At 38.3% G+C, this 119389-nt stretch overlaps 8 protein-coding genes, 1 long non-coding RNA gene and 3 pseudogenes across 48 annotated transcripts; 6 read left to right on the top strand and 6 right to left on the bottom strand.

The window, feature by feature from the left end:
• Positions 1 to 22706: 22706 nt before the first annotated feature.
• On the bottom strand, positions 22707 to 27971 carry LOC147501350 (uncharacterized). 2 transcript variants are annotated; one of them, XM_086603788.1, is made up of 8 exons: positions 27609 to 27971; positions 27186 to 27290; positions 26539 to 26564; positions 26339 to 26383; positions 25849 to 26042; positions 24317 to 24411; positions 24044 to 24195; positions 22707 to 23252 (listed from the first exon to the last, which is right to left on the bottom strand). In XM_086603788.1, the coding sequence occupies exons 1-6, from the start codon at positions 27724 to 27726 to the stop codon at positions 24342 to 24344; spliced, it is 558 nt and encodes a 185-aa protein (XP_086459914.1). In that variant the 5' UTR covers positions 27727 to 27971; the 3' UTR covers positions 22707 to 23252; positions 24044 to 24195; positions 24317 to 24341. The 2 variants fall into 2 exon arrangements, with proteins under 2 accessions (XP_086459914.1, XP_086459913.1); XM_086603787.1 differs by having other exon boundaries at positions 24044 to 24411.
• Positions 24473 to 25513, top strand: LOC147501351 (uncharacterized). Its single transcript, XM_086603677.1, has 3 exons — positions 24473 to 24478; positions 24598 to 24852; positions 24983 to 25513. Exons 1-3 carry the CDS (start codon positions 24473 to 24475, stop codon positions 25046 to 25048), a joined length of 327 nt encoding a protein of 108 aa, XP_086459803.1. The 3' UTR covers positions 25049 to 25513.
• A 7634-nt stretch (positions 27972 to 35605) lies between the features above and the next one.
• LOC147501348 (uncharacterized) lies at positions 35606 to 43753 on the top strand (annotated as a pseudogene).
• LOC147501349 (uncharacterized) lies at positions 36215 to 40476 on the top strand. Its single transcript, XR_015219808.1, has 5 exons — positions 36215 to 36530; positions 38333 to 38403; positions 38562 to 38669; positions 39210 to 39283; positions 39932 to 40476. It is a non-coding gene; the product is annotated as an uncharacterized LOC147501349 (long non-coding RNA).
• Positions 43754 to 45682: 1929 nt separating the features above from the next.
• Positions 45683 to 47859, bottom strand: LOC147501347 (uncharacterized). 8 transcript variants are annotated; one of them, XR_015221356.1, is made up of 8 exons: positions 47687 to 47859; positions 47319 to 47431; positions 47041 to 47121; positions 46866 to 46959; positions 46686 to 46767; positions 46536 to 46598; positions 46364 to 46426; positions 45683 to 46242 (listed from the first exon to the last, which is right to left on the bottom strand). XR_015221356.1 is itself a non-coding variant. In XM_086606376.1 (8 exons), the coding sequence occupies exons 6-8, from the start codon at positions 46514 to 46516 to the stop codon at positions 45961 to 45963; spliced, it is 348 nt and encodes a 115-aa protein (XP_086462502.1). In that variant the 5' UTR covers positions 46517 to 46598; positions 46686 to 46767; positions 46866 to 46929; positions 47041 to 47107; positions 47319 to 47431; positions 47687 to 47859; the 3' UTR covers positions 45683 to 45960. The 8 variants fall into 8 exon arrangements, 1 of the variants encoding a protein (XP_086462502.1); XR_015221354.1 differs by having other exon boundaries at positions 46866 to 46929; XR_015221355.1 differs by having other exon boundaries at positions 47041 to 47107.
• Positions 47860 to 48306: 447 nt separating this feature from the next.
• Positions 48307 to 104849, bottom strand: LOC147501344 (protein FAR1-RELATED SEQUENCE 5-like). Of its 28 annotated transcripts, XR_015221341.1 has the most exons (13): positions 69902 to 73085; positions 68869 to 69130; positions 68458 to 68696; positions 68228 to 68357; positions 67876 to 68080; positions 67426 to 67788; positions 67058 to 67170; positions 66793 to 66954; positions 66618 to 66711; positions 66438 to 66533; positions 66289 to 66351; positions 66117 to 66179; positions 65961 to 65974 (listed from the first exon to the last, which is right to left on the bottom strand). XR_015221341.1 is itself a non-coding variant. In XM_086606367.1 (6 exons), the coding sequence occupies exons 1-6, from the start codon at positions 104716 to 104718 to the stop codon at positions 65510 to 65512; spliced, it is 3573 nt and encodes a 1190-aa protein (XP_086462493.1). In that variant the 5' UTR covers positions 104719 to 104848; the 3' UTR covers positions 65362 to 65509. The 28 variants fall into 28 exon arrangements, 2 of the variants coding, with proteins under 2 accessions (XP_086462493.1, XP_086462492.1); XR_015221343.1 differs by having other exon boundaries at positions 67058 to 67295; positions 67426 to 67512; positions 67593 to 68357; XR_015221346.1 differs by having other exon boundaries at positions 67426 to 67512; positions 67593 to 68357.
• On the bottom strand, positions 49137 to 51604 carry LOC147501346 (uncharacterized). The gene is made up of 2 exons (XM_086606370.1): positions 50172 to 51604; positions 49137 to 49400 (listed from the first exon to the last, which is right to left on the bottom strand). The coding sequence occupies exon 1, from the start codon at positions 51506 to 51508 to the stop codon at positions 50216 to 50218; it is 1293 nt and encodes a 430-aa protein (XP_086462496.1). The 5' UTR covers positions 51509 to 51604; the 3' UTR covers positions 49137 to 49400; positions 50172 to 50215.
• Positions 51604 to 53713, bottom strand: LOC147501345 (putative disease resistance protein RGA3 pseudogene; annotated as a pseudogene). Its single transcript, XR_015220866.1, has one exon. The product of XR_015220866.1 is annotated as a putative disease resistance protein RGA3 pseudogene (transcript).
• Positions 104850 to 105439: 590 nt separating the features above from the next.
• Positions 105440 to 108473, top strand: LOC147501343 (Membrane fusion protein Use1). Of its 3 annotated transcripts, none has more exons than XM_086606361.1 (8): positions 105440 to 105565; positions 105646 to 105738; positions 105836 to 105903; positions 106266 to 106335; positions 107143 to 107249; positions 107427 to 107531; positions 107694 to 107793; positions 108089 to 108473. In XM_086606361.1, the coding sequence occupies exons 2-8, from the start codon at positions 105658 to 105660 to the stop codon at positions 108263 to 108265; spliced, it is 708 nt and encodes a 235-aa protein (XP_086462487.1). In that variant the 5' UTR covers positions 105440 to 105565; positions 105646 to 105657; the 3' UTR covers positions 108266 to 108473. The 3 variants fall into 3 exon arrangements, with proteins under 3 accessions (XP_086462487.1, XP_086462489.1, XP_086462488.1); XM_086606363.1 differs by having other exon boundaries at positions 105499 to 105565; positions 105649 to 105738; XM_086606362.1 differs by having other exon boundaries at positions 105527 to 105550.
• A 117-nt stretch (positions 108474 to 108590) lies between these two features.
• Positions 108591 to 110502, top strand: LOC147501342 (uncharacterized). The gene is made up of 3 exons (XM_086606364.1): positions 108591 to 108787; positions 108876 to 108941; positions 110178 to 110502. The coding sequence occupies exons 1-3, from the start codon at positions 108743 to 108745 to the stop codon at positions 110223 to 110225; spliced, it is 159 nt and encodes a 52-aa protein (XP_086462490.1). The 5' UTR covers positions 108591 to 108742; the 3' UTR covers positions 110226 to 110502.
• Positions 110503 to 111396: 894 nt separating this feature from the next.
• MSRA5 (Peptide methionine sulfoxide reductase family protein) lies at positions 111397 to 113091 on the bottom strand. The gene is made up of 4 exons (XM_086606360.1): positions 112711 to 113091; positions 112458 to 112573; positions 112217 to 112361; positions 111397 to 112041 (listed from the first exon to the last, which is right to left on the bottom strand). Exons 1-4 carry the CDS (start codon positions 113014 to 113016, stop codon positions 111844 to 111846), a joined length of 765 nt encoding a protein of 254 aa, XP_086462486.1. The 5' UTR covers positions 113017 to 113091; the 3' UTR covers positions 111397 to 111843.
• A 2147-nt stretch (positions 113092 to 115238) lies between these two features.
• Positions 115239 to 116872, top strand: LOC147501340 (putative methyltransferase At1g29790; annotated as a pseudogene). The gene has a single exon (XR_015221319.1). The product of XR_015221319.1 is annotated as a putative methyltransferase At1g29790 (transcript).
• Positions 116873 to 119389: the final 2517 nt, after the last annotated feature.

The raw sequence follows: 119389 nt of genomic DNA, 5'->3' as shown, positions 1-119389 counted from the left end.
CGATGCGAATTGCACTAAGTGGAGTACGAAGTTCGTTCCACTCCTAGTTCCCTAGCATGGATGTTTTCTAATCTAACTAGTCGTTTTTAAGTCAATGAGAGTTTTACTGGCGGGGAATTATACTACGATGCAACTACCCACAAGAAGCAACTAGTCGCTTTATCACCAACTAAGGGAATGCTACGTTGATTCTATGATAAGGAGTTGTAGGGGATTGATTCCACCTTAACTCAACTTAATCCACTAACGACGAATCGTCAGAATCCGAACTCGAATCGCTTCGCAACAATTGGTTATTCCTAATCCCTAATTATACATGGCATTTCTACCAATTCATAACTAGCATGTGAACAATTAAACCCATTCTCATGGTGAACTAATCATTTCTAGAGTGGAATAGAAATTACGACGACTCTACGATAATCGGAATCAAGCTTTCATCAAGGCTTCACAACCCCCTCTAATGGAGGTTTAGCCTTGAATCATTCCGCAATCATTTCCATTTAAATTAAAACTAACCATAATATAAAGCATGGAAATTTACTAATTAAAACAATAATGCAAACTAATTTAATGGCTGGAATGAAATAAGGACATGAATTGAAATTAGATCTAGAATTGGAATTGACAAAATCGAAATTGATAAAGAATACTACTTTATTAATCTAATCAATTTGAAGAACAAGATCCAAAGGTTTAATCTAATAAAGGATTTGAAACTAATTAAATAAAACAATTAAATCTAGATCTAGAAGTTATTTTAATGGCTACTTTCTATTCTAAGCTATCTACCCTAATTCTCTACTTATCAATCTACCATTAACAAAGACTTAAGCTTTTGTTCTTATACATTCAGATCCAAAATTCGTGCATGGGCTTGGAGCCATGTTTTGGGCCAGAGAATCAGGCCCAAAACCCAATTCTTTCAAATTCAAAAGGCCTCTTCAGCTGCAGTTGACTTCCACAGACTTTTCGTCCACTTCTGCTCCTCTGATTGGGTCAATGCTTGGACCATTGCAAAGCTCTTTCCGAGCCGGTCGTTTTGACATAAGGTATGCCCAATTCGGTGGTCCGAGTCCAAAGATACGGCTTTCGAAGTTCTCACGACTTTGCTCCTTTATCTCGCTAAAGTGGTACATTTCTCATAAATGGACTTTGAAGCCCTAAATGCATAAAAACGCCAGAATCGTGTTAACTCTTACTTATTATTCACATAATTGGTCTAACAGTATGATTATTAAGGGGTTAAAACTACAGTTTTGGGCTCTTATCAATATCATACTAATAATTGTTATACGTCTTCAGATTTTTGTAAAAAAATTTGGTATAAGGGAATCTCCAATGGGGAGTGTAAACCGTATAGAGTGGAAATTTTACACTCTAAATATAAAAAAACTCTCTCTAATGGGGGTGCTATACCGTAGGTAATAGTGTATTAGCTAATAGAGAGGGTGGGGAATTCCCCTCGCTATTAGTTAATAAAAAACGGCGACACTCAAACCGACGCCGAGTGAATAATTTTTCGGACGCCACTTGAGAGTAACGCCCTTTCTAATTCTAAAGTAATTTTTTCCCGGACGCCACCCAAGTGACGCCCCAGTTTAAATTAAAGGGAGACGCCACTTGGAGTGACGTCCGAAGTTTAAAATCTATTTTTTTACACTCTTCCATTGGAGAGTATAGAGTGTGGATATTTATAAGTTATACAATACTATACAATTAGAGGTGTAAAATCCTAATGGCACTTACGTGGAGCCTAGGTGGAGGTGTAACTTTACACCCCCCATTGGAGATGCCCTAACAGACGAATTTTAGTACATGACGCTGCATGAGCACCGCCAAAAACTAGTAACCGGTTAAAGGGAACATGCATGCAGTGCCGGGCCCATAAATTTCATCCAAGTAGCTAGGGCACCACAGAATGTGACTTCTACCGATAAATTCCTCATAAGGAATTTCTCCATACAGTTTAGTTTTAGTGTATATTGCACTTGATTAGGGGGTATCTTCTACTACCATATCCACAGGTGATTGATCAGGAATAGATTTATTTGTGAGGAAGTTCATAGGTGATTGATCAGGAATAGATTTACTTGTGAGGAAGTTATCCATATTTACGCAAAAATCAATTGCATATCACTATAAAAAAAATTATTTATTCCTTAAAGGCTAATCGATTCGCAACTTTACAAAATATGCCAATTTAAATCTTTTAAGTCTCCATTAGAAAATCTATTCTTGCTCCCAATCTCCCATAAACTAACAACGTAACGTAGGCACTTCACATATAGTTCATAAACAACTTAACATAAAATTATAAAAGTGTAAGCACTCAACTAAAATTAAGGCAATAGCAAAATTGACTTTAGGAAAGTTAGTAATTAATTCTAGAAATTGGTTACATAAATAGTAGAAAATGAAGTTTGCAAGAATAAAAAAATGACAAACATGGAGAGAAGGGGTCTATGGGTGTGCACAAAATAACAACACATAGGTCATATGTGGTCTGGGTAAGTTTGCACACTTGCACTTAGGCTTTTTTCTTTCTTTTTTTTGGGTTTGGGATGTAGATTGTAGGCCTAAGGCAGGATGGTAAGACTAATATTTTCCCTACATGCATGTGTTGATGTAATAGGAGTTTCTCCAATAATAGTGGGTAAGCCGCCAATAGGGTTTTTTGACATCATCTGAGTCAGTGGAACTCTTTAGGAGATTACAAATAAAAGGTGACGGATAGCAATGTAATGACTGCTAGTTCAAATGAATATATATATATATATATATATATAAGGCAAATTGCCTTTGCTATTAAAAAAGGGGCTTGTGGTGCAATTTGTAGCGAGCTTGTCCGCTATTACTTTTGTATATTATTTATTTTGGATAAGGAATAAAGTATATCGTTAAAAAAATAGACACCTGTGGGCTGTGGCTATAAATGATGATTGTATGTAGAAGAATCTCTACCGCTACTTAACTTTTGGGTCATACAAAGGGAGCCATGCAAGGGAACTTTTCCCCACGGAGTCGTTCCTCCATAATCGGGTACGTAGATTGATCTCTGTACCACAAACACACACATCTCGTATCTCTACATTACACACACACACATCTCGAGCACACACACAGGTATCGAGGCACACACACACATCTCGATTCGATCAACGGCGAAGTTAACACGGTTCTGAGAGATGATCTATGTACCGGTTGTAGAGATCTCGAGTCCTTCCCCACCTACCTTCAAAATGCAAGTGGAAGGAAATTTCTCCGAGTTGTTGAAGTGGTACTAAATTAAACCAAAAGAAAACATCTTATGTATACTACTATACTGTGTATAGTGGTCTCATTGACGTGTTTGCTTTCATTAGTTAAAACTCATGAATTTTTTTTTTGTCAAATTTTTGCATATTATTTATACTAATCTGGATTTGAAAACCCATACAAATAAATAGATCGAGTTCTTTAAGATAATATCATCAGGTGGTCGTCTACCATGCCAACTCATGTATCTAGCTAAAATATTGTCATGTTGTGCAAGATTGTCTGCTGTGGAGTTGCCTTCTCTGTAGATGTGATTGAGGGATATATTTTCGAAGAAGGATAAGAGTTGTCGAATATCCTCTATGATTCCAATTGCCTCCCATGGATTGTCCTTGTCATCTCCCTTAATGCAGCTTATTAAGGCCTTCGAGTCACTTTGGATGTGTATATGTGTGATGCTATAGGAAATAGCTAGATAGAGACCTAGTCTTATTGCCAAAGCTTTGACAAGGAAGAATGTACATGATAAGGTTATATACTAAAAGCATTACTTTTGTATTAACTCAAATTCTTTATATTTTGAATGAGAATCATATGGGCAAATGTTATGTTTATTATATATGTTATTAGTTATATGCATGTGTCTAATACTTTATGTTGTAGACGATATGGTGTGACCACACAGAAGATCATATCATCAGTACATTATGAAGTATAAGTAATCGTTCACAACCTAGATGGATTTGGACAAACCATTAGTACGGTTGTAGTATAATCTGGTATTAGTCTATCTTGACTATAGGATTACACTAGTACACTTTGTGTGTATTGAACAGGACCAAGTGAGATTGTTTCTCCTTATACTAACTATATAAGATAACAAATGCCTCTGTTATTATGGATGCTTGTCCTCCTAATCCGGATATAATAACGGGCACTTACATGCATTGTACATTGCTTTAAATCATCAATGAGTGAGATTCATTTGTAAATCAACAAACTCGATGGATTGGGTAATGACATTGTATGTAAGGTGTGTTGTTGATTATAGAAAGAATCTGTGTCCCGCAAGAAGTCAGGTTGATGATGTCCCCTTGAGGAGCTCAAAAAGATTGTCATGTAAACCCTGCAGGTGGATTTATTTCGACATGACAATGAGGTTGAGTGGTATTACTCAAGGACATAAGAAGTTGATTAATGTAGTTGTCAGTAACTTGACTTAATCAACGGACATTTGATATCTTAAACACGGGGAGATCAACGAGCATATAATATGGAGCCCATAAATGCTGACACGTAATTTGGGATTAGGGCGGTAGTGCAACAATGACCTTTAGTGGAATAAGTCATTTGTTGACAGACTTGGGTCGTGTGTTCGGGGCGAACATGGGAAGCCCAAGCCCGTCAGGAGGCCCAACCCTAATTTCTCCTCATGGTCCCTGTTGTAGCCTATAAATATAATACTTTTTCTCTCTGGCCGAAATTGACTATTCACTGGATTAGAAAAAGAGGCAAGAAAAGTAGATCTGAATTCGTTTCTGATCTTGAGAGAAAGAAGGGTGTTGGTAGATCGTTGTCCACACAACGTCCAATCTGTTCTAAAGGAATACAACAGAAGATCAAGGGGTTGATTGTTGATTCGGATTTGATAAAGCTTGGATTCTCAGAGTTATCTAAATCGGATTCAAATGTATGTTTTCCAATCACAAATCGTGCATGGACACCAATTAATTCTGCTGCGCGTGGTGTTCGCGGTTTATAGAAATATTCGTTCTGAATAACGGTTCCTACAGTACAGACAGGTACCAAATATACTGAAGCAGCAACAAAACTACCATCATAATTCCTTAGCACACATCCCAACCCCCGAAGGACCTAGGTTTTCGTGGATGCTGTGGGCTTAATTCGGGGTAGCCGAGAGAGGCGGCAAAAGGGCCCCAAAGTTTTTGCTCATAACTAGGGCTCCAAATTTAGTGACAATTATTACTACACGTTTTATATTTTCTCACTGCCAACTAAGAAAACCACTTGTTTGCTCACAAGATTTAACGTGTAATCGCATTAAAGGCACTTTCTTCTTCTCCAACCTATCAATTCAAATCATTTTAATCAACTCTCTCTATAGGTTTTTTGTTAGATCTCAAAGGTGGGGAGCCTCACATTAAGTGCTTGGCTAGGGCCCTTAAGAACTCAAGGCCGCCCCTGGTGACAATCGCCATCTGTGTTTAAGGTAATATATGGGGCTGTATAAGGCTTCCAGCAGAGATGAATGAGTTGTTTCTATCTCTTGGTTTTAAGGAGTAATGTATGGACATTCTTTGTATACTTCTCCAAAAAGCAAGACTAGCTCTGAGTGTGCCTTGAGGTGTCACCCTTTTGTGTTCAAATAGCATTGCATTTCTACTATTCCAGATGTTCCAACAGATGATTATTGCAAAGAGTTCCATAACAAAGGGTATATTACTATGTTGATTTCTCATCAAGTTATATATGGATCTTATTCATCCATATATGTGGTGTTTCATTGAAGGGTACAGAGGCAATGTGGGGGATTGGACTGGTTCTCCATATGGTTTGGGTGAATGGGTATTCATGGAATAGGTGTTGTGCGGTATCTGGGTGGCTTTTGCAGAAGATGTATGCAGTTTAGGTTAATAAAGTTCAACCCTATGTTGAATAGATAAGAGGAAGAGTTCAAAGCATCTCGTAAAAGTTTCCACATGAATACTTTCACTCACGAGGGATATCAGAGTTTCCATATGATTCTCCAATCAAAGAAAGGGGTGGTGTACGTGGTCTGAGTTTATTGCCTTCACTACACCAGAATGGTCAATTTGTAACAGAGCAAAATTTTCATCTCTAACGGATATATTTGTTACCAATATTCTAACGGATATAAACGTTAGTGATCAAGTTATCCGTTACTTTATCTCAATTTATTCTTTAAATTATTTTGTAAACATTTTCTAATATAACCTAACGTTAATATCCATTAGAAAAGAACGAGAATACCAACGAAAGCTAGCTGTTTCGACCCCCACCTACGTGGCAAACGTCCATTAGTAGGGGTCTCTATTTTATTCATTTAATCAACAGGGCTAAAGCCCAATTCGCAATATCATGGATCAATGTACGGGTGCCCATTAACTCATGTGTCTAAGGTCAACCTTAACCACATGGCTTGCCACTAATATACATTGATTTATGTCCAGATTCATTTCTTATCAAAAAGATAATCATCAGTTGACAGTTATATTCTATCACAATTACTCAAGCAACAAGATTACTTGAGCTACAAGGACTCTCTACTCTACCTATATAAATACCACATTATTTTTCATAAGGAACTACGTTGAAACTTGATCCCTAGAGAATAGATCTTGGGTACGTAGGCAGCCATTATTTGGTTCAGTTTCATCTCCCCCAATATCAAATTCCTCTGTTTCTTAGTGCGTTCTTTACCATTGCTCTCGTTGTGTTGAAGCAGTTTACTGCCGAAACATAATTGGCGCCGTCTGTGGGGATTTTGAATCCATTATCACGTGAAACAATCAAGATGGTAAGCACAAGAAGCAGACCGAACAGTCAACATATTCCTCCTGCCAATAGGAATCGCAACCTTCGAAATTCAAATCGGCCAATGCAAGAACTGTTGAACAATCAAGTTGCTCCTAGTGGTAAGATCAATTCTCAATATCCAACCGTAGCAGCGCCACCGCCACCACCACCGCCTCCGCTACCGCCACTCCTAATACGGTTGAGCGTGAGTTACGACGAGTCAAAAATTTAAAATAGGAGATTGAGAAGGAAGTTGGCAAAGAGGCAAAGGCCGGTGGATGAGGCTGCAAATTCAACAACATCAGGCGACCACGAAGGGATGCAGGCCATTCCAGTATATGGGACCGTCTTGAAGATCCACTTCATCGTCCTCAACAACGTGTTATTTCTCAAACACAATCAACCAGTGCACACTCTAAGAGTAATGACCCTATTACCCGTACTTATGGGGAGAATCGGATTGGCAGGGATAACTACTACCCTAGACATGTCCGATCTCAAATGGAAGATTTACCTCTGAGAAGCAATTTCAGGGAAGACCGCCATCCGAGATATGTCCGACATGACTGGGAAGGCGGGCATCCCAGATAAGAGCAACAAAACATGGAGAAGTGGTATAATTATACCGACCACCCGGCCAAGGGTGACTACCGGCCTAGATAGGCTGGTTACAGGGATAGACAAAGACAATCACCGGTCGGAGCTTATCGTGCGTACCGCCAAAGATCTCTAACTCCAATAAGAGATAATGGAAGGTATCCTTCTCCACATGGGCACGACCGGGGGCGTCCAGTTGTTCGAGCCAATACTTTAACTCTAACAGAACAACAGTTGAAAGAGTTGATTGCAAAAGAACTTAACGATAGAGAGTCAAGGGATGTAAGAATGAAAAACTTGGATAAAGATGATGGCGTGCTTGATAAGTTTCCGCCGACATTCAAGAAGCTTACCACCATCCCGACTTCAAACAACCACGATTTTGAACTTTATGATGAGTCGGAAGGACATCCCGCTTGCATGTTCTATCGCTCAAAAATAAGTTGGTGTTATGGGGTGGAGATGATCCGCTCATATGTAAGCTCTTTCCATCAACTCTAAAGGGAGAAAGATTACCGGTTAAGTGAAGTTGCCTTCAAGATCAATTCACCTGTTCAATGAACTAGAAAATCAGTTTGTTAATCGTTTTCGCCACAATTGCAAGACGCCAAAGGATGTCGACTCACCTTTGAACATCAAGCAACAACGCGACAAAAGTTAGGCGACATTTACTATGTTCCGAAGGTCGCAGAGAATCCGCGCCACCGCCGCTACCGTAAACGGTGGTACAAATGCCTCCGGAAAGAAGGCGTCACGGAAGAAAGTATAAGGAAAACCTTCATCCCAGACTGGACCGACCTAACAGGGAAGGCCGACCTCACAAATTTGAGGAAAATTGCCATCCTAGATAGGTCCGACCAGGTAGGGAAAGAAGGCGTCGCGGAAGAAAGTATAAGGAAAACCTTCATCCCAGACTGGACCGACCTGACAGGGAAGGCCGACCTCGCAAATTTGAGGAAAATCGCCATCCTAGATAGGTCCGACCAGACAGGGAAGGAAGGTGTTACAGAAGCAACTAGAGGGAAGACCACAATCCCAGACAAACTACCGACCTAGATAGGTTGGTTACACGCAAAGAAAAAGACAATCTCCAGTCGGACCCGAACATGTGTACCGCTTAAAATCTCTAACTCTTGTAAGAGGTAATGGCAGGTGTCATTTTCCACATAAGCTCGACCGGGGGAGTCTGTCTGTTTAAATCTTCTAGATAAAATGGATTTCACCCCACTTAGCACGAAGTCCCTTTGATGTAACTTCCCACTCATCATAAAGGTCATCTAAACCTTAACGGAGCTTGTCCGATTCATCCGTATCCGTTGCCACGAATTTCTGAACTGGTGAACGCCACTTCGGGCTTCCAACGCCTATCTTTCATGGATGCTTCTTCAGGGTACTACCAGATATCTTTGAATGTGGATGACCAAGAGTTCACCGCCTTCATCACCGACCAAGGCATTTTTTGCTACACTATTATGCCTTTTGGTCTGAAAAATGCCGGTGCAACCTACCAAAAGCTTGTCAATACAATTTTTTCCGATCGGCTGGGAAAAATAATAAAGGCTTATATTGATGATATAGTCGTTAAATCGAAACATACTGGTGATCATCTTTCTGTTCTTAAACTTGTTTTTGATAGGCTTAACAAGTATAACATGAAACTCAATCCGCCAAATATTCTTTTGGCCTCTCTTCTTCGAAAATTTCGATTCCTCATGACTCGTAGAGGTATTGAGGCTAATCCCCGATCGATACGCCGCCGTTATTGATATGCCATCACCAAAAAAAGAAGAAGAAGGAAATTCAACGACTTACTGGTCGGCTTGCTGCTCTTCATAGATTTATTTCTAAATATTCCGATCGTTGTCATCCCTTCTTCCAGACTTTAAAGGGGGCGACAACTTGGAATGTTGATTGTGAGATGGCATTGCAACAACTAGATCGAGAAATACTTGGTCAGTCCTCCTATATTGACAAGTCCTTCAATGGGTTAACCTTGTGGTATATACCTGGCAGCTACAACTCAAGCTGTTAGTGTTGTTCTTTTCATTGATGATGGTAGACCCGTCTTTTTTATCAGTAAGACTTTAACCGGAGCTGAGTCTCGTTATTCAAAGATGGAATAAATTGCACTTGCATTTGTTCGTGTCGCTCGCCGATTGAAACCATACTTCCAGGGGAGGTTGGTTATAATTATACTGAAAATCCTTTACGCAAGATCTTTCGTGATGCACAGGAATCAAGTTGATTAGCCGAATGGGAAAGTTATCTTAGTGCATATAGCATTGTCTTTGGATACCATACTCATCAAAAATGACATGCTCTGGCTTCTTTGATAGTTGATTTTCCGATTAATGATTCTCCTATTGATGATTTCTTGCGCCAAGAAGAATCTATGGAAGACATTCTCGCGCCAATAACTGGGGCGAAGACCAACATGAAAACGCAATTCCTAATCCCATTGACTTATGGATTGTTTATCGAGATGGCTCCCATAGTAATCTGGGTTTGGAATTGATGCATTTTTTGTTAAACCCGGCGGAGAAAAGATTGGGAAAATGCAATGCGACTTAGTTTCGCCGCTTCAAATAACGGCCGCCGTAGTATGAGGCTGCCATTTGTGCCTTTGAGAAGAACGGCTTTGACATCGGGGCGCTCCAGTTATACACGGATTCTCCTTAAATGCAATCAGTTTGGTGGGTCTTTTGAAGCAAGAGATGAGCGTATGGCGGCTTATCTTAGTTTGATACATAGTCTTGCTCGACAATTTGATAGCATCTCTATCACTCAAAGACCCCGAAATGACTTACGTTATGCAGATTCATTGGCTTATCTCTCCTCCGCCGTTAGAAGCGAAGGGTCAAGACACATCACTTTTGCAGTCATCTTTTCGTCGCTTTAAGTTTAAACGCTTTTACGCCGCTTAGTTCATTACTATCATTATTTAAAAAATCTCACGAAGTTACCACATTTAGCCGTCGGTTTTTATTTTTGAACGTTTTTTACGCTTGCTTAGTTCATTACTATCATTACGAAAAAATCTGGCCGACGGTTACCACATTTAGCTTCGCCGCTTTTTTACGTTTGAACGTTTTTTACGCTCGCTTAATCATTACTATCGCTACAACAAAATCTGACGAAGTTACTACTTTTAACTTCGCCAATCAAAGTTTGAACGCTTTTAATCATTACTATCGCTACGACAAAATCTGACGAAGTTACTACTTTTAACTTCGCCAGTCTAAGTTCGTTACTATTGTTCAGACAAAATTTGGCGAGGTTACCATGTTTAGCTTTGTCAGCATAAGTTTGAACGCTTTTATGATCGCTTAGCCTAATTTTGCAAAGTTAAGTATGCATTGGGGGCGTTTTTCTCTACGTGGCGGCATCTCGTTCTATTTCATTTCAACTATATAAATCAACAACATTGTCAGTTTTCCACAGGTATGTTATCTATCACAACAACAACATTCAATAGCAAACACATACTTTATTTTTATTTATTTTTCATCAAAAGAAGTTTTAGCTCTATGGTATTACATTCACACAATTACCTAATCAATTGTCTCTGTCAATTATCTTACGGTCGCTCAATTAAATCTTCATTTTCTTCTTCGAAATCTGCATTCGCTTCGCACTTTCGGTTAATTATCTTCCGCATTCATTATTTTTTCTAAGGCATTGCGCCGCTCTTTCTCAACGAAACTTTCCGTCGGCTTCTAAGGCATTGGGCCGATATTTCTGAGAGACATTTTTCATCAATTTTTCTGAGCGAAAATTTTCTCCGACTTCTTTATTTCTTCTACGGCATTGCGGCGTGAACACCCTGAGCAAAACCTTTTCCTTATTTTTTCTAAGGCCTTGTGCCGATCTTTCTGAGTACAACTTTCCGAGTTAAACTTTCCGACAGCTTCATTATTTAATTTCTTTTACGACATTACTTGACATCTTTCTGCGCGAAACTTTTCTCCGTCGACTCTTTGTAACTATATTTTGCTCGTAATTCCGCCATTTCAACCTGCGACAAAAATACAAATTTTTTTCGTCAGTCTTTCAGACTTAACCAAAATTTTACGACAACTTATAAAAAAATACTAACATACCTGTTTCATGCATCTGTCAATAATCATTGGCACCGCTTAAAGTATTTTTCGAGTTCATCCACGGTGAACGACACTTTTTCTTTAGCCATTGGTTTTCGAATAGTCACCCCGACGTTCTCTATCATTCTTTCCTTTACAATCCAGTTCTTTTATTTTCCGCTTTCGGTTAACTATTTTCCGCTATCGAAATATGCATTCGCTTCGCTTAGCGCTTTCGGTTAACTATTTTCCGCAGTAATTCTTTTTCTAAGGCATTGTGTCGCTCTTTCTCAACGAAACTTCTGTCAGCTTCTTTAATTCTTCTACGACATTAATTGATGTCTTTATGCGCTAAACTTTTCTCCGTCGACTCTTTATGAATATAATTTGCTCGTAATACCGCCGTTTCTCCGTGCGGCGAGAATTCGCATTACGTCACCTTTCTTCGCGAAAACTTTTTCCAGCTTTATTATTTTTTATAAGGCATTAAGTCGAACTTTCTAAATGAAAAACTTTCAGAGTTAAACTTTCCGTCAGCTTCATTATTTTTCTAAGGCATTGTGCCGATCTTTCTACGAAAAATTTTCTGAGCGAAAATTTTCGTCAGTTTCATTATTTTTTCTATGACATTGTGCTGATCTTTCTCCTAAAAAATTTCCGAACGAAAATTTTCGTCATTATCATTATTTTTTCTAAGGCATTCTGCCGATCTTTCTACTGAAAATTTACCGACCGAAATTTTTTTGCGAATTTCATTATTTTTTTTTCTAAGGCATTAAGCCAAACTTTCTGAAATAAACTTTCCGAGACTCGCATTAAACTGTTGTTTCTCTCAGGCGGCAAAAATTAAGCATTACGTTAACTTTCTAAGCGAAAACTTTATTTAGCTTTTTATTATTATTTTTATACAAAGATTGTGATCTTTCCGCTCAAAACTTTTCGTCAATATTTTTTGCCCGTAATTCCGCCGTTTCAACTCAAGGACGAAAATACAAATTTTTTGTAAGTCTTTCAGACTTAACCAAAATTTGAAGCTAACCGGGAAAAATAAAATAAAATAAAATACTGACATACCCGTTTCATATCTGCCGTCGAATTTTTGCCACCGCTTTGTCATATTCTCCGAACTTTTCTCCGTCTTCTTGGCACTCAAAATAACTCAATAATTGCTCAATTTCTTTGATTAAATTGCACTCCAAGAACTTAATTGTGAGTAAGCCGTTACTACTTAATCTTCTTCGACTTTCGTTTCAAATTCATGACACTTCCTCTATTTCAAATTTCTCGAACCTATTTTTTTTTTATATTTCCTTAAAGCGACCATCGACGCGGTTCCGTGTAGTCGCTGTATATGTCACCTTCTTTCCACCTCATCAAGTCTGCGATCGTCATTGAGTTTTCTTCTCGAGTATTTTTCGCCTCAGATAGTACGGTAGTTACTACCTGAAAAACAAGAAAAACGGGTCGGATGGGTCAAAACCGAAGTCGACTAGCTCAAAATCGGGTTCACAAGATCCGTAAATTATGCATACCAAAATCTCATAATCTTATATGATAATAATTCACACGCGATCGCCTCTTCCCAATGGGACTAGCTTATTCTTGGTCGACACTCATCTTCCGGGCATTCAAAGAATTCAAGGACGACCAAACATCCATCCATTAAAATTTTATCTTCATCAATTAAGAAAGTAATCGACCTTATGGATAAAGTTAGAGTACAGACAAAGTGATACATCACGTCCCGAATATGGTAATGCCGGGTTTGAGCTTGACATTGATGTCAATATATTCTAACATTTTGATTTTTTAGTTATCCTAACTAAACAAACACCATACTAACCTTTTCTTCAAAACCCGCAGCTTTTCTTCGTCGAAACTAATGGTTTGGATCGAGTCTCTCTGTTATCTGTTATTTATTCTTTCCTTGCGCTGGTCCGGTATTTCAGTCGGTGTATAATTCTACCATCCAAACCGACTTAAGATGGGAGACTCGCTGATAAGCATTATCCAATCCGGATTTCCTTGTGGAGTCCTAGTTGTCTATGGTGTTTTCACGTGCACCTCTTCTAGTTTTTTCGAAACATAATTTTTGACTTTTGTACGTTTTTCGAATTCCAATTATTCCGTTCACAATAATTCGCGAAATTTTCTCAACAGTTTTCAACGGTCTAATCCACGTATCGCTATTCCGTTGGCACGCATCATCGAATTCAAATTTCATATTATTACGCGGACGCTGTTCGCATTTTTCGCCAATCGAATTTTTTTGCAATTTTATTTCTGTGCATCTTTTATTTTTTCTGTGCATTTTCGGCCATCTTTTATTTAACTACGTCATTGCGCCCCGTACACGTTCATTTGACATTATTTCGTTTCCGATAATTCACGGATTTTTTTTCGATTATCCATTTTCATATCGTTTACGCTCACACGACACTTTGTTATTCCTCCGCTTTTATTCTTTTTATTATTTCACGCTTTCCGTGATTTATCTTCTCTTCTTTGCCATGTGAACTTTGTTCGCCTGACAAAGAGGGGGCGGTGTTTCGACCCCCACCTACGTGGCAAACGTCCATTAGTAGGGGTCTCTATTTTATTCATTTAATCAACAGGGCTAAAGCCCAATTCGCAATATCATAGATCAATGTATGGGCCCATTAACTCACGTAATTCAAGGTGAACCTTAGCCACATGGCTTACCACTAATATACATTGATTTACTAGCCATTTGGCACCGGCCTATGGCCGACTTACATACATAAATAGCTAATGACTCAAAACCTAAAGTCCACTTGAATAAATAATATATGTATATTGATAGCTAATGATTCACTGCTTATAATATATATATATATATATATATATATATATATATATATACTTTGTTTGATGGGTTTATGTTTTTCTAATTTTTTTAAAGTATTATTGTCCTAAATACATCTCTATAAATACTCCAAGATGATTTGGCATGATCTGTCATGAAGATAGTTTGACTAATATATTTATTTGTTTGCTAATGTAGAAAAAGTAACAACAAAAATTGTTTATTCAAGTATTAATGGTTGTAGGAATACCTCCACGCCATGATACTCGTATCTTTTGCCATTTATGATTTTTGGCACATAAACAGCTCATTGTCCTAATGATCCAGGGAAATGATGACATCGATAAGAACATTAGTCATTTGATACATGTTTATGATATTACCATACCCTAGGCATGCACCACCAATTCTGATAAGGTATAGGCTTTCTGTAGTCTAAACTCGAAACTGTAATTATTTATCTTTTGCAGAGCAGGTGTTAAACATGGTTACCCAAGCAAAAAAAAGACTTTCTTCTCGAGACCATAAGTTCCCCATAACCTTACGTACCTTTCAAGCTGTTTGAGTTCTTTGCACTGTATTGATTGACAGAGATTGAAGTCTTCGTAGTCTATATGTGTACATATATGTGATGTTGATATACAATTTGCAATGATGTACATATATGTGGCCAGTAATAAGATACGACTTTCTAATTGATGTTTGTCGAAAAAATAAAAAAGAAGATAATAGAGAGATGGGTAAGAAAGCGATGAAGAAATTACCAAGGCTGAAGATATTGATAGGTACCCAGAGGACGAACTGTCGTAAATCCAGCAGATTGTAGCCAACTTGAGAACAATATGAGACGTCCTCCGTGCTTGTAGTAGAGTTTTTGCACTATAGGGCCTCCTATGAAGCCAACTGCAAGAAACGTGGTGTATGTCAGAAGGGTAATCCACCATTTCAAGTTTTTTGTTGCAAACACATTGGCAATCGCCTCAATTAACAGCCTCAATTTTCTCATGACTATAGTCGTTAATATGGAGTGAATGAAACAGGGCTAATGGTTTTATACATAATCACATAACTGAGATAACAAAAAAGGTTTTGATTAAAGTGTGAAGTCCATGACTTACCTTTGCTAGCTACTGCTGTAGCTGTATTGCATGTTCCATCCATATCTCCACAAGAAAAAAATTCAACCAGGGATTGGATATCAAAGTGAAAAAGGGTTCATAATTAGGCCCTTAACAAATTAATTTGGATCTCTGATTTATTGCTGGCATTAGACAATGCATTTTTGTCTCACAATCGCCATAGTCAATAAAGATATATATATTGGCGGCAAAGAATTACAATGAACAAAGTATATTTCAAAATACGTACGGTTTTATACAGAAAACTAAACAACAGTTTGACTGCAACAATTTTCACTTTGGGTGGTGAATCTTGGAGAGAGTTGGAGCATGTTCCATATCCTCCTCGCCTTGGGCCTGTTTACTGTAATGGAGTTTTATATTGGTCAGCGGGACTCAAAGCTGGAGCGTATTTTGTTCTTTCCTTCGACCTTGAGACTGAAGAATTCCAAAAAAGGAGGGTTTTTCCTACTGGTACCACCTATGATAGAATTGTGGGGTTAAGTATCTCGTTGTACTCGGAGAGAATGTATCTTTTGGTGCGAGATCTCCCACCAGATTATCTGGAAGTATGGACACTGATGGATGAAAAGAATAACATTTGGGTCAAGAAATATCATCTTCGTAGAACTCCTAAGTTGAGCCGTACTGGTTTCAAGTTATCTGGGCTTTGGATGAACGGGGATCTATATGGGATGAGAACAATCAAGAAGAAAGATGGCACCATCGTGAAGAGACTTTATTCGTACAACGCAGAGTCTGAGAAATACACTGCCATTAAGCTTCCCTTCATGAAGAACAGGAATGCAGAAAACATCGTGAAGAGACTTTATTCGTACAACGCAGAGTCTGAGAAATACACTGCCATTAAGCTTCCCTTCATGAAGAACAGGAATGCAGAAAACATTTTACCTTCCCTAGTCCTGAATCATGTTGGAAGTCTAATAGACCCTGTTCCTCTTGTATGGTTTTTGTCATGGTTGCTTTCATTCTTAAGGTCGGACTCACAGCAACGTGCACTTTGGGTGGTGAATCTTGGAGAGAGTTGGAGCATGTTCCATATCCTCCTCGCCTTGGGCCTGTTTACTGTAATGGAGTTTTATATTGGTCAGCGGGACTCAAAGCTGGAGCGTATTTTGTTCTTTCCTTCGACCTTGAGACTGAAGAATTCCAAAAAAGGAGGGTTTTTCCTACTGGTACCACCTATGATAGAATTGTGGGGGTTAAGTATCTCGTTGTACTCGGAGAGAATGTATCTTTGGTGCGAGATCTCCCACCAGATTATCTGGAAGTGTGGACACTGATGGATGAAAAGAATAACATTTGGGTCAAGAAATATATATCATCTTCGTAGAACTCCTAAGTTGAGCCGTACTGGTTTCAAGTTATCTGGGCTTTGGATGAACGGGGATCTATATGGGATGAGAACAATCAAGAAGAAAGATGGCACCATCGTGAAGAGACTTTATTCGTACAACGCAGAGTCTGAGAAATACACTGCCATTAAGCTTCCCTTCATGAAGAACAGGAATGCAGAAAACATCGTGAAGAGACTTTATTCGTACAACGCAGAGTCTGAGAAATACACTGCCATTAAGCTTCCCTTCATGAAGAACAGGAATGCAGAAAACATTTTACCTTCCCTAGTCCTGAATCATGTTGGAAGTCTAATAGACCCTGTTCCTCTTGTATAGTTTTTGAGCCCGTTCAAAGAACGGGGACCGTTTTCATATAATTATTTTTTTTTAATATTTTATAAATTTAATTTTTGAATTATTATGTAACAAAAAGTTTTAACTATAGAATATTATAATAATTCAAATTTTGATAAAAACACAAATTTCTATAAATATTCAATCTACTACCTTGATAGTTAACCATTTGATAGTCTAAACTCCACTTGACTAATAGACTACTGACAGTCAATTTTAATTTAATTTAAGTAAATAAATTTTGAAAAGATAAAAAAAGAAAAAGAAAGCGAATTTGAACAGGTTTTGTTTTTTGAATTAAAATGCAAATTTGGGAAAAATAGAGAGTGGCATATAATCTTTTCGCAAAGTGATTGATTTCCACGTGTTGAAAAATTCACAACATTGTGTTGGATAAATTCATCGAGAACGTTTCTCAGACTCTGTAGTTATCTCTTTGAAGCTGATAAATTCAAAACAGTCTAATGAGTTCTCCATGGTATAACTGTTTACTCTACATGCCAACTGAGAACCAAAAAAATTGAATTTTCAGAAAGTCAAATAACAAAATTTCAAATAAATTTTACATCTTTGTCTAAATAGGGCTTTACATCCGCATATTATTGGAAAAGTAAACATGAGGTTATGGTGAGAAATGGCGGTAGAGATGTTGACATAAATATAGGTGATGGTGGATGAACAAACACCACTCTGATGTTCTCCTTAAATTCTAGGCCACTACCATCCGTATTGACTAAATGTTAAGCCATGATCAACATCACTAATTCGAATGATGCATTGATGCACCCCTGCCACCACCATCCCCTCCTAACTCATTTTTCTCAATTCTCACTTATTTTTTTGCCTTGTACAACCAAATTTCCGCCATTTAGAGGAGAATCAAGTCTCAAAGATCTGAATAATTTTACTGGATTTTTTAATGAAGTTTGACAACAAAACTGAGTTTAGGCAGCAGGAAACCATCACTTGTTTCCCTTTAAATATTAGTAAACCATTCACCTGATTACAAAAGAGAAGATACTTACAGGAAAGTGCATAGCAAATATTGGTAGAAAGCAACTTAAACATACATTATATAATAAGACTATCAAGTATTTACCAAAAGAGAAATGAGATGGAAATTATGCTAGTTCTAAGCACTGATCACACTGTTCATACATTTTAAGATGCCAATGTAGATCTTTAGTACAAAATACACTCATTAAAATGTTATTGATTGTCCCCAAATTAATAAGACACTGGCATTGAAGCTAATGTAGACAAAAATAAACCCAAAACTCGGATAACTAACGAAGAATTTTGGTTATGTAAAGGATAAATCAATTTTACCCTTTTACATTTTGTAAAAACAAACTGACGTCAACTTTAGAGTGCCTATGGAACTCCCACATGTAGCAATTTTATTGGTGGTGCGCACAAAACATGACAATAAAATATAAAGTGAATCCGCCAAGATAAACATCGAAAAAGAAAAGTGTATATCATATGCAGTTCATATGCATGTTGCATTGATAGGTTAAATCACAACATTAGGAACTACATGAAGCTCTGCAGGCTCACTAACAATTACATCTAATAAACCTATGACATTAATAACTTCTCTATGAACTCTATTGTAAGTCGTCATAGTTATTCAATTCCATGAAATCCATCATCTTTTCATTAAAGAACTTAAAGATATCTTTAGAATCAACAGTAAATACACCATCATATAAGTTAGTGTGGCTAAGTTAGTGCATGAAACTTCTCTAAATATTCCATCCAAACACTCGTATGTTCCTTTAAGAAAAACAAACAAACAAATACAAACGATTAGAAAAACAATAGAACGGTTTACTTGAAATAGAACTCGTAAAAGGAGTGTTTATGAACCAAGATTTGTAACACTACGGTTGCTAGGTGTCCTTTCGGATCTTTTAGACATTCTTCTATCTTTTAGCCTTTATCCAACATATTACCAAAATGCTTTTCATGAATGCTAAAGACCTGGTGAACAATCGAGTAGTTTTACTCTTCGATGTCACGTCAAATTCGATAAAAGCAGCATCAAAACTCATTGGTCTAACAAAAGTATCAAAACCCTATGATCTACATGTAATTCAGACTCGTTTTATCATTTTCTACTATCCATGTTGGTAAGAGTTTACAACGCATATACCTAGACAATCCTTACCCGAAAAGGACAGCCAAATCTATTAGTGTTTCAACTTATAATGGTGATCGAGCTTTGTATGCTTCATTTTTTACCCTTAAATTGGACCATACTGGTGAAGCTAATCAAATCCTAATTATCAAAATCTTCATATTTCTTTGTGTAAAATAACATAAGCCTCTTAATTTTAACCCTTGCCAACTTATCAATGTTAAAAAGGCTATGTAAGATGTTGCATTCAATACGACAATGTAACTCTAGGCTACCAATTGAGAGTGATGATGTTCTACTGAGATAAAATGCAAAAATAGCAACTTAGTTACGTAAAGTAGGGAATACCAAAGTATGTATTCTCAATCGTCAGTGCTCAAGACACCGTACCATCAATTAATTGGCCATTACACCAATACTTGGAGAAAAAGCAAATGAACAGACTCATCTCATGCATACAAAGAAAAGTATGCCACCAAAACGAAAAGTTAAAGCAACAAAACTTTAAAATTATTAGTCGTATGAATAACGAAATAACTTACTTCCAACACGAATGCCACTGTCTTCTAATTGGAAACTCTTTGGTTCTACCCACACATGCTAGTATTATGGTGGTTTTGACGTGTGGAAGTCCATGCCAAGGGCTGTACCGAATAATACATATTTTATAATTAGGCAAACATAACCATCACAATAACAACCACATAAACTTTATGTTTCAGTCAAAATAAAACTTGGACTTGATTTGACAAATGCTATAGAATAATGTAGTGAGTTAAATTTGGTGTGTAAGGGTAAAAAGTATGATCAATGAATTTTTATTTATAGTTAAAATATTACAAACAGGTCTGCAACTTTGCCTAATGTTATTTGAATATGGTTTAACATTGTTTGAACAAAGTGTTAGTGTATTTTGTATGTATGAATAGTGTATCCAGCCAATAAAAAACCCAAAGTCTTCTAATTAGGTATGTATTTTACAAAAGGCCAGACTTTGGCCCATAGTCGTGTTTGGTCAGAGTATTATTTATTAATAACTTTTTGTTCATGTATAAATTTGCACTGGAGTTTTTAGTGATAACAAACAGCATATCCAATCAAAAAAATGTGCAAAGAACGTCAAAAGCCCAAAGTCTTTTAATTATGTATGTATTTTATTAAAGCCCAAACTTTGGCCCATAGTTGTGTCCTTGGTCAGAGTATTATATATTAAGAATTTTGTGTTCATGTACAAATTTGTACAGTAATTTTAAAAAATCCAAGTAAAGCCCATTAGATAACCCATTAGTCGTCTGATGCAAATTTTGTTAGGAGTCTCTCTTCCGGTTTCGTCTATCTTATATCCTTCTCTTGACCAAAGAAGGTTTTGTTAGTCACTATCTCGATCTCTTTCAGGTACTGTTCTTGAATGGAACTGGGGTTTTCTTTAATTTTTTTTTGGTAAAGGTCGTTTTTTTATTGTATTGTTTTATTTCTCAAACAACTATGTGTAAGTTGTTACTACATGCCAATACTTGTATATTTGAAGGTATGCTCTGTGTGTGTGTTAGAATATTTATGTATGAACATCATAAATCATTTTCACGAATCCTAAACTAAATGTATGTGTTTATGTTGATACATGATATATTGAATGTACTATTTTTTTTTCCAGGTTTTCTTGCAATTTTATTAAAATGGAAGTGTAAGTTGAGTTATTTTTATTTTATGTTTAAATGTTTATTTTTGTTATGATTACTATTTTTATATATATATATATATATTTTTAAATGTTTTGTAGAGATTGTTCTAGTAAATTTCTTAATTTTTTTTGTTCTCCAAAAGACAAATGGAACGCAAAATCGTAGGCTCGCTATAATTATGAGTGCATTACTGTTTTTGGTTTTTTTGAATATCTTATTAAAAAAATCAAGCAGAAGAGGTGTTGTATACACCGTGGTGAATCTAATGTTTACGCGAATAGTGAAACTCATCAGTCTGTTCTAAGGATGAGGAACATATTAGATGAGTAAGTTTTATTTATTTATTTTATTTGTAATTTATTTACTTATAATATTATTAATTTGATGTTTTTTATTCTTATTATTATTATTTTTTTTCGCTTTGTGAAGTGTTGGTGTTCGCTCAGATGCTATAAAGATGTTTTGGGTAAATAATGAAGCCGGATAATTTATGCGCCAGACATTATAGGAAAACTTTGAAGGATTAAGTTTCTTGAACTACATGGAATATTTGGTTAAAGTTCTTACGAAGTATATTGATTTGGGTGAATCTGATTAAGAGGTTATTCCCTTTATATCACCTACTTGCTGTTTTTTTGTTTTTCTCCTAATTTGTGTTTTGGCTGAATTGAATATTTTATGTTTGATTTGACAGGTTTAGTAGTTAACCTGTGTTAGGAGTAAAATGTCAGAGTAAGGATTGGGAAGACAAATTTGTCGCTGTTGCGAACACATAAATGGATATGAAAGTCGAAGGTTGAAGGGCTAGCTGTGGATATTTTTAAGAAAGACCAACTGATGTTTTGTTAGTTTTAGAAAGTTGGCGTTAGTTTTTAGGTGTTAGGATGGGTGTTTTTTTTCGTTTTGAATTGTAATATGTCTTGATACTTTTCAAGTTTGTGTGTTTCAGTCAGATAAATTATTTTCTAGTATATGTATGATAAAGACTATGTCATTTGGCAGTAGATTTCTGAGTAAATTATGCATTTCATGAAGTATGTGTTGGCTATACAGGATTGAAATGGTGGGCTGAATATAAAGATGTTAATTCCCATATAAGTAGAATTCGTACGTGTTAGATTGGGAATATTGAAGGTATTGAAGGCTCTGAATAAATTCTGATGGTGATGATATGGGCCATTCATTAGGCAATTGAGGAATTAGAATTAAGATGGAGGGCCAAGAGCAAGAATAATATCTGACATCTTCTGCCATAATTCTGAGTCCTTGAGCTTTCTGACATTTTTAATGGCTTAGGAGGCTTGGGTAGATGCTTACCAAAAACACCCAAGGCTTTGAGGTGACCCTGTATTCCAAATCATACCACTTGCCAAAAGAGTCATAAAAAGTGTAAACATCAAGAGGCAAATACCTTTTTGCTCCTTTTCCCAAGGATTGTGATTTGCATTATAACATAGCAACTCAATTTGTATATAATGATATTGCTGTTAAGCTTCTAATCTATGCACATTACATTTTTCTTTTTGCCATAATTTTCATCCTCTTAATCCTTCAGAAGTCCAATGATCAATGATCGTAAGTATATTTCACACCTTGAGATTGATGCCGCAAGGCTTTTGCCAGTGAAACGCCTCACCTCACACCTTAGCATTTAGAGAGTTGAAGGAAAGCCACTGGTAAAGATTATCAGAGGTTGCAAAAGATCTATGTATTGTTAGCTAGCCAGATGAATACCACTACATATGAGACGTGTAAAAGAGTTAGTGTATATTGCAGTTCATGCCATCATTTTTGGTTCATAGAATTTTGATAATCCTTTGTAGTATCCGTTTCCAGTTTATACATTTGGAATGTATTAACTATCTTGGAGCTTCAACAGATATGTGGTGAAGGATATAATAAAACGACTAAAGATCCTTACCTACCAGAAATACAGATTTTGTAGTTTCCCTTGCTTAAGCCTTAAGCCTAGATTTGGCTAACAAAGTTTAGTTACAACAGCTTACACATCTAACAGAGCTAAATGGGAAGCTTAACTGCAATCTTTTCATCATTGACTATTTTTGAACTAAGTAGCACTTTAGTGATTTCAGGGAACAGACTTGTGTGTACTGATTCTAATATGGTGTATGCTATATTGCAGTGGACTTTCAATCCTTTTATCCTCCAAACCAAAAAGTTCTATACAGTTCTACTTTTTCGTATTCTTGAAATTGTTCTTGTCTTGGGTGTAAAGGACGGGTGGTGCTGATTCCTTGCAGCTAGCATGTCCGAAGGCCTGTAGGATTTCACCCATTGTTAACCAATGCTGCAATAAGACCGTAAAAGATGAACTAAAGTAAAGGAGGAGAGATCAAAGGTGGAGAATACTCAATTCACAAAAATACTATTACGGTAGTTATAATGGATGTGCTTATTTACAATATTAAAAGGTTAAAAGCTTCTTAAAAAGTCTCCTGTTCAACCTTTCGGTTATTTATTTAAGTCATAATTATCAAAAAAAATTGAACATGCAATTAAATCTTGAATTGTGCAATTCACATCATATATAGAAGAAACGGAAATGGAATTGTGCATTCATTGCCATCAACACAGAACTAAATTCATTAAACTGAAATTTCAGTTGCCATTAAATCCAACTCAATAAGTTCAATATAGAATAATTTAAAATAATTAATTAATTAATTAAAAAGGAAGACCCACTCTTTCACATGAAATAAAACAAAACCTGATCGATCTATACCACACATATAAATACCTAACACCATGGTTTCCAGAGCATGCAATAACAACAACATACGGTTAGTTAACTAAATCAATAAGTTAAAAAAAAAATTGGCCAAGAGTTTGTTGGGTGGGAAATGCATGTGGATTATATTTATGACCCGATGTCCGGAACCATCTCTTGATGCGTAAAAGCAAAATTCTCTTTTGGAAATTATACATGAACATACATGGAGAAAATAGAAATTCAAGAGAACCTATGCATTGGAAATATCATTTGTATATTTGCTCGCCCTTGACCTTTGTTTTTTTAAAGTGGAAATGGAAAATAAACATTCTATATACCTTAAGTTGGCTGGATTCTTTGCATGAGGGAGACTAAAAGCCCCTGCTGCGTATACATATTCAATTCATCAAAATGACATTTAGGAGGTACTAAGGATGGATAACTCCGGCAAGCATACAACTTTGCAGTAAGCGGGTGTATAAACGTGGCCCTGCTTCGAATAACAAACTCTTAATTAGAATTCAACTGAAATGAAAAAAGACATACATACCTTTATTTTAAGTATGATTGATAGCATCTCATCATTCGCTAATCAAATAGTAGAATCATACCACCCTGACTTTTCTTAGTTTCACTTCACCGTCTCCTTTTGAGTTGTGCTCGATCTCTTTCTTCTTTCAATCTCTTCACTTTCAATTGCAAAGATCTGTAAATATAAACATAATAAAAATTCAAAATCTAGATATCTGGATTGAATTTTACTTCTAATGATAGTTATGTTGATACTAAAGGCCCACATAAGAAAAATATAGATTTTGGTGCTGTTCGTAAATCTAGTAAAGGTAATCTAATATACATTAGAGAATCTTCTAGTAATAATTTAATAAAGCAGGCACCCAGATCACACGACTGTTCCGATGCGAAGTCTGAAGAGCCCAATTCTCCTGAACCTCCTAAAGCTGCACCTGGGAGTAGCATTCCTCGTGAAGCTAGTGTAGGCCCTCAGCTTGTTGCTTCTGAGGTTACGTCTGGACTCACCCCTGCGACTGGAGATCAAAGCTTAACTGAACCAGGAAATGCAGCTAGAGGAGGTTCAGAGTTTGAACAAAAGACGATGTCTGTCATGCGTGGTGGTGAAATGGTGCAGGTGAGTTCTTTATCTAATTTATTTCTTGTTTAATTGCTAGTATCTAGATCCATAAGCTTTAAAATATGGATGCCACATATAATATTATACCAAGCTTGAGCACTCATATCCGTTTTCATTTATGTGGCAGGTGAGTTACAAAGTTTACATCCCCAAAAAAACCCCAGCTTTGGCAAAGAGGCAACTCAAGCGGTGAACTGTTTCACGTGACTTGGACCACTGGGGATGTTTTGAATTTCGTTCGTGGAATTACATGCAAAAGTTATTCACACTTCGCTGCAGCGGATAAGGACTGGGAAATATAAATGTCAAGGCGTCTTACATACCTGAAAGTGTGGTATGGAATGGGTTATCATCTCCCCCAAAACCACCTTTTTAGGTTGATGCTTTGCGCATTGCCTTGCCGTCATCAGGTGGAGATCATATTATGTCATAGCTGGCCTGGGAAGTATGCTCCCGTTTCAGTTTTTCTTCTTCTTATAGTTTGTTAGTAGTTTTCTTTGTCATTTTGTATTTCCTTTTGGTATAAAAAATATGAATAATAGTGGCCATTTTTTTTTAATAACGTTCACTGAGATTGTAATATGATAAGAGCAGTTCTTGATATATTGGTGATTTGGTGAAGCTTATTTTTCTATGAAACAAAAGCTTGTATTCTTCATTTCAATTTTTGTACTTTGTTTCAGTTTTGTTTGCAACTACAGTATACTTATAATAGATCAAGATAGTTGAATTATCAGAGGCTGGCTATGTGCTTGTCTAAGCGTAGGAGTTAGACAGGGGTCTAGGCGCCCTTATGTGATGGTTGGCTCTCTAGGGCCTTTTATAGGATTTGACGATTGTCAGGGAAGATTGTTAATACAACAGTACACAATCAGTGGTAGTGTTAGTAGTTTAGCTAGTGCATACGTGGTAAGTTAAACCACCCCAAAACATAAAGGGGGACTACTAAATTCACAGACAATAATAGGCAGGGGAAAAAAAGGGTATACTTACTCTTGAATTGGGGTTGGTCCTTGCAAATAAATTTTTTTAGCTTTTAACTCATCAGGCCCTTCAGAATCAGAAATAAAACCCAATGGTACAAACTCTTCCCTCCATTTCTTCCATGAAACCAACATCTTAACTGCTTTCATTGGGTTCATCAACCTTACTACTAAAAATCTCGTCAACATGGCATCACCATAGTTCTGTGAAAGCACCAACAACAAATTAAACCAATACATTCATTTATAGATGTTATTGAATATCAAAACTATATAAACATTCAAATCAAAGGTTATTAGCTCAAACGAATTTTTCATCAAATTAATTCATAGCAGCAACTATGAATTATCAAACTAAATATATCAAGGAAAGTATTCAACAATCTACAAAAGTGTATAGCTGTTGGTGAAGGCACATAACTCGGAATTACTGTAGTGAAATGAAATGCAGGGAAGAAACAAAGAAGAAGATATTGGAAAAATAAAGAAAAAATTGATACCTCTGTTAGGTTGCACGGTAGGGTTTGATGCAAGAGTGATAAAATCTGCAAGAAATTCGAACACAAATAATTTATAGCGTGAATATCTATTAAAGTGATTTTAATTTTTTTTAGGAATAAAGTAAATTGCTAATCTATTAAGCTAAAAGTGAGTAGAAAACTGGATATGTTTACAATTATTAAAGAGGCTTGAAAAATACCTTTCTTCTTCTGTTCAAACAACAATCTATAATTAAAAACAAAACAAAAAAAATTATGAGAGAGAAATAGAGAGATTCAGTCCATGAGATTCATGCAAATGGCAGGAAACTAAAACCTTCACATTGTGGAATGCAAGAGGATATTCTGGGTGGGTCTCAATGGATACAACTTCTGCTCTCCACCTCCTTTCGAAGCAAACAGTATGTGTGAAAGTAAGAAAACATTACTGTGCAATATCAAAAATCAAGGGATGAACCAATGGTGAATGAATGGAATTGATTGGCTGCAACCATGTATTCATATGTTTATTGTATTGTACTCTAGAAGCTAATTCACTCAAAGTCAATGCAATGGAAGTTATATATCTACATAGACAAAATTTTGCAAAATATTCCAATGTTTGTTAATTATAATCCTAATGCCCAAGTAGAACTTCTACTACATGAGATGTTCCAAAACAGTCGTATCTATTCTATTTCTTCTAACATGTCTCTCAGCAAACACAGGGAAAAGAAGTGATACATTAGCACTTTGCAAAAAATTAACGATATAATGATGTGATAGCCAATGCCATTACAATTAGCTCATGTAGGTAATGATTTTGTCACAGAAATCAACATTTAGCACTTTTAAAAAATTATATTACCTTGACAAATTCCTATACAGTTTGATGAGATAACCCCTTTGGACATGTACATCATCGCCTTTCCATTATCGTAGTTTTTATTTGATTTGCTATGATCAAAAGAACCTGCAATAACACCAAAAACATTATTTTCATCTATAGCCAATGTAGAAAATTTGTTCGATTAGTTTTTCTTTTCATGTACATTTGACTGTTTATCCATTTGTAAAGAATCTATTGCAAAACTTCCTGATTGCAGTGAATAGGACCACTTGATGGGAATGATGGAGATATTGAAATGGTTTTAAGTGAAGTAATACACGCTTGTAAATTCGCAGATGGTTTTGTACAGTAGTTTCAATCCTGGAATACAAATTCATCAATCACAATGTATGCAATAAACAACAAAAAATTTCATGCAATTCGTAATTTGAAAAACTATACCTGGCAAACTTTGATCTACTGGAATGCATGCAGTTGATCCCACCAAAAGAATTTTAGGATTTCCACCTTTCATAATAATTGAAGTATGGAAGCATGGGACGGCAGGCTGAGAATGCATTCGATCGGACAAAGATGCGAAGGAGGTGGGAACTGAAGGCAGTCTCTTTACTGTGGTTTACCGACCTTCCTTCCTACCCAAAGCGCTGGTGAATACGCCATACTATAGATCTCCCACTGCTGATGGTTCAATTAAATATAACATGAAATCCAGGTTCCAAGGCTAGGGAGAGAGATGGAGCCAACGTGTTTAAGGTTTCTTTTTGTTTAAGAATGGAGAAGGAAGAGATAAGTTTTACTTCTCACTTTTTCAGGATTCCTTTTTTTAAGAAAAGAGATAAGATTTAAGAAAGAAGTTTTTATCTATTTTAGGTTATCCCCGAACAATTGAAATCACCAAAAAAGAGCGTAGAATTGATTTTTTAAGGTAAAATCTGATGTGTGTCAGTGAGAGAAAAAAGGGACCGACGTGGAGTCACTGGAGCATTCTCAACTACCGAATTATTAATGGTCTTTGATGTCCGTGATTCATTTCTTATCAAAAGATAATCATCGGTTGACAGTTATATTCTATCATAATTACTTTCAAGAACAAGATTACCTGGAGCTACAAAGGACTCTCTACTCTACCTATATAAATACCACATTATTTTTCATAAAGAACTACGTTGAAACTTGATCCCTAGATAATAGATCTTGCAATGCGTAAGCGTGACCATTATTTGGTTCGGCTCTTTCATCTCCCCAACATCAAATTCCTCCTGTTTTAAATCATTTCTTTACTATTGCTTCTCGTTGTGTTGAAGCGGTTTATTTATCAAAACACTAGCCGCTGGTCACTTTGTTACTTTACGTAGCTTAATGTCCCATGTTCGACACCGGCAGCCTACAATTTTGTTATTTTTTGTAATCGAAAAAAAACCAAACACGCAAGAGAATTAGAGAAATTTTAAGTGGCTGCTCCGATCAAAACTCCACACTCTCGCTAGGCTCATCTTTGACCAAAAGTATTTTCTTTTCCAGATCAAAACCGGCTAATCTTTACTATTTTCATCGCCATTCTAAATCGCCCTTTCTATACACACCCAGTGTTTTGCTTTACTTCAACCTAAAAAACTCAAATTTTCCCTTTCTGATGAAGCCGCCCAATTAACCCTAAATTTCGGTGAATAACTATCCTACACTCATGGGAATAAATTTCTGTGATATCATTTTATTTTTATTTTTTGAGTGGTGGCGCATTCGGAGGTAGAAGAAGACGGGTTTTTGTGACTGCAATCAAAGGTAACTTGAATATCTCATAGTTTGTCACTTTTGATTGATTCATCCCATTTATTTGTTTCTTCGTTTTTTGTGTTTACAGTTGGTTTTTCTTCTTCTTCAAAAGAATGTGTCCTGAAGCCATCGCTACTTACCATACAGATTTTGAAATTGCTTCAAAATATGAAATTGCTTCAAAATGTGTCTGAAGCTGGTGAGATCTATGAAGAGATTGGAAAATTGGAATCAGTGGCATCATGCTTCATGAAGTTGGGAAATTATGAAAAAGCATGTAAGTAATTTGTTAGTCTGACTGACAAAGAATCCCCATTTTAATTCTTATCTTCAGGGTCCTGTTTTAGAAATTCTTTGTGGTTTTAAAGATAACCAGTTAGGATATATATGTTGCGATTAACAACCAGACATCCTGACTGGTTGGAGTAAATGAGGAGGTTCTTCACTGTACAGACGACAAATTAAAGTTTACATGAGTGGTGGGTGCTGAAATGCCTTGGTTAGCAGTTTCTGAGAGAAGAAATCTCTTATACTATTTGCCGTAAACTGCTACAATTATTGAAGTAGCTTCAAGATGAATATTTGGAGAAAAGACTCCTTTTGTTCGTAGCGCTGCTTGCTCTTCGATTTCGGGGTACTAAAGTTTCATGCCAAGTATGACAGCTAGCAGATTAGGAGCTTTGGTTTACTTGAGGGCTTCTTAAACTTGGTTTTTTACCCTCTGTGTTATATGGAGTCTGATATTTTGCAAGAATGGTGTGCTAGTCTTATGGACGAAAATACCGCAATTCAAGCAGTAGGTTTAGTTCATTATGAAAATCTCACGTCCTTTTAAAGGGGGTTGACATGGCTTGGAATATTTAGAGTAAATGGCATGTCTTGTAGTTAGAAAATAATTCTTTAGTTTACAATTTTGATTCGTTATATGTTGTTTACCTTGTTGTAAATAATCAAGGCCTTTCTGTATGTAGGATTGTGGTGCAAATGGCAACGACCAAATTGGAGATGAAGAGATATTTGGAGCAATTATTAGTCACTCCCTGGTCAATATTTTTCCATGTAGCTATTTAATTTCAACTTTGCTACTTTTATGTTACCATGAATGCCGTGTTCATTTGATGCATGCTAGTTTCATAAAATGGGAATTGATTGCTCCTATCATATTCAAAAGGGATTGACAACATGGAGTTTTGTAGTCTTTGAGTCTAGGTGTCATTTGTGAGGTCCATTGGTGTTGAACCAGAGGCAGCCCTTGTACCAATCTGAATTGGGAATTTTGTCTTGGGATATCGTGTTAGACCATACGAATATATCAATCTTCTTTGTGTTAGATATTTTGAATCTGTTGCAATTTATACATGAACAGACTTCTTGTTTTGTTCTTTTGTCTAAGCTTTTGTTTGCATAAAAATTTTGTACTCTTGTTACCGTATTGAAGTATGTTTGTACCTCAACAATGAATCTGAAATGCCATTTATCTTTTCTTGTCATGTTTAGTCTCACGGGAGCCGCTTTTCCAATACTTATCACTACACCAGAATGGCCATTGTGCAACAGGGCAAATTTTCCATGTGTACTACTTATATCCGTCACTAGCTTTCTTACGGATAGAAGCGTTAGGCATTCCGTTATCCATAATTATAAGAAGGATTAATTTCACAGAAAGACAGGTAAGACATGTCAAGGTAAGCTTACTTTTTGGGTTTTTAACTAGTAGCTCCTAGTGTTTTCTTTGTGTCCGTTGGTTAATATATCGTTTCTTGATTCAGATTAGCACGCTCTTCTTTGAAGCTTGTTAGTACCATTATGAAATTGGAACTTTGCCTGACAATTTTGTGTGAGTATTCCTTTGTTCTTCTCAGTTACTCATCTAAATTGTTTTAGTTTAATTATATCGTTGATCTTTCCTCAAAATAATTATCTATTGCTGCATTTACTTCAATTGAAACTTTGAAAACACTGTCTATACTATTGTTAACATAGGCCCGCAGTTGAAACATTCCAAGATAACAAAATTTGGGCACATGAATTCGAGTGGACGGAACAGTTGGAGAGTATGTTTACATTCCAATTTTTTTGCATTTTTTGTTTCTAAGTTCATAATTGAAATTTCATTATCCTGATTTTTATTTATACTTTGCACTTAAAGGTACAAATGGATGATGTATGGAGACAAAGACAATGCTCTCCTTAACATTGTTCTACACTTGTAAAAACAAGGTATTTTATTCAAACTGCCGATACTTTTTTCTCCATTATTAAATTATTGTTCATCTGCTAAAGAACTGAGTTGTTTGCTTCCATAGTATTAAAACCGATACATGATTGAAATGTAGGTTTCATCTCGAAATTAGTTCGAAAATGTTCAGGAGAATAATGAGAGCACATAGATGGATTCTTTTGCAAGTAGTTTACTTTGTGGATGAATAAAATACACTAGAAGTATTATTTGAAGTTCATCGTTGAGGTTGTAGTATATATATTTGTTAAATTATTTGAATGGTAGAGTTGGTGTAATTTGTGGATGAATATAAATGGTTTTATATTGTTATTACTAGGTTAATTTTTATTTATTTTTTATAAAAGTTGTCTGTTTCGTAAGATTTGGTAGAGTGTACAGTGGATGCCAACCCAAAGTCACATGAAGTACTAACTGTTTCTTGTAGGGAGTGCAAATATCCCCAAAATTAAAACTGATTTATTTTTTAAAAATCTCGACCACTAGTAACGGATATTTCCGTTACAAACAATAGTTAGTAAATACACGTCCATTACTAACAGTTGGCTCCGGATATATCCGTTATAAATGACAAATTTAATCGGCCACAAACAGTTGGCTATCTGTTACAAAGAATTTTAGTAACGGATATAACCGTTACTAAAATTATTATTAGTAACGGTTATATCCGTTACTAAATTTGGCCTAAGTGAGAGTGACGCCCCAGAGCTAATGGATATAACTGTTAGTAAAAATATAAGTAACGGATATAACCGTTAGTAAACGTCTTTTCTGGTGTAGTGCTTATTGCCCGATTTCACCGTATATTTCCCATTTACTGATAGAGTCAAAATTCTTCTGTCGGGTTTTTCACTATCGGAAAGTGGAATGGAGATTATTTTCTTCGCAATTTCTGCTGGCCAGCAGTGGTAGATGATGTTTGAGCGCCATTTTCTTATGGTACTATCAATGAGGTCCAAGACGAAGGTGGGTTTGATGGTGGGATTTGAGTATATTGGAGCGGTAATACCTTCATTACTTGGAATCCAGCTCTCGGTGAAAAAGTGGATTGATGATCCATTGCCTATCTCCCATCCCAATCCTTTATCAAGGATTGTACGGGTCTTGAGGATATCTCTCCAGACTCTAGAGTCAAGTGGTTTGGGGCACATTGTTAAGAAGTCTTGACTTCGAAGGTATTTTGCGGCCTTGACAATATCGACCCATAGAGACCTGCCGCTTGCAATGACTTCCCAGCCTTTTTTAGCTAGGAGGGCTAGATTTGTATGTTGTAGATTTCGGACTCCCAGACCTCCCTTTAGCTTTGGTTTCTCGATCGTTTCTGATAAACGTAAAAACAACCGTTTTACTTACTCTTAACTAATTATGCTAGGAATAAGTAAACACATGAATTTCTACTTAATGATCAGAGTTTCTACTTTCGATTCTATTGCAATATGTGGAGTAGAGAATTCATTCAACTCCTAATTGTTTTAGACGTAAAGTTTCACTAATTTAACAATCCTACTTAATCCGTGAGAGTAATGTTTTAATTATACTAATATGGTGATTGAACTAATTAAGATGTTCTAACTTATACTATGACAATTAAATACTAAGATGTGAATATCGAGATATTATGGGGATTTGATTCCACCTTGATTAATTTTTAATATGCTAGTATAGATTTGTTATAATCCTAGTCTTTATGTTTTCACATAATTTCACATAAAGATTAAGTCTTTTTAATCCCTAATTATTCATGACAATCTCTACCAACTAATAATTAGCATGGGAGGCAATTTAAATCCATTATTTGTTCGATCACATGCCTTGGCAAAATCTTTGGTCTTCTGGGGGTGGCTCTCTTATATGCTTAAAAGAAAATAAAATTAATAAGAATAAAAATAAAAATAATAGCATTGTCGAATTTAGAATTTTGTTTGCTACTTGCCGTTCAGTACTTCAGTAGGTCTCTATCCAAAAGATGGTTTTCTTGAAGATACTCCAGTTTATATCATTGTCAAATGAAAAATGAAAACTTCTGTGGTCCACTCTATACAAGTACCGACCCTTGTTAGCAATACGGTACGGGAATAATTCAGGAATTATTCGGTGACTCAAAAACGGTATGGTTAAATATTCGGTCAAAAATTCACAATACAATAATTATACAGTGTTTAATTAGTACGCGTTTTAAACATTTGGTTGCAAAAATTCGAAAGTAAAAGATTCGTGATATTATATTTGTAAATATTAATAATAGTTGTCATTTTCTACAACATAACAAACATATTCAAGTAGTTTAGTTACGAAAACATTGAAACTAATTGAACGGTCCACATAGGTACCTTCATTTATTTGTTCTTGGATTAAAATTACAGTTCAAACTTCAAAATACACACCATGACATGATAATTTAAATATTGTCCAAAAAATATAAAAACAAAATTTTAGATTAATTTATTATTAAGGATAAGAGTGGAGGACTTAAAGTAAAAGTGAAGACATAAAAAATAACAAAAACACAACCGAATTTTCATTCATTTTTTTTTTAATACTAACAACCAATGAATTTTTTAACCAATGCCTTGATCAGCTAATATTTTCTCAGCTGAATGAAGCCCCATACAGGGGCGGATCCAGGGGGGGGGTGGGCTACATCACACCCAAGCTTTGGTAAAAAAAAAACAGTAATAGTGTTCAAATTTAAAAATAGAAACTTAAAGCCAACAAATTTAGCCCAGCCCATTAACTCATTGAACCCAGTCACTTAGAAACTAAGAAATTAGAAACCCAAGAATTGCCAACGAACAGGAACAGAGAGAAACTCTCCTCTCTCAAACTTTTGGCAGTCTCGGGTAACTCTCGGGTGACGGGTATTATCTCACACAATCACACTCTCGGTTCTTCTTCCTTGCTATTGGCCTCTTGCATGTATTTTCTTATTATTTTCTTCGGTTATTCACTTATTCGACTCTTGCAAACTCTTATTATTTTCATAAGGTAAAAAATTTAGTTCAATTATTCTCAATTAATTTATTAACTTATTATGATACTTGTTTAGTTGTTTAAATGTCTGTGCATTAGACATTAGTTTAGTTAAGACACCAATTTATTTAAATTATTTATATGAATTCGTTTATTTGTCTAGGATTTAGTGACACTAATAGAACTATTTTGTTTGAATTGGATTTTGTTTTTAGGTATTATAAATTTTAGATTATGTGGATGATGTGATAACGCCCAATAATAATTATTTTCTCTATATATTGTATATTGATAATTATTTAATATCTTAGGTTACAGTGTCGCATCATCAAGCGCCCAAAAAACCAGTAACTCTTCTATCGTTCTATAAGCGAAAAGATGATAAATCGGAAAGTGGCGAAACTTCAACATCTATTCTTAATACTTCAAAACTTGATGGGGATGAGCAACGTCCTACCAAAGTTCAAGTTGTCGAAATTGAAAGAGTTGAACATTCCTCTCGAGTCCAAAGAGTCGGAGTTGAATATTCTTCCAAAGCTCAAGAAGTTACACTTATAGAAGTTGATGTCACTTCTCCATTTGAACGTGATCCGGGTAAACGTATTGCTATATACGAATACCCGCTTAACAAACATGATGAAGTCCGAGTAGCTTATCTTAGAATGAGACTTTGTCGACCGGCTCATGAGAACAAAAAAGATTATCCATTGACTATGTTTGGAAAACAAGGACGTCGGGTTCAATGCTAATTGGTACAAACTATTTCCTTGGCTAGAGTACTCACTCCACAAGGATAGAGCATATTGTTTCTATTGTTTTCTCTTTGAAACCAATCCTCTGAAGCATCCGGTGTTTACCATTGATGGGTTTCAAAATTGGAGAAACAGTGGGAAGCAATGTCCTTTTTTGAAACATGAAGGTGGTCTTTGTTCTCCACATAGGTCGACAACATTGTATTGTGAGAATCTAATGAATCATTCTCGACATATAGATAGTGTTATCAATAGACTTTCGAATGAAGCGATTGCAAATAATCGGATTCTACTCTGAAATATTGTTCAATGTATTCGGATGCTTGCACTACAAGGGTTTCCTTTTAGAGGCCATGATGAGTCAAAGAAATCAAAGAATTGTGGAAGCTTCCTTGTAATGTTCGAGTTTTCAAAATTGTTGAACAAGAAAGTTGCTGAAATAGTAGGTAATTATTCGGGAAATATCTTGTATACTTCACATGGTATTCAAAAGACACTTTTGCATATATTTGCCGAAAATGTGAGAAAGAAAATACGTGGATGTTGGTGATGCAAAGTTTTGTATCATTGTGGATGAAGCACAAGATAATTCATGGAGAGAGCAAATGACAATTATTATAAGATTTGTTAATCGTGATGGTTTTGTTAGAAAGAGGTTTTTTGCTATTGTTGGTGTTGAAGACACTTGTGCATTAACTTTGAAAAAAGAGATTTCCAAAGTTCTTGCTAGTAATAATTTGCTTATTGGAAATATGAGAGGCCAAGGTTATGATGGTGCTAGTAATATGCGTGGTCAATGGAATGGATTACAAGCACTATTTCTTAAGGAGTGTCCTTATGCATATTATGTGCATTGTTTTGCACATCGACTACAACTTGCATTAGTTGCAGCTTCTAAAGATGTTTCCGATGTTTGGTTATTCTTTTCAAAGTTGGCATCCATTGTTAATATCCATGTTTCGCTTAAAAGGAAGAAAGAGTTAGAGAAAGCTTGAAAATAGGAAATTGAAAACTTGTTAGCAATTGGTGAGCTTAATAGTGGACGAGGTGCTAATCAAGTGTGTACATTGCAACAAGCTGGAGAAACTCGATGGAGTTCTCACTATGAATCTATTTGTAGCTTGATGGAGATGTATGATGCAATTTGTACCGTTCTTGAACTCATCATGAAGAATAGGTCTAGTAACACCATGCGTGCACTACGTCAAAATTGGAATACAATAGGACGGCTAGTAACCGTAGTATAGTAGTCGACGGTCCAAAAACCATTTTTGATGGTTTAAAGCAGTTTCAATCCTTTTAAATGGCTCAAAGCAGTCGATCCTTTTTTTACTAAAACTTTCCCTCAAATCCTTTTTTCCCTCTCTCCTCAGTCCCACCACCTTCTTCTACTACTTTAGAGGGAAACAAAAATTTTGATGAAATTGAAATGTTCGCGCGTGCTCTCTCCCTTTCTTCAGTAAAATGTTTAGTCTCTCTTTTAGAAATTATCTTCGAAGCCTCCTTTCTCTCTTCTCTTTTTTAGTGTCACGCAAAGATCAAGCTTAAACCTTGACTCTTCGATCTTGTTCCTCGTTTCAATCTCTCTCTCTCCCTTTGGGTTGGTAAACCTTGATTTTCTTGTGCTCGGTAATGTTTCAAGCTTAAATCTTTGTGTTTTTTATTTGATTTTTATGCTGATTTGCAAAGAATCAATATAGATTCTGAAAAATGGAGATGATCTGGTAAGAACAGATCCACTTTTCTAGCTATTTATGGGGATATTTTTTACATTTTATTTGTTACATGGGATTCTTATCGTGTGTATCCCCTTGAGGTGAATTGGTTTGAGGTATAGTATCTGAAATATATGTAAATATATATATTTTTGACCGATAGTCATGCCTGAATATTTGTTGGGATTTCTCTTCCAATTAATATCAAATAATCTACTACATTTTCTTTTTGCACTTAAATTGTTTGATGAAATTCTTCCATGACCATATGAACTGCAATTAGATTAAATGATCTTAGTACGCGCACCGGATTCATGTGCCCAAGAATCATAGCTAGGCAATGTTTAGATGTATGTTACCAAAGATTGGGGTTGTAGAGAAGCATTATATAGACTGATTTTGAATAGTTTCTCTACTATAAAGTTAGAAAAAAAATCTAATATCATGTAGTTCTAAGACACCATTTGCAATTTGGTCAAAAGTTTGTTTGTTTTTTCGCTGAGAGTCTAATGTTAGAAACTTAGGTAGATGGTTAAATTTGAGTTTTAAGAATGATTGCTATAACTTATAAGATGATATAAATGGTTGGTTATAAAGGGTGTCGCATACTGAGCATATGATACAAACTAGAATGAGAAATAGAGTCTAATACTATACATGCAAAATAGTAGCAATAGGATCTTAGAATGTTGGATCTGCATAATGCCATATGTGGTGCTCTCATCGTCAGTAGGTAGAGGCTAGTCAAAATATTATGGGCGTTATGTATCATGGGATACCAAACGGGTCTCGTGCAAGTAGAAAGGTTAACATGCAGGTTAGCAACACATTTCATTACTAAATGGGATTTTCTTTACCGTTGAATTTGTTTAAATATTAAGCATGTATGAAAGGGACAAGTAGGGGATGTTCTTGGTACAGGTAATGGACTGCATTCTCATTCATCTTGGGGTCTAGAATACAGTCCTTTAGTAGACTTTGATTTAGTCATCTTTCCGACTGAGATTAAGTTGTCTAGTGGACTGCTTTCTGTGCAGTTTTCTTGCTGCATTTCAGGCTGTCCATTAGCTGCATCGACACCATCTATTTGACTGAATTGTAGTGGTTTTTTGGATCGAGAATTTGGTCGTATGGTGTGCTAAATTTTTTGGTAGAAAGTAGATCAGAACGACATTTTTCTTTGACATTCTTATCTTTTATTTTTGTTCTTAGAACTTTTTGATTGGACTCTTACACTTTGCAGATTACTTAATGCTACATAAAATGGTAATCTTGTTGGTAATTTTGGAAATATAGATTTTGAGCATTAATGCATAAACAAGCATTTTATGGTCTTTTGTTCTCCCTTTAATTATTAAGTCTCCCCTTTTTTTTTGCGTTGGTAAAGGCTTTACACTCATTATAGCAGCAGTAATATTCACACCAAGAGAACATCTATTTAATTGAATGAGCACGCCATTGGTTTTTAGAGTTTCCTCGAGCAAGGGGTGTCTTGTTGGATGCCGATGATAAATTATTGTAAGATGTTGTGTAGTATGATGTTCATTTTCATTGGTCTTTTGGAACTTGTTGAATATTGACATTCTAAATTAAAGTAGTGGGTATTGTGCACTCTTTTGCAACTTGTTGAAATCTGTTTGTTGCATGTCTTGTTGACACATACTAGGTTATTTTTCTTCTCCTGTGTCTAATATAGCACTTGGTTCCTCATCTTAGGTGAAGCACTTCTTGTTATTGCTGGTATTATTCTCTATCTAGGTGACATGCTAGCTTATACACTTTTTAAGGTCAGTGGTTGCCTTTAAATGATCTGCTTTGTATTCTTTGTTTAGTTATACATTTGCTCATTTTATGTACTGCATTTGTTTTCCTTTTGATTTATTTTTGCCGTGTTTAGGTAGCCTATTAGTTTCATTCACACCTGTGACATCTTTGAACTTTTCAGGGGGATGACTTGGACTTTGCTTATGATAGCATTTCAGTCTGTTCAAGTAGGAAAGACAACCAGGATGCAGTTTTTGGGGATGGGGAAGGATTGAAAGATATTAATTAGGTGCCCCCTTCCATCTGTTTTTTTAACTCCTATTCTATGCTTTATTCTTTCACATTGATAAAATTTCTTATTAGATTCGGTTTCTTTTGATAAGCCACTGCATATATATATAGTTTATGACATCAAACATGATTTGGTTTCTTAGTATCTTTTATTACACTCAATGTGGCACACATTTCAAGAGTGTTATATGCCATAAAATTAGATTAGATTTTCTTGCTATCCGGACTCTTGATTGGTAAATTGGGTGATATCAGTAACTGAGTTTCAACACAATAAGGAATCCATACACCTCTTCACCACAGGTTTTTTAATGCTTAATTAGGTCAGGGTGCTTAGGTTCTGTAGGATTTCCTTGTAGGTCTTTTTGACCAACTTTTCTTTGATTTAATGAATGTCAAATCTCAACAATGAAATGTTCATTTCACCAAAAAAATAGGGATTTTAGCTTGCAGTATGCCTGTTGGTTTTTTAGTTTAGCAGATTTTTGCTTGACATATTTAACTCGTTGTCTATATTTTGTTATTCTCGTATCCCTAGTGGCCGATTCTTTCTGATCTTCAGGGATGTGACTCTTCAATACAAAGTCTTCTAGTATGGGCAGTACATCTCAGGTGATATTTTTGAGATCTATACTACTTAGCTTTTGTCATGCTTGGCTTAATATAACATGGGTTTTGCACTTTTAACATTGCATTAGTATCCTTTTGACACAAGCTTCTTCAATACCCTGAGTTCATTTTAGGACACTGATATGAGGGTTAGGAGGCATAGGTATACCGTTCCGTATGGGGTTTAGTCTGATTGGAATGTGTTTTCATCAAGTGCAACAGTGCATTCTGTTCGTACCGGTACTAATCCCTATTTCTTACTTTTGGTTACTGCTTTGTGTATGAATTTTAGCATCCTCATATCAATACATCATTCATTTGTAAAATTTGCTGCACGCTAGAGCATATGCTATTGTATTTGTTTCTCTACAAACATGTGATAGATAAAAATTGTCAAGTATAACCTTCATTTCCCGCATCCTTCTGATCAAGTGCTTGACCTGTCATGGGTACTTCTTTCTTTTCATAAATGCCGCTATATTTAATGAATATGTTTTGCACTATATCTACATGTTTGTTCCCAATTTGCATGAATTTTGCCCTGTCGGGTTTCACATCCTTTGTTATTTGGTCAATTTGTTTTATGTTTTTCATTGTTTTCCATTTTCTTGGTATATGTTGGTTTATTTTCATTGTGTTTTCTTAATGTAGCAAATGTGACCCCTACCAGTTCATGAAGAGTCATGTATGGGCCTTCCTCCATCTGCAAGTTGCATAGCGAAAGAAAAGTTTGTAATGAAAAAGGTGATTGCACTGGGACAAGTCCGTACTTATATGGCTCCATCTATTTACATATGCCTATAACGGCCGTATTGATGAGATACTTGATTACGATAAACAACTTTAGGATGGAGATGGATCGTTAGGAGATGCTGAGCTTGGTAAAGTCATCCCTTGGTCAAAGAGTTATGTACTTTTTCCTTGATGAAGGCCCTTAACTCTCCTGCCTTTAAAATGAAAGATTGTGCATTTATTTTCTTATGAGTTTTGAGACATCAAATATAGTCTTGTGTGTAAACAAGTTTAGATGTAGTATTTTGTCTAAGCATTTATATGTTTTGTGAGCATTAAAGGGTAAATATTTAAAGCTGCATTTATCTTGACTTTTGGATGTCAAGCTTTTGTAAACGTCAAATTATCTTTATATTTTGGTATTTTAATGGAAGTTTGGTGCAAAATGAAAATTAAGTTGTAAATGTGTGTTTTGTGTGCTTGTTACAGTAGGTCTTATATCTATGTGATTTGTGTGCTGGAAATTATTGCAGGTGAAAAAAAAAATGGCCTGAAGGACAGCCATGGGATGTAGTTTCATAAATTTTGAAGAAAGCGAAATAAAATAAGCAACAGCCAAAAATTGTCGAAAATTTTCAGTTAACCACGGCTTCAAGCAGTCGTATCATTTAAACTAAACTACGGCCATAAGCTATCGAATTATTTAAACCAAAACAACTGTTAGGAGCCGTCGTTAATGAAAACGACAACATTTTTAAGGACGGCTGTTGCGATAGTCTATTGCCGTCATTTTGGACCATTTACAACGGCCATTAGCCGTTGCAAATAGAGAATTCTGACATAGTGGTGGAGAAGCTAAGGGTTCTTATGTTGCTATGAGAGACTTTGAATTTGTCTTTATGTTTCATTTATTGCATAAAACTATGGGAATCACAAATGTACTATGTAAAGTCTTGCAAGTGAAGTCTCAAGACATTCTAAACGCCATGGGTTTAGTCTCAAGTACGAAGGAGCTTCTTCAAGAGTTTAGAGAAACAAGTTGGCATAGTTTCTTTGGGGATGTGATTTCTTTTTGCAAGAAGCATGACATTGATATTCCTAATATGAGCTCTCGTCATATGACGGGTACACGTCGTTCTTGCCAGCAGAATGATTGTATTACAGTTGAGCACTACTACCACGTTGATATATTTAATGCTGTAATAGATTACCAGTTGGTGGAGTTGAACAACAGATTCTCTAAGGAGGCAATTAAGCTTCTTTCTCTTAGTTCGGCTTTGGACCCGAAAGATGCTTTTAAGCACTTTCATATTGATGATATTTGCAAGCTCGCCGAAAAATATTATTGTGAAGACTTCACAAAGCATGAGATACTTATTTTGAGAAGTCAACTACAACATTATAAGCTTGCTGTGACTCGTCATCCTTGTTTTCAGAAATTGTGTATCATTTCTGAGTTATGTCGAGCTTTAGTTGAAATAAGAAAGTCAACTATTTATCATTTGATTGATAGATTGATTCGTCTTGTCTTGACTCTTCCTATATCCACAGCGACTGTTGAACGAGCCTTTTCAGCTATGAAACTTGTTAAAACACGACTCCGTAACAAGATGGATGACGAGTTTCTTGTGGATTGCATGGTTATATACATCGAAAGGGAGTTTGCTAACGAAGTTGATATAGAGTTAGTAATAGATAAATTTGATAAGAAACCTCGCAAGTCACGATGTCATGTTTTAACTTTTGGATGTCTTTTGTTATACTTGTCAAAATCTATTATGAGTATGTGTCTATGTGAAGACATTTGTTTTTGTTCATTTTGAATAGTATAATGAAGATGATTACTTTTTGGTATGATGTTTGTCGGAAATATGAAAGTGAAGATGATGCCTGTATAGTTTTTGGTGGGATATTGTTATAATTTTTATTTTTTTTTAGTTTAACTTAAGTACATCTCCCCCACTTAACATTCCCGCACATACAAAGAAAAGCAAAACCACTATTTTTTCTCTTCGCCTTCCTTGGCTGCAAAAAATGAAACAGTTGATGATAATGAGTAAAATGAACTTTCATGAATTCCAAAGTGTTTGGAATTTTATTCAAAAACGAACCACTATTATTATGCGAAGCAAGAAACTTCGTCTTCCTCAACTGTAGAAGCGGCATTGCATAACCATTCAATAGTTCCGAAAGCGGGAATGATTGAAAAAATCATCAACAAAATCACTAACCATTCTGCTTTCATTTTGAGCATCAACTATTTCCCAATCATGTCAGAAAATCATATCAATAAATGATAACTAGTACGATTAGTAAATATACCAAATGCCTTTGTTAGGCTTTATTTAAATACATTTACATTAAAACACTGAAACCTGTTTTGCTTACATTTGATATCCATGATGTGATATATGGTTTGGCAGAATTCAGGATAGCAGACATTCAAAATTCTAAATTAATAGGGGAGTGTGGCGAAAGTGCCTTTGGTATATTAAGTGTATTCGTAGATTAGTAGTAGCATAAACAAGTAACAAGAAATTGGGCTATAGAGCTGCTTCAAAAATAAAATTACTTTTAAAGACCCAGAAGTATTATTTTTGGGTTTTAATACCATTTTGGTTATTTTCATTGCTAAAAGTCGTTATTTTTTCAAATGTTTTAGAATTTGGGGATATGACTCGAGACCGCCAGTGAAACTTCTTTTTTTAAAAGAAATCGTCTTCTCTTTTTACCCTTTAACTGTTTTTCATAGGGGAAAAACAAAAAAAACTTAACATTTTAAAATGCAGATGCACCACGTTATAAACTTATACATTTTAAAATGCAGATGCACCATGTTATAAATTTATATATTTTAAAATGCAGATGCACCACGTTATAAACTTATACATTTTAAAATGCATACACACCACGCATTTTAAAATGCAGATACAAAATATATTTGATTATTTATTTTGTGGGTTTGATGAACTACTATTAAATGCAACGGGTTGGTTTAGGGTTTAATGTTTAGAAATTTAGGATATAGGGGTTAGGGTTTAGTGTCTTAAGGTTTAGGGTTTAGGCTTAGGGTCTAGTTTATAGGGGTTAGGATTTAGTGTCTTAAGGTTTAGGGTTTGGGCTTAGGGTCTAGTTTATAAAGATTTTGGGTTTAGTGTCTAGTGGTTTGGGGTTTAGACTTAACGACTAGTGTCAAAGACCTCCACAAAATATTGGAGGCATAATATTTTTAGTTTTTTCATTATATGCATTTTTAAATGTAAAGGCATGTGCTTATAAGTGAAATTTTTGTGTGATTCAAATTTTTGTTTTGCATCCCACTACGTTACTGGATAGATAGTCGTTATGCTTATTTCCAAGTGAAGATATTTTCGTCTATTCGTGGTAAAGTTGGGTAACATGTGGTCAATTCCATATTCTGGTCAAATTGGAGTATTAAATTCTAAAAAAAATCAAGAGGAGTTTTAAGACTACTAAAATGCAGATGCACCATGTTATAAATTTATATTTTTTAAAATGCAGATGCCCTTAATGGTATCAAAATCATCAACGTGTTGGATAAATGAGCTTGCTAATGTCCCTGCAGCACTTGGGAAGAAGATGGTTGCAGCCATGTACATTATAACTAGTTTTACAAAATCTCCCAATGCGTACATATCGCGTCTAATTAATGAGTTCTTTATTGCATCCACCACAACAGATTTCTGTGAGACTCCTTCCACCTCAAAATTCCTCAAATAGAAATCACTCTTTGGTGCTCTGTATGTGTTCCTTGGGAAAACTTGTACCATTTTTCCTTCTAGTGGTCGCCCAAACGTTAATGCAAATCTTTCTCCGATAGTTTCAAGAGTTTATCACCAATTCTAAAGGCCTATTCCTCATAAGAGTATGTTCCTATAATAGAGATTATGTTGCTTTTGGTCACGATAGAGTCCCTATCGAATCTTTTTTCGTAGAACAACATGAAGAAACTCCCAAAAGATGTACCTCTAAATAAGTACAAGTGGTGCTCATTGATTTTGTCCCGGATCCCATTGATTAAGTCGTATAGTCCCTTGAGATTGCATCGATATTCTCCAAATGAGCTACTTTCCGTATCTTCTTCAACTGGTTTTGGAATCTCTTTCTGAACTTTATGTTTTGGATCATCTTCAAAATCTGAGTAAGAGTTTTCCCCATCTGCACTGCTAAAATGAAATACAAAATGAATTTGCATTTTGAAATGTATGACCAATGAAGTGATTTTACATTTTTAAATGTTGCCAGAGATTTCACATTTCAAAAAGTTGGCATACGCATTCTTAAAACAAATTGAAACCTTTATTTACTAATTACAATGTAAGTAATGCTTATAAACAATTCAGTTCTTTTTTTTTTCACAATGACAGTTAGTGTTAACCAATCAAATAAAAGTTTTATAAGGAAAGTGAGTGAAACATCTACGTTTTTTAAAATGTTTTTGAAAATATGAATTCTGATTTTGGAAATAAATGAGAAATTAATGGAAGATGTTAATTGCTATACGTTGAATTCACTAATTAATAAATTTCTATATATGATAATATTAAAATTTTGTTAAAATTGGAAACAAATTTATTACATACCTTTGATCACGATTCACAATTGACGTCTTCTTCATTTTTGATCTCTAACAAAATTAATTTTCTCGAGAATTTAGTTCTTTAAATTGAGTAACTTTTCATATCTAAAAATTTTGATTCAGTTTCTTTTTTTGTGTGAAAATCAAATTTTTGTTTTGCATCCCACTACTGGGTAGTTAGTCGGTTCTGCTGGTTTATAAGTGAGGATATTTTCGTCTATTCATGGTAAAATTGGATAACAGGTGTCAGTTCTATATTATGGTCAAATTGGGGTATTAAATTCTAAAAAAGTTTAAGAAGAGCATTAGGACTACTAAATATTTATAACTAACTCCTCTAGACTAATTTTCTGAAACAAGTAAATACCGAGAAAGAAAAAAATAACTGTACAAACTATCGGACCCTTAGTTGTATCAAATTAAACTTTCTAACTCCAAAAATATCCAAATGCAGCAATAAACAAGAGTATACATCTTAGTTTACCTAGAACCGATAATAAAGACATTATGTCCAAAATAAAAGGGCAAACACCGGAACTGAACAATTAGTATAAATTATGCTTAATCGGTTATCAGTATTTCGAACATAATGTGAACATGAGAGTAAATTGTATTACAACAAACAGAGCAGATACCTGAACTGATGCTTAAGCCCCATGTAACAACTAAGTGCCTAACAATTATGATTCGAGGAAAGCTCTGATTAATCTCCTCTTCGGGAATCATAACAGGCCAAGTCTCATTATTATCACGAAACATTTGTTCAGTCTCTAAATACTGCCCCTTCGCCAAAATCAACTCCGTTAACAAATGTGACTTTGATTTCTGGTGGATGGTCATCGGTTCTTCTTCGCACTTGAAGTTGACAGGCTGGGTTGGATTCCTTGGCTTTTCTAGCATTGCATTGGGCTAAAAATTCCATGCACGCAGCAGTACGTGGGTCTAGTGCATTGAATTCAATTCTAACTTTTGATAAAAATTTCAACATTTTTTTTGTTACGCGGTGGGGTGTTGGGGCCTGGGGGTTGAAAAACACCTTGTTCTTAAACGTGATGTATGTGGAAATGAAATTGAAATAAACTACATATAGTCTTGGCACTCTTACTGGAGGGAGAAAAAAAAACGTACAGATACAAAATTTACAGATTTGGCATTTGATCCCAAACGGTTAGGGAGTCCTTTGTTAAGTTTTCATTTGCAAGCTTATGAGCCAGAGAGTTTCCTTCCCTATGATTATGGGAGATTCGTCCTAAAACTAATCTAGACATAATGGACTGTATCTCGAAGAACATTGGGGTAAACCTCCAAGGTGGATCAATGTCCAATTGTCCGCCACTTGACGACAAGTTCAGAATGCCCTACAATCCACACTGGGCTGGAAGGAAGGGTGGGAGAGTAACTTCAATCCATTCCAAAGAGCCAGAACTTCTGAATCTACTGATGGCACTTCTCCAGCGGATCCAGCATAAGGCTTAATGACAGGTCCATCACTATTTGAAATTGTACCACCAAAACCAGCAACTCGTCTGCTTCCCATACAAACCTCTTTACTACTTCCAATGAAGTTGAGCTTGAACCATCCTGAGGAAGGTAGATGCCACGAATCTGATGTTCCACCAACATGATTAACCTAAACCAAAAATAAAATAGAGTAAGCCAAATTTTACCTAAACCTACTTCTAACCCTGTGAATAAGGTAACAATCCAATTTTTACTATTTTTTTTTATACAAATAATGGCAAAACTCTAACCTCATTAAGATCTAAATGGCTTGTTTGAGAACGTTGGAGGCTTGAAGATCCAACTGTCACATCCTGTCAAATTAATTAAAATGCACTGAATTATACATACCTAACAGAGCATGCCTCCTGCAACAATTACATTAATAAAAAATAACATACCATGTTCTTACCACATGCCCACCTGATTAAGATCAAAATTTTTTGGTTCAGAAGCCTTGATGCATGGAAGGCCAGCAAAAGGTTCCTGTAAATGACGCAAAATCACTCTTTGCAAAATTATTCACTTATACTCACACCAAACAGAACACAAAGATTGTTCAATAAAACTAACCCCAAAAGCTGCAGTTTCAGATGAGTGATACTGGTCGTTCAGATCACCTGAGGGACCAGGAGGACAGCATATACACAAATGTCTGCGGACATGTTCATACAGTAGGAAGTTTTTTAAACCATGTCAAGTAAACTCACAAGTTAATCAGTGTATAGAACAAGAACAATTAGATCAACTTACAATAGTCTATGACTTTGAATCTCTTGACCACCCACGTCTCCCACATGGCAAGGATCATGCGGTTCTGCGGTCAAACCAAATTAACATTCATCCACTGGGAAAAATAGATCTATGAATAGTAATATAAAGATTTGCATTTTATGAAGATTATCATCAGATGTATATGAAAAGATACCTGGCGGCTATTGAGGTTTCTTCATTGTATCCTGATTCAATTGAACCCGACTTCGGGGGAGAGCTACCTGGGGCACAAGCACTTCATATATGGGAAATTGGGCAACAAAAAGGTTCAAGGTGAAGTGAGGTTTTCATGCAACTCTAGCAAAGTAGTCAACCCTTAAAATTCACTTATACACTGTTGGATTTGTAAAATGACAACACAAAAACCATGTTACTGGAATGGGATGGATATTAAAACCTTAGACTGGGATACTCCATGATGAAGATTGTTACCTGCTTCCATCGCAAGAATCCAATAGTCGCTGTCTTCCTCGTTACCCTTGGGAAGTCGCATGGCAAAAAGATGCTCAAGTCATACTTCTCAAGGTCTTTTAAAGGCTCTACCTCTAAGCCCAATACACGTTACAGAACACAAAATAAGTTGGAGCAATGCGATATCAGTGCTGATGACAGATTTTAGTGAAAGTAGAGGCATCAAATATTCAATTTGGTTTAAGAGCATTCAACAAACCTACCAGAAAGGAATAATTTAGATTATAGAGTAGCAGATTTCTTAACAAATCAAAGACAGCTAATTAGTGTATGATGATGGTGAATGTTATCAATTTAAGTAAGCTGTGCAAAGGAGTAAAGGGAAGTACCTGAAGAAGAGTGAATAAGATGACCAGGATGAGAGAGCGGACGTTGAGGCCTTTCTTCATTGTATCTGAATGAGATTGACGATGATTCTGGGAATATGAGCTATCTTGTGTCAGTCCTCTCCTGTATCCTTTGGACATTGAGATTTCAAGGCATGACACCAACTTACCCTCAGTTCTCATAGTGCGGGGAGGAACTGGATCCATTCTGGCAAGCAAGGCAAATCTGGAAATCACAGATTTGAAGAACTTGAAGGGAAGTGAAGTTTTGCAGCCATTCCGGCAAAGTTATGAAAGCTATTATAGTTAGAAACTTTAAGGCAGTAAGGCGTCGCATTTCTTCTGGCAGTGACAGGTTTGAGGACATATAAAGCAAAAGTGATGTAAGTAATGGGAGGTTGCCCAACCCATTCGGCCAGCTCATCAAACTTCTACAATTATGGATCTCCAACCTTTCTAGTGTGGTGGGAAACGAGATTCTTTCTGGGAAAGCTTGCAACAGACCTTGACAATTCTTGATGACAAATTTCTTCAAGGCTGTGACAAACTGTAGCCCTGCAGTTATTGATGCCAGAATAGGGATGCTTTCAATCATGAGGGTAAGAAGTGAAGTAAGACCATCCATATTGTCCTCCGAAATATGCAACTTTTTACAGCCTGCAAGAACCAGGTTTTGAAGTGCTGTTGGTTAAAGTAGATTAGTCTGGTAGAATGTACACCGATGTTACACTCTCTCAGGCCCATTTCGAAATTTAACCAACTAATGTGTGATTGCCAAGAATAATGACAACCATGATGACATACGCATTCCAGAGTTCGGACCTCCTTGTAGCTGTGTTACATAGGCAACTGAAACCATGTACACCAACATTCACACTCAAAACTTGAAACAATATCATCAGGAAGAAATATGTCTCTATGCTTCAGCTCAAACCTGTAACCATTTTCAGAGGGACGGTATATTAGAAATAGGAGGGGTTCTGAAATAGGAACACAGAGGATACATGTTTAGCCACTCTAGAACGAAGCTAATTACCTTTTCGATCTTCAGAATGTAATAACCTTTGTTCTAATTTCCATCATACAATGCATAGGAAGCACAAACTTGGAATATAATTTAGAGATATTGCACGCTTCTTTTAGAAAATTGATTAAATGGTAATATTTCCATATTACAAAATGACAGAACTGTCTCAAAGTGATATCATCCTTCAGACTGTCAGATTGAATTTCTTTGATGCCTCACACAGCCAAGTTAGGTCCCACTCGTGCAACCTATCACAGGAAAATAGAATAGAAATAAAAAGTTTGCTTTTTCGTAACCCAAATGATGAGGATACAACAATTACTGGTGATGGTTTTAAAAAAAAAGATGGGCCAGTTCCCGTACTGAAATTCAAAGATAATAACCACTTATAACATAGTACTCTGGATTAAAGATTGTTACCAGCTCTAAAATCTCAAAAATTGCAATAGTAACTGTCATCTTCAGCGTTACAGATACTGAAATAGCAAAATATGCTCCAGACATACTTCTGATGATCTTTCAATTGCTCTAACCAAAAGTGAGGCACTCTTGTAATTTGTGTGAATGACCTTTTTATTGCATCCATAAAACACATTACAGGACTATGACTAACTGGAACAAGTTGAGGATATACGACGGACCAAATGAACTAAGAGCCTCCACTAATCAATCCATAAAACATCGAACAACCTACCAGAAAAGAATAAAATAGAAATCAGAATATATTATATTCAAGGAAAAATGACGGAGCAACAAACATTTTGTATTCAGATAACGTCATATTAGAAAAGTTCACTTGGGGAGGAGGGAGAGAAAGCAAGGTCAATTTGTAGTGTCGGGAAGAGGATTAAAAGTAACTTCAAGTGGATTGTGAAAAAGATTGGTATAACACCCTGAAGAAGAAAAATGAGTTCACAAGGATGACACAGGCACACTTGGTGGCGGCAATTCATTGTGTGCTTATTCAATCGAACTCAATTCTAGGATCCGAGATATCTGGTGCCACTCCTCTCCTGTGTCTTTGAGCCATAGATATGTCAAGCAAACAAACAGATATAAAAATAGTTCGTTCAGAGGGGAGAATCACTGCATTCTTTTCTAGCAAGCGACACATCTAGGAAACCAAAAACTTGTAGCAAAGTAAAGTTTACTAGCGAGTCAGGCAAAGTAGATTAACCCTTCAAGCCTCTTATGGATAGACTCTGCAAGGGTGCAAGATGTTGCACTTCTTCTGGAGGAAAAGGCAGGCTCGAGGAAGAAGAAACACTTAGACCTTGAGTCATAAGAGGTCTCCCACAACATTTGGTGTACTCGTTGAACCCTCCCAATCCCCAATAACGAATTATCATACATCATAGTGTGGTGGGGTTTGACATCTTGTAATGGAAAACATGAGGATAAGGACAGCACAACAGATATTATCAATTTAAGTTGGTTGTGGAAGGAAGCGGAGTGACATACCTGAAGAAGAGTGATTATGCTGACGATGCATTGAAGATTTTTTTTTATTGTATCCGAATGTGATTGACCTTGATTTCTGGTATGTGAGCTATCTTGTGCCAGTCCTCTCCTGTATCTTTTTGACATCGAGTTGTCAAGGCATCACAGAGATTTATCCACAGTACTCGTAGTGCAGTGAGGCAATGGATCCAATCTGGCACGCACAGCAAATTTGGAAAATAATAGATTTCCAAGACACGAAGGGAAGTGAAGCTTTTCAGCCATTCCGGCAAAGTCTTCAAACCGTCGCAGCCTCCGATTATTAGAAGTTTTAAAGCAGTAAGGTGTCGCATTTCTTCTGGCAGAGACTGCAAGTTTCTGGAACAAGAAATCCAAAGATCCACAAGTGATGTGAGGTTTCCCAACCCATTCGGCCAGCTCATCAAACTTTGACAATTACCAATCCACAATTTCTCTAGTGTGGTGGGCAACGAGATTCCTTCTGGGAAAGCATGTAACAAACTCTCACAATTAATGATGCTAAATTCCTTTAATGCGGTGGCATTCTGTAGTCCCTTGGGTATTGATACCAAATTAGGGATCTCTTCAATCTCGAGAGTACGAAGTGAAGTGAGACCATCCATGTCGTCCTCCAGAATATGCATCTTTTCACAACGGGCAAGATGCAGCTTTTGAAGTGCAGTGAGGTACCTCATACCAGACAAAGAAGCCAAGCTTTCACAATCTGAAATCTTCAGAGACACAAGGGAGGTTAAACCCCCTAAACCTTGTTCTGGCAAACTTGCCATTCTGGGGCAAAATTTAATATTCAAAGTTTCAAGAGAAGCCAAGTTCTGTAACCCATCTTCCGACAAAGACAAAAGGTCATCGCAGGAAGAAATATCCAAATGTTTCAGATTGGCAAGAGAAGAAGAATTGGGTAAGGAGGAGGTTGGTGCGTTCTTTTCTGGATTCACTTTGAGCAATGACAGCATCAGCTTCTCACTACATTTCTCTATTTTCAATACTTCAAGTGATGGAAGAATTGGCATTGTACTTAATTTGGGGCAATTGCGAACAAACAACAGAACAACGCTATGAAGGGACACTTCTTCTTCTTCTTCTTTTACCCAACTCTCGAGGTTAGGGTTAGCAAAAAGGAGAATTCTTTTCAGTGATGGGAACCATTCTCTTTGTCTTCTCACCACACTACCACCTTCAATGAACTGGAGAGCATCCAATTCCTCCAGATATACATCCTTAAGAGATGGGAGTTGACCAAGTGCTGGGAGATTTTGACAATTTCTACATTGTTTGAGACTAATCATGACTAAATTTGGGAGCAATGGATCCATCATCCACCGTGGGAACCTGTTATCTCTGTAACCTTTTATGCCCAACACTTTAAGATTTCGATGTGGCTCGAGGTTTCCCAGCACATCAAAATCAATTTTCACTCTAACACTTTAAGATTTCGATGTGGCTCGAGGTTTCCCAGCACATCAAAATCAATTTTCACTCTGTTAACGCCTTCGTCATTCCATACTAAATGTAACCTTTCAAGGTTGGGCTTACCCTTTAGATTCGCTTCCACGCAATCTCTAACACTGCTCACATTTTCAAGATTGAAAATCCTCAACAGGCCTTTGAGATGTATTAGTCCATTCAACTCATTCAATTTGCATCCAATCCCCTTCCCCACAAAAAAATCTTCTAACGTCCGAATAGAAGTTAAATGACTAAGGCCAGATGGCATGTATGTTAACACAGTGTCGTTATGGGTATAAATGTGCTTGAGTTTTTGCAATTTCCAGATTTCTCCAGGCAACAGTGTAATTTTACTACATAAAAGAATCAAGGTTTCTAAACTTTGCAGCTTAGTAATAGAGTTGGGGACAGTGGTAACAGAGTCAGATTTAATCTGAAGGTATCTTAGGTGCTTCAACTTACCAATGGAACTTGGAACTTCTCCAGTTTCTACCAGCAAACGCAGCACACGTAAGCATTTAAAGCTTGAGAGAATATCCTCAGTGAGAGATAATTTCGAGTTAAAAAAAAGAAGTGTCCGTAAGTTTGTATGTTTACGCAAGGATTCTCGGAACTCAACTAGCAAATCTTCTCCCACGCAGTGCAGATGCCGTACTCCATTAGGGATGTCTCCTTTAGTTTCCTTTCCCGCAATGAAGTACTCTGTTCCTGTAACAGATTGTGCAAGGTCATGAACAAGGTCATGCATTTTCAAAGTCTGAATCTCCCCGAAGTAATCTAGTTCTGCTTCTTGAAAGAACGATCTCCACATCAAATCTTTGACATACACATTACCTATATCTTCTAAGATTTGATTTTCTCCCAACGTGTGAACAAACCCTTGTGCCACCCATAATAGGATCAGATCTGGCTTGTAAATTACCCAACCTTTAGGATATATAGCACAATAGGAAAAGCATTGCCTCAAATAGAATGGCAAATGATTATAGCTTATTCTCAATGCAGGCAAAATCCCAACTTCTTCTAGAGGCAATCTCCAAAGATCACTATCTTTGATACTCGTCCACTCATGTTCCTCAGTCTTAAACCGCATTAAGCTTCCAAGGGCTTTAGCTGCTAGAGGCACTCCCCCACACTTTCTCACAATTTCCTTTCCAATTTCCACAAGGTTTGGCTTTTCTTGCTTTTGATCTGAACCAAATGCCCTTTGCTTGAACAAATCCCAACAATCATCTTCCGACAACCTTAACAGTTTATATTGTGAAACGGATCCCATTATAACTGCAACCTTTTCGCTTCTAGTGGTTACAATTATTTTGCTTCCCATTGCACCTCCTAATAACAAATCTTTCAAGTTATTCCATTTCTCACCGTTTTCATTCCACACATCGTCCAGAACTAGTAAAAATCTCTTCCCTTTAAGTTGTTCCCGAAGACGAGATTGTAACTGGTCCATCTCCAAATTAGGACATTCACTGTTGGTGGCAGATTTTATCGTCTTTTCTGTAATTTTCTTAACATCAAAATCCTCCCCGACACACACCCACAATTTTAAATTAAAAGTACGGTCTACTCTCTCATCTTTGTAAACCAATTGAGCAAGTGTCGTTTTCCCCAGGCCAGCCATACCATAAATGGGAATGATCGAGAGGTTGCCTTCCCCGCTCAAGTCCAACAATAGTTTTACAATCTCCTCTTTCTCGACATCTCTTCCAAAAACTTTTGATTCGTCTACATGAGAATGCGTGCTTTCCCTCTCTGCATTACGCACTCTAGTTTCTTCAACTCTCGTATCCAAGTGAAAGGACCTATCAGCTTGAATCTCAGTTAAGCTTTCCCTAATATCTCTAATTTTACGAGAAATTTTAAAACGATATGCAATAGGATTTGAAGAGAAGAAGAAGTAACGAACAATATTGACGACGCTATCCTGCATAACCAGTCTTTTCCGCAAAGCTTCAATGGCAAAGTCATCAATAATGTCATCCGCTTCATAAACGGCATCCTTGATCCTTCGAAGCCATTCTCTCACCTGAGGCTGGCGGACTTCAAGCTCCTTAGCGTGCAAGAGTACAGCTTTGTGTTGGAATCTCTAAGTGTATTTCGAAATACTTGTGAGTGTGTGCAAAGTGGAGGAGATGAACCATATGTGTTCTCCACTTTTTAGTGCATAGTAGATAGTCCCACATCAAGTTATCCACCACATCGGGTAGGGTTCGGGCTTGGGCTTGGGCTTCTTGTTGTGGGTAGTGGTTTGACCAATAGCCTAAACTTGTTTTGCCTTTTTCTTAAGCGGCAAGTTTAGGTGTTTCTATTAGGAGTTGGTCTCTTTCTCCTAACCTCCTAAATAAATAGGACTGTGAGTCCATAGAAAAATAGACTTGATCGAAACTTCAACTCGGAGAAAGCGAAAACTCAAACCCGGTTCTTTTCTTCTTCTTTCTCTTCTTCTCTTTCGGCCCGAGAGAGAGAGTTATATTCTTTGTTTCTAGAGGGTAGTCCGTTCTAGTGCAAAGTCAGTCAGCCGTTAACCATTGAATCTGTGAGGAAGACGCCCTCGCTTGTTGCCTTTTCGCACCATTGGAAGGCGAAATCTTTCCTTAAGGGCGACTAATCCGCGCCTTGGTTATTCCGCCATTCTTTGTCCTTGTTTATTCATTACTACTATTCATACGTTCTACTTTAGTTGCTATGTTCATACAACTATTCTAACAATCTTAAGGAAAGAGTTTTGTAGTAGAACAAAGGAGAGTGCTTTAATCGACAATCAAAAGATAAGTCTTTTACTTTGAGTTATTGTTTGTGTTATTGGGTTATGACTTTAGAAATTTTCTAATAATTTTAGTTTTTGATAGGAAACCAATTAAAGATTGAATATTTATTGATCTTTTGTGGTTTATCAAACCCTATATGGTTGTAGACTTTTCTCCTACGTTTGTGGGAGTCAAATATGAGATTTCTATCAAGAAAAAACGTCAAAGTTCGTCTTTTTGACAGCTTGCGTCACTTCGTTACGAAATCCAACTGCTATAACTTTCAGCTCAGAGCTCTGTTTTGCAATCCGCTTCTTGTGTTGGATAGCTGATTCAAAGAGCTTTCCAGTGGTATAAGGCTTGATACCCAATTCGTCCTGAGCTGGTTCAGAATTACAGTTCTTTTGAACTGTTTTTTCTAGAAGGAGGAAAATATGGTAATCCGATTTTTCAATCGGTTAGGTATCGTATTCTTTCACTCATTGCAATTCTTTTGGTTTGATTATATGGTGATATTCTTGCCTTGAGTTGCATGCTAGCTTTTCTTAGGAGGAAAATCCCTAAGCTTAAACTTCTTTAATAACCTAGTCAACAAATTATACGTGTTTATCACTAAGATATTAATTGGTTTGACTAGAAGTAGTTTGATATTATTTTCTTTGTACATATGTAGATGTATGTAGATGGTCTAAGAGTGACCTTAAGATAGCTAATATCAACCACTCTCAAATCTTGGATAGTAATTATAATGTATTCAATGCATAAATTGCTTACCTTTATTGAGTGAACGTGTTGTTAGACGATGGGTATAATTGTACTGTTGTGAAAATACATGTTAGATGAAGTAACTTGTAGCATATATCCAATATAGCATATGTTAAAGTTGTGTAGCATGCTAGTTTTGGATATTAATAATCGTGGATGGATTTACTTTAAACTTGATAATAGTTTATTGGTAAACTTTTCTAGTTGAAGACATTAATGGGTTGAGCCATTAGATGTTGTGGTAGTACTTGAGGTCTTGTTAATAGGGTATTCTATCTTGCTTGAGCTCATGTAAAAAGAGGAGGTGAAGTCCTCAATTGTTTTGCATTTTCAGTGGCTAGATTTGCTTAAATATCGTATACTTTTTGTTGTGAGGGGTACAGTTAAAGTTTACTTTTCCTGAACCTATGATATGATATTTACCATGTTTGGCATGAATGCATTATTTAACATTGACATGAAGTTTAACCATGTCATATATTCTTAAGTAATGAGTATCGTTGTCTCTGAGGAGGAAACAATATGGGAAACAATCATATCCTCCTAAACCTAATTTAGTCAAGGAGATGTAAGGTTATGGATTGTCTTCTTAGACAATATCCTCCGATGACTATTTTAGACAAAGAGATGTAACGCTTGTGGATTGTCTTATTAGGCATTATCCTCCTATGACTATGGATAAATAGCTAAGGTGATGTACAAGTGCGTGGATTGTCTCCCTATGATAGTTGGAATGTTGAATGATGAAAAGAAGGATGATAATGATATTATCTCTGTAAAACCCTTTTCATCCGATTCTTCTATTCTTTAAGATTCATTAGAATCTTTTGTGGATTTCCTTTCATATAGATAACATGAACATAATATGTCTATGTTTATATGATCCAGGATCATAGACTTGAGTAAAATATATTCTTGTCATAAGAGTGCATTTTATTGTTGTTGTTTCTTTTTTTTTTAGTGTTTGTAGCGGTATAATGTGTTTTGCATGTAAGTTTGATTAGGTTGAGTAACTATTGAACTGTGGGGGTGGTGACCCATATGCATAACAATTGTTTTACCATAGTTTATCTCACAAGATAATTGGAAAGACAATTTGAACTACAAAGTATGGAAAGGTCTTGGGCCTATCCAAAAATGCTTCAAAATGTGGGGGTGTCTTGCCAAGGCTATTGTGAATGAATCTAAAAGAAGTCTTTTTTGACCTAGAATTATCTAGTAGATATTCATTGGTGAAACTCATAATAGTGATGTTTGTTTTCGGTTGTCATGAGTGATAACAATTTTGTAGATACCACACTATTATTGAATGTCTTATATGCTAATTTTATTTGAGGTTGTGCTTTTACGAAATTGGCATAGAGTGGTTGAATGTTCATAATGAACTACATAAGATAATCCCATTATTTACTGCACAAGAAATTTGGAAGACTATCAATGAGTATTTCCACCATTCACGGTGATGATGTTTATATGTTTCTTGAGGAAGATTCATTAACCTATAAGGAAGTTGTGCAATACATGAGAAGTGTCCTTTTTTGAAGGATACAACTCCTCTAAACCGGACTCTTGATTTATTGGGGGATCTATATGTTGAATTGGATCTTCAAAAGAAAACTAAAACGTGATAGTTGTATTGCAAAATACAATGCTAATAATAATAGCCAAGGGGTTTCAATCGAGACAAGATTTATACTATTTTGAAACCTTGCTCATATAACTAGAATTTCTTCTACGAAATTCTAAAGACTCTAGTTGAGTAGTTGTCTTGGAACTACAATACCAAGTAGTACCGGTGATGAAATTTGAAGGTATACAATTTAGTTAAATCTTTGTATGAGTTGATTCAAGCCTATAAATGGCATGAGCAATTCAACAACATATTAGTGTCATATGGATGTCAAAGCACCGTTGTTGATAAAAAAATGTGTACTTTCTTTAGAGCAAAAACAAGACATATGTGTTAATCTCTTTTTTTAGATGATTTAATATCATGAGTGCTAGCATTGAGAATGTGTATGAGACGAGAGAAATTCTATTTGAAACACATCATAAACCGTCATTGAAAATGATAGTTTATTATGTTGTTAAACTCATTTCAGAATGCTTGCTATATTCAGGTTGTCAAGATGTTGACGTTTGAATATGGTTGAAGGCCACAAATACCTTAAACCCGAACCGGCCGGATGGTATAGGGAATTTCGGCACTCTGAGAATTGGATGGTAGGTGAATATAGGAATTAAAACTCATGTTGGTCTCATTATATTGTTATAGCACTTAGTAGAAATATTTTTCATTGAAAAGTATGGATATTATGATAGTAAGCATGTGTTAACACCTTTTTGTGGCAAATATCCATCTTATGAAAAATAATCTCATTGTGTTTTCTCATACTAAATAAGTCAATATCATTGGTAGCCAATTGTACTTGATGGATAATGTATGTGAGACATGACATTACCTACATTAATGGCATCTTGGGGTGATAACCCATTGTGTCCTTATAAGGAACTTTGATGTATATTGTCGGATTATCCAAGTACTATAGCGAGCCATTGATTATGGATGATATTTAGTAGATTTCCATCATTGTTAGAAGGGTAATATGTTATAAAAGCGGATCCATTAATGTTTATGTGTTTACCTTTGGTGGAAATTGAGTGTCTTGGATATCATCCAAGCTAATCGCCTTTAGAAAAGGCATGTGATGATCTTTGAGTGGGTTAGCAACCTCTTGGCAAATCTTCCCATTGGCTCTAAAAACACCTCTGATGTGTATATATGCTTTACAAAACCGTCTCATTGCAATAGCTAAGACATGTTATATTATGTGCAATGGGAAAAGAATACATGTAAGTTGAGATATAACTTAATCAAGCAAATTGCTAGAGATTATGTTAGGTTGGACTTAGTTTGGCCACATGTCTAACCGCACCACTTCTTTGGAGGCAAGTGGTTATCGTCGAGGGGATGGGACTTTTGCCTTAGATAGAGGGCGACATCGACGGCCCCCCTATGTGATTGGAGATCCCATGAAGTAGGTTCAAAAGGAAAAACAAGTCACCTCGCCGCCCGGTATGCTATTGTCTTTCTTTGAGGCGTCCCACCCTATGACTAGATAGCATTATTGTATACTTTGTATAACTTGAATAGCAATGAGAAAAGGATGAGTTATTTTACTCTTAATGGAATCCATAGTCCATTATTTTTTATGAGATAGTGTATTTTAAGCTGCTATGTACACTTGATGGATATCCACCCACGTGAATGTAGAAACTGGGTCGTTCTTATGAGTATTCGAGCAAGTACTCTAGAGCATTCACATAACACAGGCGGCGCAAGGGCCAAAAAGCATAACACCGCCTTGAAGCGGGGCATATAATGAAAGAAAGCGATGTGGGTGCATGTCCTCTATTTTACTACAAGGGAATGTTGGTTCAAAGATTTTTTAATCCACCACTTTCACGTATTATAAGACATGTTACCCTATGGTAGTTCAAGCCGAAAAGCACTAGTATCTTATGCATTGTTTTTCGATTCTCTCGGCATTTCGTTAACCCATTTCTTTTGTAATATCCTATTCCAAAATAGTGGGGACTATTAGTATTTTGAAATAGTGGGGATTGTTGGAATCTCTAAGTGTATTTGAAATACTTGTGAAGTGATGCAAAGTGGAGGAGATGAACCATATGTGTTCTCTCCACTTTAGTGCATAGTAGATAGTCCCACATTGGTTATCCACCACATCGGGTAGGGTTCGGGCTTGGGCTTGGGCTTCTTGTTGAGGGGTAGTGGTTTGACCAATAGCCTAAAACTTGTTTTGCCTTTTTCTTAAGCGGCAAGTTTCGGTGTTCTATTAGGAGTTGGTCTCTCTTTCTCCTAACCTCTATAAATAGGATTTGTGAGTCCATAGAGAAAATAGACTTGATCGAAACTCAACTCGAGAAAACGAAACTCAAACCAGTTCTTTTCTTCTTCTCTTCTTCTTCTTGTCGGCCGCCGAGAGAGTTATATTGTTAACTCTAGAGGGTAGTCCGTTCTAGTGCAAAGTCAGTCAGCTGTTAACCATTGAATCCTGTGAGGAAGACGCTTTGTTGCCTTTACGCACCATTGGAAGGGGCGAAATCTTTCCTTAAGAGACGGCCTAATCCGCGCCTTGGTTATTCCCGCCATCTGCTTTGTCCTTGTTTATTCATTACTACTATTCCTTCGTTCTACTTTTAGTTGCTATGTTCATACAACTATTCTAACACTTTGATGGTGGATAAAGTCCTTTCGAGCTTTTTCAGTTCCTTCTTGACTCCCATAGTCGATCCAAGCTCTTGTATAGCACGAGATCCTAACTTCGGTCAAAACCTTCTCCGAAGGCCAAAAGCAATTCCTTCCGCCATTTTTGATAGTAAGAAAGCGAGAAAGATCTTTCAAGGGTTTGTAAGTAGTGCGATTGTAGTGTTTGTGTTCTTGAAAAGAGAAGAGTATGGGGTTCCTGATCTAACTATAGGATAACACACGTGGTTTGAAACAAACTTGACTTTGGAGAGCATCACGATTACACTATGTGATGTGATTTGTCGGGCAAGTGTGCAAAGTGAAGAAAGATGCCTAGTTAACTTTCCCACATATCCTAATGAAGGTAGATCGACATTTCGTCCGGCACATGTTTTGATATATAACTGGTTAAAGGGAAGCATGCATGCACCGCGGCCGAGCCGAGAATTTCATCCGAAAGTAGTTAGGGCACCACGTAATGCATGTGACCTGGCGATAAAATTCCTCATAAGGAATTTCTCCACACAGATTTCGTTTAGTGCGACCGGTACTTGATTAGGGGGTATATATCTTCTACTACCACAGCCACTGCGCGGGTGATTGATCAGGAATAGATTTACTTGTGAGGAAGTTATCCATATTTACGCAAAAATCAATTGACTATATTAAAAAAAGTTATTTATTCCTTAAAGACTAATCGATTGGCAACTTTACAAAACATGCCAATTTAAATTTTTTAAGTCTCCATTAAAAAATCTATTCTTGCTCCCAATCTCCCATAAACTAACAGCATAACTTAAGCACTTCACACATAGTTCATAAACAACTTAACATAAAATTATGAAAGTGTAAGCACTCAACTAAAATTAAGGTAATGGCAAAATTGAGTTTAGAAAAGTTAGTAATTAATTCTAGAAATTGGTTAATAGACAATGAAGTTTGCAAGAATAAAAAAATGACAAATCTGGAGAGAATAACTATGGGTCTATTGGTGTGCACAAAATAACAACACATAGGTCATAGGTGGTCTGGGTAAGTTTGCATACTTGCACTTAGGCTTTTTTTTCTTTTTCTTTCTGGTCTGGGATGTAGATTGTGGGCCTAAGGTAGGATGGTAACACTACTATTTTCCCTGCATGCATGCATGTGTTGAGATAATAAGAGTTTCTCCAATAATAGAGTTTGGGAATAGAGTTTTAGAAGTGGGTAATAAGCCGCCAACATGGTTTTTTGACATCATCTGAGTCGGTGGAACTCTTTAGGAAATTACAAATAAAAGGTGATGGATAACAATGTAATGACTGCCTAGTTCAAATGAATATATATGTATTTAAGGCAAATTGTCTTTGCTATTAAAAAAGGGGCTTGTGGTGCAATTTGTAGCGTGCTTGTCCGCTATTACTTTTGTATTATTTATTTTGGATAAGGAATAAAGTATACCGTTAAAAAAAAATACACCTGTAGGCTGTGGCTATAGATGATGATTGTAGAAGAATCTCTACTATTACTTTTGGGTCATACAGTGGGAGCCATGCATGGGAGCTTTTCCCCACGTACCTTCAAAATGCAAGTGGAAGGAAATTTCTCTGGGCTGTTGAAGTGGTACTAAATTAAACCAAAAGAAAACATCTTATGTATACTACTATACTGTGTATAGTGGTCTCATTGCCGTGTTTGCTTTCATTAGTTAAAATTGGAATATTTTTTTTTGCATATTATTTATACTAATCTGGGCTTTGAAAAACCCATATAGTGGAAAAAGAGTTCTTTACAGATAATATCATGTGGTCGTCTACCATGTCAACTCATGTATCTAGCTAAAATAATGTCATGCTGTGCAAGATTGTCTGCTGTGGAGTTGCCTTCTATGTAGATGTGATTGAGGGATATATTTTCGAAGAATGACAAGAGTTGTTGAATATCCTCTATAATTCCAGCTGCCTCCCATGGATTGTCCTTGTCATCTCCCTTAATGAAGCTTATTAAGGTCTTCGAGTCACTTTGGATGTGTATATGTGTGATTCTATAGGAGATAGCTAGATAGAGACCTAGTCTCATTGCCAAAGCTTCGGCAAGGAAGAATGTACAGACAAGTACAAAATATACTGAAACAGCAACGAAACTACCGTCATAATTCCTTAGCACACATCCCAACCCCGAAGGACCTGGGTTTCCATGACAAGCAGGGGCGACTCTAAGCAGGGTAGCTGAGAGAGGCGGGCAGCTGGAGCCCCAAAGTTCTTGCTCATAACTAGGGCCCCGAATTCAGTGGCAATTATTACTACACGTTTTATGTTTTCTCACTGCCGACTAAGAAAACCACTAGTTTGCTTACAAGACAGAAAGCGTACTGCACAAAGGCACTTTCTTTTTCTCAACCTATCAATTCAGCTCATTTTAATCAACTCTCTCTATAGGTTTTTTGTTAGATCTCAAAGGTGGGGGGCCTCACATTAAGTGCTTGGCTAGGGCCCTTAAGAACTCAAGGCCACCCTTGGTGACAAGCGCCATCTGTGTTTAAGGTAATATATAGGGCTGTATGAAGCTTCTAGCATAGATGAATGAGTTGTTTCTGTCTCTTGATTTTAAGGAGTAGTAGTAATTAATGTCTGGACATCCTTTGTATACTTCTCCAAAAAGCAATACTAGCTCTGAGTGTGCCTTGAGGTGTCACCTTTTTGTGTTCAAATAACATTGCATTTCTACTATTCCAGATGTTTCAGCAGATGATTGCAAAGAGTTCCATAACAAAGGGTATATATATTACTATGTTGATTTCTCATCAAGTTATGGATTTTATTCATCCATATATGTGGTGTTTCATTGAAGGGTACGGAGGCAATGTGGGGGATTGGACTAGTTCTCCATATGGTTTGAGTGAATGGGCATTCATGGAATAGGTGTTGTGCGGTATCTGGGTGGCTTTTGCAGAAGATGCAGTCTAGGTTAATTAATAAAGTTCAACCCTATGTTGAATAGATTAGAGGAGGAGTTCAGAGCATCTCGCAAAAGTTTTCACATGAATACTTTCACTCGCGGGGGACATCGAAGTTTCCATATGATTCTCCAATCAAAGAAAGGGGTGGTGTGGTATGAGTTTATTGCCTGATAGCCCGATTTCACCGTATATTTCCCATTTACTGATAGAGTCAAAATTCTTCTGTCGGGTTTTTCACTGTCGGAAAGTGGAATGGAGATTATTTTCTTTGCAATTTTTGTCGGCTAGCAATGGTAGATGATGTTTGAGCGTCATTTTCTTGTGGTACTATCAATGAGGTCCAAGACGAAGGTTGGTTTGATGGTGGGATTTGAGTATATTGGAGCGGTAATACCTTCATCACTTGGAATCCAGCTCTCGCTGAAAAGGTGGATTGATGATCCATTGCCTATCTCCCATCCCAATCCTTTATTAAGGACTGTACATGCCTTGAGGATATCTCTCCAAACTCTAGAGTCATGTGGTTTGGGACACATTGTTAAGAAGTCTTGACTTCGAAGGTATTGTGCCTTGACAATATTGACCCATAGAGACCTGCTGCTTGCAATGACTTCCCAACCTTTTTTAGCTAGGAGGGCTAGATTTGTATGTTGTAGATTTCGGACTCCCAGACCTCCCTTTAGCTTTGGTTTCTCGATCGTTTCCCAGTTAACAGAGTGAACTTTTTTTATTGTTTGCTTCATGTCCCCAGAGAAATGCACGCAGATGTATATCAATGGGTTGAGTAATCACTTATAGTAGTTTAAAAAAATGTCATCTGGTGAGTAGGAATTGCGGAGCAAACCGCGTTGATGAGTGTTAATCTACCCGCTTGAGAGAGGGTAGATGCCTTCTATAACCTCGAAATCTGTTTTGCGCCTCGAAAGAATCGAAAGAACTTGCTTGTTACTCTGCTGAGGCAAGTTGGGCTCCCCAAATAGACTGAAATTGGTTGCTGTCTTTTAATGCCAAAATCGGAGCGAGAGTTTTGCTTGAAGTCTACTGTCGAATGAGGGCTGAAAAGCAAATCAGATTTATCAAAATTAATTTGATGATCCGATGATTGACAGAAAAGTTTCAAGGCCGCAACTGTTTCATTAACTTCTTTGAGGTCATTGTTACCAAAGAGTACAAAATCATCTGCGTATAGGCAGGTGGTGTATCGAGGGTACACCACGACCAATAGAGATTCCCTTTATCAGTTTGGACTGTTGGGTATGTAGGAGATGAGTGGATAGGACCTCCATTCCTAGAATGAAGAGGTACGGTGAAAGCGGATCACCTTGACGTATACCTCTCTTTGGGTTGAAGTAGCCGCATGGTTTTCCATTGACGATAACAAACTAGGAGATAGACTGCACACAGAACATCACCATGTTGCACCAATGCTCATTGAAACCAAATGAAGAAAGTGTTTTTCTCATAAAATTCCAGCCAATACGGTCATATGCTTTAGATAAGCCGATTTTTGCTCCCCATTTTTGTTTGGCTTTTTTGTTTCTGGTGTTGATGTGGTGAAAAAGTTCATTGGCAATAAGAATGTTGTCATGGATGCATCGAGCTGGAATGAAAGCGCTTTGGAATGGTCCTATAACCTTATTCAGTAGTAGTCGTAAACGATTCACTATAACTTTGGACAAAATTTTGTAGGCCACATTACAAAGGCTGCAGATTGGGCGAAAATGAGAAGGATGACCAGGTTTTTTTGTTTTTGGGATTAAGACGATATTTGTGTGGTTCAGAGGTTTTGTGAAATGGGCATTGAAGTAGAATTGTTGAATGAAGTTTGTCATGTCTCCGCCAACGGTATCCAGTAGGTATGAAAAAACTTTCCTGTAAATCCATCTGGCCCTGCGGATTTGTTTGCTACAATCTAGAAAGCTGCTACTCTGATTTCGTCCTCCTTTGGGATTTTGTTGTCTAGCGCAGTAACTCTTGGTGTATAGGAGTTGAAGATTTGGCTTGTCGAATCATCATCAGAACTTTCAAAGTTTATTTGGAAATGTTCCACAAAAACCTTTGAGATGGTTTCTTCTTCCTGTTGCCATTTGTCTTCCGTGTCTTTGATTGTAGTGATACCTTAAGCTTTTGTCTGTTGATGATGACAGACAAGGGAAAAAATTTGGTATTGTCATCTCCTTCTTGGTGCCAGGTAGTATTCGCTCTTTGTGTCCAATGACTTTCTTCATGTAGTACGAGGTTTGCAAGGAGCTTAGTTAAGGTTTTTTTCTCTTTGATCAATTGCTCTAGTTCTATCAGAAGGTGGGAGTTGGTGGATATCCTCAAGTATCTCTTCAATTTCTGTGATTTTCTTTTGAATTGGGAGGCAAATATGACGCAAACATTGGGAACTTTTCCACACCTTCAAAAGTGAAAGTGCCGTAACCTTTATTATTTTTCAGCCCACAAATCCTAATTAAACAAAACAAAACGCAAGTGGCAGAAAACTTAGCTGAGTTGCTGAAACAGTGCAATGCAAATCCACAAGATAACAAATGCTGAAGAATCTCTTTGACATTAATACATTATATTCTAGATTAACAAATATATAATAATAATCTCTTGAAATTATAATGATTTAAATCTAAACTATAGTCTATTTATGGGTTTCCATCCGATTCCAAAAGGACGGTGAAACTAACATTTATAAACCGTTGTAAGTTGTGATCGGAGAAAAAAACACTCTTTTGTTCTTCCTTTCATTCCTCTTCTTTCTAAAACCTTATTTTATTTCTTCTTATTGATTTATTATTAAAAACACTGAAACCTGTCGGTTAACTTGATCAGCTTCTTTGTTCACTTTATGGTTTAGCCTTGAAATTAGATTTACCGAAAATACAAGTTATAGTAAAGAAAAGTAATTCCAGATTCAGTAACACACTTCATTAATAAGTCTCACACTTACAGAGACGGAGCGGAACAGCCTGACAAGTTAGTTTTTTTTTTTTTTGGGGGGATGGGATGGGATATGAGTACCCTTTCTCTGAACTAATGTACATTAAAATGAAATTTAAATAAACTACGTATGGTTCTGCACTCTTACAGAAGGGAGAAAAACAAAAAATATAAAACAAATTTTACAGATTTGGCATTTGATCCCAAACGGTTAGGGGTCCTTTGTTAAACCTTCATTTGCAAGCTTATGAGCCAGAGAGTTTCCTTCCCTATGATTATGGGAGATCCGTCCTAAAACTAATCTGGACATAATGGACTGTATCTCGAAGAACATTGGGGTAAACCTCCAAGGTGGATCAATATCCCTTGTCAACCACTTGATGACAAGTTCAGATTCCCCTTCAATCCACACTGGGCTGGAAGGAAGAGTGGAGAGTAACTTTAATCCATTCCAAAGAGCCAGAACTTCTGAATCCACTGCTGGCACTTCTCCAGCTGATCCAGCAAAAGCTTTAATGACAGATCCATCACTAATTGAAATTGTACCGCCAAAACCAGCAACTCTTCTGCTAGTGCTTCCCATACAAACCTCTTTACTACTTCCAACGAAATTGAGCTTGAACCATCCCGAGGAAGGTGGAAGCCACGAATCTGATGGTCCACCAACATGATTAACCTAAACCAAAAAATAAAATAAAATAAGAGAATCAAGCCAAATTTTATCTGAACTTACTTCTAAAACCCTGAGAATAAGAGTGACAATCCATTTTTAAAATTATTTTTTTTTACCGAAATACAAATAATGGCAAAACTCTCACCTGATTAAGGTCTAAATGGCTTGTTTGAGAACGTTGGAGGCTTGAAGATCCAACTGTCACATCCTGTCAAATTAATTAAAGTGCACTGAATTATACATACCTAACAGAGCATGCCTCCTGCAACAATTACATTAATAAAAAATAACATACCATGTTCTTACCACATGCCCACCTGATTAAGATCAAATTTTTTTGGTTCAGATGCCTTGATGCATGAAAGGCCAGCAAAAGGTTCCTGTAAATGACGCAAAATCACTTTTTACAAAATTATTCACTTCTACTCCACCAAACAGAACACAAAGATTGTTCAATAAAACTAACCCCAAAAGCTGCAGTTTCAGATGAGTGATACTGGTCGTTCAGATCACCTGAGGGACCAGGGGGGCAGCATAAACACAAATGTCTGCGGACATGTTCCTACAGTAGGAAGTTTTTTAAACCATGTCAAGTAAACTCACAAGTAAATCACCGTATAGAACAAGAACAATTAGATCAACTTACAATAGTCTATGACTTTGAGTCTCTTGACCACCTACGTCTCCCGCATGGCAAGGATCATGCGGTTTTGAGGTCAAACCAAATTAACATTCATCCACTGGGAAAAATAGATCTATGAATAGTAATATAAAGATTTGCATTTTATGAAGATTATCATCAGATGTATATGAAAAGATACCTGGCGACTATTGAGGTTTCTTCATTGTATCCCGATTCAATTGAACCCGACTTCGGGGGAGAGCTATCTGGGGCGCAAGCACTTCATATGTGGGAAATTGGGCATCAAAAAGGTTCAAGGTGAAGTGAGGTTTCCACGGGGACCCTTAAAATTCACTTATCACTACACGGTTGGATTTGTAAAATGACAACACAAAAACCATGTTACTGGAATGGGATGGATATTAAAACCTTAGACTGGGCTACTCCATGATGAAGATTGTTACCTGCTTCCATCTCAAGAATCCAATAGTCGCTGTCTTCCTTGTTACCCTTGGGAAGTCGCATGGCAAAAAGATGCTCAAGTCATACTTCTCAAGGTCTTTTAAAGGCTCTACCTCTAACCCCAATACATGTTACAGAACACAAAAGAAGTTGGAGCAATGCGATATCAGTGCTGATGACAGATTTTAGTGAAAGTAGAGGCATCAAATATTCAATTTGGTTTAAGAGCATTCAACAAACCTACCAGAAAGGAATAATTTAGAATATAGAGTACCAGATTTCTTAACGAATCAAAGATAGCTAATTGGTGTATGATGATGGTGAATGTTATCAATTTAAGTAAGCTGTGCAAGGGAGTAAAGGGAAGTACCTGAAGAAGAGTGAATAAGATGACCACGATGAGAGAGCGGACGTTGAGGCCTTTCTTCATTGTATCTGAATGAGATTGACGATGATTCTGGGAATATGAGCTATCTTGTGTCAGTCCTCTCCTGTATCCTTTGGACATCGAGATTTCAAGGCATGACACCAACTTACCCTCAGTTCTCGTAGTGCGGGGAGGAACTGGACCCATTCTGGCAAGAAAGGCAAATCTGGAAATCACAGATTTGAAGAACTTGAAGGGAAGTGAAGTTTTGCAGCCATTCTGGCAAAGTTATGAAAGCTATTATAGTTAGAAACTTTAAAAGCAGGAAGGCATCGCATTGCTTCTGGCCGTGACAGGTTTGAGGACCTATAAAGCAAAAGTGATGTAAGTAATGGGAGGTTGCCCAACCCATTCGGCCAGCTCATCAAACTTCTACAATTATGGATCTCCAACCTTTCTAGTGTGGTGGGAAATGAGATTCTTTCTGGGAAAGCTTGCAACAGACCTTGACAATTCTTGATGACAAATTTCTTCAAGGCTATGACAAACTGTAGCCCTGCAGTTATTGATGCCAGATTAGGGATGTTTTCAATCATGAGGGTATGAAGTGAAGTAAGACCATCCATATCGTCCTCCGAAATATGCAACTTTTTACAACCTGCAAGATCCAGGTTTTGAAGTGCTGCTGGTTAAAGTAGATTAGTCTGGTAGAATATACACCAATGTTACACTCTCTCAGGCCCATTTCAAAATTTAACCAACTAGTGTGCGATTGCCAAGAATAATGACAACCATGATGACATACGCATTCCAGAGCGCAGACCTCCTTGTAGCTGTGTTACATAGGTAACTGAAACCACGTACACCAACATTCACACTCAAAACTTGAAACAATATCATCAGGAAGAAATATGTCTCTATGCTTCAGCTCAAACCTGTAACCATTTTCAGAGGGACGGAATATTAGAAATAGGAGGTTCTGAAATAGGAACACAGAGGATACATGTTTAGCCACTCTAGAACGAAGCTAATTACCTTTTCGATCTTCAGAATGTAATAACCTTTGTTCTAATTTCCATCATACAATGCATAGGAAGCAACAAACTTGGAATATAATTTAGAGATATTGCCCGCTTCTTTTAGAAAATTGACTAAATGGTAATATTTCCATATTACAAAAAGACAGAACTGTCTCAATGTGATATCATCTTCAGACTGTCAGATTGAATTTCTTTGATGCCTCACACAGCCAAGTTAGGTCCCACTAGTGCAACCTATCACAGGAAAATAGAATAGAAATAAAAAGTTCACTTTTTCGTAACCCAAATGATGAGAATACAACAATTACTGGTGATGGTTTAAAAAAACAAGATGGGCCAGTTCCAGTACTGAAATTCAAAGATAATAACCACTTGCAACATAGTACTCTGGATTAAAGATTGTTACCAGCTCTAAAAATTGCAATAGTAACTGTCATCTTCAGCGTTACAGATACTGAAATAGCAAAATATGCTCCAGACATACTTCTGATGATCTTTCAATTGCTCTAACCAAAAGTGAGGCACTCTTGTAATTTGTGTGAATGACCTTTTTATTGCATCCATAAAACACATTACAGAACTATGACTAACTGGAACAAGTTGAGGATATATGACGGACCAAATGAACTAAGAGCCTCTACTAATCAATCCATAGAACATCGAACAACCTACCAGAAAAGAATAAAATAGAAATCAGAATATATTATATTCAAGGAAAAATGACGGAGCAACAAACATTTTGTATTCAGATAACGTCATATTAGAAAAGTTCACTCGGGGAGGAGGGAGAGAAAGCAAGGTCAATTTGTAGTGTCGGGAAGAGGATTAAAAGTAACTTCAAGTGGATTGTGAAAAAGATTGGTAGAACACCCTGAAGGAGAAAAATGAGTTCACAAGGATGACACAGGCACACTTGGTGGCGGCAATTCATTGTGTGTTTATTCAATCGAGCTCAATTCTAGGACCCAAGATATCTGGTGCCACTCCTCTCCTGTGTCTTTGAGCCATAGATATGTCAAGCAAACAAACAGATATAAAAATAGTTCGTTCAGAGGGGAGAATCACTGCATTCTTTTCTAGCAAGCGACACATCTAGGAAACCAAAAACTTGTAGCAAAGTAAAGTTTACTAGCGAGTCAGGCAAAGTAGATTAACCCTTCAAGCCTCTTATGGATAGACTCTGCAAGGGTGCAAGATGTTGCACTTCTTCTGGAGGAAAAGGCAGGCTCGAGGAAGAAGAAACACTTAGACCTTGAGTCATAAGAGGTCTCCCACAACATTTGGTGTACTCGTTGAACCCTCCCAATCCCCAATAACGAATTATCATACATCATAGTGTGGTGAGGTTTGACATCTGGTAATGGAAAACATGTGGATAAGGACAGCACAACAGATATTATCAATTTAAGTTGGTTGTGGATGGAAGTGGAGTGACATACCTGAAGAAGAGTGATTATGCTGACAATGTCTAGAGAGCGGACATTGAAGATTTTTTTTTATTGTATCCGAATGCCATTGACCTTGACTTCTGGTATGTGAGCTATCTTGTGCCAGTCCTCACCTGTATCTTTTTGACATCGCGTTGTCAAGGCATCACATTGACTTATCCCCAGTACTCGTAGTGCAGTGAGGCAATGGATCCAATCTGGCACGTACAGCAAATTTGGAAAATAAAAGATTTGCAAGAAACGAAGGGAAGTGAAGCTTTTCAGCCATTCCGGCAAAGTCTTCAAACCGTCCCAGCCTCCGATCATTAGAACTTTTAAAGCAGTAAGGTGTCGCATTTCTTCTGGCAGAGACTGCAAGTTTCTGGAACAAGTAATCCAAAGATCCACAAGTGATGTGAGGTTTCCCAACCCATTCGGCCAGCTCATCAAACTGTCACATTTAACAATCCACAATTTCTCTAGTGTGGTGGGCAACAAGATTCCTTCTGGGAAAGCATGCAACAAACTCTCACAATCAAAGATGATAAACTCCTTTAATGCAGTGGCATTCTGTAGTCCCTTGGGTATTGATACAAAATTAGGGATCTTTTCAATCTCGAGAGTACGAAGTGAAGTGAGACCATCCATGTCGTCCTCCAGAATATGCATCTTTTCACAACGGGCAAGATGCAGGTTTTGAAGTGCAGTGAGGTACCTCATACCAGACAAAGAAGCCAAGCTTTCACAATCTGAAATCTTCAGAGACACAAGGGAGGTTAAACCCCCTAAACCTTGTTCTGGCAAACTTGTCATTCTGGGGCAAAATTGAATATTCAAAGTTTCAAGAGAAGCCAAGTTCTGTAACCCATCTTCCGACAAAGACAAAAGGTCATCGCAGGAAGAAATATCCAAATATTTCAGATTGGCAAGAGAAGAAGAATTGGGTAAGGAGGAGGTTGGTGCGTTCTTTTCTGGATTCACTTTGAGCAATGACAGCATCAGCTTCTCACTACATTTCTCTATTGTCAATTGTTCAAGTGATGGAAGAATTGGCATTGTACTTAATTTGGGGCAATTGCGAACAGACAACACAACAACGCTATGAAGGGACACTTCTTCTTCTTCTTCTTTTACCCAACTCTCGAGGTTAGGGTTAGCAATAAGGTAAATTTCTTTCAGTGATGGGAACCATTCTCTTTGTCTTCTCACCACGCTACCACCTTCAATGAACTGCAGAGCATCCAATTCCTCCAGATATACATCCTTAAGAGATGGGAGTTGACCAAGTGCTGGGAGATTTTGACAATTTCTACATTGTTTGAGAATAATCGCGACTAAATTTGGGAGCAATGGATCCATCATCCACCGTGGGAACCTGTTATCTCTGTAACCTTTTATGCTCAACGCTTTAAGATTTTGATGTGGCTCGAGGTTTCCCAGCACATCAAAATCAATTTTCACTCTGTTAACGCCTTCGTCATTCCATTCTAAATGTAACGTTTCAAGGTTGGGCTTACCCTTTAGATTCGCTTCCACGCAATCTCTAGCACTGCTCACATTTTCAAGATTGAAAATCTTCAACTGGCCTTTGAGATGTATTAGTCCATTCAACTCATTCAATTTGCATCCAATCCCCTTCCCCACAAAAAAATCTTCTAACGTCCGAATAGAAGTTAAATGACTAAGGCCAGATGGCATGTATGTTAACACAGTGTCGTTATGGGTATAAATGTGCTTGAGTTTTTGCAATTTCCAGATTTCTCCAGGCAACAGTGTAATTTTACTACATAAAAGCGACAAGGTTTCTAAACTTTGCAGCTTGGTAATAGAGTTGGGGACAGTCGTAACAGAGTCAGATATAATCTCAAGGTATCTTAGGCGCTTCAACTTACCAATGGAACTTGGAACTTCCCCAGTTTCTACCAGCAAACCCAGCACACGTAAGCATTTAAAGCTTGAGAGAATATCCTCAGTGAGAGATAATTTCGAGTTAAAAAGAAGTGTCCGTAAGTTTGTATGTTTACGCAAGGATTCTCGGAACTCAACTGGCAAATCTTCTTCCACGCAGTGCAGATGCCGTACTCCATTAGGGATGTCTCCTTTAGTTTCCTTTCGCGCAATGAAGTACTCCGTTCCTGTAACAGATTGTGCAAGGTCATGAACAAGGTCATGCATTTTCAAAGTCCGAATCTCCCCGAAGTAATCTAGTTCTGCTTCTTGAAAGAACGATCTCCACATCAAATCTTTGACATAATGATTACCTATATCTTCTAAGATTTGATTTTCTCCGAACGTGTGAACAAACCCTTGTGCCACCCATAATAGGATCAGATCTGGCTTGTAAATTACCCAACCTTTAGGATATATAGCACAAAAGGAAAAGCATTGCCTCAAATAGAATGGCAAATGATTATAGCTTATTCTCAATGCAGGCAAAATCCCAACTTCTTCTAGAGGCAATCTCCAAAGATCACTATCTTTGATACTCGTCCACTCATGTTCCTCAGTCTTAAACCGCATTAAACTTCCAAGGGCTTTAGCTGCTAGAGGCACTCCCCCACACTTTCTCACGATTCCCTTTCCAATTTCCACAAGATTCGGCTTTTCTTGCTTTTGATCTGAACCAAATGCCCTTTGCTTGAACAAATTCCAACAATCATCTTCCGACAACCTTAACAGTTTATATTGTGAAACGGATCCCATTATAACTGCAACCTTTTCGCTTCTAGTGGTTACAATTATCTTGCTTCCCATTGCACCTTCTAATAACAAATCTTTCAAGTTATTCCATTTCTCACCGTTTTCATTCCACACATCGTCCAGAACTAGTAAAAATCTCTTCCCTTTAAGTTGTTCCCGAAGGCGAGATTGTAACTGGTCCATCTCCAAATTAGGACATTCACTGTTGGTGGCAGATTTTATCGTCTTTTCTGTAATTTTCTTAACATCAAAATCCTCCCCGACACACACCCACAATTTTAAATTAAAAGTACGATCTACTCTCTCATCATTGTAAACCAATTGAGCAAGTGTTGTTTTTCCCCAGGCCAGGCATACCATAAATGGGAATGATCGAGAGGTTGCCTTCCCCGCTCAAGTCCAACAATAGTTTTACAATCTCCTCTTTCTCGACATCTCTTCCAAAAACTTTTGATTCGTCTACATGAGAATGCGTGTTTTCCCTCTCTGCATTACGCACTCTAGTTTCTTCAACTCTCGTATCCAAGTGAAAGGACCTATCAGCTTGAATCTCAGTTAAGCTTTCCCTAATATCTCTAATTTTATGAGAAATTTTAAAACGATATGCAATAGGATTTGAAGAGAAGAAGAAGTAGCGAACCATATTGACGACGCTATCCTGCATAACCAGTCTTTTCCGCAAAGCTTCAATGGCAAAGTCATCAATAATGTCATCCGCTTCATAAACGGCATCCTTGATCCTTCGAAGCCATTCTCTCACCTGAGGCTGGCGGACTTCAAGCTCCTCAGCGTGCAAGAGTACAGCTTTGATGGTGGATAAAGTCCTTTCGAGCTTTTTCAGTTCCTTCTTGACTCCCATAGCTGATCCAAGCTCTTGTATAGCACGAGATCCTAACTCAGTCAAAACCTTCTCAGCAAGGCCAAAAGCAATTCCTTCCGCCATTTTTTTATAGTAAGAAAGCAGAAAGATCTTTCAAGGGTTTGTAAGTAGTACAGTGTAGTGTTTGTGTTGCGAAAGAGAAGAGTATGGGGTTCTGATCTAACTATAGGATAACACACCTGTGGCTAAAGCAAAAAAAAGAAAAAAACAAAGCAAACTTGACTTTGGAGACCATGCAGTACACTATGTGATGTGATTTGTCGGGCAAGTGGGCAAGAAAGATACCTATAAGAGCATTTGCAATGCAAGTCATAACTTTCACCCCCTCTATCACCGCCACCTCCTCACTTTTCACCCCCTCTATCACCAACCCGGAACAAAACAGTGCGATCTGAATGCTGGTGAAAAAACATCTCCGGACGGGATGTTAGATTCCGTCTGGAGTTTTTGAATCTGAGGCCGGAATGTAACATCCCTCGATATTTTATATAACGAGGCGGGATGTAACATCCCGTCGATGGCTCAATACCAACAGACGCGAAGCGGGCTCCATTTTCACTTCATTTCCGGTAAAAATTCCGATTTTGTAGCCTCCATTCACAACCTTTGAACACAAATTTCCATTCATAATGACTTCTCCATCCCCAACCCATCCCCACCAACCTCACCACATCAAGAGCATTCCCGATGGTTTGGAAATGTCAAAATTTCCAAAAAGGGGCAAAAGGATCGTCGTCGAGAAGCGCGTAATGTGGGCGAGGAGGACTTAAATGAACTTGGGTTTAATTTTCCCAATCGTTATTATTGAAATCGAGGACCACCCACCATTAAGCGTCAACATCGGTCCGAATACGTAGCAAATCGAGTGGCGGAATCTCAAGTAAGTTTTTGATTTTTTTTTTTAAGTTAATTATTATTATTTATGTTAGTTTATATCAAGTTTGTTGTTGTTTGAATTTGTCGTATTATTTTAGTTTGAATTTGTATTAGTTTATATTAGTTTATTTTAGTTTGAATTTGTCATTATTATTTTAGTTTGAATTTGTATTAGTTTATATTAGTTTATTTTAGTTTGAATTTGTCGTATTATTTTAGTTTGAATTTGTATTAGTTTATATTAGTTTATTTTAGTTTGAATTTGTCGTATTATTTTAGTTTGAATTTGTATTAGTTTATATTAGTTTATTTTAGTTTGAATTTGTCGTTATTATTTTAGTTTGAATTTGTATTAGTTTATATTAGTTTATTTTAGTTTGAATTTGTCGTTTATTATTTTAGTTTGAATTTGTATTAGTTTATATTAGTTTATTTTAGTTTGAATTTGTCGTATTATTTTAGTTTGAATTTGTATTAGTTTATATTAGTTTATTTTAGTTTGAATTTGTCGTATTATTTTAGTTTGAATTTGTATTAGTTTATATTAGTTTATTTTAGTTTGAATTTATCGTTATTATTTTAGTTTGAATTTGTATTAGTTTATATTAGTTTATTTTAGTTTGAATTTGTCGTTATTATTTTAGTTTGAATTTGTATTAGTTTATATTAGTTTATTTTAGTTTGAATTTTATCATTATTAAGTGTTTGTTGAATGTAGGAAGTACACTTATGGAAAGTCGTTGTGCACTTTCAAATGTTAATGTCGTGGTGGCGTTGTATGAAATCAAAAAGCGGATCCTAATTTTGTCCGCGATTACCGATATTATATCCGCCACACCATTTGGGAGTTTTTAATTGTAATTTGGGACAAAATGATCGGCGTTGTTGTTTGGGATAGTTGGCGGTGGTGGCCAACTACCCACACATTTCATTTCCCATGGGGTGAGCTTGGGATTACCCTCTTGATTTCACAATGCTCCGCGGGTATCCCAATTGGTTATGGAGATGCCGTTCCTTTTGATGAAACTTTAGAAGTTTTTACTACGGGCGATGAGTTTCTTTGAATGTTTTGATTTGGTTGAAGATGATGAGCAAGACGAGTTTTTGAGATTATCGGTGAAGCGGTTTAAGGGAGGAGCTATAAATATGAGTTGGTTTTACGGCGTGAGATATTTGAATAGACTCAAGGAGAAGCCGAAAAGACTATCATATTGGTGAGGAGTCGATCCACGAGTATGTCGCGTGCCTTCCTCTTCTACTTTGTTGGTGCGGTATTATTTGGATATCTTTGATAGTTATTTACGTATTGGGTGGATGGCCGCCTCGGGCGTAGAGAGGGATGTGGGATTATGGTAGGGTCAATCCATCTTAGCATACCTTTACGGTGGCTAGACCTCATGATTGAGGCGAAAGCCGCTAAAAGGCAATTTGTGCGGCTTTGTTTGGATTATACCGTAAGTCTTATTTATTAAGTTATTGTTTCATTTCATTTATTTATCTAATTATTAATGTTGACATGTTTATATATATATTGATATTGTATTTTATCTATTGATGACGATATTGGTGGTACGAGCATTTTTAGGTGTGATGCATCCCGTGTTGAAGAGGTTGGAAGAGGATGAGACTCATGACTGATTCCACGTATTCAAGCATGGGGCTTCATCGTGAAAGCGAGGGGTATGGGGACCTATCACATAATATTCATAACACTCGTCGCCAGATTGAGCTTTTAGGAGCTAGTCGAATTGAGTGGCAACCCCGGGCGGAGTCCTTCATCTTCGGACCCCTTATGCGGATATTCCGGATGTTCCGGAACGGTTGAGTACCGTAGACTATCATATATGTGTCATAGAGCAAGGTTTCTTTCTCGCCGAATAATGATACTTATAGGGTCGATCACCGTATGGTACCTTGGGGGACCGGATGTTGGCGGCAAGTATCCGGAGAGATTGTTATACCTTACCCACCACCTATGGATATGACCGACCTCGATATTCTTCCCCGCTGTTCTTTTCACACTATAGAGCAAACCCAAATGAGTGGCGACGACGACTTTTCGGTTTTCGGGCGACTATGACTTATATTGGAAGAGGGTTGGTCGAGGTCTCTTGCTAGGTCGTTATACCGGGGCACCAATTTTGAAGGGGGTTACTTCGGAGCATTGAGGCCCGACATTCATTTCCCGTGAGGAGTGGAGTTGCCACGATCCGCGGACCAGTGTTTCATGATATTCGGATGCCGCAAAAGAACTCCACGATATTTGATGATGATGACCTTTGGCATTGGAGCATGATTACTTCTCGGGGGCAAGATATGAGAATACCTATTCCACCGCTGATGCCGCAGATGGTAGCAGATTTGTCGATCTGATTCGAAAGCAGATTAGCGAGGTTAGTATGATTTGAATTTATTTATGATTTGTTATTATTAGTATTCACTATAACCCCTAACTTGCATTTGTTTTGTTAAACAGGATGAAGTAAGGTCGAGCTCCTTAACTTCTGACTCTCTCGGTTATGCCATCGTGAGTCCTTCATGGAGTCCTCTCGTCGTAGTTTTGAGTGCTTACAAGAAGAACGTGTCGAACTTTGCGAAACCGAGAGGCGTGTGCAAGAGTTGGAGAATCTTTGGAAGTGGAGTACCTCAAGCTCAAGCTCAACCAGAGAGGCGACAACGACGTAGGGGGGAGAGCTCTTCGACCGAGCCTTCTCGTAGGGGGAGGAGGTCTCAGTGGAGATATTTTTATGTAGTTTGTAATAATTGTGCGCCATTACTTGTCTTATGGCGTTTGGGATTGTTGTTTGTAATGAATTTTTGATTAGCAGGTTTTTCTTTGATGATTTTTGGATATGAATATGTCATTAAACAAAGGAGGTTATGTCCAATTTTTTTTAGAAATTATAAGTTAGTTTTTACCGAAGTTTACGTGTTAGACTTGGGTGTTGTTCATGATTGTTGTTTGTCTTATTTATTATTTTCAAAGTATATTAGCGGGTTTTGATATGAATATGTCAATAAAACAAATGAGGTTATGGCAAAAAAATTAAAAATTTATAAGTTAAGTATGTTTCCAAAAATGGAACATTAGTTTAAATTTCGTTTCACATTCGTTTCACTCGTTTCATATTTGTTTCACTCATTTCCTTTTTTTGAAAAACAAAATTTTTTAGTTTGGAATATCACTCATTTTTGCACAAGGTGAAGTTCACGAGGAGTTACGGACAGAATAGTGTATGGGGATGCCGAGACGGAATGTAACATCCCGTCACGGGTTTTTTGACCGAGGAATGTAACATCCCGTCTGGTTTTTAAGCCCTCCTCCCTGCACATTTTACTATTCCAAATAATGCAATTTTATGGAGGAATTATTGAGGGTACATTTGGATAGACATTTGGATACAATGTGTTGTCACTTGGAGAGTGAACAAAAATCTAATAAAATGTGTTGTCAATTGGTAAGTGGACCAAAATCGAAATTATTGAGGGTACATTTGGATAGACATTTGGATACAATGTGTTGTCACTCTGAGAGTGAACAAAAATCTAATAAAATGTGTTGTCAATTGGTAAGTGGACCAAAATCGAAATTATTGAGGTACATTTGGATAGACATTTGGATCTGATGTGTTGTCACTCGAGAGTGAACAAAAATCTAATAAAATGTGTTGTCAATTGGTAAGTGGACCAAAATCGAAATTATTGAGGGTACATTTGGATAGACATTTGGATACAATGTGTTGTCACTCTGAGAGTGAACAAAAATCTAATAAAATGTGTTGTCAATTGGTAAGTGGACCAAAATCGAAGTATCACATGTGACCTTATCATATGTGACCTTATCATATGTGACCTTACCTTTCATATTTCGTTTTACTCTTCTTTCTTTTAGATCAAACAAACAACACAACCATCTTCTTCCCCACAACCAAGCTAAAAATAGGAAAAATGTCTAGAGAAGAAAAGAATTGCATATAACCAAAGGTTATGGGGGAGGATCTAGTAGTAATAGTTAGCCTTACGGTTTCACCGATTAGATCTTACGGTACTTACTGGCTGAAGATGACTACATGGAAAAAAAGTAAGAGATGAGAATAATGATATGATGAAGCGAAGGAGGAGGAGGAGGTTGCAGTTATTATCCATCTTTTGGGGCATTAATGACTCAAGCGACCATTGAAATTGAAGATGTGGATCTGACAAAAACGCGGTGGATCTGTGAAGGCGAGAGAACACGTTTAGAGATGGTGGTGATTTCAAAGAAACAAAAGATAATGAGGGGATTACTTCACAACACCTTGTAGGTGGCCTCCTCATAAGTTTAGGACGAAGGTACGGGATGACAAGAGAGCTTTTATGTATATGTTGCATCTTGTTGCATCATTCGACGATTACTTTAAAGACAAGGTGGATGGATTAGGTTACGCAAGCAATTTACGGATTACAAAAGGGACTAGGCTGCGGTTGCACAATTAGCAACCGTAGTTCTTCCGATTCAACGGATGAGTATTTACAAATTGGAGATTCCACACAAATGTATCTATGAAGGCGTTGGTGCAAGGCAATTAATTATCCGCGGCGTTTGAGGAAGAGTACTTGAGACGACCAAGTAGAGGCGGATAATTGCTAGGATATTAATTGAAAATCACGGCAAGGGGTTTTCGGGGAATGCTTGGATCAATCGTATGCAGATGGGTGTGGAAGAATTGCCCAAGTGGATGGGTGGAACACATGTAGGGTACAAGAAGGAACCAACTTTGATACTTGAAGCCGTTCTGGGACAAACATTGTTGGATCGGCATTGCTTCTTGCCTACCAGTTAGCATAATGACATTAACGTGCTTCATCGTTCTCATGTTTTTGAATCATTAGAGCAAGGTGAGGCTCCTGCATTTGCATTTAATGTGAATGGTAATGACTATGATATGGGATATTATCTTGCGATGGTATTTACCCAAAATGGGGCACATTTGTTCAAGCCATTCGTTATCCAAGAAATAAGCATGAAAAGATATTTACTCAACGTCAAGAAGGCAAGAAAGGATGTTGAAAGGGCGTTTGGAGTTTTGCGGTACGATGGCATATTGTTAAAGGCTTCTGCGGCGTTGTCATAGTGTTGTTGTTCTTGGAGATATAATGAAGGCATGCATTATAATGCATAATATGATTGTTGAGAATGAACGTGAAAGTGGAGTTTGGAATTGGAAAGGTCGGAGGAAAGAAACAATACCTGCTCTTTTCGAAGAGATGATGGTTTTCATTTTGTCTATCGATGATTGAAGCAAGAAATAAGATCGAAATGAAGTTACACATACTAATCTTCAAAAGGACTTAGTTGAACATGTTTTAATTGGGTGGCATTGAAGAAACAAAGTGAGATCCGGTACAATTTATGATCCAAATTGGTCGGGATCGGATGAGGGAGAAGGAGGCGAAATTTAAAATGGAAATGAAAATGTATTTCCTATGTATTTCCTAACGTGAACTATTAAGTTCCAACGTATTTCCTATGTATTTCCTAATGTATTTCCTATGTATTTCCTATTAGTTCCTATGTATTTCCTAATGTATTTCCTAATGTATTTCCTATGTAGTTCCAACGTATTTCCTATGTATTTCCTAATGTATTTCCTATGTAGTTCCAACGTATTTAATCGGTTGTATTTTAATGAACTATATTACAATGTATTTTAATTTTATTGGTAATTGTATTTCTATGAAAATAATTATATTGGAATGAGAACATACATAGTGCATTAATTAAAAAAAACAGTTAGATAAAAATACATAGTTCATTAATTAAAAATACAATGAAATTAAAATACATAGTGCATTAATTAAAAAGCAATGAAATTAAAATACATAGTGCATTAATTAAAATACATAGTGCTTTAATTAAAATAAAATACTAGATAATTAAAATACATAAGCTTAGTTAGAGCTAGAACCACCTCTAGCCCTTCCCCATTCAAAGACGTATTTCAGCTTGTTGTTGCTTTCGATTATAAAAGCGGTATCGGGATGGAGGACACTTATATCGGTCGCTAAAATCTTAGCTTCATATTGCATCTTTTGAAGCCGATTTTTTTTCCAATTGAACCTGATTTTTTTTTGCTTGAATCCGATTTTTTCTTCTCTTGCCATCACAGTTCTTTGACCATATGCAAGTTCCCTTTCCCTAAGTTCTAAGCATTTTTGTGTTTCATTTGCATCATGTGCAAATGTATCCTCTAAACGTGTAAAGTAACCCTCCAACATACCAAATGATTTTTCTTGGTTCCTTTTGGACTTGGCTTTCTTGATCCAAGAGGACGGCTCCATTTCTTTTGGGCTCTCTATTTCTTGAGAACCCTCCAATTCAACTCCACCAACACTTGGTGAATTAGAAGTTGAATCTTCACCATCATTTTTTGCGACCTTTTTTCTTTGTGGGCGGCTTGACCTTGCCTCAAAAACGTTACTCCACTTTGGATTATCCTTGAGTATAACGTAACAATGATCAAGTGAAAAAGCCGATTTTTCTTGTAGTTGGTACGTCATCCTTGCCTCGGACAACTAAAAAAAAATGGTGGTAATTAGACTAAAATAATCACTAGGACTAAGATAATTAAAAGCCGCAATAATAATTAGACTAAGATAATAATTAGACTAAGACTAAAATGGAAATAATAAATACACTAAGATAATTAGACGAAGACGGAAATAATTAGACTAAGACTAAGATAATCAATAAATTCCAAATTGACAACGTTGTAATTACCCGGCTTTGTATTGTTGTACCACTTGCATGTCGAGCCTCCACCGCATTCACAATTGCAACAAATTTGTTCATCATTTTTGAAATATATTTCCACCTTCCGCTAATTGAATCGGGAGACCTATCCGACCCACGTGCTTGATTGAACTTCGTTTGTTACGATTCCAAAATCCTTTTGCATTTTGGAAAGCACCAACAATAGAGTCTTCACTAATTTTTATCCAAGCAAGACATAGAGCTTGATCATCGGACATGCTAAAGTGAGCTCTCGCTTTTGCTTGAGTGCTACCACTTGCTTGAGATGCTTGAGTTGATGCCATTTGATATTTGGTTTTTAAGAACTGATTTTAAAGAAGAAGAAATATGATATATGATTGTTGGAAGTGTGAGTTGAAATGAAACAAATGTTGTATATATACCAAAGTTTTTATTTTGACCGTTTTTGACCGTTCGACTTTTTAACCGTTGGTAGCCGTTAGGACTCGGACGGGATGTTGGATTCCGTCCCCGGTGAGTTTTGTAATCCGCATCGAATCCAACATCCCGTCCGAAGTTAACAAGTCGGTGATAAACTTCGGTGGTTGGTTTCACGGTTTTGAACTGGGGATAATTATCACCTTCTCTATCACCCCCGCATTGCCTGGCCAGTTTTGGACCCAAGTAGGTGATAATTATCACTACCCCCTCTCTATCACCTGCATTGCAAATGCTCTAATAGTTAACTTTCCCACACCTACCGAAGGTAGATCGATATTTCGTTCGGCAGATGTTTTGATATATCTATTCTAAGTTGTAAACTTGTAATGAGCGCTGTTCTAAAAATTGGTCTAGGCGGTACCCAACCGACTCGTCTAGGTCCAAGTCGTTTAAAAAATCGGTGAGCCAACTAGGCAGGTCTAGGAGGCCTCTAGGCGGTCCAGTCAATTTTTTTTAAATGATTAAATGTCGAAAATTAAAAGCCCGTATAGACTTAAGATTTGAATGAGTTTAAAAGACTAAAGTCTAATATAAATTATATGTCACTATAACAAAGAGTATGTTTTTATATGAAATCGATATTCTTCAACTATTACGCATTTTTGTAATAAATATCTTTATTTGTGTTTATTTTTTGAGTTATGGTAAATGATTTTCTTCATTTCTTGTAGTATAGGTGTGTATTACTATATATATTATGAAAAAAAAACTGCCTAGCGCTTAGCCCGTCTAGACACTGCCTAGGCCTAGGCGCTCTCCCACTGCACGACTACCGCCTAACGTTTTTTAGAACACTGATAATGAGGCGTAGAGGAGTGAGCTGGAGAGTTTTGGAAAATCCGTGCACAAAAGACAATTTCATTTATATTTCTTCGGACTTTTTTGTCCCCAGTATTCATCTAAAATTACAATAGAGTCAGCTAAATATTATTGTAATATTGAAGAGATTATAAAGGCTAAAAGGTAAATATAAAGGCTGACTTGATAATTGACGTGGGCCAACTTTTTATTGAGTTGTCTCAATCAAGATAATCTATTTAGACTATTCTGTTTCTATTTGGATTCTTAAATTACAAAATAAGTATTTAGATATCATCCTAATAATTGTTATACTTTAGAAGCAAAAACGTTTTCAGATTTTTGTAAAAAAGTTTGGTATAACAGACGAATTTTAGTATAGACGCGTGGCGTAGCCACGTGCTCAAAACTAGTAACTAGTTAAAGGGAACATGCATGCAGTGGCGGGCCCAAAAATTTCATCCAAGTAGCTAGGGCACCACAGAATGTGACTTCTGCCGATAAATTCCTCACAAGGAATTTCTCCACACAGTTTCGTTTTAGTGCAGATTGCACTTGATTAGGGGGGTATCTTCTACTACCATTAGGGCAGGGAATCGGGTCGGGTTTGACCCGAACCCGACCCGACCCGAATCCGAATAGTTCGGGTTCGGGATGATTTTTGTATCCGTTTATTTATTCGGTTCGGGTTCGGGTTCGGTGCAGCCGGATTTAAATTGGATTCGGATATATTTTTTGGGTTTTTTTTTGAATTTTTAGTGTATCCGATCGGGTTAGTCGGATATAATCGGGTTCGGGTCGGATTCGGATATTAAATTTCGAATATAATCGGGTTCGGATTCAGTTTCGGATATTATAAAACTATTCGGATTCGGATTCGGATATAGCCATATCCGACCCGAACCCGACCCGATCCCTGCCCTAACTACCATAGTCCCAGGTGATTGATCAGGAATAGATTTATTTGTGAGTAAGTTCACAGGTGATTGATCAGGAATAGATTTACTTGTGAGGAAGTTATCCATATTTACGCAAAAATCAATTGCATATCACTATAAAAAAAATTATTTATTCCTTAAAGGCTAATCGATTCGCAACTTTACAAAACATGCCAATTTAAATCTTTTAAGTCTCCATGAGAAAATCTATTCTTGCTCCCAATCTCCCATAAACTAACAACGTAACGTAGGCACTTCACATATAGTTCATAAATAACTTAACATAAAATTATGAAAGTGTAAGCACTCAACTAAAATTAAGGCAATAGCAAAATTGAGTTTAGGAAAGTTAGTAATTAATTCTAGAAATTGGTTACATAAATAGAAAATGAAGTTTGCAAGAATGAAAAAATGACAAACATGGAGAGAAGAACTATGGGTCTATGGGTGTGCACAAAATAACAACACATAGGTCATATGTGGTTTGGGTAAGTTTGCACACTTGCACTTAGGTTTTTTTCTCTTTTTTTTGGGTCTGGGATGTAGATTGTGGGCCTAAGGCAGGATGGTAAGACTACTATTTTCCCTACATGCATGTGTTGATGTAATAGGTGTTTCTCCAATAATAGAGTTTGGGAATGGAGTTTTAGAAGTGGGTAAGCCGCCAACAGGGTTTTTTGACATCATCTGAGTCGGTGGAACTCTTTAGGAGATTACAAATAAAAGGTGACGGATAGCAATATAATGACTGCTAGTTCAAATGAATATATATATAAGGCGAATTGCCTTTGCTATTAAAAAAGGGGTTTGCGGTGCAATTTGTAGCGAGCTTGTCCGCTATTACTTTTGTATATTATTTATTTTGGATAAGGAATAAAGTATATCGTTAAAAAAAAGACACCTGTGGGCTGTGGCTATAAATGATGATTGTATGTAGAAGAATCTCTACTATTACGAACTTTTGGGTCATACAGTGGGAGCCATGCAAGGGAGCTTTTCCCCACGGAGTCCGGTTCCTCCATAACTGGGTACAGAGATTGATCTCTGTACCACAAACACACACATCTCGTATCTCGGCGCACCCACACACATCTCGGAGCACACACACAGGTATCGAGGCACACACACACATCTCGGATTCGGATCAACGGCGAGATAACACGATTCTGAGATGATCTCTCAGACTGGTTGTAGAGATCTCGAGTCCTTCCCCACCTATCTTCAAAATGCAAGTGGAAGGAAATTTCTGTGAGTTGTTGAAGTGGTACTAAATTAAACCAAAAGAAAACATCTTATGTATACTACTATCGCGTGTATAGTGGTCTCATTGACGATGTTTGCTTTCATTAGTTAAAACTCATGAATTTTTTTTCGTCAAATTTTTGCATATTATTTATACTAATCGATTAATGTAGTTGTCGATGCTTGACTTAATTAATGAGACATTCAATTCTTAAACACGGGAGATCAACGAGCATATAATATGGAGCCCATAAATCTTTGATTAATAATTTGGGATTAGAGGCGGTAGTCAACAATGACCTTTAGTGGAATAAGTCATTTGTTGGCGGACTTGGGCCGTGTGTTCGGGCAAACATGGAAAGCCCAAGCCCGTCAGGAGGCCCAATCCTAATTTCTCCTCATGGTCCCTGTTGTAGCCTATAAATAGAATACTCTTTCTCTCTGGCCGAAATTGACTATTCACTGGATTAGAAAAAGAGGCAAGAAAAGTAGATCTGAATTCGTTTATGATCTTGAGAGAAAGAAGGGTGTTGGTAGATCGTTGTCCACACAACGTCCAATCTGTTCTAAAGGAATACAACAGAAGATCAAGGGGTTGATTGTTGATTTAGATTTGATAAAGCTTGGATTCTCAGAGTTATCTAAATCGGATTCAAAGGTATGTTTTCCAATCACAAATCGTGGACACCAATTAATTCATTTAGCTGGCGTGGTGTTGGGGTTTGTAGAAAATATTCGCTCAATAACGGTTCCTCTGATCTGACAGCATGTACAAAATATCTTGAAGCGACAACGAAACTACCGTCATAATTCCTTAGCATACATTCCAACCCCGAAGGACCTAGGTTTCTGTGACAAGCAAGGGCGACTTTGAGGGTAGCCGAGAGAGGCAGGCAGCTGGGGCCCCAAAGTTTTTGCTCATAACTAGGGCCCCGAATTCAGTGACAATTATTACTACACGTTTTATATTTTCTCACTGCCAACTAAGAAAACCACTTGTTTGCTCACAAGACATAACGTGTACTGCACAAATGCACTTTCTTCTTCTCCAACCTATCAATTCAACTCATTTTAATCAACTCTCTCTATAGGTTTTTTGTTAGATCTCAAAGGTGGGGAGCCTCACATTAAGTGCTTGGCTAGGGCCCTTAAGAACTCAAGGCCGCCCCTAGTGACAATCGCCATCTGTGTTTAAGGTAATATATGGGGCTGTATGAGGCTTCCAGCAGAGATGAATGAGTTGTTTCTGTCTCTTGGTTTTAAGGAGTAATGTCTGGACATTATTTGTATACTTCTCCAAAAGCAAGACTAGCTCGAAAGTGTGCCTTGAGGTGTCACCCTTTTGTGTTCAAATAACATTGCATTTCTACTATTCCAGATGTTCCAGCAGATGATTGCAAAGAGTTCCATAACAAAGGGTATATTACTATGTTGATTTCTCATCAAGTTATGGATTTTATTCATCCATATATGTGGTGTTTCATTGAAGGGTACGGAGGCAATGTGGGGGGTTAGACTAGTTCTCCATATGGTTAGGGTGAATGGGCATTCATGGAATAGGTGTTGTGCAGTATCTGGGTGGCTTTTGCAGAAGATGCAGTCTAGGTTAATTAATAAAGTTCAACCCTATGTTGAATAGATTAGAGGAGGAGTTCAGAGAATCTCGCAAAAGTTTTCACATGAATACTTTCACTCGCGGGGGACATCGAAGTTTCCATATGATTCTCCAATCAAAGAAAGGGGTGGTGTGGTATGAGTTTATTGCCTGATAGCCCGATTTTACCATATATTTCCCATTTACTGATAGAGTCAAAATTCTTCTGTCGGGTTTTTCACTGTCGGAAAGTGGAATGGAGATTATTTTCTTTGCAATTTTTGCCGGCTAGCAATGGTAGATGATGTTTGAGCACCATTTTCTTGTGGTACTATCAATGAAGTCCAAGACGAAGGTTGGTTTGATGGTGGGATTTGAGTATATTGGAGTGGTAATACCTTCATCACTTGGAATCCAGCTCTCGCTGAAAAGGTGGATTGATGATCCATTGACTATCTCCCATCCCAATCCTTTATGAAGGACTGAACATGCCTTGAGGATATCTCTCCAAACTCTAGAGTCAAGTGGTTTGGGGCACATTGTTAAGAAGTCTTGACTTCGAAGGTATTTTGCCTTGACAATATCGACCCATAGAGACCTGCCGCTTGCAATGACTTCCCAACCTTTTTTAGCTAGGAGGGCTAGATTTGTATGTTGTAGATTTCGGACTCCCAGACCTCCCTTTAGCTTTGGTTTCTCGATCGTTTCCCAGTTAACAGAGTGAATTTTTTTTATTGTTTGCTTCATGTCCCCAGAGAAATGCACGCAGATGTATATCAATGGGTTTAGTAATCACTTATAGTAGTTTAAAAACCGCCATCTGGTGAGTAGGAATTGCGGAGCAAACCCGTTGATGAGTGTTAATCTACCGGCTTGAGAGAGGGTAGATGCCTTCTATAACCTGAGTCTGTTTTGCAGTCTCAGAAGAATCAGGCTGAAGAACTTGCTTGTTACTCTGTTGAGGCAAGTTGGGCTCCCCAAATAGACTGAAATTGGTTGTTGTCTTTTAATGCCAAAATCGGAGCGAGAGTTTTGCTTGAAGTCTACTGTCGAATGAGGGCTGAAAAGCAAATCAGATTTATCAAAATTAATTTGATGATCCGATGATTGACAGAAAAGTTTCAAGGCTGCAACTGTTTCATTAACTTCTTTGAGGTCATTGTTATCAAAGAGTACAAGATCATCTGCATATGGCAGGTGGTGTATCGAGGGTACACCACGACCAATAGAGATTCCCTTTATCAGTTTGGACTGTTGGGTATGCAGGAGATGAGTGGATAGAACCTCCATTCCTAGAATGAAGAGGTACGGTGAAAGCGGATCACCTTGACGTATACCTCTCTTTGGGTTGAAGTAGCCGCATGGTTTTCCATTGACGATAACAAACTAGGAGATAGACTGCACACAGAACATCACCATGTTGCACCAATGCTCATTGAAACCAAATGAAGAAAGTGTTTTTCTCATAAAATTCCAGCCAATACGGTCATATGCTTTAGATAAGCCGATTTTTGCTCCCCATTTTTGTTTGGCTTTTTTGTTTCTGGTGTTGATGTGGTGAAAAAGTTCGTTGGCAATAAAAATGTTGTCATGGATGCATCGAGCTGGAATGAAAGCACTTTGGAATGATCCTATAACCTTATTCAGTAGTGGTCTGTAGGGGAGTGATATTCCCTATCCAGCACGCGCTTAACATGATGGAACTAGTGCACCGACCTATGGTATCGGTGACGTCCATCCGAACCAACATCGCGCCACAAGACAGATCGCATTATCACGCGAACTACACCAGGCAATGACACAGACCCCCTATCCATAAGCAATCATGACTGAAGGAGTACTTGTACTAAGCCCGATCGTCGATCCATCGACACGCCGCAGCTATTTGCCCGTGATCGCCACTCCTCATCATCACAGCCAGACCTATGTAGATATTTCTCCGTGCTCCCATGATCCACACCCCACGCGTTGGTGGCGTCCTTTACACGTGGAGGGTGAGGATACATTCTCAATCTCTATAAATACCATTCCTATGAACTACGCCAGACCTGATTCTACTCTGAGCCCAACCCCCGTAAGATAAGATACATAGGTTAAGCTCCAAAAGAACTTCGGTCTCATCCATCTATTCATATCGGTCCCGGAGATTTTGTGGGAATAACACACCACACCTTTACATTGGCGCCGTCTGTGGTCTCGATTACTTGAGAAACCAAACCACTTTCACACTAATCAGTAGCAAAAAACCAAACCAAAAAAATTCTCAAGCCCACGAAGCATGGCAAGCCTCGAAGCTCAATTCAACACTTTGGCAGGCCAGCTAGGAACAATGAACGAGCAAATTGCCCAACTCAGGCAAGAAAACGTCACCTTACGTGCACAAGTAGATACACAAAGCCCACTAGCTGGCACCGCAGATGACGACATCATCAACGTCAGTCAACAGATCACCGAGCTAAACCAAAGGCTCGACAAGAATGCAGTCAAGAAAGATTCCACCCAGATAGTGCAGAAAATGTTGAAAACCTATCGCGCATCTCCATTTGCTGCTGAAGTCCTTCACAAGGTCTCACCTCCAGACTTTGTCCAACCACGGTTTCCACTGTATGACGGTCGTACATGCCCAGGCCAGCATATAGCAAGATATGCTCAAAGCCTCGCACTCTACAGCGCGCCAGAGTTCGACCATCTCCGATGCAGGCTCTTTCCAGCAAGTCTAAAGGACGGCCCACTCGACTGGTTTTTCTCCCTCGAGCCAGACTCCATACGAAGCTTTGAACAGCTCACCGACCTGTTCGCGAGCCAGTACGTACACAACAGACGCAAGAAGGGTGATCTCAATTCACTCTTCCAGCTCACTCTGGGCAAGGAGGAAACCTACAGTTCCTTCTTAAGCCGGTTCAAAACAGAGCTCTTGGACATGGAAAGCGGCCTCAAAGAATCATTTGCCGCGGTGGCTTTCACAACCGCTTGCCGCTCCCGCAACACCGACCTAACCAGGTCGCTCTTGAAAGATCAACCCGAAACGTTGGCCGAGCTGTACGCTCGAGTGGATAAGTACATCAAGCTGCAAGAGGCTTTGATAAAGCAGAAACGAGAAGCAGAAGAAGCAACAGAAGAGGGAGAGGTTTACGAAGTAGCATCATCCTCTAGGAAGCGACCCCGACAACAAGGACAACCTTCCAGACCCAAACCAAGAAATGATCGGGAATTCGCCGTACTCACCAGATCTCCTAGTTACATACTAGAAAAGATCAAGGGTGCTTTGCATTCTACCGACCCGGAGATAAAGCAGCGGCCAGACGCCGGCCCGACCCCCTATCGCGCTTTTCGCTCGCCAATTGCCACGAGACCGACGTCTGGCATGGGGGCTCAAGCATTACTTGCAGGACCTGGTCGAAGCTGGGCACATCAAGCAATACACTAATATAGCTGACGGCGACCTGCGCCACAAACTCATGGCCCGCAGGATACGAAGCAGGTCCCCTCCCAGACGGAGCGATCTGCGATCTCAAAGTCGCCCTCACAGCCGAGGACGCTCCCGAGAACGCGTCCACCAAGACCGCCGTCAGCCGTCAAGAGGTCGCGAGCACGACAGAACCATCCACATGATCACTCTCCAAGATGATTCCGTCTCAAGTTCACGGGAAAAACGAAGGCGGGTAGGTGCCCTCCATGAAGTATACAATTTCTCTTCACAAGCTGCAGCCATGCCACGCAGTTCAGGGCGTCGAACAGGAGATATCACCTTCTCAGAGGCCGACCTCAACAAGGTCTGCCTCCCGCATAACGATGCGCTCGTGGTCCACGTCAAAATCAGCGACTGGACCGTCAAGCGAGTTTTGATCGACCCTGGCAGCTCTTGCGATATTTTGTTCTACCACACGATCCAAGAGATGAACTTACCAAAGTCGGTCTTCATAGATCCCATTGCACCCCTCTTCGGATTCAACGGCTCCAGAGCCGACCCAATAGGAGACATCATTCTACCAGTCTCTGTGGGATCCCGGGAAGACAAAGTCAGCTTCAACAAGCGCTTCAGCGTCCTAGATACCAAGTCGTCCTACAACGCCATTCTAGGACGACGTTGGATACATCAGATGCAGGCCGTTCCGTCCCACACTACATCAGGTCATCCGTTTTCCGGCCCGCGGGGAATGATGGAACTTCGAGCAAACCAAATTTAGCCCGTCATTGTAACCAGATCATTGCTGCAACCAAGACCACGCAACCTCCCATCTCCGTCAGCAACGAACCTACCAACTATACAATGGCCAAAGATTTAGTGGCTGAGGTGCGAGCTAGCGCAACAAAACAGAACGCTGGGGGCTCCAGCAAGAGTTTCCATTCACCGGCCCCGATCTCAGCCACTACCAAAGCAGCTGGCATACCAACAGCTCGAATACTGGAGGTCGCCCCATTGGAAATCATCACGAACAAGCAGAATCTCGTAATACCACCACCACCTCCCCTCCAACCAGAAGAATGGCAGAGAACTACCCCAGTTTCTGTTGTCACGCCAACAGCAGTCATTTCTGACCCTGTTGTCATAACCACAGAGGACGTCCCAATTCCCCGACTACTTTGGCCTAGCCAAGACTTACAAGACAGAGCCGCGCGCAACGGCTTGCGTGAAAGCACCTTAACGCCGCGCCGCCAAGCACCGACTCAAGACAAGCAGCAAGTGAACCTCGGAACCGAAGACGACCCTAAACTCGTCTATGTGGGAGCCAACCTCGACCCCACACTTAAGGCTCAACTTGTAAACTTTCTGTCTATGAATAAAGATGTGTTCACTTGGTCGTATATCGATGCACGTTATGGTATAGACCCTAGTGTCGCATGCCATCGGTTAAACGTCAACCCCGAAGGCCAAACCAGTTCGACAAGTCATGGGTCTAGAGACGACGATTATCATTACGCTTTCAAAAAGCAATCAACGATTTAGGTGGATAAGCTCAAACAAGTAGGTTTCATCCGAAGGTCGACTACCCCAGAGTGGGTCGCCAACATAGTGGCGATCCGAAAAGAATGGCATCCGTTTGTTGTCGACTTCACCAACGTCAATCAAGAAACTCCGAAAGACAGCTTCCCCCTACCAAGAATCGACCAACTAGTCGACCAGACGTGTGGGCACGAGCTACTATCATTCATGGACGCGTATAGTGGATACAATCAAATACCACTAGCTGAGGAAGATCAGGAGAAGACATCGTTCATCACTGAGCAAGGAATTTATTGTTACAACGTTCTCCCCTTCGGACTAAAGAACGCAGGAGCGACCTATCAGCGGCTAGTAACTAACATGTTCCAGGACATGCTAGGCGATACCATGGAGGTCTACATAGACGACATGGTGGTCAAGAGCAAAAAGTCACCACCTCCTTCACTTTCCTCGAAAGCAAGCGTTCTCCGGACTAAGACGAACCTAATGAAGTCAATCCGGAGAAGTGTCTTTTTGGAGCGTCCTCCGAAAAAATTTCTGATATCGTCTCGGAACGAGGCATCGAAGCAAATCCAGACCAAATTCGGCGCGTTCATCGACATGCCCGATTCAAAAAAAAAAAACAGATACAAAAGTTGTCGTATGGTCACGCGACTCAACCGATTCATATCCGAGCATCGACAAATGCCGACCGTTCTTACAGATACTAAAGAAAGGCGAAAGCAATTCTCATGGAACGATCAATGCCACCAAGCATTCGCTACCCCCGAAGGAGTACCTCACACACCCTCCGTCCTTGCCAAACCAACGACGGCTAAACTCTCAGGGGCTCTACCGGCGGTATCCGATTTCGCCATCGGTTTGGTCCTATTCAAGGATCTAACACAATTCAGAAAAGCCGATCTACTTCACAAGCAAGACACTTCACTCCAAAGAAAGAACTACTCCTACATAGAAAGAGCCGCCCTTGCTTTGTTGTACTTTCGCACGAAAAATTTTGACCGTATTTCCAGGCTCATCCAATCAAGGTGCTTAGCGATCTTCCTTTAAAGAGGATTCTTCACAAAGAAAACAAGACTACAAGGATGGCATTATGGGCCGAAGAGCTGGGCGAACACCACATCGACTTCGTCCCGCGCATATCACAGAAGGGCCAGGTCGTGGCAGATTTCCTCGCCGATTTCCCAGTCGACGACCCTAATTGGGAGGCTGAAACAGAGGTCGCACCCAAGAAAGCGAGCATGCACATACCGGGTCTCTACGTCGATGGTTCCAACGAACCCTGGAGGCAGTGGTATGGGAATCGTTTTAGTCTCCCCCGAGGGAGCTATGGTAGAGAAGGCGTTCAGATAGACTTCGCGAACGCCCAACAACGGCGAAGTACGAAGCACTAATAATGGGAATGCGCGCTGCGATCCAGCTCGGAGTAAAGGAGATCCAAATCTTTAGTGACTCGCAACTGGTCGTTCGCCAGGTTGCAAAAGAGTACACTACCAGTGAAGGTAACCTCTCCAAATACCTTCAAGTTGTTAGCAATTTACTTCCATCATTTAGCAGAGCGACGATACACCATTTTTTGCGTGACGAGAACCGTCATGCAGATAGCTTGGCGTACTTAGCCACTCAGACACCGAACTGTGTCCCTCGACAACTACTCATCGAAGTAGTCGATCGACCAGCTTTACACAAGCGGACCACGCCTTCACAATTAGCGACTTCGTTTCCCACTCTCAAGATCGACGAGTCAATCCCGGATCGCGACCTATTATACAATACATCGAAGACGCGACACTCCCGCAGGAGCGCGCAAAGCGAAGGTTCCACACCAAGCACGTAGCTATTGTATGGTGAACGACAGATTATTCCGCAAATCCGCAGGGGGACCTCATCTGAGATGTATCAATCCAGAGCAAGGCCAGCTAATTTTTGCTGAAATTCACGAAGGAGAATGCGGCAACCATGCTGGAGGTCGCTCACTTGCCCACAAAGCGATCTCCCAAGGCTACTTCTGGCCTCGTATGCAGATTGATGCTAAAGCGTATGTTCTTAAATGTGTCAAATGCCAAACATTTGGGCCTGAACATCATCATACCGACTTCCTGAACCGATTAACATCGCGAGTCCTCGCCGTTCCACATGTGGGGCATGGACATTATGGGACCATTCATCCCTCGAGGAAGAGCACCGGCTTCCGCTTTGTCCTTGCTGCCACAGACTACTTCACTAAGTGGGTTGAAGCAATTCCATTAGCACACGTCAAAGAATCACACGTCAGAAATTTCATCTGGACTCATATCATCACCCGGTTTGGCTTACCACATACACTAGTGATGGACAACGGCTCCCAGTTCAAAGGGAAAACAGTCAAAGAGTTTCTGGCCAAATGGAAGATCGTTCATGCGTTCTCCACACCTCAGTACGCTCAAAGCAATGGACAAGCAGAGGCCAGTAATAAAGCCATTCTGGAGAATTTGAAAAAGAAAATTGAAAAGAACAAAAGCCAATGGCCCAATCAGCTGGAGAACATACTCTGGGCTCATCGCACTACAGCTCGCTCAAGCACGGGCGAGTCACCATTCTCCTTATGCTATGGCACAGAAGCCGTCATCCCCACCGAGCTGACAATCACGACAACCTGATCTGAACTTGTCGAATCAGGCCTCAATGACTTCGGTTCTGGCGAGATCGACCTCCTCGAAGAACGGCGCGACCTAGCAGCCATCAGAGTGGCAGCCTACCAGCAGGTCCTCAAGAGATCTTACAACAAACGGGTACATCCACGGTCTTTTCAACCGGGGGATCTCGTTTTGAAGAAAACTCAAGATGATGCGAAGCTAGCACCAACATGGGAAGGCCCTTACATAGTGGAGCGCGTCGTTGGCAACGGCGCGTATTGGATTAAAACTCAAGAAGGAAAGTTGCTGCCACGACCATGGAACACATACTTGCTAAAGCAATTCTATCAATAGTCGTCTTACGCATTGTAATTCCTATTCCCAGGCACTACAAAGTTCATATGAAAGAAACTCAAGATTGCTATCATAAATGACGGATCCACTTACATCTCCAAACCACACCTCTCACGGAGATCCAAGGCTAAACACGCGCTCATACGCGCAGGACGCTCTCAGGAGCTTACAGGCTTATCGCCTCTCCGAGTCTCGCTAAGTTGGGGGCCTACACTTTTCGAATCAACTAAGCGAGAACGCCTCACCGGGGAGCGAGCAACGCCTCGGGGGGCTAAACACGCGCTCATACGCGCAGGACGCTCTCAGGAGCTTACAGGCTTATCGCCTCTCCGAGTCTCGCTAAGTTGAGGACCTATACTTCTAGGATCAACTAAGCGAGAACGCTCTCAGGAGCAGAACGCCCTCAGGGGCTAAACACGCGCTCATACGCGCAGGACGCTCTCAGGAGCTTACAGGCTTATCGCCTCTCCGAGTCTCGCTAAGTTGAGGACCTATACTTCTAGGATCAACTAACCGAGAACGCTCTCAAGAGCAGAACGCCCTCAGGGGCTAAACACGCGCTCATACGCGCAGGACGCTCTCAGGAGCTTACAGGCTTATCGCCTCTCCGAAGTCTCGCTAAGTTGAGGACCTATACTTCTAGGATCAACTAAAGTGAACGCGCTCAGAGCGTAACGCCCTCAGGGGCTAAGCACGCGTTCATACGCGCAGGACGCTCTCAGGAGCTTACAGGCTTATCGCCTCTCCGAATCTCGCTAAGTTGAGGACCTACACTTTTCGAATAAACTAAGCGAGAACGCTCTCAGGAGCAGAACGCCCTCAGGGGCTAAGCACGCGTTCATACGCGCAGGACGCTCTCAGGAGCTTACAGGCTTATCGCCTCTCCGAGTCTCGCTAAGTTGGGGGCATACACTTTTCGAATCAACTAAGCGGTGAACGCCTCCGAGCTAAACACGCCATACGCGGGACGCCTCGGGAGCTTACAGGCTTATCGCCTCTCCGAGTCTCGCTAAGTTGGGGGCATACACTTTTCGAATCAACTAAGCGAGAACACTCACAGGAGCAGAACGCCCTCGGGGGCTAAACACGCTCATACGCCGGGCGACGCTCGAGAGCTCACAGCTTATCGCCTCTTGAAGTCTCGCTAAGTTGGGGCATATACTTTTCGAATCAACTAAGCGAACGCCTCGTGAAACGTAACGCCCTCAGCGACTAAAACAAACTCTCACCCGAGCAGGACGTTCTAGGGCGCTTACAGGCTCATAGCCTCTTTCATTCTTACTAGACGGGGACCGATACTCCTAGGGTTAACCAACGAAGAACGCTCCCAGTGAGCACCATAGCCCACGAACTTACAGGGGCAAAAGCCCCTTTTCGTCCTAAAAGATCAAACGCTTACATAGCGTGTTCCCATACATTATCATAGCAGCATAACATGTAGCAAGAATACATTTCAGAAGCAAAATGCGTACACAGAATCAAAGCCATGAACAAATCAGACCAAAACATATACAACATTAATCAAGTGTTTCACCAAAAGAATAACACATATCGGATCCAGTGACATCAGATCCAGAGCACCGACCTGCTGGGTCTACCCAGGAAATCCAGCCCAACTAAAACATCAGTATCATAAAGACAGACAAAGAAAAAGACGAACTGCCCAGGTAACCCCGGGAAAACAGCTCTATTGGTTTAGGCCAGAGGCCGCTTACAAACACAAAAACCAGACATTCAACTTTCAAACAACATCATCAAAGCCTTCAACCAGAGGGACGTCCAGCACTTGGGAACAGCTCGGATCACCAGGAGACGCCACTACTGCTTCAGTTAGCGTCCCACCCAGACCGCCAACGACGGGAGGTTGATCCGCAACCACCTCACCAAGAAAGGTGCAGAATCGATCGCGAAGCATCAAAGACGACCGACCTCGAAATGAAGTCGACTGTCGATCTATTGCAGGTCCTTGAGCCGGCTCTTCGCAGTCGCCATACCTCGCCTCCAGTTCTTCTATTTCAAAGACGGATGGCAAGATAGGCCGCCTTAGCCTCCATTGCAGTAGCTTTTACAACGCAGCGAAAGCGATTAGCAAAGAATGCCTTCTTCTTCAAATCATCGACCTCATGCCTTCCCGGCGCCTCGTTCAGCCGACGTCCTCTCCAGAGAGCGGCAGAACTAGTTGCGCCTTTCAACATATCAGCTCCACCTTCTCCGATTGAGATATCGCTCGGAGATCGGAGACCTCGAGCCTCAAGGCCTCAACCTCCGACTTCTCCATCTCAGCAAACAAGGCAGTTGTCTTCAGTTTCTGATACCCGGCAACCATCTGCAGCAGCTCGCACATAGTACCACAAACAAACGATAAGCAACAATGTACAATAAGGGATAGCACAATCAGTAATAACACTACCACTTACCAGGCAAATCGCCTTATCCACCGCTCTCACATTCGACTCTAGTTCCTTAGAGTCAAGGTCCTTCCTATCACCATCAAGCGTCATCCCTTCTAACAAGCAAGCGGCTATGGGTGCGGACTTGTAGCTGCAGTCCGACCTCTTCACAGAACGCTTCTTCCCAGTTACTTCATCAACATACATCAGGTTGCGCTCCAACTCGTCCTTGCCAGTATCGGACGGCTCCTTACCGTTCCTCTCGAGCCAACCTTCCTTCATCTTGCCTCGAGGCATCTCCAACCACCCGGTCGAATGACCTCAGGGCAACCTCCGGCGCCCTCAACTAGAACGCTGAAGTCGCATCGGCCTCGATTACGGATTGCGAAATGCCCTCCCACCCATTCGCACCTCACCACCCCGCGGCGATCCGGGCCACCCTCGCAGCCTTAGCGCAGTCGGTATTCGAACGCCGGAAGGAACGCCCTCCACGCCGAAAGGAGCATCCTCCCGACCCATGCCCGACCCGGACCGAGGCCCCAAAGACTTCGGTGGGTCGCTTCACCCCAAAGACGGCCCGGTTTCTATCCTCTCTGGTCACCAAATCACTCCCACGCTTCTCCATAACACGTACTTTAGACGCTCCCTTACCACGAGCCCTAGTTTTCTGAGCTTCCCTTCTCTTCCGAACGACAGGCCCTCCACGCTCCTTAAAGAATTCGGCGACCTCAGGCAACTTGGCGATTTTCGTCGCGCGTCGGCCACCGAATCTCGATCTCGACATCGGTTGGTTCGTCTCGCTGTCGTGTCGGGTATCTGTACAAAAGACAAAATAACAAATGTTAGATCAATACAAGATCACTCGATATCAGCGTAAAACCTAAGAAAGCGTACTGGTACCCACCAGTGAAATCACATATTTTCCTGTCCACACTGAACCCGCTCGCACAGTAGTTACCGACTAACAGAAACGGTCTTTTATCCCAAGACTCATTACTCACTCCATCCAGAACGGGTGACAGAGTAGCTCGGGTTTGCAAGCTAAAATTATATGCCCTAGATCGCTTCAAAGTGAAGTGCTCGATAATATCAGTGACTTCGATCTGGTATTCACCGCTGGCGTTCAACAGGTCGAACACCTTCAACAACCGCCAGGTGTTACCCACGAACTGCACAGGCGCTTTGCCACAGCGGTTCAAAAATTGACAAACCAACTTCGAAAAGGGTATCGTCATGTGCGCCCTCACCGCCCCTCGCACGATCATCACCCCGTGATGCGGTGGGACGTACCTATCGCTAAAGACCAGGACGCCTCGGTCAGGCTCGTGGATCTCCAGACCTTCTACGGTTATACCATATCTTTTCCTCAGATATGGAAACGCCCTCAAAGCGTGTTTATCCACAGCCCTAGGCGGTAGCTCGCTCGAAGCCGACCTCTCACCGCGTCCTGAAGTGCCAACGTCAGCAACCACAGAAGCAGATCGAGCATCGCCTTCTTCACTCGCAGCCTCAGCCTCATCCCTATCTTCCTCACCCAGCTTACCAACTGATTCGTCTGTCTCCTCCTCCTCTTCCCAACCAAGGGAAACTTCACGCGACTTCGAGGCGAGAAAGTCATCGAATCCGACATTCTTCTCCCTAAGCTTAACAAACCTAGCTACTGGTATCTAACAGAGCACCCTAACAACTTTAGCACAGAAGCTTAACACTAAACAAGGGAAACAGTTCAAAATGGCGCGGAAACTAACCTGAGGGATGATGCGCTAATGAAGTTCTCTCTACCAAACGAAGTAGCCAAATGAAGCCTCAGTCAAGCAAGTAAAATTTTTGAACAACCGCCCCTCCAATTTCCAAGGCATTATGATTACACCTTAGCCCTAGCCCCCACGACTTCCAAGTAACTGTCTTGTCTTTTCACATCCCGAAAAACGGGCCCACGCTTCCTTTGTTTGCGAATCGGATCATCATCCACGCGTCGCGCACACGCCACACACGATCGCACTAACCAACTCACGCGGTTAACACTAGCTGTTCTACACTGATCGTGGCCGATCCCCAACTATCACATAGTACGCGCGTGCCACCGTTCTCTCTCAGCAGGTCGTTATCACAACCTACTGAGAGGGGGCTGTGTAGGGGAGTGATATTCCCTATCCAGCACGCGCTTAACATGATGGAACTAGTGCACCGACCTATGGTATCAGGTCGCATCCGCGAACCAACATCGCGCCACAAGACAGATCGCATTATCACGCGAACTACACCAGGCAATGACACAGACCCCCTATCCATAAGCAATCATGACTGAAGGAGTACTTGTACTAAGCCCGACCGCGATCCGACACGCCAAAGCTATTTTTGCCCGTGATCGCCACTCCTCATCATCACAGCAGACCTATGTAGATATTTCTCACGTGCTCCCATGATCCACACCCCACGTTGGTGACGTCCTTTACACGTAGAGGGTGAGGATACATTCTCAATCTCTATAAATACCATTCCTATGAACTACGCCCAGGACGATTCTACTCGAGCCCAACCCCCGAGTAAGATCATCGTGGCGATTCGGCTCCAAAAGCCGAACTCGGTCTCATCCATCTATTCATATCAGTCCCCAGAGACTGTTTGTAAGGGAATAACACACCACACCTTTACATGGTCGTAAACGATTCACTATAACTTTGGACAAAATTTTGTAGGCCACATTACAAAGGCTGCAAATTGGGCGAAAATGAGAAGGATGATCAGTTTTTTTTGTTTTTGGGATTAAGACGATGTTTGTGTGGTTCAGAGGTTTTGTGAAATGGGCATTGAAGTAGAATTGTTGAATGAAGTTTGTCAAGTCCCCGCCAACAATATCTAGTAGGTATGAAAAAACTTTCTTGTAAATCCATCTAGCCCTGCGGATTTGTTTTTGTTTGCTACAATCTAGAAAGCTGCTACTCTGATTTCGTCCTCCTTTGGGATTTTGTTGTCCAGCGCAGTAACTCTTGGTGTACAAGAGTTGAAGATTTGGCTTGTCGAATCATCATCAGAACTTTCAAAGTTTCTTTGGAAATGTTCCACAAAAACCTTTGAAATGGTTTCTTCTTCCTGTTGCCATTTGTCGTCCGCGTCTTTGATTGTAGTGATACCTTTGGCTTGTCTGTTGATGATGAGAGACAAGGGATTTTTTTTGGTATTGTCATCTCCTTCTTGGTGCCAGGTAGCATTCGCTCTTTGTGTCCAATGACTTTCTTCATGTAGTACGAGGTTTGCAAAGGAGCTTATATAAGGTTTTTTCTGTTTGATCAATTGCTCTAGTTCTAGCAGAGGGTGGGAGTTGGTGGATATCCTCAAGCATCTCTTCAATTTCTGCGATTTTCTTTTGAATTGGGAGGCAAATATGACGCAAACATTGGGAACTTTTCCCCACCTTCAAAAGTGAAAGTGCCGTAACCTTTATTATTTTTCAGCCCACAAATCCTAATTAAACAAAACAAAACGCAAGTGGCAGAAAACTTAGCTGAGTTGCTGAAACAGTGCAATGCAAATCCACAAGATAACAAATGCTGAAGAATCTCTTTGACATTATATTCTAGATTAACAAATATATAATAATAATCTCTTGAAATTATAATGATTTAAATCTAAACTATAGTCTATTTATGGGTTTCCATCCGATTCCAAAAGGACGGTGAAACTAACATTTATAAACCGTTGTAAATTGTGATCGGAGAAAAAAACACTCTTTTGTTCTTCTTTTCATTCTTCTTCTTTCTAAAACCTTATTTGATTTCTTCTTATTGATTTCTTATTAAAAACACTGAAAACTGTCGGTTAACTTGATCAGCTTCTTTGTTCACTTTATGGTTTAGCCTTGAAATTAGATTTACCGAAAATACAAGTTATAGTAAAGAAAAGTAATTCCAGATTCAGTAACACACTTCATTAATAAGTCTCACACTTACAGAGACGGAGCGGAACGGCCTGACAAGTTAGTTTTTTTTTTTTTTTTTTTTTTTGGGGGGGGGGGAATGGGATGGGATATGAGTACCCCTTTCTCTGAACTAATGTACATTAAAATGAAATTTAAATAAACTTCGTATGGTTCTACACTCTTACAGAAGGGAGAAAAACAAAAAAAATATAAAAACAAAATTTACAGATTTGGCATTTGATCCCAAACGGTTAGGGAGTCCTTTGTTAAACCTTCATTTGCAAGCTTATGAGCCAGAGAGTTTCCTTCCCTATGATTATGGGAGATCCGTCCTAAAACTAATCTGGACATAATGGACTGTATCTCGAAGAACATTGGGGTAAACCTCCAAGGTGGATCAATATCCCTTGTCAACCACTTGATGACAAGTTCAGATTCCCCTTCAATCCACACTGGGCTGGAAGGAAGAGTGGAGAGTAACTTTAATCCATTCCAAAGAGCCAGAACTTCTGAATCCACTGCTGGCACTTCTCCAGCTGATCCAGCAAAAGCTTTAATGACAGATCCATCACTAATTGAAATTGTACCGCCAAAACCAGCAACTCTTCTGCTAGTGCTTCCCATACAAACCTCTTTACTACTTCCAACGAAATTGAGCTTGAACCATCCCGAGGAAGGTGGAAGCCACGAATCTGATGGTCCACCAACATGATTAACCTAAACCAAAAAATAAAATAAGAGAATCAAGCCACATTTTATCTTAACTTACTTCTAAAACCCTGAGAATAAGACTGACAATCCATTTTAAAAAAAAAAATTTTACCGAAATACAAATAATGGCAAAACTCTCACCTGATTAAGGTCTAAATGGCTTGTTTGAGAACATTGGAGGCTTGAAGATCCAACTGTCACATCCTGACAAATTAATTGAAGTGCACTGAATTATACATACCTGACAGAGCATGCCTCTTGCAACATTTACATCAAAAAAAATAACATACCATGTTCTTACCACATGCCCACCTGATTAAGATCAAAAAAATTTGGTTCGGAAGTCTGGATGCAGGAAAGGCCAGCAAAAGGTTCCTGTAAACGACGCAAAATCACTTTTTGCAAAATTATTCACTTATACTCCACCAAACAGAACACAAAGATTGTTCAATAAACTAACCCCAAAAGCCGCAGTTTCAGATGAGTGATACTGGTCGTTCAGATCACCTGAGGGACCAGGAGGGCATGCATATACACAAATGTCTGGGGACATGTTCCTACAGTAGGAAGTTTTTTAAACCATGCCAAGTAAACTCACACGTTAATCAGTGTATAAAACAAGAAAATTTAGATCAACTTACAATAGTCTATGACTTTGAGTCTCTTGACCACCCATGTCTCCCGCATGGCAAGGATCATGCGGTTCTGAGGTCAAACCAAATTAACACTCATCAACTGGGAAAACAGATATACAAATACTAATATAAATATTTGCATATTATGAGGAATACCAGATGTATATGAAAAGATACCTGGCACCCCTCTCCGCGAATGTAAAGGCGTTACACTATCACTTGTATCAGGTCCATTTCTGGCTTTCTTACAACTTTGACTCTCTCCCACTAACGGCGTAATTCTTTTCGGGGGCCGACCTCTTGCTCGAGCACGAGGGGAGTCATAGAATCCTACTTGGCTCACCGCAGATAACATATGATTGTCCTCTGCCACCAGGTTGTTAGAGCTTGTGCAATTTTCGATAATTCCAACTGGAGGACGTGATATTCTCATGCAATCAGCATCAAGCTGATTTATACTTGTATGAGTGTCTTCCTCAGCATCCTTTTCTGTTTCCCTTATTTTGTTTACAATGTTAGACTTAGCGATTTGATATGCTTTCAAAGAAATTGCACCCTTGGCGGAAATACTTAGAGCTAGACGACAGAGCTCATTGTAGCGAGAAGCTATGGGATTTTGGTGGTCAGTTTGCATATCTTTGTTGCTATCATCCGAAACAACACCCCATTTTGCTCTTTTTGTCCACCTTTTCTTGAAGTAAGCCTCTGGAACCAACATAATGTTTGTAGCTGAGAAGACTTTTAAAATATGCCTACACAGAATTCCCATGAGCTCAAGGTTTAGACAACTACAGCACACACGAATGTCATTGTCACATGAGTAAAAATTAACAATCCGGCTGCTGTTCTGTCCCCACCTTGAGACCACAAAGGTCCTATTTGTCTCTATGGTATCTGTCTCTACTGCAATGTAGTTAACACTATCACAAAACTCCTTCTGGAACTCTTTGAACATTGATCTGGTGTAAACGTCAGCGGCTTGTTTTTCGATTGGGAGGTCGGACTTCAAAGCATGCCTAATTTGGTGCGACTTTAAGTCTTCATAAGCTTCCTTTTCTCGACTATTGACTAGTGCCTTTTCATATTGGTTGACAAAATCATTGAAAGGGAGTGTCCTATTCAAGTAGTCATTGAAGAAAGAATGTATACTTTCACTTCGTTGAGATGTCATCACGTCTGCCTGGAAGATCTGTTTGGAGTACAGTGGAACCCACTTGTGCCGCTTACTGTATATATTGTCAAGCCATTCATTATCGCAAATTTCGTACTGATTGAGTAATGATACCCACCTTGTCTCAAATTCATCAGGCGATAGGGGCTCATAGATACATTTCTTAAAATCTGTACCAAAGTCAACTCCATCATTGTACAAATGACTCAAGTTTTTAGCTGTACCCTGCAAGATATACCGTAAAGATAAGCAGTGGAGAGTTCCTGGTAACACCCGTTCAATTGCTTTTTCCATTTCTTCATCTTGATCAGTAACAATTCTGATTGGCCGGTGCCCACGCATTGCCTTCAACAATGTCTCTAGCAACCAAGTAAAGGACTCCTCACTCTCATTCAAAATTATTGCACAACCAAACAGGACTGTCTGTGAGTGATGATTCACACCAAAAATTGGGGAAAACGGACGTCCATATTGGGATGTCCCATAATTGGTCTCGAAAGAAATTACATCACCAAAGTAACCAAAGTCCAACCTTGACCTTGAGTCGGCCCAAAAACAGTTCAGCATATTATCATCTCCATCGACTTGTACAGCATGAAAGAATGATGGGTTCTCTGATTGCATCTGTCTGAAGTAATTGAAGATAACCAGCAGATCACCCTTCTCAAGTTTCTTCTTCCTTTTCTTACTCATGCGGTTTCTAAAACGAGGTTTACCAGAAAAAGCCTTCTCACTCCCGGAAACCTCCCTTAACAACGATGGCAGTAGCGGTTTCTGTGTCGTACCCTCATCAGTCATTACACTAACCGGTGGTCCCTGAGTTGACTGTGTGTCTTTCTGAGACCTTAACATATTCAAATCTCCCAAACGATCAAATTCATGGTTATGTTCTTCAATAAACTTTTGAACTATCCACTTACCATCAGATGTTTTCTTCACCTCCATCTTTGCATTACAACCTACCCTTGTGACTGGAAGAATCCGCGGCTTCACCTTCACAACAACACCACCTCTCACGTGTTTCCTGTCATTAGTATCATCCTCCCCGTTTTTCCGACGATAACCTTCCCTTGAACAACAAAATCGACGAAAAAGAAGAGAACCATCAATATTCGATTTACGAGTCTTGTCTTTCCGTACAACAAAGCCCAAAACTCTCGCATATGCATTGTAATAAAGAAATGCCTTGTGATGAGATTCAAATTCCATTCCAACTGATGGTTTACGGTTACTTAACTCATCAGCCAAATCAAGCTCCCCGCCTTCACTACCACCATTTTCTCCATTAGTAACTTGTCTTCCTCTATGTGACCTCAGTAAATGTGTTTCCCCAAGACTAACACATTCATGGTTATGTTCCTCCACAAACTTCTGCACAATCCATTTTCCATCGGAACTCCTTTTAACATCCATCTTCGCATTACACCCTACTCTCATCTTCTGCAAAACTTCCGCTCTTCTTTTCATTTCAATCTTCGCCCGCCTACTTAACCTCGGAACAGGTGGAATCCTCAACTCCACCTTAACAGCAACACCATCTCTAATCTGCACAAACCCTTCATTCCCATTATCACGACCGTTCCTTGGAAACCCTTCTTTAGAACAACAAAATCTTCTAAATAGATATGACCCATCCACATTCGATTTACGTGTCTTGTCTTTCCTAACACTAAACCCAATAACAGCAGCATACTCATTATAAAATAGAAATGCTTGGTGTAGTGAATCAAATTCCATTCCTACATATGGTTTACTCGATGAACTCATTTCACCTTTATCTGATGCTTCAAATATCGAATTATCAAACTCACTAGTATTGTTTTCCATATATATATATATATATTAAAAGGTTATGGCTTTTGAGTAATTATTATGATCAAAATTGGAAAAAGAGAGTTGAGCTTACTTGAAGAGTTTTTGTTGCTGAGATTTGAAGCTGGTACTAATTAGTGTCAACTGATCTCACTGACCCTCGTTTTGTTTTGTACGCATAGGAGTGGAACTCGGTCGGGTTGGGTCGGGTTGAGACACCGAGCCCAACCCGAGTTTCAAATGTTTCAATCCGAGCCCGAGGACTAAGTCCTAGTCTGTCTTTAAATTTTCATCCCAACCCAACCAATTCGGGTTATGTCGGGTTGGTCAAACTTCTCAGGTTTTTTTTTGAATTAGAAAGTAAAAAATATTGGAATTGAAATCTTCTAATGAAATCAAAGAGATTTGATTGTTTGAAAGGAAATTAACCTTGTTGATTATATTATTCTCTTTAAAATATAGATTTTCAAATTTATTTTTTATAAAAATATAAGGATTGAAAAATATACGTGTATATATATATGCACACCGGCTCGGATTTTTTGGTTTATTTGATATTCTAATCCGAGCCTAATCCAAAACTGAGTCGGGTTTTGATTTTAGGAAACCAAGCCCGGACCACGGATTTTACATGTTAGCCCAAGACCAACAAAAATCCAGATTTAATCCATCGGGGTTGTGCTAACCCGACCCAAGTTCCACCCCTATGTACGCCACCTGGTATTCCAAACTTTACCGACATTTGATATTCCACTTGAATGGAAAAGTAAAATTTTTAAAAGACGAAACTGCCCCTGCGTATTCTTCTTCTTCTCCACCAGACTTTTTTCCTTCCCCCATTTTCTTCTTCCACCATTTCAAGGTATGTTTTACTTTTTCATTGATCCATCGACTTTTTCAATTTAGAGTCATTGAAATCTGTTTGTTTTATCTCAATGCCAGAAGATATTTGTCATGGGCAGCAAGACTGAGATAAACTTAAACAGATTACTCACTGCCGCACCTCGCCAACAGAATCAGACAAAGCTCATGCATGTAAGTGCAATTTTTTTCATTCATGGTTGTGGAATATTAACTTAGGATACATCTAATTATTGGGTTTGCACAAACATAATCTTATGGTTTCTTATAGTATGTTGCTACTCTACGGGAGTTATTAGAACAACTGGTGGAAGAGACTACACCAGAAGGCTTGCCAAGGTTAGCCTTTTTAGTTTCTCTAATCTGTTTGTTTTTTTCTTTCGATACATTAATGATATACACTGGTTTCTTTAGAGATGAACTTGATCAATATTGTTATGAGATATATAAGAAACAAGAAGTGGAGAGGCAACATAGATAATTGTATGATTCCCCTAGTGATTGAGCTATGTTCATGGACTTGGCACACATTTCAGTAAGGTCTAAGGTAAAAGAAAGATAACAAGTGTCTCTACAATGAAGTGTGTACCAATAAAGGACATGTTTTTTTTTCACATTATCACGTCAATCCAACAGCTAACTAGTGATCATTTGTTAATTTTCGTTTCTTATGAAGCAATTTCTCTGCTTGGTCTTTTCAGAATTTCAAAGGCTAAGGAAAATTATTCGGAGAAGATTGAAGCCCTTGCTACCAAATTGGCTGCCCCACCGGTGCGTGTACTGCTTAAGTCTTTTGGGAAGATCTTATGGAAAAGGTTTATTAATTATTTCGTACTAAAAGGGTTATAAATAGAAATGCTTATATCAATCTGTGTCGGGGGCCTTTGAACATGCATAAAACTACAACTGCAGTCTGTATGGATCACCTTTGCCTCAAACGACAAATGTCACTCACTCACGTTTTGTTATGATGTTTCCCCACCACTGTTGATCCAAGATGTTTGAGGGTATCTAAGGACTTCTTCCCTAAGATGATATATATATTTCACTCATTCTACGTCAGTAATGTATTCATAGTTCTTTTGCCTCGAGCTTCTGTTTTTTTTTGTAAAAAAAAAGCATGTAGATATTCATCTAGCTTTCCTATATTTTGAACGTTCAAATTTCCTAATGGAACAGATGAAGCAACTTTTCCGGGTTTATTAGTCGAACCTGAAACTGAAGGAAGCTAGGCATTGTTTTAGTCCTTTGTGTGTTTAGGTTGATTGTTAATTCCCCCACCCTCTTTTAAGCCTCCTTTTTATATTTGTTTTTACATCAAGTCACTTGAAATTGCGTATTATAATTTTACTCTCACAAGTCCAGTAATTCTTTCATCCAGGACTTGAAGATGTGCCTTTCTCTTAAACGGACATGTTCGTCGGAAGCGTATATAGTGTCTTCATAAGCTTATACAGTGTTGTCAACTGACATGTCCGTTTAAGAGAAAGCCTGGTGCTTCCTTTATTTCCTTAGATATGTACATATTTCAGTCTTCCAATGCAAATATCTAATCAGCTTTTTGCTATACATCGCCAGTCTATGCCAAGATACTCTGAGACTGTTGATGTGACTGGAGATGGGCAAATAGCTTCTACAACAGAGGAAAAAACTTACAGTCCTCCGGTATTGCGAAGGAGATTAGTGTACGCTTTGTTTTTTCTTTCGACCTCTATTTTAGTTTTGTGTTTCACTTCTTTCTTTTCTTTTTTTCTTTTTTTCGAACTTGCAAGTTAATTTCATTTTTATGAAATTTGGGCGGAGATATTTTGTCTTTTGTATTTCTAATTTTACATATTGATTGTCCGCCGTCAATTACTCAGATCTCATCCAAAGGTTGAAGATGTAAATCATGAGATTACAGAAGCTGATCCATCAGCGCCTGTCAAGTTGGATGATGCAGCACATTCGCACATCGAAAAGCATAGGTATTCATAAATTTCTGAAGCAGAATCACAACTGGTTGAATACTTGTATATCAATCTTCATGAAAGGAAAAGATTCCAACCTGGAAAACTGCTGATATCTATCATGGATCCTAATCCGTGTGTTACATCGGTTCATCACTTTTTTGGTTATCTTGTCAACAGAAAGCTTCAGGATGACTTGACAGATGAAATGGTCGGTCTAGCAAGACAACTCAAGGAGAGTAGCCTTATGATGAATCAATCTTTGCAAGACACAGAAAAGGTATATGGGATAGTGATCCTGTGAGATTATATTTTCTCCTCTTGAAAACATCATGCACTGTGCCCATTAATTTGCGTAAATTGAAATATAGAACTTAGAAAATTATCCTGATATAGAAATTCGCACAAAATTTTTAGTGCTTTTAAATGAGACGACTGAAAGATAGTGTAGCAGTGTGAGGACTTGTTATATGACAGATTACATGTCCTGCTAAATTTATCTTCCTTTTTAGAAGTACTTACATTTTTCTTCCATGTTAGTTTACTCATACAGCTTTATTGTGGTTTGAACGCAGCTACTTGATTCGACAGAGAAGGCGGTGGAGCACAGCTTAGCAAGCACGGGTCATGCAAATACACGGGCCATGGAGATATACTCGCGAAGTTTCAAAACCACATGCTTTACATGGCTCCTGATCTTTATCATGACGTGTATATTCATCATGGTTGTGCTTCTCATCCGCGTGACATAGAATAGGTGTGGCACTGAGGCCAGGCATGAAAGACATGATATTTTTGTCATAGAATCATCAGTAGCGTTAGGTTTCCATATTGTTTTGCGCCTCTGTAAATTGCTATAGTGATGAAGAGTTTCTTTTGTACCCAAGGAATTTACATTCAAACAGTCCATACCTTGTTGATTTTATAAAGAAACTCTACATAGTTGGGCATTGAAACAAAGAATCAATCAAGAATTTTTTTCACTACGCAAATTACTAGTTGTGTCATATTGAGCAAGTCAATGGGTTTGACCTCAAAATAACGGGGTCATACTAACTCAACTTCCAAAAATACAGGGCTGTAACTCAAAAAAGGCAAAAGAATAAGGGCTAGGGTGTGTAGTGTAAGACACAAAGGGGTGTGAGAAAAATACTCAAAAGCCAATAAAGAAAAAGTACCTTTTTGTTAATTATTAGTAAAACCTCTCTTCTAGTTGCGTGATATTTTCCATGGCGCCTCCAGGTCTTTATTCCGGCACAAGCTCTCTCGCTCTGGTAAAAAGTTTTTTCATTACTACTATCTCTCGGATTTTGACACGTCTCACTTTGATAATTTGTTCATCAACTTATTTATTTTTGGCAGGTAGCTCGTGCTTCTGCCGTCACTGTTGGTGTCGTTTATGGAACCTTGAAGCTCAAGTATCTCAAGGTATTCCGACTGTCCGTATTGTATTTCAGTATTTTAGATTTAGGACGAATTGATTTTAGATCGAAAGCAATATTAAGTGTCAAGACTATCATGTGTAAGTAGTCCATTTTGCTTTAATTTTATCGTAATAAAGAATGGAAATCATTGATAGCATAGGCGTGGATTAATTTCCCATCTAAAGATTTTTTATTATTTTTCTACTTTGCAGTAGAAATGGTTGAGTTGAAGGAAGAATAAGCATTATTTTAAATATACAAAATGAGAACTGGGACGGTGTCATAAGGTGCAATTATGTAATGCCAGTTTTAGGCATGATATAGTCTAATGTGTTTTGGTAGAATGTCATAGTTGATTATGTAGTGACTACTTCTCTAACATCGTCATTTAATCTTTTTCCTTGACGATTATTTAAGGATTTTAAGGCATGAAAATTTGTTCTTCCAAATAATCCTGTTGTTTAACATCATGAGTTTATGGCACTTATTTGTTATAGTAAAAAAAAATAGGATAGTATTGGTCACTTGGGGTTGTTTTCTTTTATTGAAAATTACAGTTGTTCTCCAAACGCCAACATAAAGAAAACTCGTAACTTCTGCTCATTAACATGTAAAGATTGTGAGTCAACTGTGTGTGTTTGTCTGGGAAGGTTTGTGCCGTCGTGAAGATTTGGTCTAGTGAGTTTCAGATATGTGCTTTCGCGAGAAGGCTTATACTAGTGAAATAAATATGTGGTTGAAATAAAGAGAGGACCGTTCACATATAACACTAGCTAAACCCTAATAGACTTGATGTAGAATAACCTAACACGAAGCACATTGGACTCAGAAAAAAGACTTACTTTGGATGAGTACTCTAATAAACTTGATGCTAATGGTGTTACAGGTTACGCTAATACATTTGATATAGATTACACGACTTCTGCTTCATCATAGGTTTTGGACAATACAGTCGCTTGAAGATGAATTGTTTTCATTGGCAATAAACCAAATATTACAAAAACTGTTCAATTATAGAGAAGTTCTTAATTAGAACCGTTAGCGGTTTCTATGTTTTTTTAGGTTTGTGGAATCTCCAGAGCTTTATATACCATTAAGAACAATGGTTGGACCTAGTAACAAGGCCGAAGCATAAAGTTCCACTTCAATGTGGACATAAATTTGTATGATAGTCTAACTTAACTTAAGTCTTGAACTCCAAATGCAGCTGGTATTAATATTTCTTTATTGTTCTTCTCAGGCAAAGGCAAAATCGCACACGAAAGCAGAGGCTAAGGCTCATCACTGAAGTTGAGATGAGGCAAAATATGGTTCATGATTAATTCAAATGAGAAAAAGTACTAGCAGATCGGTGTTTTCTGTTATGTTTTATTTTTAGTTCAAGTTTGATTTGCTTGCAAACAACTCTAGTAGCAGGTTTGATGTAAGTTTTTTGATTCTTTGCTTTTTGTAATGCGAAGAAAGAGTGTTTAACAACTGGTTTTACTGTGCTCTTACAAAAAATAGTCAGCTACTGCATCTGAGGATGTTTTTAGCCAGCATTTATGAATCATATTCAGTGATAACTCACTCTCTCTCCCTCTCAATAGACATGTGACGAATATGCAATGGCCATCTGTTGATTTGTCAGGTATTAAGTTTTTAATTTTCTCACAGGTGGAGGTATGACAATACCATTCATGTGTTCTGTTTTTCGGGGAGTACTTGATCCTTTCCCCCCCATTTTGTGAGTATATGGAACTGCTTCCCCTTTTAATTGAAGTTTCAGGTAGACTACAGAAAACATACTGATGATGATGCACACAGTGGAAGTAGTTGTGGCCTTCAGGCTATATTTGGAATCTGACTAACCCTTTTTTTTTATCGCGATGAATTTCATGAACTTTTCCATGCATGTATTACTAGAGTTTGGAATCCAATAGAAGGATTTAGCAAGTATTTTATCTGCAAGCAAAGCAATTGTTTATGCTATGGATTGATCTTCAATCTGTTTTTAGTTTTGTGGCTAACCATGAGCAGAGCCTATAAAAGCTTGTGACACTTACAATCAGTTGGTATTCTTCGAAAGTCATTCAACTGAACTGTTCCTAATTCATCAGTTTTCCCCCTATTCATTTTGGTCTTCTAAGATAAATCGGTTCCTTACTCTTTCAAGTCAAACAAAGGAAATCTAAAGAGAGGTAGCCTCTGATTCCAATTGTAAGAAAACGTATAAAAATAAGGATACACTCTTCATTGAACAAAAGATACGTATCATCTGCATCAGACTATCAGACATCGCATAGATCATTAAAACAGTGTGATATCGCATACATCATTAAAACAGTGTGATTAGGATTATAGTGACGGGCGTAGATCTCCCCTTCTGCTGATTAGGATTATGGCGACAGGCATAGATCTCTCCTTTTGCGACCCAGTAAGTGACCTTGAGTATCACAGTTTTAGTAAAATTATGAATATTGACAATATCAAGAAATTTTCATTAATAAAATCTCAAGTCATGTATTACTTTTCTTGTCGACCTCCCATCCAATAATTAATACATAGAGAGCCAAAACTCGCCACAGGGGGATTTCACTTCAGACATGGACAGCATACAACAATGAGAATAGTTGTTCCGATCATACCTAGGATACATGCAAGTATGCAACATACAACAAATGTCATTTTTCCAGTTTATCTTTCTTCTCACATCTTCTCTTGAAATCATGAAGCCATTCGATGGATAGGTTGAAGCCCATTATCCAAGACAAGCATTTCGATTCGAATTTTTTTACTCTGAAGTCTGAACTACACTTCTCTCACGGAGCATTTTGCTGGATAACTTAAAACTCATTCCGCCAGCAGAAGCATTTTGATATACTGAATCAACTGCACAAAGTCATAACCTCTGCTAGATCTGCTTCTTACACTTCTCTCAATATGGGCCAACCTTTTTTGACAATGTCATTGATTTTAGCATCAATTTGCTTTTGGGTCTTTTGCGGGCAAAGCTCTGCTGCATAACCATTTAATCTGCTTCCCAGGCTTGACCTTGAAAGTTCCTCTTCTGGCATGTTTCCAATCAGTTGGAGGAGGAACGGGTTTCGCTTGAGCTCAAATTTCTGCCAAACAACAAGAACCAGCTATTGTTAAGAACTTTTTCAAGGCAAGTTACACAATATCAGAAGCTTCCTACATTACAATGTTTCACACGAAAGATCTACTTCTACAATGTCAGAGAACCACATTAAGGAAACTAGAAGTCGATAAAAAGAATGAAACTATGTAGATCACCACCTGATGTTCAGGCTCGGCAGGGTAGAATGTTCCCAAGTGTTGAATCTGTGTAGTCACAATATTAGTCCTTGATTTTGTCTGTTCCCTTTCTTTACTTGCAGCAGCCAACCTCACCTCTTCAGTTCCATTAGTGAAAATTATTGACCTTAAAATACATAACACCACATTTCACAGGTAAGTATAGCTTAAAAAATTATGTTTTTGCTTCTGGCCTTCTAGTTCTAAATGGTGAATATATTACCTGTACTGATTACCAACATCAGGTCCTTGTCCAAAGACTTGCCTAGAATCATGACTAGACCAGAAGACATCCAAAAGCTGCCTAAAATGTATCATTCTTGGATTATACTCAATCTGCTCACCAATTAACAAATCATTACAACAGGTCCCCCAATTACAATGCATGTCATGGATTCGATTAAAAAAAATTAACAAAAAATCAAGTACGAATTTATAAAAGAAAGAGTTAGTTAAAAAAAAAAAAAAAAAAACTGAACAGATTCAGCATGATCACCTAAGCTTCTAAACTCAGGATTGAGTTTAGAACCACCAGAATAACCAGCACTAGTTCTAACAACACCATTCAAGCAACCAAACACAGCTTCAGATCTCCAGAAACTTCCCAGAGCAAAAACTGCTGTTTTTAAAGGCTGCTGATTATTATAATTCATGTTTTGTTCTTTGGCATCTAAAGGAATTTGATCAGGAAATCTTATACTTAAGACTCCTTTAGCCATAAATATGCTGACGACAGCAAACCCTAACACACAAAAAACGACCGAAATTTTCATCTTCGACATGTTTTTCGCTTTTGTTAGATTTGTCTGAGAGAGACGAAGGTTTGCACGGTTGGTTTTCCGGTAAATAAGTTACAGACCCGGTTGTTAAGGAGCCTAATTAACCTATTAGTAAATGGGCTTTTAATTACTGGGATCGAAGAAGAACAACTCCAATGGGCCTTTAGTTACTTAAAGTGCCAATGATACAGAGAAATAGATTTAAGGGACCACCACTTTGGATTATAAAAGACCACATGACACCCCATGTAGATTCTCTCTCCCATTAGGCATTTAGGCCATTACCTTTTGCATTATATGTTTACGTTTTACGTCCAAAATACTCCCACTTGCGTTTCAACATACTCACATGTTCACCCAATAAAAGACACCACAGATCTTGTTCTCTTTTGGTCACCTTACTCATGCTAAGTGCTAAGTGCTAACCACCACTGATTGGGTCCCACCATTTGAAATAACCTTCTCACGTTCACACTTGATCTTGATTGAAGCATCCAAGATATCCATAATGAAAAGGAAAATTGTGTTCTTAGGTTGAGTTTAATGGTCTCCACTATCTATTTCTATCTCTCAAAATAACAGTGTTATACGGATAGAGAATAGGTTTGGGTGAGCAATGGTTTGAACAATTCTACGCCACTTGAACTGATGTAGTTTGAAACCCATTTTTTTCACACCACTCCGAACAGTGCAGAATGAAAACAAAAAAAATAAAATAAAATAAAATAAAAATCATCCTACGCCACTTCAAATAGCACTGTATGAAATTGTATTTTGCATTCCACGCCACTTCAAATAACACTATTTGGGTTTTTACAAATTACGTCACGCTATTTTCTATTCCTCAATAATATTCTCTATATATAAAGAGTTATATATAAATAGGGGAAAAACCACTGCCACTCTCTCTGCTTTTGAGAGAATGGAGAGCCATTGCACGAAGCCCTTAGAAGTTTTTGTATATGCGACTCTTAGACACCAGTGCTTTCTAATAAACTTAAAGAAACAATCATTACAACAGGGGCAGTTCCAACTTCCAAAACTATGTATGTTGTCGGCCGCCCATGACATGGTGGTTGTTCCACACTTCCACTCACATTCACATGATCGCGCCACTTTGACACAACTGATGAACCACTCGACTACTCGAGCACTACTTTTGAAGTTTACCATTCTGCATTATAGAACAAAATGCACCAAGAGTTTGTAATATTTTCTACGAATCAGAAAAAATGAAATTTTCAAAATTTTCTCACAATTGCACCAGGTAGTACCGTAGTACTGTAGTAGTATAAATGTATAATAGTGTTTCGGTCACTCAACTAGTCAAAGCCGTAAGAAATTTCAGTTTTTCACCTCACTTTTTTCCCTATAAACTGGGCGACGTTGCCCCGAAGATGACACAGTACAAATTGTTAACCTCGAAAAAATTAGTATAGATGGATATCTGGCGCTATCGATCGTATCAAGTTACAATGCCACAAAATATCGTTTCAGTTCTCCAAATTACTACAGATATCACACGATATATATCGTCAATTTGTACTATTTTTTTTAATTGGCAAAGAATTATAGTGACAGCTGTAGGATTTGATGTGTTTTCTGTAGTTTTTTATGTGAGGTTGTCTAATTATTCATTGTCAATTTGTACCATAGTACAAAATATCAGGATATGGGTATTTATCGATATTCAATTTCTGGATATGTATCGTGGATATATCCCCCTCTTTGGGGATATTTGACATTGTTTCACATGCAAATATCGTGGGTATATCTAAAATATCGAAAAATATCGTGGATATTGTGGATATTTCTTGATATATCATGATACATTATTTATATTTATTTGAAATATAATGGTAAATATTAAATAAAATTATTATATACACAAAATATCCCCAAATATCGCAAAATATATCCAAATATCCCCAAATATCCCCAAATATCGCAAATATTACAAATATCGTTGAAATATCACCGATATTTGCAGTCGTATATATCTCTGAACATATCGTGATATTTATATATCTTTTTCTGGAATATGGATAGATATCCCCAAATATCGGGATATATCGGGATATTTTGTACTATGATTTGTACCATGGTTTCACTTTCCAGGTCTTTTGGGCTTAAATGCAACCGACACCAGAACGATCTGTGTCTTAAAGTCTAAACTTAAACTTACTAATATTTCCGCGTATTAATTATTACTGTCTTTTCCTCTTTTCTACCGCATACTTACTTTCTTCACTCCACAAATCTCACTGTCTAGAAACACTTCCCGTGATTTGTAGAGACAGAACTTCATCTTCTTGATCTTCTTTCTCTCTTACTTGCAAGTACGTGTTCCAGCAGTGCAAAAAAAATGGGCGCTGTTTCACTAAAAATAGGAGATGGAACAGCAAGATTCAAAAGAGCTACACTCTGTTCATCAGCTTTAAATGCACTTATGCTTTTCTCAGTTCTCACAACAAATCTCTTTGCACTCTATGCTTTCACTTATTCACCAAACAACAACCAACCAGTCCACCACACTCATAAAAACATGTCTTTGATCTCAGAACAAGTTTCTTTAATCCTTAGAGAAATAGATTTATCTCAAAAGAAACTAGCCCAGATGGAAAAGGAAGTTCTTGGGTATGAAAACATTGATATTTCAAGACCCAGTGTTGCAAATGAGCTTAAATTGTTCTTGCAACATCATTCATTGCCTTTAGGGAAAGATTCAAAAAGTGGGATTACTGAAATGGTTGCTTCTGTTGGTCATTCTTGCGAGAAATCGATTGAACTTTTGTCTCAATATATGAATTATAAGGTTGGTGGAGCTTGTCCTGATGATTGGAGTCTTGCCCAGAAGTTAATATTGAGAGGATGTGAGCCATTGCCTAGAAGGAGATGTTTCGCAAAGGCGGTAAATAAGGTTGGTCTTTTACCTTTTCCTTACTCACTTTGGAAACCTATTAGTGATAAAATTGTTACTTGGAGTGGACTTGGTTGTAAGAATTTTTGAGTGTTTGAATAGTAAAAAAATTGGTAGAGATTGTGTTGGTTGTTTTGATTTGGTTAATGGAACTGAAAAGTATAGATTTGTTAAGGCTAAAAGTAAGAATGATTTTCTTGTTGATGATGTTTTGGATTTGGGGAGTGGGGGAATTAGAATAGGACTAGATATTGGCGGTGGGTCTGGGACCTTTGCGGCGAGGATGGCAGAGAAAAATGTGACTGTTGTAACACCGACATTGAATGTTGATGCCCCTTTTAATGAGTTTATTGCTGCAAGGGGGCTATTTCCTATGTTCTTTAGTTTAGATCAGAGGTTCCCCTTTTACGACAATGTGTTTGATCTGGTTCATGCTGTCGATAGTTTAGGCGAAAGGGGCCGTCAAGAGAAAATGGAGTTTTTGATGTTTGATATTGATCGGGTTTTAAGAGCTGGAGGCTTGTTTTGGTTGGATAACTTTCATTGTGTAGATGAGGAGAAGAAGATGACTCTAACACGGGTAATTGAGCTATTTGGATACAAGAAGTTGAAATTGGTGGTAGGAGGAAAAATGGTTTCTTCTGGAAAGTCTCAGGTTTACTTGTCTGCTATTTTTCAGAAGCCTGTAAGAGTACAATCGCACTAAGCTTGCTTTGACTGGTTTTAGGTATGGATGCTATTGTATTTTATATCTCTTCTCACACAATATGTGTGTAAATTCTTTGCCTTAACATCTGCATGAAATTTCTTTTGTATGTTGAATAAGTGAAGTGCAAGTTGTTTCCTTGCCATACTGCGAAGTGGCAGTGGAGGGAGATCCTGTAATTTATTGTTGTTAATGAGAGTAGTGGTTAATTACAGTAGCAGGATTATCTTGTACCATTAAGCTCTTTCAATGAAAACACACTAGCAACAAGACATCTGCCTGGTAGATGTTGTGCTTCATATTGGGAAAATAGGGTTTAGATCATTGAGCATTTGAAAGTGAATAAAGCACAAAAACATGAGTTAATGTGGTGTCTCTTTCATAACCAGCATAAATTGACAATTCACTGAACTGAAAATCACGTTTTGGCTAAGCACCAAAATAATAAGGATTGTGATGCCAAAGACTTTTAGTAAACGTAATAAGACTTCTATGCATTTGTAGTTGGTGTAATTTTTTGTTAGGAAGGATGAGGCGGGATGTTTAGCATGGGTGTTTTTTAGATCCTTTCCTAAGAGTATGATTAAGAAGCTTCCCAGATAATTATATTGGAGATAATGGCTAGTTGCCCTTGTAGGTTCCAGACCCCCTAACTACCTTCTGTACACTTTTGTGGAATATCAGGAAGAGCAGAGTAACTCATCTTCCATTAGTATTTGCTATGGGTATGTATTATTGTTCCAGACTTTCAGTTTAATAGTTCGCTCGTCTTTCCCTAACATTAACTGTGAAAGTGATTCTGAAGCACTTGTTCCAGAGTATATCTTGCATGTTGAAAACATACTTCATCTGCAAAGTCTTGTGGATGTTTGCGCTGTATACAAGTAGGGTGATGTAGAGTAACATCAACGAAAGGTTCACACAGGTACTCTCAAAAGTCAAAACTAGGAAATCTGCACAAACTCAAATGCAGTTTGCGAATTTGTCCAAAGTCCAAACACACACATTCTTTTCTCGGTTAATCAGGCTTTGCAAGTATCTTGTTTTGAATTGCCCTGTAACCTGTTATCTGACCATGCTTTGTGCCTCCTTCACGTTCTACTCGATATAAGTTAGTGTGATTCCTCTTATCTTACTTTCATTTTGGTAGGATTGTTTATATCATAATTAGATAAGTGAAAACATAATGAGAGAAGGGCTAGCTTGTTCGGTTTGTGACATCTTCTTACCTCACCAATTTCAGATCTGAATCTAAAATCACAGCAACAGGGAAGCTCTCGTGGACCGCAAATGTTTGGGTTCACCAATTTAATACTTGGGTAGGGGGTAACCATCTTACCCAGCCTAAATATAGAAACATAGTCGGATGTGGATTTATACTACATGACAAATATAGCACAGCCAATGATGTGCAGTGACGTCAACGCGTTTTCGAGAAAGATTCATGGACAATTGAACTCTCAAGTCTCAACCGGTAGAGTGTGCCAGTAAAACAAGATTCTCAACCCGAGTGACTCTGATTCATGGACGCGTGTGAACCGAGAAATTAATCGATGAGGGCTTAAAGAAATTAGCGAGCTAATGACCTTCATGAGTAGGGCATGTAAGTTCATTAAACATGAATACATTCATCAAGACGAAGTCTTCGCCAATAAAGAAATTGACTGAATGCATAATTATACCAAAACAAACTTCAACAGAATCTGATATCAAAAAATTATCACGCAAAATTGTGACTAGCAGTCTGACAAATGTTTTTTTTTTTTTTTTTGCCTGTCTAGGATAAAATGAAAAGGATAAAACTATACGGGAAAGTGCAACTCAATCTAAACCGTACGCCTAATCTGCTTTGGAACCTTTTGTCGCGGCTTCTTTTTGGTTCCGCCCAGTCGTCCTTGCAGCAATTTGTCCAACCTTTTGGCCAGGAACTGCATGACGACTCACAGTACTGGCATGCCCAATGTGCTGGTGGCTTCCTCCTCCATGGGGATGCTCCACAGGGTTCATTGCCACACCTCGAACCTTAGGCCAGCAGCTCCTCTTCACCCTGTACTTGTGGTAGGTATTGCCTGCCATCAACATGGGCTTCTCAGTTCTCCCTCCGCCTGCGACCTGCCCAATCATTGCCCTGCAGCCACTTGGTACGATTTTCTTCACACCAGAAGGAAGCTTGATCTTGTGACGTTAGACAAGTACATATATCATCCTTCTTTCATCATATATTTTAATAAATATCAAGTAACTTTTTTTGTTGTTGTTGAAGTTTCCGGTTGATCACAGGTCGATTAGTCAATTAGACTTTGGAAGTGGTAGCTGATGCATCAATGGGAAAATGCTCTAATATGTAGTGGTTTTTCACCCCTTAAGCTTAGAGCAAGTCCAATAGGGGGCTATATGGGCTTCTAAAGTCAAATTTAACACCCCAACTACAAAAATGTCATTCCAATTTCCAATGAGGCTACTAAAAAGGTCTTATATTTGGAAGAAGTAAAAAGCACACCCAAAATTAAGACCTAGCCGCTGCTATAATAAGTTCGGAAGACTGACGGCATAGTTTTTGCCGTCTGTGTGTTAAATTTCGACAGACAGCAGAAACTGTACTATCGGTCTAAAAAAAATTCAACTTAAGTTACAAAATAATAGACGAACGGCAAAAACTATGTCGTCCATATCATTTAGCAGTTTAAAACAGAAAACGCAATTGGATTGATTTTTTTATTTTAGAGTGCCAAATTTGGCTGGGCAAGCTA

Source organism: Coptis chinensis, chromosome 4 (assembly GCF_015680905.1).
Source record: "Coptis chinensis isolate HL-2020 chromosome 4, ASM1568090v1, whole genome shotgun sequence".
Lineage (NCBI taxonomy): Eukaryota > Viridiplantae > Streptophyta > Magnoliopsida > Ranunculales > Ranunculaceae > Coptis > Coptis chinensis.
This window is presented reverse-complemented; position numbering and strand designations above follow the sequence as displayed.

Bases quoted from the DNA above. Each gene is read 5' to 3' on its own strand.
- MSRA5 (XM_086606360.1), bottom strand. From the start codon at position 113,016: ATGTCGAAGATGAAAATTTCGGTCGTTTTTTGTGTGTTAGGGTTTGCT. The intron at 112,362-112,457 runs GTAATATATTCA...ATGTATTTTAAG, and splicing joins GATGTTGGTAATCAGTACAG to GTCAATAATTTTCACTAATG. The intron at 112,042-112,216 runs GTGGTGATCTAC...GTTGTTTGGCAG, and splicing joins CTGCCGAGCCTGAACATCAG to AAATTTGAGCTCAAGCGAAA.
- LOC147501351 (XM_086603677.1), top strand. The intron at 24,853-24,982 runs GTGAGTTCTTTA...TTTATGTGGCAG, and splicing joins GTGGTGGTGAAATGGTGCAG to GTGAGTTACAAAGTTTACAT.
- LOC147501347 (XM_086606376.1), bottom strand. The intron at 46,243-46,363 runs GTTAGAGTTTTG...TTTTTGGTTTAG, and splicing joins GCCATTTAGATCTTAATGAG to GTTAATCATGTTGGTGGAAC.
- LOC147501343 (XM_086606361.1), top strand. From the start codon at position 105,658: ATGGGCAGCAAGACTGAGATAAACTTAAACAGATTACTCACTGCCGCA. The intron at 105,904-106,265 runs GTTAGCCTTTTT...TGGTCTTTTCAG, and splicing joins ACACCAGAAGGCTTGCCAAG to AATTTCAAAGGCTAAGGAAA. The intron at 107,250-107,426 runs GTACGCTTTGTT...TCAATTACTCAG, and splicing joins GTATTGCGAAGGAGATTAGT to ATCTCATCCAAAGGTTGAAG.
- LOC147501342 (XM_086606364.1), top strand. From the start codon at position 108,743: ATGGCGCCTCCAGGTCTTTATTCCGGCACAAGCTCTCTCGCTCTG. The intron at 108,788-108,875 runs GTAAAAAGTTTT...TATTTTTGGCAG, and splicing joins GCACAAGCTCTCTCGCTCTG to GTAGCTCGTGCTTCTGCCGT. The intron at 108,942-110,177 runs GTATTCCGACTG...TGTTCTTCTCAG, and splicing joins TGAAGCTCAAGTATCTCAAG to GCAAAGGCAAAATCGCACAC.
- LOC147501350 (XM_086603787.1), bottom strand. From the start codon at position 27,726: ATGCATTCTCAGCCTGCCGTCCCATGCTTCCATACTTCAATTATTATG. The intron at 26,043-26,338 runs GTATCAATTTTT...GTGCTTTCACAG, and splicing joins TACCGTGCAACCTAACAGAG to AACTATGGTGATGCCATGTT. The intron at 24,412-25,848 runs GTAAGTATACCC...TTATATTTACAG, and splicing joins GGACCAACCCCAATTCAAGA to ATCTTTGCAATTGAAAGTGA.
- LOC147501346 (XM_086606370.1), bottom strand. From the start codon at position 51,508: ATGATGGATCCATTGCTCCCAAATTTAGTCATGATTAGTCTCAAACAA.
- LOC147501344 (XM_086606366.1), bottom strand. From the start codon at position 104,718: ATGGAAAACAATACTAGTGAGTTTGATAATTCGATATTTGAAGCATCA. The intron at 101,290-101,397 runs GTGGGCATGTGG...TTAATTTGTCAG, and splicing joins ATTTTTTTGATCTTAATCAG to GATGTGACAGTTGGATCTTC. The intron at 101,092-101,226 runs GTGAGAGTTTTG...TTTTTGGTTTAG, and splicing joins GCCATTTAGACCTTAATCAG to GTTAATCATGTTGGTGGACC.